General features: G+C 44.2%; 3 protein-coding genes across 8 annotated transcripts in view; 1 reads left to right on the top strand and 2 right to left on the bottom strand.

The window, feature by feature from the left end:
* The window catches only part of OIT3 (oncoprotein induced transcript 3), a gene marked incomplete at its 3' end in the record, with an annotated part of 20426 nt that extends 1445 nt beyond the window's left edge, over positions 1-18981 (top strand). The window contains exons 2-9 of the mRNA XM_084753573.1: positions 1577-1951; positions 2624-2731; positions 7182-7304; positions 11561-11695; positions 12929-13089; positions 14564-14979; positions 17224-17323; positions 18808-18981. Of these exons, the coding sequence (XP_084609699.1) occupies positions 1577-1951; positions 2624-2731; positions 7182-7304; positions 11561-11695; positions 12929-13089; positions 14564-14979; positions 17224-17323; positions 18808-18981 (1592 nt within the window). The remainder of the gene's footprint in view (positions 1-1576; positions 1952-2623; positions 2732-7181; positions 7305-11560; positions 11696-12928; positions 13090-14563; positions 14980-17223; positions 17324-18807) is intronic.
* PLA2G12B (phospholipase A2 group XIIB) lies at positions 18941-37895 on the bottom strand. Of its 5 annotated transcripts, none has more exons than XM_084753604.1 (4): positions 37535-37877; positions 30144-30232; positions 26462-26627; positions 18941-19026 (listed from the first exon to the last, which is right to left on the bottom strand). In XM_084753604.1, the coding sequence occupies exons 1-4, from the start codon at positions 37770-37772 to the stop codon at positions 18959-18961; spliced, it is 561 nt and encodes a 186-aa protein (XP_084609730.1). In that variant the 5' UTR covers positions 37773-37877; the 3' UTR covers positions 18941-18958. The 5 variants fall into 5 exon arrangements, with proteins under 5 accessions (XP_084609730.1, XP_084609727.1, XP_084609728.1 ...); XM_084753601.1 differs by lacking the exon at positions 18941-19026 and adding an exon at positions 20422-21448 and having other exon boundaries at positions 37535-37895; XM_084753602.1 differs by lacking the exon at positions 18941-19026 and adding an exon at positions 20422-21445 and having other exon boundaries at positions 37535-37895.
* Positions 37896-59246: 21351 nt separating this feature from the next.
* On the bottom strand, positions 59247-120200 carry P4HA1 (prolyl 4-hydroxylase subunit alpha 1). 2 transcript variants are annotated; one of them, XM_084753575.1, is made up of 15 exons: positions 120076-120200; positions 100124-100226; positions 97672-97768; positions 94919-95070; positions 91511-91648; positions 86952-87191; positions 82741-82937; positions 80091-80267; positions 77636-77706; positions 69039-69138; positions 65810-65863; positions 63650-63715; positions 62293-62361; positions 61652-61748; positions 59247-60126 (listed from the first exon to the last, which is right to left on the bottom strand). In XM_084753575.1, exons 2-15 carry the CDS (start codon positions 100197-100199, stop codon positions 60056-60058), a joined length of 1605 nt encoding a protein of 534 aa, XP_084609701.1. In that variant the 5' UTR covers positions 100200-100226; positions 120076-120200; the 3' UTR covers positions 59247-60055. The 2 variants fall into 2 exon arrangements, with proteins under 2 accessions (XP_084609701.1, XP_084609700.1); XM_084753574.1 differs by lacking the exon at positions 77636-77706 and adding an exon at positions 76673-76743.
* Between the last annotated feature and the right edge of the window lie 23979 nt (positions 120201-144179).

The raw sequence follows: 144179 nt of genomic DNA, 5'->3' as shown, positions 1-144179 counted from the left end.
AAGTGAGGCTTTGAGGGGGACACACAAAAGGTGGTTCTCTTTCAAGGCCTGACCCTTGAGGACTGCGTGAGCTAATTAGGATCAATTTGTATAATGCCACATTCTTGGCCGCACAGTGAGACTAAAACCAGGATTTGACACAGAATGAGCATCATAAGAGGGTGGAAGCATTTAATGTTAGAAAATAGCCAGTGACTGTGTTTGTGTGACAGTCTATGTAGGACTGACTACACGACAGATGGTAGGTCAATTTCTCCTTTTCGTGCCACCGTTCCTCTGCAGCAGGAAGGCAGCTGAACTCTTCAACAGGATAAGAAATGACATTTAACTGTAAGGAAAACTTTAGAAATCATGGAACAGTCATTATGGGAGTTGCTGTCGATGCCATTAAAGATTGAATGTCTAACCATTTCTTGTAAAATCAGAGCCAGGGAGATGAGTGAAATATGCCTATGAATTTATAATCACCTGTGAAATGCTCTGGAAGGCTTCCTTGGCCGGAGAGCCACAGCCAGCGAGGCAGAGGCAATTTCCCCCTCCAAGAGAGGAGGGGATTTGGGGACATTTCCTCCTCTTCGGGGAACATTGAATTGCCAGCTAGCACTCAGCTGGGAGCGCTCAAGGGCATTTTAAAGACTTTGGGAGGAACGCGACAGAACTTGAGGAGATGGTTGCTGTGCCATCTACAACTCTGCGAATGTCATTTCCAGAGAGCGCAGTGCCCTCATCAGTGCTTGCCTCAGACTGCCAAGTTATTGCCCCGCATCCACTTGCCGGCTTGCTGTGTATTTCAAAGCCACTGGCCCTGTGCCTTGGGCTTTTTGCCTTTCGGTGGAACGAGCTTTACACATTCTTTATTCAGTCGAGCTTTATACTGATGGAAGCTCTGACTATCATTGTTGCAAAAAGTAACTCAAGGCTTTCCTTTTTTCTTTTTTAATTTCCAAAACTGGGGAGCTGACTGCGTTGTTACGCCGTCTCTCCTGTGACTGGATAGCTGAGCTGCAGCATGCCTTTCCATAATCATCTGTTCTTATGTTTGTATCAAAATACCCAGCTCCCCTTATACCCCTAAACATGATCCACTTGGAATATCGTTTATTCACTCACTCACTCACTCACTCATTCATTCATTCATTCTGGTGCTGGCTGGAACACGGGGCACTGCTCACCAGCCTCAGGCCGAAGCACTGCCAGGCATGGCACAGGCTGTTAATTCCAACACTGAGGAGGTAGAAACAGGGGGATTTCTTCGGGCTCACTGGCCAGACAGTCTAGCTTAATCAACGAGCCCCAGGCCAGAGAGAGACTCTGTCTAATGAAAACAGAATGAGTGGCCCCTGAGAAAGGACACCTGTGATTGACATCTAGTTATACACAGGCGTGTGTGTGTGTGTGTGTGTGTGTGTGTGTGTGTGTGTGTGTGTGTGTATACATGCACAACAATCACACATACACACATACACACACACACACACATTTTGCTTGGAAAATCAAAATGCAAGACTGAGGTGGCTATAGCTGTTGACACTGAGATATGAAACATCAGTGTCTCTGAGTTCCCTTTCCTTCCCAGCCCTAGATCCTTGCTCTGCCTACATCAGTCTGAATGAGCCCTGGAGGAACACTGACCACCACTTAGATGAGTCTCAGAACCAACCCCTGTGCGACAACCACATGGACGGGGAGTGGTACCGCTTCACAGGTATGGCAGGAGATGCCATGCCCACCTTCTGCATACCAGAAAACCACTGTGGGACCCATGCCCCTGTCTGGCTCAATGGCAGCCACCCCCTAGAAAGTGATGGCATCGTGCAACGCCAGGCCTGTGCCAGCTTCAAAGGGAACTGCTGTCTGTGGAACACCACGGTGGAGGTCAAGTCTTGCCCTGGAGGCTACTACGTCTACCGGCTGACCAAGCCCAGCGTCTGCTTCCACGCCTACTGTGGCCGTAAGTACCCTCCTGTGCTCTCTTCTCTCCCCAGCAAGGCCACAGATAGAGTTAAAGAGGAAGACACCATATTGTGATGCATGTTTGTTTTCTGTTTATTCATTAAAACATTATAAGATTAGAAGTAATGGATGTTCAATTTCCTGAGTATGGGAGAGCGCTCTGTAATCTAGCTGTTGATAGACAATCAACAGATGGACAGATAGATGCCCAGATAGCCACATGGTAACTTTATGCTTGCTTTTTTTAGAAGTGAGGCAACTTGATGCCAATAACGCTTTTAAGTGAATTTCTATGTCACTAACGCCATCAGACTGTAAACACCCTTAATGGCAGAGCTCAAACCCAGGACCTCACAGAAGCTGGTGTTCCCTCCCAGCTTGGAGAGTCCACAAGAGAGTATGGTATAACCCTTAGTACCTAGCTCATATGATAGGTTTTTTTTTTCCTTCTTTTTAATTTGCTGAAGTCCTCTATAGCTGAGAATTGGCTATGTGAACAGCCCCTGAGCAGCTGGTCTTTCCCCGTCAGGTGATACATTCCCTTTGCCATGAGAAATGTGAAGATGGTGTCTGGGAACTTGTAACCCATGCCTTCATTCATGAGACAGCTCAAAAGAGAGGGTCCTCTGAGCCTCGCCGCTCGCAGAAAGTAACTGTTGTCCTTCCACAGATTTTTATGACATTTGTAACGAGGACTGCCACCCCATCTGCCTAGACACCACCGAGTGTGCATGCTCCCCGGGAACCTCACTGGGCCCAGATGGGCAGACTTGCTTTGGTAAGAACTAGTCATGAGGTGGAAATGAGCCCTCAGGGTGGAAGAGACAAATGGGGGGCAGAGGTGGGGGGAGGTGTCCGCCGCCATCCCTTGTGAATCTCTAAGCATTTGCACTTGAGCTTGCCTTTGCGGGTTGCAACTAAAAACACAGGACAAGCTCACGGTGTGAGCAGGGACGGTCTGGAACCACACTGTCTGCTCTAGTGGCAGCTGGTCCCTTGTGGTTATGAAGCCATTGAGGAGTGGCCACTTTTAATATAAAAACTGGCTTCTGATCCAGCTATTGGCAAACCAAAAATGCCTCGGACAACTTGAATGACTAAATTTTGTCTGTTCTTACTAATTGTAAATACAGAATAAACATTTCTGGTGAAAGATGGCATCCATTAAAGTGTGGTGCATTCTGTAAAACTCTAGCCCTGAGGAGGCTGAGGTAGGAAAATGGTGAGTTCGAGACCACCCTGAGCAACATAGACAAGATTCTATTTCAAAAACCCAGACAATTTGGCATCCAAATTGATATGTGCGATAAAGTCATTTCAAAGTAATCTCCAAAAACATGTTTTATTTTCTTATGTGTGTTTTCTTCAGGCCGACATTAAAGTAGAATTATATGCTTCTTTATTGACCTTTTCTATTTATTGATTTATTGGCTTTTTGAGACAGGGTTTCTCTGTGTAGCCTTGGCGGTCCTGGACTCACTTTGTAGACCAGGCTGATTTCAAACTCTCAGAGATCCACCTGCCTCTGCCACCCTGAGTTTTGGGATCAAAGATATGTGCCACCACACCCGACTGTTATTACTTAAAAAATTTTTTGCATCAAAGATAGCATGCCATCAGACCTGCCTCTTCTTGACGCTTTTGCTTAGACATCTTTGACTATCAAAAGCCCCAAGTTCCTACTTAAGTGCCATAGGCTTCAAAGAGATGATTGTAGGCAGGCTTCTGTATGTAGGAACACATGTTAGTTTTAGTTTATATCTAGTTTTCATATAAAATAAACAATCTTAAACCTTTTGTTACATTTATTTACTGTGTGTTGCCAAGTCAAGGACAAATTGCGGGAATTGGTTCTCTTTCCACCACGTGGGTCCCAGGATTAAACTTCGAGGGATCAAGCTTGGTAGCAAATGCCTTTACCCACTGAGCGAGCCTGACAGCAGTGTTATTTATTTATTTTAAATTAGCTTTTTCAGGCAGAGGAAAAGGAGTAAGAAAATAATAACGCAGGTACACATGTACCCATATGTAACTGTGGTTTAAAATTATTTCCATTTTTTGTGTTTTTTTGTTTGTTTTGTTTTGTTGTTGTTGTTGGGTTTTTTTTTTTTTTTTGAGACAGAGTTTCTCTGTGTAGCCTTAGCTGTCCTGGACTCACTTTGTAGACCAGGCTGGCCTCGAACTCACAGCGATCTGCCTGCCTCTGCCTCCCAAGTGCTAGGATTAAAGGTGTATGCCACCATGCCTGGCTTGTTTGCATTTTTTAAAAGTGAAAATAGAATCTGATATTCACACTAAGCAGTCTCCCCAACTGTACCATCCTCTGCCATGCTCCGGGGGAGGCTGCTGCTAGAACATCAGCCAGTTTCTACCCTGCCCTGTCTCTATCTTTTATTATTGCTGTGTGGATGAACAACACTGTACCATACAGAATTGTTTTACCTGTGTTTAGAGTTAACATACAACTGATACCTCACTCCGTGTGGGACATTTTTCTCTAGGGTGTACACATGCAGATGGGATTGCCAGTGCTCAAGATGCCTACACTAGCTGTAGCTAACAGCCCCAAGTCACGGTAGCCTAAATAAGTAGAAGTTAATTTCTCCCTCACATCAAAAAAGAAAAAAAGAGTCAGTCCCAAGGGTAGCAGACCAGGCTTGTAATGGAGGTCCACAGCTGCTGCAAGGAGGCTGCTGGCCTCCTGCCCTCCCTGGTGCGAAGAGCAGAGTGATAGTCAGGGCCCAGTTACTCTCCTGTGGTGGCACACAGAGCCAGGCATGGTGGCACACAGCTGGGACCACAGCACTTGGGAGGTGGAAACGGACGGTCAGGAATACATGGCCAGCCTCTTCTGCACAGAACATTCTAGGCCAGCCTGGGCTGCATGAGATTCTCATCTTATTTACTGCTGTTTTGGGTTTTTGGTGGTGGTGGTGCTTGTTAGTTGTTAGCTCTAATGTTGGCTTCTTTTCAGTTCTACTTTATTCAGTTCGTTTGTTCTTTTTCTTTTTCTTTCTTTCTTTTTTTCCTCCCTAGTTAGAAAAGCAAATGCTTGTACAGATTTCTGATTTACTCTTTTACCACCAGTTCAAAGCCTCCAGATCCTGCCTACCCTCTTCCACTGTAAGCTGTCTGCAGTGTTTTATATCACACCCTTGTCCAGCATCCGGGGTTTTCTGTGGCTCTCCAGCCCTCCCACCTCCTCCAAGGATGCGCTACTCCAGAGCGGTTCTACCTCAAGTTTGTCTGTAGACGTTCAAGCCCAATGGCGCATCAGCTTCTCAGCTCCAGATCAACATCCAGAGTGCAAATCTGTGCTTCAGCCATTGCAGCGCGCTGGCCCAGGGTTCCGCTGACTGCATGTGTCTCCCTCTGTCCCTCCGGGCCTACTGCAGGGAGCCTTCTATGTGCTACTTTTGGCAGAGTTCTACTGTCAGTTTTACTGAAATGTGTAATCAGTCCCTTATGAAGAAAAGGAAGTTTAGCTCACAATGCAAGGAGGTTCAGGGCATGTTGCCAACACTGGCTCAGCTCCAGAGAAGACCTGGTAGAAGATTGGATACCAGGAACACAAGCAAAGACAGGAAGGCAGTGAGAGCAGGGACCCCACAAGGAGCCGTGCCCTGACTATCCCAGTAAGCCCTGCCACTTATAGACCCCCCACATGATAACATCACACTGGGGACCAACCTTCCAACACATGACCCTTAGGGCTTGCTTAGACCATACCCAAGCCCTAAGAGGGAGGCACCTACTCTAGGAATCTGGATGTCAACGGAGTTCCACCCGGCTCATCCCCTTTCCTGGCTCCAAAGCCATCTTCTGATGATATCCAGGAGTGTTTTAAGCTCCAGCCATTAGTTCACCACATCCTGTATCCAGGTCCTTCCTGGGAACAAAGACACACTTTACTTTTCCTCTGTAGAGGGAGAGAGACAGACATGTATTGTCTACTGTTCTTTTTACAACAAGAATCAATACGTAACTCATCAGGTTTTCATTGTTTTTTTGTTTTGTTTTGTGTGTGTGTGTGTGTGTGTGTGTGTGTGTGTGTGTGTGTGTGTTTTAAGACAAGGTTTCTCTGTATAATAACCCTGGCTGTCCTAGACTCACTTTGTAGCCCAGGCTGGCCTCGAACTCACAGAGATTCACCTGCTTCTACCTTCACCTCTTGGGTGCTGGAATTAAAGGCGTGCGCCACCATGCCTGGCCTTCATCAGATATTTTAAAGACTAAAAACCATTTCTTAAATATAATGTGAGAATATTTCATTTTTTAAAAACAGGACCACACTATGTAGCTCTGGCTGACCTGGAACTCTCTATGTAGACAAGGCTGGCCTCCAACTGTCAGAGATATGCTTGCCTCTGCCTCCTGGGTTCTGGGATGAGACTTTTCCACTTAGTAAAGTCGATTTTTGAGGGTGCTTTGTCATGCAATAACAGAAAACTATCTCAAACAGTATTTTGATAGATATTTTCTTCTGCCCATAAGCTCCTTCTGAGCTTTAAAAGAAAATATAATTTGCCGGCAGTGGTGGCACACACCTTTAATCCCAGCACTTAGGAGGTGGAGGCAGGTGGATCACTGTGAGTTCGAGGCCAGCCTGGTCTACAAAGTTAGTCCAGGACAGCCAAGGCTACACAGAGAGACCCTGTTTCAAAAAGAAAAAGAAAGAAAGAAAAGAAAATATAATTTATAGCCTTACATTTAACAATTTTTCATGACTTATTAGAGAAAGAGGAACTCACAAAAACATATAAATGTGTCCAACACGCAAAAGGAGCCTCATTCCCCCATAGCCTTGTTACATTATGTATTTATTGTGTGTGCATGCCCACGAGCGATGCTGTGCCTGTGGAGGTCCCAGGGCGCCTGCCAGATGTTGCTTCTCACCTCCCACCAGCTGTGTCCCACTCAAGCTCAGGATGTCAAGTTCAGCAGGGAGCACCTTTACCTACTGAGCCATCTTGCCAGCTTTATAGTTCTACCCTAAACAGTAGGAACTCAAACGTACTCAGGCACCTTCTGCTTGCCAGTGGATGATCAGACAGAAGACAGATGAACAAACGGCTGGGTTAGGAGACCAGGTCCCAGACGTGAATATGCTGGCTAGTGCATGATGCGGGGGGGGGGGGGGGGGGGGGGTCCGACAGCATCTGGCCAGGGCCTGGGGGCAGCGTGGGGTTGCTCAGCGATGTGGCAGTGATGTGGTTTCCCTTCCACAGATGAGAACGAGTGTGAGCAGGACAACGGTGGTTGCAGTGAGATCTGTGTAAACCTCAAAAACTCACACCGCTGTGCGTGTGGGGTCGGCCGTGTGCTCAGCAGCGATGGGAAGACTTGCGAAGGTGAGGCTGAGTGAGGGAGGCGGGCAAAGCCAGCATCTTCTGAAGGGAGCCAGGGCCTTACTCTTTGACATTTGGGAAGTTTCCTCTGCCTTGGTGGTAGAGGAAAATAACAGTTTGTCAGGGTAATAAAATGACTACAGGGCTTCACGGGCACGGAGGGTACTTAAGCGGTGGACAGAATTCAGTATTGTTACGTCTTCAAACTAAAAGAGGAAGGGGTTTTTGCGAGTAGTAGGACGCTATGCGGGAAACCGAAATGGAGTAACAGCCACTTTCTCAAACTTAAATGTTCCCAGAAATCCCATAGGATCTTGTTAATGCTCAGACGCTGACTGGTGGGTCTGGGGTCAGGCTGAGGTAGCTATGCTGCTAAATAAAGTCTAGATGTCCCATCCTGCTGGAAAGAAACGGAGAGTAGCAGGCGGCAGCCCAGGGAGCACAGCGTGCTCTACAGCCTGGCTCTCAGCATTTCCGGCCCTCAGACTGGGCTCCCACCCAAACCCCACCAGGCCCTTTGCGGGTGGGGAAGTCGGCTTCAGCAGGCTGGGATGGGGCCTCTGGACTTAAAAGAGTTTAACAAATTCCATGGGCGATTCCTATTGGCTTAGAAATTTGAAAAAACATTGGGGTGATGGTGGTGGTGCTCTTAACCCTAGCATTCCTGAGGCAGAGGCAGGAGGATCTCTGTGAATTTGAGGCCATCGTGGCCTACAGAGCGAGTTCCAGGACAGCCAAGGGCTACCCAGACAAACCCTCTCTCAAAAAAAAAGCAAATCAAAAGAAAAAAAGAAAAACAGAAAACATGAGAAATTTCTTTTACATTAGTTGTTTTTCCTTTGTTTTGGGGGAGATTAATATATTTTTGGAGATAAAGTTATCTGCTTAAATTTTCTAGGCTTATTTTATTTTACTTATGTGTATGGGCATTTTGCCTGCATGGACCCATGTGTAGGCCGATGTCTACAGGGGTGAGGAGAGGATGTTGGATCTCCTGGAGCTGGAGTTGCAGATGGTTGTGAGCCACCATGTGGGTGCTGGGATTGAAACCCAAGTCTTCTGGAAATGTAGCCAATGCTCTTAACCACTGAGCCACTCCCTAAGCCCACAGTAGAGATACTGTGTACATGGCTTAGTAACCAAAAACTTACTGATGTATTTCAAGAAACTGAAATGAAACTCTATGACTTTTTAACTGATACAACGTTTCACACAGTCGTGGACAATGATTCAGTGACCTGCTACTGTTTTGTGGGACTCAGGTCATGTGCTTCCGGCAGCTAAAGTGACATCATAACTGCTTTCACAAATCTGAGTTGCACTGGTGGTCCTGCTGAGTGTGCCACGGGGAGGTGATGGCACAGCTGCTGTCACTTACAGAGGGCATACAATTGTCCTTCAGGACCGCTGAACTTGTGTGTTAATAGAGCTATAATCTATATATGAAAATTCACTTTATCCCTGTCACATTCAAAATAATAAAGCACCATCCCAGAGAGAAAAATTATGACTAGTAGCCTACCAAGTTTGCATTATTAATTCAGAGAACATTAACTGGAGTATTAAATTGCTGTCCTTAGAACAAGCCTAAATTATTTTGAATTTTATTGAATAAGATATGTCTGGGATCCTCCCTAAATCTTAATAATTTTGTATAGTGATTTCCACATATTTGAATATTAATAAAATATTTCATGAAGAACATTTGTAATTATTCATGAGCGCATTACTGAGACTATTATAGTTAGTACTCATATAATCTTAAAACTTAACAGCCATAACCAAAAAATATTTGGCAAACTATAAAAATTTTATGTGTCTATATGAGCAATACCTTAGGAATACTGTTTCTATTTATAACATTTAACTTTTATTGAAAGGCTAAATGTATTTGTTTCTTTAGTGTGGCTTATTAAACGGTTATAGCTTTTTTAAAATTAATTATACTTTTAAATTTTAAGTAAATTTTAATGGTTGACTATATAAATATGAAAATACAGAAGAATAAAAGAAAAATGTAAGTGACCCTCAGTCTCTGTTGCTAGGTGTTTCCGCCCTGAACGTTCCATTCCACTGTCCTGAGGGGCTTAAATCCTTTAAGGCAAATTGAATTTTCTTTTTTTTTTTCTTTTTTTGTCTATGTTTTACATTTTTAGACTTGAAAATGCCCAGTGTAATTCATTATGATTAGCCCCTTCATCTTATAAATATTGAAATTACAGCTTAGAGAAATAAAATGACTTAAGCAAAGTCATTTTGAGGGTGGAGGGCAGCAGAGTGCTTGCTGAGCATGGAGGGCCCCAGCACAAAAGAGAAGTCTTCTTTTAGAAGGAAAAAAACATGAATGTTGATTTTTAATACCTTTTTTTTTTTTTGAGACAGTGTCTCAATATGTATCCTCCGCTGGCCTGGAGCTTGATATGTAGGTAAGGCTGGCCTAGAACTCATAGAGATTTACCTGCCTCTGCCTCCAAAGTGCTGGGATTAAAGGTGTGTGCCACCTCTCCCAGTCATTTTAACACTTCATAGCATAGTAGCATATTTTATATTTTCTTCCACCTTGTTATCTATAGTCTTAACTATTTCAAAAATCCACAAATTGCATAAATCCTTTAAAATATATATGGATTGTCTAAGGATGGCGAGATGGCTCAGCAGGTAAGGGCACTTGCTGCCAAACCCAACGGCCTGAGTTTGATCCCTGGAACCCACATGCTAGAGGGAGAGAGCTGACTCCCACATGCTGTCCTTTGACCTCCACACACACTGTGGCTTTGCTATACACGCACGTACACATGCAAGTATTCACAGGCACACATTGTGGCTTTCCCATACACAGTTGCACAGATGCACACACCACACACTGATGATCCACTAGCTTGTTTTTATTAGCACCCTTAGGAATCAGCTTCCGTCTCTGCCCAAGCAGATGAAGTCATTTTGGTGATTGAGATTCTGGTCATTGACATGCTGGGGCAGGGGTGGAACCTGGGACCTTGGGAATGGTAGGCCAACCCTCTATGGCTGAGCTATGTCTCCAGCCCCCCAGCCTACCCAAGACCTTTTCTATCCAATGCTGTTATTCCTAGAGGGTCTAGGAAGGATCCAATGATCCGGTTACTCTGCAGCAACTCTAACCTACCCAGCCGGTCCAGAAAAACTTTTACTCAGTCTCTTTTCATCTATCAATTAGCCTATAACATTTTAACTTATATGTATGGATTAAATGTTACAACTGTTAAGAAATAGCTTTTGGGTCTTAACTCATAATATTTATGACCTCACTCTACTTATGAAAAAACATCAGAAAAACATGAGAAAAAAATTAAAAGACACGCTACAAAATTCCTGGAGAGCCTCAGTAAGTGTTGCTGTGGGTGGAGGATGATTCTTGGCTCTCATAACAATTAGTGAACATTTTGTGGATTTGCCTCATGTTTCAGTTACCACATCAGACCACAAGGATTGTGTGATGGATCAAGAAGAGCAGGGATAAACATAGAACAGACAGAGCAGACATTGAGGGAATGTCCAGCCAATGCCTGACCCAACCCAAGACCCACCCCATGGGAGGGAGCCAACCCCTGACACTATTAATGACATTCTGCTATGCTTGCAGACAGGAGCCTAGCATAGCTGTCCTCCGAGAGGCTCCACCCAGCAGCAGTTTGAAACAGATGCTGAGACTCACAGCCAAATATTGGGTGAAGCATAGGGAGTCTTGTGGGAAAATGGGGTGGGGGACCTAGAGGTGACAGGAGCTCCCCATGAGGATCAACAGAGCCAACTAACCAGGGCCCAGAGGGGCTTGTGGAGACTGAAGCACCAACCAAGGACCATGCATGGACTGAACCTAGGCCTCCTACACAGATGTAGCCAATGGGCAGCTCAGACTTCATGTGGGTCTTCTTGTAAGGGGGAGGGGCCCTGATATGGGCTCTGCTGCCTGCTTTTTGCTCACTTGTCCCCGCCCCCCACCAGGCCACAGGAGAAGAGGGTGAACTCAGTCCTGATGGGGTGGATGAGAAAGGGGCCTCCCCTTTTCTGAAGAATAGCGGAGGGGGGACTGGGAGGAGAAGCGGGGGGAATGGGGCTATGACCAGGATGTAAAGTGAATAAGGAAGGAAGGAAGGAAGGAAGGAAGGAAGGAAGGAAGGAAGGAAGATATTAATCAATCAATCAATCAATCGATCATCTCTGGTGATTGATACTGGGCCACCTGCAGAAGATGGTCACATAAGGACCCTCACGTTTGTCAGTTCCCTCTGCAGACACCGAAGGATGCCACAACAACAATGGCGGCTGCAGCCATTTCTGCCTTGGGTCTGAGAAGGGCTATCAGTGTGAGTGTCCCCGGGGCCTGGTGCTATCTGAAGATAACCACACTTGCCAAGGTAGGGCAAGGTTTGTGCCCCTTTCTGACTCACACACCCTCCTCCCTGCCACCTTTGCCTTCTCTCTCCCAGACTGGTAAGATTCCTATCTTTCAGAACACTGACCTTCTGAGCACCATGTGTCCCCTGAGTCATTATTCAGGAATTTTTCAACAGAAAACACCCCCCACCCCACCCTTCCTCCCACCCCTACTCCCCTGCCCGCCCCCCAGGGTGTGATGGCTCACACCTGGGAGGTGGAGGCCAGAACCATTCCTAAAAGCAAGGCCAACCCCAGCTACACAGTGAGACCTGGTGTCAGAAGCAGGCAGGAATGAAAAAAGTCTCTTTAAAAAGAAAGGGGGAAAAAAAAAGGTCAGGAAAAGCTAACTTTCTTTTGCTGTTGCTCTCTGATTCCTACAGCCAACAGAAGCAATGCTACCCAATTTAGAAGTACTGACCCAGTCCTCAGTCAGCAGTTCCATGGAGCCAGACCTAGCTTAAATGATGCTGAGTGATGGGTTCTTCCCCACCCACAGGGTCCTGAGGACTGCTCTCTAGTTGTTAGTGTCTGGGATATTAATCCCATCACCCAAGCCAGTAGACACTGACTGACTGAGCGCCAATTTCTGTCTGCCTCACTGCTGAGACTGGTGTTCACAGGTGGGACCTGGCAGTACCTGGTGTCCTTTGGGGCATTTGCAGGGTCAGAGAAAACGAGCATAGGCATGCCACAGAAAAGCAACCTTACTTTAAGGTTAAAGAGAAATCTGTAGTCTGAGTTTATTTCGTAGCTCAAGGACAACTTGGAAGGCTTCCCAAGTCGGGCAGTGCTGATTATTACCTGTTTAATGGGGCAGTAAAATGGTCCAAACAAAGCGGTTCTGTTGTGCTGCTTCAACGCGTATCAGCAGTGCCCTTCCTGGGCTGCCAGTAAATTGTGTTGGCACCAACACTCATCGTTAGGGGTGTCTCACTTCATGGAGTTAAGCCAGCCTCACTTCGGACAGGCGTTTGGTAAGCGGACGCCTAATCACTATTTCCTGTTCAAAGGAAGTGTGTGGTGGGTAGAGCATCACTGAGCATAAGGTGGAGAGTTAGGGATGCTGGCTGTACTCATCGACTTGCTTCAAGCCTTTCCTGGAGGAAAGAAGAAATAGTCCAGGTGGCGTAGAGGAGAAAGTGTCCCCCAGAAGCCGTCCTTAGCCTCTCCCCCAAGCCACGTTTCTCCTAACAGAATCCCTTTTCACACAGTCCCCGTGCAGTGCAAGTCCAGCGCCATTGAAGTGAGTGTCCCCAGGGAGGTGGTTGGAGGCCTGGAGCTCTTCCTGACCAACACCTCCTGCCGAGGAGTGTCCAACGGCACCCATGTCAACATCGTCTTTTCCCTCAAGACCTGCGGCACTGTGGTTGAGGTGGGTTTCCCTGGTGGATACTTGGTGGGGTGGCCAAAGCTACTCGGGAAGGGAGCTGACACAGGGCGTATGGTGTGGCTTGTGTCAGTGAGATCGGTTCATACCAAAGAACTGAGCTCAGAACAACTTCCACCCTGCGCCATGGTCCTGGAACCACGAGGTATGGCATGAGTAACTTTGCCACCCCTGTTCACCTGCAGCCCTGAGATACCTGTATGTGAGCTATTTTCCCTTATCAGCCCCAGTGGTACCAAGAGGCAGGATACACCCTCGGTGTCCCTTATCTGGAGACTAAGGGTGATATGATTACAAGGCTGGTGGTTCATTTGTGACAGGAGGATAAAGCCAGACATTGATGTAGGCTGAGGTAAAAAGGTTTCTGTTTTCCTTTTCCAAATATGCTCATACCCTCAGAGTGAAAGCACACAGCAGCCCTGAGATGACAACACATAAAATGTAACTAAGGTCTGGGCTGTCCCACACGTGACAGGGCCTCTAGGAGTCCGCGAAACTTGTGGCTTGGATGTGGGTAGAACTGTGTGAACTCACACAAAGGCTCGAAGAACCTTTTTGATGAGGAACGCAGAAACAGCAGTCCACGCTAAGGTGGATGGGCAGTGCAGCCTGCCCTGCAAGGAGTCCTCACCAGAAAACTAGAAAGGACATAGGGGTAGAGATTGCTTCCAAAAGCCTGGCTTGTGTGCTGGGGAGGGAAGGCAGGTTTGAGTCCACAAATACTGGATTAAGCTGGTAGCTATGATCCCACAGTGGGCAAGATGGAGGATGCGCGGAGGACCGCATACAGGTCAGTGTAGAGCCCTTTGTGGTCATATGTTTATGAGTGCTGATAAATGAATCAGAGGGCTAATTACTTTGGGTGAGATTTGAGGTAGCTGAGGAGGAACAGGGGTTCCCCATTTAGGCAAGCTGTGTGGATGGTTTCTATAGATAGCCTGATGGAATAGCCCCATAACCCGCTGGGAGCACTCTCTGGTGGTAGGGTAGAAACAGGCCGCGGGTAAACCGCGGAAACCCCTCTGCACTGACGCGGGTACAGATTCGGGATGAATGGGGGCTAGGCCAGCTGCAGCGGGATCCCAAGTCTGGACTTCCTGCCATATTGTCCTCTTCTTAATGCTGGAGTTTGCTGTTAGCTGATCATCTCCCAGATTAGTTCTCGTGACTACTGCACCACAGGGATGCCTGGGCTGGCCAAGCAGTAGCCAAGCCAGCATGCGGGTTTAGCAGTCAGCCTGTCCTACTAACCAACAAAGAGAAAGGGCTTAGGCAGTTTAAGGCCAGTTTAGGCCAGTCCCGGCAACTTAAACAGCCTCAGTCTTAAAACGCACACAAACTCAAAGTGCCTTGGGCTTCGGGAACTAAATCCGTGATGTTTGGCAAATTAGGTGTTTGGAAGATGTTAAGGCAAGGAGAGAGGTAACTAGAAACAAACCTCACCATCTCTCCGGTACAGGTGGTGAATGACAAAATCGTGGCCAGCAACCTCGTGACGGGTCTGCCCAAGCAGACCCCTGGGAGCAGCGGGGACATCATCATTAGGACGAGCAAACTGCTGATCCCCGTGACCTGCGAGTTCCCACGCCTGTACACCATCTCTGAAGGATACGTGCCCAACCTGCGCAATGCCCCACTGGAAATCAGGAGCCGAAACCACGGCATCTTCCCCTTCACGCTGGAGATCTTCAAGGACCACGAGTTCGAGGAGCCGTACCGTGAGACTCTGCCCACGCTCAAGCTTCGCGACTCACTTTACTTTGGCATCGAGCCGCAGGTGCACGTGACCGGCCTGGAGAGCCTGGTGGAGAGCTGCTTTGCCACGCCCACTGCCAAGATGGATGAAATCCTCAAGTATTACCTCATCCAAGATGGGTAAGCACAGCGCTGGCCACTGCCTCCCTGTTTTGTTTGTTTGTTTTTGGGGGGTGTGTGTGTATGTAATATTTACGTGTCTATATTTATTTTGCATGCACTGGTGTTTTGCCTGCATATATGTTGTGGAGGGGGGAGCATTGAATCCACCACAACTGTAGTTATGGTTGTGAGCTGCCATGTGGATGCTGGGGATTGAACCTGGGTCCTCTGAAAGAGCAGCCAGTGCCCTTAACTGCTGAGCCATCTCTCCAGCCTTCCCCGCTTCCAAAAGCAGAGTTGAGGTACAATTAAATTTGATCATTAAACACAGTGAATAGTTTTTCACTTGAAATGCCTGTGGAATGTCTAAGAAATTCAGTGGGCTGCTAGGAATGTGTTACAGTCTCCCGTATCAGACCACAAGGGACACGGAATTACCCACATGTCACTCAGAGTAGGATCCAGTAGCCTGCTCTGATGGGCAAGTTCTGTGTCAGGAGTCACCGCAGAGTAGGGAAGGTGTTGGAACAGCTTGTGTGGACTCCACTTTCAAGAAGTGTGATAGCCGGGCCTAGGAGCCAGGGCTCAGTGGGTAAAGTGTATACCGTGAGGCATTGAGTTCAGAATCCTAGCACCCAGGAGCCCACTGCACCTGGGTAAAGCAGTCTACCTAATCTGTGAATTCCAGGTTCAATGAGAGACCCTGCCTCAAAAAATAAGGAGGACAGCGATTGAGGTAGACACCTGGCATTGAGCTCTCTCTCTCTCTCTCTCTCTCTCTCTCTCTCTCTCTCTCTCTCTCTCTCTCTCACACACACACACACACACACACACACACACACACACATGTGCGTGCATACACCCATGTGAACATAAACGTACGTCACACATGCATACACATAGAAATAAGAATAAGAAGTGAATTTCGTAGTGTTGGGGAGAGAAGAAATTCTTGCTAGCTTCTAGAGGAAAAAAAAATGGAGCTTCCTATGGCATCACCCAAAAGTCCTGGATGGGAATTTGTTGGTGTGCGGTGGTGTCAGTGAACCTAACTGCTGCCCAGTTCATAAGAAGATCTCTTTCCTCCTCGGCCTAAATGGCATCTGGGACATAGCTCAGGTGGTCAGGCGCTCCAGCCTCCTAGCTGGGGGAAGGGTGTGCTGTCACCCAGCATTGCTTGGGTTCCTCCCTTGTTGGTCCAGTTTCCTTGGAAGCTTCTAATTTGCTTCTGCTTCTTTTCTCTCGACACAGCTCCTGTCTCATGTGACTTGAGCAGTGGTTTTGCGTCCTTGATGCCGTGAGGTCAGCTTCGAGGCTGTCTCTTCCCATTGTTGGGTGGGGATGAGTCAGCTGCTGCCTCCCTGCTGGGAACCCTGCTGACATGTCTGTTATCAGTCCCTGCTGAGGGACTGTCACCTTCTGTTCAGATAGTTCACAGAAGCTGTGCTTTTTCTCCCTTAGCACATGTAAAAGAGAAAAATGTATCTGTGTGTGTGCACGTGCGTGTAGATGCACGTGTACATGAAGATTTTTTTTTGAAATGATTTTGAGTGGGACACGTCACACGAAGATGGTCCTTAGTTTCTCAGGGGAAAATACATTAATGTCTCAATCTGTGGCCTTGGCAATTCAGTTAGTGTGTCCTTCCCCCAGTTTACTATGACAGGAAACTCATAGTAATGTGCCAAACTGAATATAGAGTAAGGCCCCAGACTCTGAAAAGTGGCGGCTTGCTGTTACACTTAGGAGAAGAGAAATGAAACCGTTCGAGGCCACTCGTCACCCAAGAAGATTAAATGTGTGTGCACAGATGGCTCACTCACCTCTGTACTCCCTCTGGGGGACTGTGTCTCTTATACGTCCAGGAAATAGGTGTTAAATCGAGGAAGCCGTCTCAGACAACAGCTATATTAACTCAAGAGTCCTACGAAATGTTACCGATGGAAAGGCAACCTTACTGACTTGGTTGCTTCAAATACTTAGAGCCTTTAACCAAGCAGGGAGCACTGTGCTCGCTCTCTGAGGCTCCATGCATGAAGGCTGGGCTGGACCAGACATCACACTGAGCCCTTGCTTAATGAGGTCTGAAAGATGCCTGTGCCAGGAGGAGATGCCACTTTACCCTTTATCCTCACAAGGCTGGCGTGCAGCCCAGCACTCTCCATCCGCTCTACCTCTGCTTGGGCCAAACGCCTTGGCCGGGAGTGTTTTCTACCTCTGTGGAAGCAATCAGGTCTGACACGCTGTCTGTCCCAATTTTAGCTGTGTTTCAGATGACTCTGTGAAGCAGTACTCCTCCCGGGACCACCTAGCAAAGCACTTCCAGGTCCCTGTCTTCAAGTTTGTGGGCAAAGATCACAAGGTAAGATGAACCCCTTTTCTCACATCCTCTTGCCTGAGCCTTCCTTCTCATTGTCCGGGGGTGTTGACATTCTAAGAGCCTGTGGTTAGGTAGCCTCCGCAATGACCCCTGGGAAGATATAGTCAAACTGGCCATCAAGAAACTCAACGTTTATACATGTTACAATTGCCCGCCCCGCCCCGCCCTGGCATGAATGACTGTACACAGAGACTATTGTAGGACTACAGTCTGAAATCTCTGGATAGCTTAGGGTGAAAAGCCAGTGTTGCCATCAGTTCAGAAAGGGACTAGGGGGGGAACCTCATAGAAAGACAGCAATGGAAGGGGGAGACAACAGAACTCAGAATGCCAATTGGAGTACACAACTACATGGAGAATGTTCTCCGTGGGATGTATGGGAAGCTACGGGAAGTGAGCAGCAACACTATACATTGAGGGTTTTTTTTTTTTAGTGTACCACAATCATTAACTCAGCATGTAATTTTGTCTAGATACATTTTTGGCAATTTCACAGAAACAGTTTGTTAGGTATGTTTTAGAACATAGTTGGTTTTTGTTTTTGTTTTGTTTTTAAAGATTCATTTTGTATACCTGCATATACACCTGCCCGCCAGAAGAGGGCACCAGATCTCATTATAGATGGTTGTGAGCCATCATGTGGTTGCTGGGAATTGAACTCAGGACCTTTGGAAGAGCAGCCAGTGCTCTTAACCTCTGAGCCATTTCTCCAGTCCTAGAGCATAGTTTTAAGAGAGGAAAAGAGGGCCCTAAATAAGTATAACTGGGGGGGGGGCAGGATACAGTGTATCAACATGGAGCATGTAACATGGAGCAGTCCTTAAAGTTCTGAACATGAGAAAAACAGGTGTGAACAAAATGTCATAACAGCACTCGTATTCATGGGTCAAGATGGCAAGATCCTGTGCCAAGAGGCTGTCCCAAGAGGCTGAAGGTGACTAGATCAAGCTTTTGCTGCTGTTGGCAACGTTGAAACACAATCCAAGCAAAGCTTAACAGGGCAGCCTTCTTTTCCACGTTACTCTAAGTGTCCTCTCCAGCCGTCTCATTGTTCCGGAACTCCAGCCGAGTGGCTGACCCTGGCCTAGAAGAGCCTTCTGGAAAGGACTTCCTTACAATAGAAATTCTTGGCCCCAGTGCTACTCCCAGCCCAGGGATTGAAATGCTAATGTCAGGGGACACTGTTTCCCTAAGGTCTCTTCAGTGTATCAAAGTTATGGGTCTAGGTTTTAAGGTCACCCACATGACTCTGTTCCAACTTGGCTACATTTCTAAACGCATGGACTGGGCGGTTTCCTTACCCTAAGCCTTGGGTTCCTGTCCATAAATACACGAATGTCATTGTTACCTCAAATTGTTGCTGCTGTGGCTGAGATGGTGAAGCGCGTGGGACTGTACGTGGCTCTCACCTGTCACCTACAGTGCCGGTTGGCACCACTGTTTTATCATCGTCACCGTTGTTTCAGGAGGTATTTCTACACTGCCGGGTCCTTGTGTGTGGCGTGCTGGATGAACGCTCCCGCTGTGCCCAGGGTTGTCACCGGCGAGTGCGTCGAGGGGTGGGTGAAGGCGAGGCCACTGCTGGGCTGCAGAGCCAGACACTGACGGGCGGCCCCATCACCATTGACTGGGAGGACTAGTTCCCGCTTCCAGCTGCCTTCTCCTCTCGAACACCTTCCCGTGTCCTGCGAGAGCACCAGAGAACTTCCTCGGACACCTGGCTCCTTTAAGTCATGTACTGTGAGTTTAGACAACTGTCCCTCCATGAAAGGACTGGCTGGCTGGTTTAGTCCCTGGGATGGTACAAACACAGCTGTGCTGACCCGTATGGCCTCCGTGGGCCTCAGTTTACGGATCCAAAGAACTATGCTGCCGTCATGGAAGGGCACCTCCCTCATTTCCTCCAGTTCTTTCTTACAATAAAATACCTCATCTATGGCGTAATAGGGCTACTAAACTGAGGAGCTGGGGATAACATCTCAAGCTAGAAAACTAAGATAATTAATTACTAAAAGTATAACCTACACCAGGCATGGTGGTGCACGCCTTTAATCCCAGCACTCGGGAGGCAGAGGTAGGCGGATCACTATGAGTTTGAGGCCAGCCTGGTCTACAAAGCGAGTCCAGGACAGTCAAGGCTACACAGAGAGACCCTGTCTCGAAACGCCTCCCCACAAAAAAATATAACCTACAATCCCCTAAGTATATAATGTCCTGAAATTCCAACCCCAATACAGAATATTTAAAGGAGAATTGAAAGTTTATCTGTAAAATAGTGTGTAAGAGAAAATATAATAGGTTGAATATTGCATAGTAATATTTTTTTTTAAGACAGGATTTCTCTGTGTAGCCTTGGCTGTCCTGGACTTGCTTCGTAGACCAGGCTGGCCTTGAACTCATAGAGATCCACCTGCCTCTGCTTCCCAAGTGCTGGGATTAAAGGTGCATGCCACCGTGCCTGGCTGCATAGTAATTTTTAATGTTTTCATGTTGCCTTGGGTGAAATGTTTTCACCTAAAAATAAATGTATAAGGTGCTTAAGAGCACTGGTTGTGGGACTGGAGAGATAGCTCAGAGTTTAAGAGCACTGGTTGCTCTTGCAGAGGATCTGGGGTTCGATTTCCAGCACACCCATGGTCTGTAACTCCAGTTCCGGGAATCCAATGGCCACTTCTGACCTCCTCTGACCAGACATGCATGTGGTATATAGACATGCATACAATCAAAACATTCATACATATAAATTAAATTAAATTTTAAAATTATCAGCATGCATGTAAGTGGTGCAATGGCTGTACTATAAGCAAAACTAAATTTTAGTCCCATATGTCCTAAATATTGGTATTCTGTGCCCTCAGTTAGTTAAGACAATAGGAAAAGGTATAAAATTGTATCAAACTCTTACTTTGCAGGTGCTCAGTAAATTTTATTGAAATAAATATCATAAACTACAATGTTATCTGTTGTTGAACTCAGCTCCTGATACCCCAGTTAACTCCTGACTTTACATATGATCATCAAAGGTTTCTTTCTCTTTCTCAAAGTGGCTGCCATGAACAATTCTTTTTTTTCTCTCTCTCTCTCTTTAATTGTCATGTGGGACGATTGACAATTCTGATTCAACCTAACGAAATTAGGATGGGGAAGAGAGGAAGCAGACTTTTGGGTCAGAAATCAGCAATGTCTCTCTGTAAATGTCTAAAGATGACTGTTTTAGACTTTGGGGGCTTTCAGTCCTTGTCATGATGTCTCTCCCTGACATTGTAGGGTAAGAGCGGCTTGAAACAAATAGAAACAAATATAAAAGCAAGCATGGCTGTGTCCAGAAAGGCTGTACAAAATGGCGGGCCAGTGTGACTCTCACACAGCTTAGAGTCTGCGCATGCCCATGGGGGCAGGCCACCGGAGGGAGAAATGGAACCTTGGGGCCCTAATTCTGGCCGACCTTCAGTGGGCAAGCCCCTGCTCTTCCCGTGCTTGTCTCTCGAGCACCGTGGGAACCCTCACGGGCAGAATTCACTTACCGGCCTGGACTCCGTGCTCGTTAAGAGAAGCAGAGCTAGAGGTGAGAATGGAATTCATTCATCTCTCCTCAAGTTTTCTAAAAAGTGCGCTTTATTAAATGTGAAGTCCTAACTGGCAAATGGAACATGGGCCAGAGAAAAGTCCTTGTCTCCCAAATGTTTGGGCCCCCCCGGATTAGGCTCATGACTATGATGATCAGCGAGTTGTCTCTCAACTAAGAGCTGAATTTCCAGGCTTGTGTTTCTTGGCTGGGGAGACCGGCGTTGAGTGAACAGACTTCAGACTCTGCGCGTCTTCTGCTTAACTTTCCTCAAAGGACAAGGCCTGCTGTCTTCCCTTCTCCAGCTCCCGGTCTCCAAAGGGTTGGAAGAAGAAAGGACGGCGGCACTGCTGTCACACCGCCGCCGTCTCCGAAGCTGAGCTCTGGGGTGACTGAAAGCCTGCAAGAATCACCCCATCTTCACAGCTCTTCTTTCTCCTCCTCAGCACAGATGCAGGCTGCCCGCTGACTGTTCATAAAGGGTCGGCAGCCCAAGGTCCACACCGTGTTGAACACAGTGTCAGCCAGGGAGTCACAGGCTGCTTGAAAAAGATGAATAGAAATGTCACGGTCAGTACGCATCCAAGGCGGCGTATTTCCAGTGTGATCCCCAGAGGATGCCAGAAATGGGATCTGGAGGACCAGCATACCCTTAAGAGAGGCACTTTTGGAAAAGTTCCCCTGCAGTCCAATAAAGCAGATCCGCTTGCTGGTGCCCCACCTTTGTGGCACCCCTGAAGAAAGGCATTACAAATTCCACACCATCGTGGTTTTAGAATACGCACTCGGACTACACAAGGTGCTTCCCACAGCTTGCCCTGCGCAAGGGTGGGGTGTATAGTCACTGATGGAAGGGCATGTGTATGAGAGAGAAGCTCATCAGTCACTCTCTTGGGTACCAGAGACACAAACAGACAAACTACATCATCCCCAACTCAAGGATCTCATAGTTTGGACCAAAAAGAGGAGAGTGCAGACAGGACAGCAGCTAGTTATTCTGTACCAGGAGGGCAGTAACCACAGGTGGCTAAGCTCATGGAAAGGTTCCCGTCCCTTGGGAGAAGGGGCTGTGAGGGAAGGCATCCCAGGAAAAGACCTCTGGTTCACTAGTGTAACAGATACCATGGACACAGCAGAAAATTTAGACAACTTAGCGGAATATGAATTCTCTGCTAAACTGACTCAGTAAGACAGGAAATGAAAATAGATTGTTTGTCCCTAAAAAAATACATCTCCGAACAGGGGAATTTTTACTAGATGTTCAAAGAACTAACAGTGATTCCTTCTAAGTGCTTCCAAAACTCAGGATTTATGTCTGTTTCATTCTATGAGGTCAGTATTATTCTGATAACAAAGTCAGACAGAGAAGCCACAGGAATAACAAACCACTGACAAATATCTCTCATGACTCAATGCAATATCTTTGACAGACACTGGTCAGCTGGACTCAGAAACCTATAAGAAGACTCACACCATGACCAAGCTGGGCTCATCCTCAGTACACACGTTGGTTAGGAACACTAAAATCAATATAGCATACCACCTACCAATAGAACAAAAGTCACAGGCCACATTTTGCAGAAAGACTCCGCCTTTCCATGATAGAAACACTCAGAAACCCAGGAGGAGGACTTCTGCCTCTGACAGGGAGCACTCAGGAAGAACCAGTAGTCATGCTCAGAGCTAACGCTGATGCCTCTTCCCTGCAGAACAGGAAGAAGGTACAGGGAAATGCATTCCTAACCCTCCCATTGAATGGGGTATTTACAGTTCTAGCCAGAAAGTCAAACAAAGAGAAGGTACGCAAATTACGGTATGATGTGCTGATGACATCTTATATAAAGAGGGAGGAATACACTGAAAACCTGCTAGAAGTAATACATGGATTCAGCCAGGTTGAAAAATAAATCAAAAGGCAGAAATCAGTCAATTGTCTTTCTGTACATCATCAATAAATCACCTGCCAAGAAAAATTAAAAGGCCAGAGGAGGAAGGGCTCCGTGGGCACTTGCCACACAAGCCCAGCACAGCCTGAGTTTGATTCCTGGAGCCCACATACAAAAGTTGGAGTCGGGAGTGGTGGCACATACCTTTGGTCCCAGCCCTGGAGCCAGAGCCAGCCTGGTCTACAGAGTGAGTTCCAGGCCAGCCAAGACTATTTAGTGAGACGCTGTCTCTAGTGAACAAAACCAAAACTAAAAGCTGGACCTGGTGGCTTCCAGCCACCATCTCAGCACCCATATAATGAGATGAAAGGCCAGGTCAGGACGATCACTGGGGAGACCGACACTAGAAAGGTGACCCTTGACCTCCACATTGGCTCCATCACAAACACACGTGTAAAAATTAAAATTTAAAAAATAAAATCAAGAAAACAGTTCCATTTACTATAACATCACAAAGAGGAAAAAATACCCCCAAAAAGTACAAGGCCTATGCTATGACAGTGATAACACTGTGGGGGAGGAAATGAGTGGAGATACAAACAAGGTGAAATGCACTCATGTTCTGGGACCAGGGAACATGGTATTTTGTAAAATTAGCAATACTAGAATTTATTCACCGATTCAAGCAGCGCCCTGAGAAGGACAGCTGTCATTCTTGCAGAAACTAACAAGCCGATTCTAAAATTCCAAAGGAATGACAGGTATCTGCAGTGTCCAGAGAACCTGACAAAGTACGAGAGTCAAGGGCGCATCTCAACTTCCTGATTCACCACAGTGCTGTGGTGACAGGGACATGGGCACCTGTGTGGGTCAGCAGGATAGAACAGCGTCAGCAGACAAGAGGCCACCGTTTGCACTTTACAGGTTAATGCGGGAAAGAAGAGTATTTCCAACATCAGTGTCAAGTCAGCAGGATATGTCTACACAACCAGGTTGAACCGGTCCTTACATTGTATGCAAAGATAATGAAAGCCTTAGAAGATAAAGATCAGTAGGGTTTTTTTGTTTGTTTTGTTTTTGTTTTGGTTTTTTGTTTTTTGTTGTTGTTTTTTTTTTTTTTTTGGCCTTGGACTGGTAAAGCCTATTACTACATGTGACGGCAAAATACCATTGATGAAAATAAATGTTTCACTTCATCAAAATTTAAACTTTCTAGGCTTCAAAAAACAACAAAGTAGATGCTTCTGTGGCCAGGTCCATCTGTAACCCCAGGCCAGAGGCTGAGGCAGGGGGATCAGGAAACTTGTCATCAGTCTGGGCTATGTGTAAAGTCTGTCTCAAAGTGTGTGTGTGTGTGTGTGTGTGTGTGTGTGTGTGTGTGTGTGTGTGTCTGTGTGTGTGTGTGTGTGTGTGTGTGTCTCTGTGTGTGTGTCTGTGTCTCTGTGTGTGTCTCTCTGTGTGTGTGTCTGTGTCTGTGTGTGTGTGTGTCTGTGTCTGTGTCTGTGTGTGCTTGGAACCGTAAATCTGACAAGGGACTAGACAAAGGGCTCTCCCAACTCAGTGACAAGAAGCAAATGAAAAGGGGACAATGAGCCTGGGTAGATGCCTCTTAAGCCCTTTATACGTCTGACATTATCAATTGTCAGGGGATGCTCACGGGCTGTAACCTAAGCAATAACGAATGTTTACAGGAATGTGAAGAGACTGGGGCTTTGGGGATGCTTGGGAAGACATTTTGTTAGGTTATCAAACAGTTTGACATATATTACTTGAATAATCCAGCAATTTCTCATCTATCTTTGTGTATGAATGTATGAACACACACACACACACACAAGAATGAAAACATGGTTTGTGCAGATACTCATATGCCAGTGTTCATGGTGGCAATTTTTTTGTTTTTGTTTTTGTTTTTTGAGATAAGGTTTCTCTGTGTAGCTTTGGCTGTCCTGGACTCTCTTTGTAGACCAGGCTGGCCTCGAATTCACAGAGATCCACCTGCTTCTACCTCCCGAGTGCGGGGATTACAGACATGTGCCACCATGCCCGGCTCATGGTAGCACTATTAAAGCCAACCCAAATGCCAACAGATAAAGATGACATGGGAAGGCGTAGAGTGGGCTGTGATTCAGCAAAAAAGAAAAAGGACCTTCTGATATGTTCTGCAGCACAGATAAATTAAAGAAGATGGTCATGGAAATCCATGTATTTTGATTCCATTATATATAAACTCCAGAACAGGCAAATCAATAGAGGTAGAAATTAGATTCACACTTGCCCTGGCCTGAGCAGCGAGGAGTTTCAGGAAATGGCCCTGACTATGGGGTTGTGTAACTCTGTAGGCATATTCAACTAATATTTAAAAGAGCTAAAGATACGTGAATTACATTTCAAATACACTGGGGTTTTTTTGTTTTCGTTTTTGGTTTTTGGTTTTTTTCCTTTTGTTTTTTTCAAGACAGGGTTTCTTGCTGTGTAGCCCTGGCTGTCCTGGAACTCGCTCTGTAGACCAGGCTGGAACTCAGAGATCCACCTGCCTCTGCCTCCTGAGTGCTGGGGATTAAGGCCTGCGCCAGCACCGTTCAGCCTCAAGTGCACTGTCTTCATACCGCCAACAAATGCTCCAACGCTCTACCCAGCAGGAGCCTTAGGGTGGAAAGCCTGGGTCTTCAACACAGACAGAGATCAGTACGGGAGTCCCAACAGAGATCAGGACGTCTGCAAACAACACTGGCTTTGGCTGCAGGCAGAGGCTACCAGATTTAGATTGCTATTAAAACATAGCCGGTCTCAGCGGATGGCCCTCACTTGATGAAACATTAAGAACAGAATTTGCAACAGCCTAGCCTAGGGGAGAGCGATGAGACAAAAAACCAATAGGCTGTTGGCCTAGAGCAGTCACGTGACCTGAGCGTACATCAACAATGGTTCTTTCCTACCCTTTGTGGACACGGATAGAGAGCGCTCCTTTTCACAAGGCCCAGTTAAATATCCACGTTCCCAGCCCCTCACACATTTGCATTACTACTATATTCTGGAAAACTATAAACCACATCCAAGATTGCTCCCACAGTTGGTATCTCTGGGGCTCATAGGAGCCTGGTTTCCAACCTTTCCCAGCTGGAAATTGAACGTTAACACTGGGCTATCATGTTCTGGCTTCCGAAGTGGAGGTTAAAACCTTTTGGACAGTAAATTAGGAAAAAGAAATTACAGAGTCCGAGCTGGGAGCTGGGCGTGTTTAAAAATAATTACCCAGAAGCACTCAGAAAGCTGAACACACACAAAAGAGGATTTTTTTTTTTTAAGTTCCTGGCCAGACTAAGAGCAAACTCTGAAATGGGGGCTTTAGCCAAACCACATGTTCCCATATACAGGGACTACTGAGTGGAAAGTTATTTAACAGGGCGGGGAAGACTTTTCCCCAGTCTTTAAAGGCAGCTTTTTATTCTCTGTAAAAAGCATTGCTGAGGCCTTTTCCAGCAGGGAGGGCGCATGGGCAGCATGATCTCTCATAAAAGAGCAGCCAGTCTCTCCCTCTGCCTTTCCAGCCAGCTCTGTCCATCGATCCCGTAGTGTCCCTCCTCCCTTACCCTCCTCCCTCTGGCTCCATACGTGAAGACAGGAGCAAAACTCACTGCCACCAGGATGTGTCCTTAAGAGACCTACCTTCCACGTTGGAGACAAAGCCCAGGCTCCGCTTGAGGTCGGAGCAGATGGAGTGGAGACACCATCGGAATTTTGCATCACAGCGGTATTTGTTGGCACCACAGGTGTCATAGCAGACATCCAGCTGGTTGCAACACTTGGTCATGGCTGGGATGCCCAAGTCCATCTGTGAAAGTGATGCAGGAGAGTGCCACGTTTAGAGCAGAGACCTGAGGCAACCCTGCCCACCTCACTATGAACCAGCCTCTTCTCACGTGTGTGCCACATATTAGATCAGGGCAGGGACACCCAGGACTCAGAAGAAGCAGCTCCAAGTCCCAGGATGCTAAGTTTTAATGTTATTAGCTTCATAAGCGACTCTAGCCTATTTTTTTTATCTTTCGTTTTGTGATATTAGTTATTTTCAAATCCACAGCCATGTATGGTGAGGAAAACAAGACCAGAGAGACAGGCAGGACAGAGCACAGGGAGAGTCACGTTCAGTTAAAACTTAAAATTTTGCTCTGAGAGTCCGTTGAAGAAAAAGATTCATTCAGTGACTACTATTTTTAAAAAATTTTTAAAAAACCTAAACTAACTGGTGCATGGCTGGCCTTTCTCAGTGACATGTCCTCTCCAGCACTGTTTTAAGGGTGTTGGGGAGAATAAATGGGGTGCAGGACACTAAGTGCCCAACCACAAGAGGAATGAGGTCAGCCCACAGCATCACACAAGCTAAGCACCCAGTCAACAGCTGCACCGACTGTGCATAAATAAGACATGAGGGCATCACACAGAGTTGGGAAACAGGGATTTTGGGGACCGTGGAAAGAAGACTGAGAGCATTGTGAGAAATAAGGGTGCATGGGCTTAGTGTGGCTCACCTGGGAGAGCGCTTGCCTAGTGTGCATGGAGTTTTATCCTCAGGACTGCACAAACCGGGCTCAGCAGCACACACCTGTACCCCAGCATTCAGGAGGCAGAGGCAGGAAGATCAGAAGCTTAAGGCTATCCTTTGCTACATTTCAAGCTTGGGGCCAGCCTGGACTACGTGAGACCTTGTCTTTAAAGAAGAAAGTGGAGGAGATTAAATAAAATGAAAGTAGACTCAGAGCAAGAAGAGAGAACAAACAGGTTAACAAGTCAAAGTGTGTCAAAGGTTTTAGCAGGAAATGTATGTACATGCACATGCATATAAACATGCTTGTACATGGAAGAAGCTTTGCGGGCCTTAGGGTCTGGTTCCCTGGTGGGATCTGATGCACCAAGTTTGAGCCTCGGTACCACAAAATGAAACTTGTTTGACAAATTGATAAATAGCTTTGTCTTTCAGGTTAAAGTTAACACATAACCCTGAGCAAGAAAGAGATGGTTTAAAAAAAACAAAAACACAGATAGGTGCATACACAGTGGTGCATGAGCACACTCAGTGGTGCACGAGTGCACTCGGTGGTGCATGAGTGCATTCAGTGGTGCATGAGATCACAGAGCAGGTGAGGTTAGTACTAGGGAGGTCATCTTAGAAGCCTTTGCAGTTTCCTGATAATATAGGCTTAGTTTCCTGTTTGTTTTTTTCCAGACAGGTTCTTATGTAGCCTAGGCTAGCCTCAAACTCATTATGGCCTTGAATGGATCCTCCTGCCTCTACACCTGGCTTTGGAGGCTGAGTTGTGGATGGGAGATGGTGCCAATCTGTTTTCAGCGTGTGTGTGTGAGGAGAGCACCATCAGTGATGGTACGGCCTCTCCACGCTAGCCCCTTTCGGGGTCTCTCTTATTAACCCAGGGCCACCTGATGCAACATAAAAGACTTTCACAGTTTAAAATGTCCTCTTAAGCAAAGCAAAACAACAACAAAATCACATTAAAGGCTGCTCAGCCCGCTAGGTGAGGCACAGGCCGTGCATTCGAAGTCTTCATAAGCTGCCACTGTCTGATGCCCAAGACAAAGGAGTTTGCCAGGCCCTGGCCCCCAAACTAAAACTACGCCACAACAAAGCAACTGCCCACTTGACTGAATGGGGGGTTCCTGAACTACTTCTAAATAGTGTGCATCCATTTGGGTTTTTGTTTTGGTTTGTTTTGGGTGTTTGTTTGTTTGTTTGTTTGTGTTTGTTTTTGTTTTTTGGAGCCAGCCTCACTCTGCAGCTCTGGCTGGTCTTGATCTCACAGAGATCTCCGCTCTTTCTCCTGAGTGCTGAGATTAAAGGCGTGCACCACCACTGCACTGCATTAACGATCAACCAACTCATCCTTCCCTTGATTGATTGGTTGATCAATTTCCACAGCACTGGGGACTGAACTCAAGGTGGTGCACATGCTAAGCAAGTGGTCTACCACTGAATTATACAGCTAAAAATGTGTCATTTTTCTAAGTATACTCAGTTGAGAGGATATTCTTGCTATGTTCACACATTTGCTGCTGATTGTGAACCAGCTGGCCCCAGGCCGTGCAAGGGACAAGAATACTACATCTAAAGAGACACCTTCCTCCAAAACATTTAGTTTCATACACTTAAGAAAACATACTCAGCCAATAGCAGTCAAGCTTCCCCCTGGCAGATCAGTGTGTGAATCATCCTTCTGACAGATGCATGGAAGCTGCCCAGAGCATGGAGGCCCTGTAGTTTGTGCAGAAATTTCAACAGGTGAGCAGCAGGTCAGCTAAAAGATGGGTCCTGGAGCTGCTTACAAGATTACTGCCCAGGGACATTCTTGAATCAGCTAAAAACTGGGGCTTAACTGTGTGCATTAAAATACAATTCAGGGGGCAGGTGCGGGGTGGCGCCTCAGAGATTAGGAGCACTGGCTGCCTTTCCAGAGGACCCGGGTTTGATTCCCAGCATCCACATGATGGCTCACAATAATATGTGATGCCAGTCCCGGGGATCTGATGCCCTCTTCTGGCCTCCATAGGCATTGCAGGTAAAAACACTTCATAGGCACAGACAAAGCTGCAGGCAAAAACATCCATAGACACAAAAAGATACCCATGCACACAAAATAAAATTTAAAAGAAAAAAAAATATATATATACTTAAAGAAACCTTCAAAGAAGACTATTCGGGGCCTGAGATGGCTGCCAAGAGTTCAATTCAAAGAGTCCATGCAAAAGTCAGCTTCCTCTAACCCATCAGGGCAGGATAGAAAAAGAGGATCCTCGATGCTGTGACCACGAAGTCTAGCTAAATTGGCAAGCTCTAGGCTCAGTGACAGATTTTGTGCGCGCGCTCTCTCTCTCTCCCTCTCCGTGTGTGTGTGTGTGTGTGTGTGTGTGTGTGTGTGTAAGTGTGCACATGCGCGCAGCACATGCATTCAGGTGCAGTTTGTGTGTGTGTGAGAATTCACTTGTTTTTGTTTTTGTTTGTTTTGTTTGTTTTTGAGTCACGGTCCATTGTTGGCCTGGAACCTATAAATCGCTTATTTTGCTGCCTAGGGAGCCATAAATCGTGATGGATGCTTACCATGGTGATTTTGGTGTTCACAAACACCAGAAACTCAGCTGAGGGACAGCAGTCTTTGAGAAAAAGAACTTAAATATCTTCCTTAAAAATTCTCTCCCTTGCCCTAGTCTAGTTTAGAGTACCAAGCTACACTGTTCCAGTAGATTCCTTAAGTGATTGCTTCTACCAGTGATAGCTCTTGTATCACTCTTACTTACTTAAAAACACATCAATCAAGAAGGTAATATTAGTGGTACGTACACTTCCTGGTACCTTGATACCCAGGAAATAGGAACCGCAACCATTGGGTTCCTGAGGTTTGTAGCCGGGTCTGGGCATCGGTGCCTTTCCTAGCAGGAAGGAGGGAGAAAAAATAGTGGGAGAAATATTTAGGAGTCAAACATTTGACATTTATCCATCAAATAAAAATGTCCTAAAAGCACATTCCATTTTTCTTTTAAATGTCACTGTCCCTCATAAGATATTCACATTAAATAGGAGGTGAGGAGGAGGTCACAAAGGAATTCAGTTTCCTATTTTACAAACTGAACTATTCCCTCCAGACAGAGTGGGGCCACCCCGCCCCCAAATAAAGAGCAGCACACTGCCAGTCACACACACATCGACAGAGTCAGAATCTGTGCCATTAAAAGAGATTAACTTTGCGTCGAAGAAAGCAGAGGGAGCCTCCGCAGGTGCAGACGGAGCCTCGCTGGCCACCGTGCAAAGCAGACACCTGATGTTCAGGAACTCCGTGGGAACAGTCTGGATGCTTTGACTTGTTCATGGGGCTTGAGAATCACTCTACAATCTTGCAAATGTGTCAAAGACGCTGGTTTCGTTGTATAAAGGGTATCCGTGATATAACCTTGATGTGACTGCTTCCGGCCCTAGCCTGTGCTTCCGACTGTGACAGAACGAGCAACCTCTGCCGCATGCTCCTGTCTCCATGAGCTCTACTGTGTCCTCCTTGCCACAACACACACACACACACACACACACACACACACACACACACACCCCTGCTAATCCCTCTGAGACCATGAGCCAAGATAAATCTTCTTAAAATTGCTTCTTTGGGGTGTTTCTGGCAGAGATAAAAAGCATAGTACACGGCCAGGTGTGGTGGCGCATGCCTTTAATCCCAGCACTCAGGAGGTAGAGGCAGGTGGATCGCTGTGAGTTCGAGGCCAACCTGGTCTACAAAGTGAGCTCAGGACAGCCAAGGCTACACAGTGAAACTCTGTCTCAAAAAAAAAAAAGAAAGAAAGAAAGAAAGAAAGAAAAGAAAAGAAAAGCACAGTATAGGAGGAGTAGAATTTCTAGATCACCTGTTGATGTGTGTTTAACTTTTTGAGGGTACCACACACAGCTGTTTCTCCTAACAGCTGGACCATCTTCCATTGTCAGCAGCAATGCACATCCGTTGCTTCCAACCCCTCAGCATCCTTGTCCTTAACTACAGGGATCCAGAAGGGGAGATCTCCTTCTCCTGCCCTCTGGACCAGAAGGCCTGGGTTCCACCCGTTCCTGCAGTCGCTATGTGCGTGCTTGCCTTGCCTTGTCCTTTAGCTTTTTTTCCCCCTCTTGGACTCGATCTTTCTGCCCTTCATATATCTTTACACATATTAATCTCCCATTTTATATTTTACATTTCTTCCTCTCTCACTCGAATGCTGACATGCCTCATCCAATCTATTTTCTTGGTCTAGTTTAAAATATTGTATTAGACTGTTTCATTTATTAATTTTCTTTAGATCAACTAATCTGTCCAATTGATCCACTGAAGTTTTTCTTTCAAATACTGTATTTTTCATTTGAATTCTATTGATTCTTTAATTCAGATTTGTGTGTTCACTTTTCATTAAGTTTTTCTTGTAACACTATGTTTTCTGTTTATTCGGTAATTTGAAATATTATATTATGATTTCGAGTCTTTGGGGTGCTGATTCCCGGTTTGTTTTGGTTTTGTTTGGGCTTTGGTTTGGGGTTTTATTTTTTGAGCCAGGTCTTACTCCATATAGCCCAGGCTGGCCTTGAACCCAGAGCCTCCTGAATGCTGGGGCCACAGCACGTGCTGCCATAGTTGGCTAATTCTCGCATGTTGAGTGCTGATCAACTTTTCCCCATGATAGATAATTGATATGGAATGTAATTTTTAGTAAGAGTTCTTTAAAAAAAAAAAGAAAGAAAGAAAAAAGATTTATTTTAGGGCAGGAGAGGTGGCCCAGTGGTAAAAAGCTCACACTGCTCTTACAGAGGACCCAGGTCTGGTTCCCAGCGCTCAAGTCAAGTGGCTTACAGCCATCTGTAGCTCTAGCTCCAGGGGACCCAACACCCGCTTCCTGGCTTCCATTAGCACTGAACTCAAATGCACATACCTCACAAACGCACACACATACGTATCATTTAAAAATTAAATTTAAATTTAAACCATTTATTTTGTTTTTAATTAGGTGTGGGGGGTATGAGTACGCAGGGGCTGATGTCCGCGGAGCCTGAGGTTTTGAACAAGTATGGGCGCCTCACGAGTTCCTCTTCTTAACCGCTCACCCGCCTCCCTGCCCCCTCAATTCTCCTCTCCTGGCTACGGAGAAGCCATTGCTTTGGCAGCGGCGTGCTAGAACTGCAAGCTGTCAGGGTGCACTCTGCCACTGGCCTATGTTGCGCCCCTCCAGCGCTTTTGCTGTAACTGAGTCTCAAGCTGGGTACCCACAGTTACCGCTCAGCTGGCTTTCCTGGGGGGGGCGGGGCAATTAAACACTGGGCGGCCCCTGCCCGTTTCCTGTGTGTGGAGTGTGCTGGGGCTGCGCGTGTTTCCAGGGGTCCTTCTTCACCTTCGTCACTGACAGGAGGAAACGTCTTGCTTCTTCCTTGTGGTATTGGGTTGAGATTTTTGCACTCTCTTTGCACGTGTGGGTGAGTTCATGAGTGTGCGTGCATGCACGTATAGTGTATTGTGTGTGCATGTGTGCATGTGTATGGCATGTGTGTGAGTGTGTGTGTGAGTGTGTGTGTATGTGTGTATGGGGTTCATGTGCATGTGTGTGGAGTGTGTGTGTGTGTGTGTGTGTGTGTGTGGTATATGTGCAGTATGTGTGATATACGTGTGCGGAATGTGTGTTTGTGTGGAGTGTGGTGGGGTGTGGTAATATGTGTGTGTGTGTGATGTGTGTGTAGTATGCGATGTGTATGTGCGATATGTGTACATGCATGTGTTCTGCATGTTGGAGGAGGTACTTGGCGTCTGCCTGTCTCTGCCCTGCAGTGCTGCCTGGCCCAGCTTCTGCACAGGAGCTGGGATCTGGATGCAGGACTCCGTAACCAGGTGTCCCTGCTGGTGCTGGCCGCAGGAAGCTGCTTCCGGGCTTGAAATCTTAGTCCTAGCGGCAGAGGCAGGCGAACCCAGGCCTCGATAGCACGCTCCAGCCTGCAGCTGCTGGTACGGTTTTGATGCTCTGAGCCTAGGCACCAGCAGCGTGCTGCACTGGCATGTAGATTTATTTCCAGTGTGGTTGACAACTTGGCAACTCTGGTCCCTTGGTTGGCAAATGGCGGCTTCCGTCACCGCCAGCGTTTTTGTAACCTTGCCAGCTAGAAGTGGGCCTCGTCTGGTTTAATGATCAGGGGCGGGAATCAAAACAAGAATAATATTTTATGACATGTGAAGATTATATGAAATTCAAATTTTAGTGCCCATAAAGAAGTTTTACTGGGGCCCAGCCACAGTCATTTATTATGTATCAGCTGTGGCTATTTTCACGGGAAAAGAAATCACAGAATAGTGCTACAATCTTGAGCCGAGGACGCTTTTCTAATCAAGATGTACAAGTCAGAGATCGTAAAGAAAGAGACTGACAAACTTGTTCTCATAAAATCCAAAACCATCTAAGGAAAGTTAACCCTACAAAACATTTGTGAGACCTCAGGACAGAGGTTCTAGGAAGAGTCAGCCACGACACCCAACAATGCCCCCTCCAGGCATGTGTCCTGCGCTCTTGACCAACCTTTCTCCTCTTTTTTTGTCACTAGAAAGATCCAGAAAAGGTTATATCATAGATCTGGGGTGCGAATGTGTCCTGTGGAGGATGGACTTTCCTCGCCCAGCTGCTTCCCCTGAGGTGCGGGCGAGGGCACAGTGCGCATCCGCCCGCCGAGCCCCCAGGAATGCCCATACAAGCAGCATGTTGATTTGGAGGCAGAGATCGGGCATCCGTCCCATCAATACAATAGACTTTGCATGTCGAGCACTAACATGAATTAAGTTGCTTCCTGGTTCACTTGTCTTGATCTCCCTGAATCTGGTTCTGCTTAAATATCAAAAGTCTCAACCCCTGGGAGCCCTTTCTTCTCCAGCAAATGGAGAGATTCGTCACCCCGGCACTGAGCCAATCTACTGAATCCTAAAACTTTGGGTGTTTCTCATTTCCCGGGCTTCTGAGAATCCAATGAAGGCTGTAAGAACACCCTTTGCTGGGTAAGTAGGCACACTCACGAGGAGTGGAGTTTTTCTACCAACTTTCAGACAGATAAAAGCGTGTCTAAACATTTTTTAACGATGGAACTGGAGCTCCGCCGGTGGAGTGCTGGATGACACGACTCCTTGCAGTTGATACCCAGACTTAAGTACACCTGGCATGTTGGTGTGTGTTTATGATCTCAGTGGGGGAGGGGCAAGGGGATCACAATTCAGGGTCATCCTTGGCTACATAGAAAGTTTGGAACTAGCCTGGGCTATAGGAGGCGCTGTCTCGAGTGACTTAGAAAGGTAGAGATTTGCTAGAGCGAAAGCCTTCAGAGTGTGAAAAGGAGCAATGGCAGAGCAGAAGCGATGGAGAGGCAGGAAGACGGTATTTGCAAATTCTGCAGCCAATGAAGGGCCAGTGTCCAGCCTACAGGAAGGAGCAATGCATAAAGCCAGCCGACTTTAGAAGAATATTTCCCGCAGGCAGTGGTGGCGCACACCTTTAATCCCAGGGTTCAGGTGGCAGAGTCAGGCAGATCTCTGACTTTAAGGCCAGCCTGGTCTACAGGGTGAGTTTCAGGACAGCCGGGGCCACAGTGAGAAGCCCTGTCTTGAAAAACTAAAAACAACGACAGCAAACCCAGATGTTTCTCAAAAGACAAGCAGGGGACTCAGCACTCACTCGGCAGCTCACAACCGCTTGTAATCCAAGTCCCGGGGATGTTAGCGCCCTCTTCTGGCCTCCAGAGGCATGAGACACACACATGTCATACACATACATACTGCAAGCAAAACGCCCCTCACACGTCAAATAAACAAGAACAAAAACCGTGTTTGAGGAAGCTGAACAAGTGATGGGTGGACATGAAAAGATGCACCCCCTTTACCAGGAAATACAGATGGAGATGGCAAGGAGACATCACCTTCCGCGGGCTAGAACGGCAAAAAGAAACTCCTACCCCAAAGGTGGGAATATGAGTGAATATAGCCATTTTAGAAAGCGCTATGGAGGCTCCCCAGCAAATCAAAAACTAAAATCAGAACTGCCGTACAGCCCAGCCACGCCATGTCTGGGATACATCCAGCGGAACTGAGCACTGTCAAAAGACAGCTACGCTCTCCTGCTCACTGCAGCACTATTTGTGACAAATAGCAACACTGGAGTGGATAAAAAGAAAGATGTGTGTGGCACAATGAAATGCTATCCCACCTTAAGGAGGAAATCCTGCCATCCTGGGACTGGAAACCATTGCACTGAGTGGAATAAATCAGAGAAACGCATACTATGTGATCTCAAATACGGAACCTAAGAAAGAAAAGTCAATTTCATAGAAATAATAGAAAGGCTGAGGGGAGAAGGAACTGGGGAACAAGGAGATTTTGGTCAAAAAGGCCCATTTCCGCTGGAAGAAATAAGTTTTAGTAATCTACTGGACTCGTGATCATAGCCAGTGATAATGTGTTGTAGAGGTCTATTATGATTTGAACCTAAAATGCTCCATGGGGACTGGGAAGATGCCTCACTGGCTAAGAACATACACCTGGTGCTTGGTGTGCATCATCAGGACCCAAGGTCCAATCTGTAGCATCTGTGTAAAAAGCTGGGCGTGGCTCATACAGCTGTATTCCCCAAGGACAGGATGGCTGGCACTTTCTGCCTGCCCGCCTCGCTCCAGGTTCCCTGCCTCAGGGAACGAGGTGGTGAAATGCGATGATTCCAGACACAGATGTCCTCCTCTGGCCTCCATGTACATACATGGGTACACACACACACACACACACACACACACACACACACACACACACACACATAGCTCCCCAGGGGTTTCTCTTTTGTGTGTTACTGATGGCACTGCGTCAGGAAGCTGAGGAACACTAAGAGAGAGGGTGTGTGTCAAAAGTAGCTGTCCAGGGCCAGGCCTTTGAAGGCTACACACAGCCTGGCTGTCTCTGCTTCCCAATGCTGCCTGCCGAACCAGCCTCCCCTTGAGCTCTCCTAGGCCTACAGCTCCTCCCTGAGCCTTGCCTTCCTTCCGTAATAAACAGAGACGCTCTGAAGTTCCTGACCCAACCAACGTAAGCCCTTCCTCCCTTAAACTGTTTCTAGCAAGTGCCAGAGCTTTGAGGAAAGTAGCCCAATCTCAAGACTGCTAAAAGAACAGACTTGACACTCTCACCACAGATAAAAGGTAAGTTGGCGAGAGGCTCAGCGTATGACAACCAGCTGTCGAGCCTTTCCTTGATGGATAAAAGCATCAGGTTTTCTTCATAAGTATCCACTGTTATTTTTGTTGATTTAAACTTTTTTTTTTTTTAAGATTGATGGTTAAGCATCCTTTTCAGGGAGGTAGGTTGAGAGGGGAATCTCGGGTCCCACTGTGTAGCCAGGTTGGCCTGGACCTTGAGTGTCTCCTGTCTCAGCCTCCTCAGTAGCTAGGATCACTCCTTCCACAAACAGACGGGGGAGCTGGCTGGTCCCTCCCAGACAGGATGCCCAACCAAAATCTGCTGAAGTCTTTTGATGCCATTTTGCTAGAGATGGAAGAGCAGGCTTGGGTTCGCCGTTTTACAAGACGTTCTACTGTTAGCTGTTTGCTAAACCTTGGGTATTATTGACAATATCTGTGTTGATTCAAATGGCAGCAGACATTAACCCTCTTTTGCCTCCTCAGCGGAAACAAGGCAGTGGCCTGGCCCCCTGTTTATCCATCTAACTTTGGGTAAATGTGAGGCTGAGGGGCCCAGGACTTGGCGCCATGACATCATCACAGGGAGCTGCAAGTGGCCTTTTGCATGTGACCGGGAGATATTAAGCATGGTGGTGCTTTAACCACTATCTCCTGATTGGACACTTAGTTCTTAAGAAAGCCTTTTTCCTCGCCCCAGAGATTGAGGGCCAGAGGTGTAAGACATTATTAGCATATGTGTCCCAGCCCTTCTGAATGTCTCCGGAAAGCTAGGTTTTGTCGGCTAAGAAAGGATTTCCCAAGCCTAGCAGGCAAAGTAGACTCAGCATTTTCACTTGTGAGCCTCACTCCAGTCTCCTCACAGGAATTAGTTGACCGCTTGGATTTCTGATGTCACCACACCTGAATGCTCTGTGGCAACTTGGCCACCGAACAGATGTGACCTGCTGGGTTGCCCGTGACACCCCCCTCCACCCCAGAGAAGGCGCCCGACCACTTACCATATCGGCAACGATACTGACAGATTCCATTCTTCCCTCCTAGCAGCTCCATGAAGGAATCCACGTAGCTGTTGACCGACTCGAAGCTGCCCCGCAGGTGCCTCAGGCCCCAGTCCGAGTAGGACTCCTCTCCCTCGGAGCTGGGGTCGCTCTGAGCCAAGCTGCCTACCAGGCTAAGCCACAGGAGGATGAAGCCACAGGGCAGCTTCATCCTGCACACAAGTAGGACGCCACTCATGTCCCCAACCCCCAGCCAGGGTCCCAGGAAGTCCCGGACACACACACACACACACAGCCAGCCCTGTGTCCCGGGCTTATCGGAACAGCCAGTCTCTGTTCCCCAGAGGTGGACTTTAAACACCACCATGGAGGCCGAGAGCAGATCTGAGCGATTAGAGAGGGCAAAGGTGAGACCGTGGGAGGGCCTGGATGAGGATGGCCCAAGAAGGGACTTCCCAGTGGACACCCCCCCCCCCCCCCGCACCCCACCGCCCCGCAGCGCTGGAGGGATGGTTGCACTCTCTGGGAGCTGGGGAAGGGAGCCCCGGGATTCTTCTGCACGCTTGGCCTCCCCAGGCTTTTGGACTGCAGAACTTGTCCCAGTATTCCAGCCACACCCCTGCGACGCTGCCTCCTCTACACCTGTCCTAGGAAGGCTCCTGAGGGTGTGCGGCAGGCTCAGGCGGCCTGACTGGGGTCACCTTCGCCAACAAGCAGGTTATCAAAGCCTAAACTCCAAGTGTTCCTCGGTGAGAGTTCAGGTTTTGAGGGCAGTTTCTGCCTAGATCTCTGTCTCTAATTCAGGTTCTTCCTTCTGGTAAAGGTCCTGATGTCCTCCAGGGATGAGCTCATTTCTGCAGGGTATCTGTTTACACTCAGCTGTCTCCTAAGATCCCGAGGCCCGCTGGGTGGCCCCTGGGTCTCTTCTGAAATGCCCCCTCCCCCGCTTTGAGACAGATAAAAGTCCAGGCTATTATCAGAAAGCGTGTTTGGGATTCCAGGCTTTGAGATTGTTCCCTGGAGTCCACTGTTTGGGCATTACTGTAGTTTGCTCTTGGTCACGTGAAGAAATACCTATAAGATCACTAGTCTGGAAAAACCGACACTGCTGAGGACCAAGTAATCCACGAAAACCATGAAGAATATATTAAATGCAATAACATCCTTATTTTATTTTATTTTATTTTATTTTATTTTATTTTATTTTATTTTTGGTTTTTCGAGACAGGGTCTCTTTGTGTTAGGCTTGGCTGCCCTGGACTCACTTTTGTAGACCAGGCTGGCCTCGAACTCACAGTAATCCGCCTGCCTCTGCCTCCCCGAGTGCTGGGATTAAAGGCACGAGCCACCACACCCCACCCAACATCCTCATTTTAGATAAGAAATGTGTTCCTCTAAAGATTTAAAAGTCCAGGAAAGGTAGTGATTAAAATGCATTTCCAGTGTGCACCATTATTGTGTGAATTCAAAAAGAGACGGGTACCCCTGCTGTCCAGTATTTACAACTGTGACAAATTCTGAACTTGTCTCTTGTCTGTCCCTATCTCTCTCGCTGTGTCTCCTTTCCTGTCACTCTCTGACTTTCTTCCTGTTTCTCTGTGTCTCTCTGTCTCCCTCCCTCTCTCCTTCCCATTTTTCCTCCCACCTTCCCTCCCTCCCTCCTTCCCTCCCTTTCTCCACACCTATTCTATTAAGCAAGATGGATATCATTTCTAGCTGAGGAACAAAAAATCGTATCAAAACAAAACTATGGAAATATTTTTTTCTTTTCTTTCTTTCTTTTGTCTGTTTGTTTGTTTTTTCTGAGATAGGGAAGGGTCTCTCTGTGTAACAGCTCAGGCTGTCCTGGACTCCCTCTGTAGACCAGGCTGGCCTTGAACTCACAGAGATCCGCCTGCCTCTGCCTCCCTAGTGCTGGGATTAAAGGCGTGCGCCACCACAGCTCAGCTCAAGCCTGCTTATTTTTAAATGTAATAACAATAATAGCAAAACATGAGCAACATGTATGTCAGAATCGTATGTACAATACATACTATTTTAATAATATATGCTATGCTGTCATGAGACTATGTTCCTTTTCTAAAAGTCATTTAAGTCACAAAAGCTTAGACTTTCCACTGCTTCAGCCCCAATATAGCTGGAAGGAATTATAGTTTCTCTGGACAGACACAAGGAATTCTGCATAAGTTAGTTTTAGTTTCAAGTAGAATTTTTGTTTTTAGCTCATGCAATTGTTAGTGGCACTGTTAATAGTACTTTTTCCCTCAATTTTTTTTTAATCTAAATTTTGAGGAAACGTACCAGTTATGAAACCCTATCTCAAAGAGAAAAAAAAAAAGGGAGGGTAGAGAGATGGTTCAGTGGTTAAGAGCACTAGATACTCTTCCAGAGGTCCTGAGTTCAACTCCCAGCATCCACCTGGTGGCTCACAACCATCTATAATGTGATCTGATGCAAATAGAGTACATATACATGTGTATGTGTATATACATACATATATATATATATATATATATATATATATATATATATATTAAAAAATAAAACTGAAAATCTGGGGAGTCTAGAGAGACGGCTCAGAGGTTAAGAGCGCTTAACCACTGAGCTGGCTCTCCAGCCCCTCCCCCTTTTTCTTTCTTTTCGAGACAGGGTTTCTCTGTGTAGCCCTGGAGTAGGAGTGGCCTTGTTGGAGGAAGTGTGTTACTATGGGAGCGGGCTTTGCGGTCTCTTATGCTCAAGCTACATTCAGTGTGGCACACAGTCCCCTGCTGCTGCCTGCAGATCAAGATGTAGAACTCTCAGCTCCTCCTCCAGCACCGTGTCTGCCTGCAGGCTGATTTCCACAGTGACTACACTAGTTTACACTCCTACCAGTGGTGTGTAAGAGTTTGTTTGGGCTGGAGAGATGGCTCAGCACTAGCTGCTCTTCCAGAGGACCAAGGTTTGAGTCTCAGCCCCCACAGAGTGGTTCACAATTGTCTGTAACTCCAGATCCAGGAGGTATAATACCCACTTCTGTCCTTCACAGGCCCTAGCCACACACGGGGTACACAGACACGCATGCAGGCAAACACACGTACTACACATAGAATTAAAAGTTAAGTAAAGAGTTCCTCTTCACTCATACCTACTGTGTTTGTTGTTTTAGTTTTCTTGATGATGCCTGGGGAACATGAAACCTCTAAGAAGTTTTCATATGCAGCCAAGGTTACACAGAGAAACCCTGTCTCGAGAAACCAAGCACACACACACACACACACACACACACACACACACACACACACAAAAGAAGTTTTCATATACATTCCTTGATGGCTGAGGGTATTGAACACTAAAATGTATCCCATTGGTTTTCTTCTGAGAACTCTGTTCAATTCCATAGCCCATTTTTAATTGGGTACTCTCATTAGATTCCATTGCTGTAGGGATAGTGATTTTTAAAGGAGTTATCCTGGTCCCTGGTGCTTTCCATGTTACTGCACTGAGGTTGACACAGCGGGTGTTATTTTGCTGGTTGGTGGTTGTTAATCAGATGTATTCTGTCCCTGTTAAACATTTGCAGGTTGTTGTTGTTGTTATTGTTGTTTTCTTTGTAAAAGATTTATTTATTATGTATACAGTGTTCTGCTGCATGCCAGAAGAGGGCACCAGATCTCATTATAGATAGTTGTGAGCCTCTATGGTTGCTGGGAATTGAACTCAGGACCTTTGGAAGAGCAGACAGTACTCTTAAACTCTGAGCCATCTCTCCAGCCCCAAACATTTACAAAGTTTGTGGAAGACTTGCATGTGAGCTGGGTGTGGTGGCACACTTCTTTAATCCCAGCACTCGGGAAGTAGAGGCAGGATGATCTCTGTGAGTTCAAGGCCAGCCCGGTCTACAAAGCAAGTCCAGGCAGGACAGCCAAGACTACACAGAGAAACCCTGCCTTGAAAAAGAAAGAAAGAAAGAAAGAAAGAAAGAAAGAAAGAAAGAAAGAAATGAAGGAAGGAAGAAAAAGAAAAAGGCTTGCATGTGGCAGAGTTGAGTGTATAGTTCAGCAAATTCTTCAATCCAGGGGACTTGGTGCCTGGTATAAAGTTTATATTACTTTCTGAGGAGGATGTTAACCGGGAGGGCATCCACAGATGCATAGCATTACCACTACGCAGAACAGTGAAGAGCAGTGGCCTCTTTAAGGTCAGTAACTGTTGGAGGATAAACATCTGAGGATCACGTGGCATCCACTCAGGGTTTCGGTTCCTACGACTCGGACTGGAAGTAGAGGATACTGGACAAGGAGGACGGGATGTTTTCAATTGACCCTGAAAAGAAGAAAAATGATGTGGGCAAAGTAGCAGGGAAGGGACGGTTGGACTACTGTAGGATCCACAGATGACAGGGGCGACTAAAGTCATGAAACATTATCATTAAACAAAAGAGGAGAGGGTAAGGGTGACAAGAGTAGGACACAGAGGGCAAGTGCACAAGACATGTGTGACGAGGAGAACACAACGTAATGGATAGAAAACAACTGCCTTAAAATGCAAACAAGTGCCAAACCATCATGAGACATACATGTAAGAGCAGACATTACATAATAGATAAACCGTCATGAGACACACATGCAAGAGCAGACATTACATGATAGACAAATTAAGGGGAAAAAAACAATACCTACAAAGTTAACGGTGGCACGGCTGTTGGATTTGAAAGGCGGTGGTCTCAGATCCCTCTGCCTCCAGCAAGCTCCAGGTGGTTCTGGAGGGAAGGGGAGAGCTACATTTTTATATGCACGCACGGCTCATCTCCGTAATGGTCTTTCATCTGTTTGTTTTGCCTTTTATTGAAAGATGAGAATTGAATTTCAAAGCTATTATTGTAGGACGATTTGTCTCTTCAATTCTGTCAATATTTACTCCCCCGCCCCCATGCTTTGATGTTAAGGAAGTGTGTTTGTATTTATTTCATCCTAGTGAAATGGCTGACTTATCAGATATAATGGCCTTTATTACTTGTAATAGCTTTTTTTTTTAACCTTTTCACCATCCTTATATGAGACAAAGTAGAAACCTATTGTAACAGTTAAACATTGTATTTTATTTGTCTCTGCACTGAACATTTTTCTGTCTTTTCATTTGCAAAGCACTTTTGTCTTTATATATAATGTCTCCTTTCCCTTTTGAGACGAGGGTGGCCTTGAACTCACAGAGATACCTCTGCCTCCCGAGGGCTGGCATCACAGGTATGTGACAGCAAGCCCAGGACTTTTTTTTAGTTTTAATTCTATGTATGTGTGTGGATATGTCCTGGTGCCCATGGAGACCAGACGAAAACATTGGATCTCCTGGAGCTGGAGTTGCAGGCAGCTGTGAGCCATCCGATGTGGATCCTGGGAATTGAACTTGGTTCCTCTGCAAGGGCAGCGTGAACTCTTACCCACCAGGCCTGCTCTCCAGCCCAGAAACAGGCATCTCCTAAAGAGTATTTGGGTCAAGTTGGCTTAAGTCTATTTTGCCACTCTTAGCTTACGTCAACTGATAGGGATTATCTCAGGCTATTTTGCTGTTAGTTGCGTATGTTGCTGATTTTTGTCCTTTGTGTGTGTTTTTCCCCATTGCTGCCTTCTTTGTGTTTAGATGGTATTTTTGTAGCGATACAATTTCATTCCCTTGTTATTGTGTACACCAGAGGCTTTTAATCTGTGGGACATGACCCTTTGGGGGGGTCACACATCAGGTTTCCTGCATATCAGATACTTAAATTATGATTCATAACAGGAGTAAAATTACAGTTATGAAGTGTCAACGAAAATAACTGTATGGTTGGGGGAGTCGGCACAACATGAGGAACTGTGTTAAAGGGCCGCAGTGTTATAGGAAGGTTGAAAACCATCGCTGTGTACCCTGTAAGTACTTTACTTGTGGGTACTAGGAGGGTCCATAAAATATACGGAAGGTGTCCTGGAGAGATGGCTCAGCCTCCAAGAGTGCTGAGCAGCTGCTCTTGCAAAGGTCCCAACTGTAGTCCCCAGAATCCACAGCAGCCTCACAGCGCTCTGTCACTCCAGTTACAGGGAACTGATACCTTCTTCTGAACCCTGCAGGCATATACACTCAGGTGCACATGTACACACACACACACACACACACACACACACACACACACACATGCACACATGCACACAGGAACACAGGCATGCACACACAGACACACACACACACACACACACATGCACACATGTACACAGGAACACAGGCATGCACACACAGACACACACACACACACACACACGAACACAGGCATGCACACACACACACACACACGCACACACGAACATAGGCGTGCACACACACGTACACACGCACACACTTAAAAGACACTAAAGCTATAGCACATAGCTCATCCACACACAGCCGCCCCTGCCTTCCCAGCTCTGCCACAGCTTAGCATTGTCACAAACTGCATCTTGATGTGGTTTATGCGCAGAAACAGATCTATAATGATTTTCAGGCATTTGTCTCTCAAATCTTTTAGAAAAGAAAATTGGTGTTACATGTCAAAATAAGAGGGCTGGAGAGATGGCTCAGCGATTAAGAGCGCTGCCTGCTCATCCAAAGGTCCTGAGTTCAATTCCCCAGCAACCACATGGTGGCTCACAACCATCTAAGTGGAATTTGATGGCCTCTTCTCTTCTGTCATGCAGTCATACATGCAATACAGTGCTTATATACATAAGTAAATAAATCTTCTAGAAAAACAAATCAGAGTTAGAATATTTTATATTTGCCTTCCCATCATGTCCCTCTGAGTGACGGTCTAGAATTCAGCCTTTGGAGCTGCTGTGAGGTTTCCTGTGGGACTGGTCAAGTGACAATGTGCTCCTTCACCTTGCGTTCCTCTAGGGGTGTTTTAAGTTTCCCTCATTTCTGAAGGATGCTTTTTGCCAGCTAGAGCCTTCTCAGCTGATGATAAGCTCTCTCTCCCTCCACGCCTGCTCCTGTGTCTATCGCTGTCCTCTTCTGAGTCACTGAATAATCATACACAAGATAAGCCTGCTGGCCTGAGTGCCACCAAACCTGCCCGTCTCTGATGCCAACGTCATGGCACTGGAGACTCCTTCTGTGTCCTCAGATCTGGTCCCACTGCAGTCAGAATTCGCTTATAAAACATCTGTTCAAAGCTAACAACTTGAACAGCATGAAGATAATGATAGTAAATAGTAAACTCGGTTTGATTTACAAGTACCTCTATCTCTAAATCTCAAATAGCAGAGTGGCCATCTGAATCTTGTCCTTTGGTCTAACTTCTGTTTGTAAATTTACAAGCAGGATCATGGAGGTAAATAACTATGTAAAGCACTTGCAACTTACAGATTTTACAAATGAAATTTGATATTAAAACTGGAAACCTTGGGCCTGGACAGATGGCTCAGTGGTTAAGAACACTAGCTGCCCTGAGTTCAATTCCCAGCAACCACATGGTGGCGCATAACCATCTATAATGCTGAACTCCCAGCATCCACATGGTGGCTCACAACCATCTATAATGGGATCTGATGCAAATAGAGTACTGTGTGTGTGTGTGCTCCTGCGTGCGTGTGCTCATGTGTGTGTGTGCTCCTGCGTGCGTGTGCTCATGTGTGTGTGTGTGTGTGTGTGTGTGCATACATATATACAGTAATGTTTTCCCCCTCTGCTTTCTCAGTAGACCCCTGGAAGAGACATTAAGAATTTGTATGTAGTTTGGGGCTCAGCATTGCTGGCTCCCTGTAAGAGGGATGTAATCAGGGAGTAAGCAAGCCCAAAGGTTTCCTTGGTCATGGTGTCTCTTCACAGCAAGAGAAGAGTGACTAAAACAGTATGTGTGTGTCTTTGGGTGCATGAGCACATGTGTGTGGAAGGCAGAGGATAACCTCAGCCGGCTTTCCTCAGGTGCCATCTACCGTTTTAATTTTATTTATTTACAGGGTCTCACTGTATAGGTATAATGCTAGCCAAGACGGAACTATGTAACCCATACTGGCTTCAGACTCACAGAGATCCCCTTGCCTCTGCCTTCTGAGTGCTGGCATTAAAGTATAAAACTGTGTACCATCACATGCAACTACATTTATTTCTTTTCAAAGTTGCAAATTAAGAACACGCAATTTAAAAAAAAAATAATAGTGCTGGTGTGCTGCCTTGGGCCTGCCAGTTAAGCTTGGCTGGCTGTCCAGCAAGCTCAAGGAACCACTTGCTCTGCCTCTAGGCTCTGGGATTACAAGCCTGCATCACCATGCTTGGTTTTTTTGTTGTTGTTGGTGGTGGTGGTGGTGTTTTATGTGAATTCTGGGAATCAAGCTCAGGTCCAGCAGGCACTTTAACAAAGGCTTTATCTGTCCAACCTTTCAACTCTTTTTTTTTTTTTAAGTTAATAATAGAAATGTGATTGCCTAAAACTTTTAAAAGATTGGACGTCCCCCCAACACACACACACACACACACACACACACACACACACACACACACACCTTGTTATCTCCACATAGCATGTTCAAAGCCATGTTGCTTTGTTTCTCAGTCTCATGCAGACTGGACTTCTGGGGGGTAAGATGAGTCTTTAGCCCCAGGCTCGACGTCCCAACCTCACAACAGAGCCAAGTGCGCCACACACACATGATCTCCCTGTATCCAGGGCACTAGACGACATTCATTATTATAGCTTTGCTGGGAGACCGTGGAAATAGCAGAGAAGACAAAGAGGCCATAGGGATCCAGGGGTCCCACTGTAGATCAACATGGACAGAAAGATGGAGATACACTGCTCCTAGCAGGAAGCTATGAATGGTAGAAGAAACAGTGGACTCCACAGGGGTCTGTGTCCCTCCTTCCTGCTGTCCTTCCATGTCACCCCATCCATTGAGCCTAAGGCCTGCTGCATGCTGGACAAGTTTTCTACCCATGACTGACAAGCCCAGCCATCCACATGGTGCCTGTGCCTGGTCAACTCTGACTCTTCCTGCATGGCTCTGTTGGACTTCCTCACATGTGCACCGTCTGGCTGTCACCCACTGATCACTGAGTCTCTACATGGCCTGGTACTAAAACATGCTCTGCTTGTACTTCCGGGGGTACTTCTCAGAGCTGGGTAAGGTCGGTATTGTCACCAGTGTTTGTGGGAAAACACAGTGACACATCCAGACAGGCTGAGTAATTTAAGGTCAGATTCTGAGTGGTAAAACAGATGCCAGTACAGCACTGCCTTCATCCCCCAGGGCTGCTCCGTATACCACGGGGCACTGGCGCCTGGTCCCTTGGTGCTGTATCAGCCACACTGAGCAGGAGTGATCACTCCTATGACGGGTGTTGTCTGCCTAGGGTTGTAGCTGCCCTCGCTCTTTCCTGTGCCACGTTCCGCTCCTGGAACCAGTCTGCCTTTCTCTGGAGGCTGACTTCAGTGACCCGAACCTCCTTCCTTACATCTGGCAGCCTCCTGTTGAGAGGAACCTGGGAGTCAATTACCCCTAGAGCAGGCCCTAACAAAGGTGCAAGGGAGGAAGTGTGCAAATCTCCTGGTCTTTTGTTCTGGGCAAGAGAGAGAGAACTCTGAGGGGTATTTTTAGAGTGTAGCCAAGAGTTTCCTGCCAGGTCCTGTAGTCTAGCTCACCGCCCCGCTCCCCCCCTCCCCTCAGAACCTACTGGCGCGCGCGCGCACGCGCGCGCGCGCACACACACACACACACACACACACCCCTGCCTTAGGAACTGCTGCTGAGAAATTGAAACTGAGACACCCCCCACCCCCACCCTTTTTAGTGTTGTTCCTTATTCGCTGTATTCAATGCCTTTTCTCTAATAAGGCTTGCCTGCCCTTCTCCCTGCATAACGACATTGACCGTGGTATAGTGGATGTAAACATGTTTCTGTTTTGATCCCAACTGTGGGATGGGAAAGAGACTTGTGAGAGAACAGGTGATCTTTATCCACTGGAAGAGGAACCGCCCCTTTTGGGGGCTTGGTCGTTGCCAGCTGAAAAGCATCCTAGTACGGACTCTGAGAGGAGATACATATATATGCCTACAACAAGAGGCTGGGCGTTTTGGTCTTGTCGTCTTTTCTTATTGTTTGGCTGTTCATCGCTCCACTTCCAGATGCTCCTAGAGAGAAACGCTCCAGAGAACTCTTGGAGGTTCTGGGTTCCGGCTGCTGCTCCAGGTTCCTGTTGCTGAAGTTGCCGTCGCCTTTGCTGAATTGCTGCTGGTTTGCTGTTTAGCGGCTCTGCTGGACTCCTGCTGGCTCCCCAAGTGGACTTGTTCCCGGAAGCTGAGTCTAAGAAGGTCTGGTTCTCCTGTTCCCATTAACCTCTTTTCTCTCCTACCTATGATAAGGGGGGGTTGGGAGGGATAAGCATTAATGAACCCCCAAATAAAGTAGGTTTGGAAAAGTTCGAAGCCTACAAGGTGGCACCCAATGTGGCTTGGGCCCTAATGGTTAACTTAACTCCTAATGTTGTAGAGGAAACTGCAAGTTCTGAGTGTATAAAGATACTGTTTCAGGGTGTCAGCAAAGTGGCAGCTTCTGGTGCCAGTTTCTTTTCTACCTTGAACCCAGAGGGGATTTTCTGTTTTTGTTTTGTCTTCTTCCTGCATTCCATTTTTAAAAAGACTGATAAGATACAAAACCAGAAGTGTCAGTAAATTCTATTGTTCTGGGAAGGATTTCAGAGTTGGCTATACAACTAGAGAATTTTCAGGTAGAGGTTGAAGCATTCAGAAAGCGGAAAAGCAGCATTGGTAAAGGGAAAACACCTGGTAACTGACAGCCAGAGTTTCCCACAATTGCCCTGACCTGTCTGTGCGCCAGGTATTCAGAGCACCTGTGTGCAGAAGCGGGCAGGCAAGAACGGAAAGCTGGAGAGGACAAAAGGGTTCCAGAAGAACGGAAAGCTGGACAGGCTAAAAGGGCTTTGGAGGCAGGTGTGGCACTTGAGGAATTATCTAGGGCTACACAGACACCATCAGCTTTTCCAGTCTTTGTGCAACATATGTCTGCTAATGATGGTGGTGAGGCTCATCATGAGACGGTACGGCATCTAGTAAATATGCTAGATCTAAAGCATTTAAGGAGTCTATTGTATGGTATGGAATCCATTCATCTTTTGTTAAAGAAATGCTATATAACTGGGCTATGCAGCATAGCATACTTATTCCTGAAGACCGGAAGGGACTGGTGTCAGCTGTGTTAGAAGCTGCGCAACAGTTACAGTGGTTATTGTAGTGGAGAAATGAAGCCAGGAGAATAGAACAAGAAGCCATGTGTGGTGGCGCACGCCTTTAATCCCAGCACTCGGGAGGCAGAGGAAGGTGGATCGCTGTGAGTTCAAGGCCAGCCTGGTCTACAGAGTGAGTCCAGGACACCCAAGGCTAGAATGGAGAGACCCTGTCTCGAAAAACAAAAAACAACAAAACAACAACAACAAAATGAAAATAGATCAACAAGATATTGTCTTCTATCTCTCCCATCCCCACTCCGGCTTTTCTGACAGAGTCAGCCAACCAGAACAGGACCAATTAGAGAAGGCTGTCTGGCTGGCAGGCTCTAGGGATTATCTTGTCCCTGCCTCAGCGCAGGGGCGACAGCTGATGTGTGTGAAGGGTTCTGAGCTCAGGTCCTTGTGTTTGTGCAGTAAGCAGACCCCTATGCAGTGCTTTCTCCAGCCCCCACAATCACTTTTATATGGCATGTAGCTCAACTTTTGAAAAATATTTATTATTTGTACAGTAAGTATTCTGTCCGCATGTGTGCCCTTATGCCAGAAGAGAGGACACCAGATCTCATAGATGGTTGTGAGCCACCATGTGGTTGCTGGGAATTGAACTCAGGACCTTTGGAAAAGCAGACAGTGCTCTTAACCTCTGAGCCATCTCTCTAGCCCTAGCAAGTGCTTTTAACTGCTATTCCATTTTTCCAGCTTCCTAATAACTTCCAATGAAATTATTGTTAGTACTGTTATCATCATCGTTGTTGTTATTATTATTTTGCCTAAAATGTTACAAGAAATTATTATTATTATTATTATTATTATTATTATTATTATTATCATTATTATTATCATTATCATTATCATTCCTAAAAATATTACAAGAAATTAGCAGTCTTGGCCAAACTAAAAGGAAATTACTTTATCTTTATTTGCATATCATGTGACTGGATATATCCAGAAAAAAATTTGAGGGCTGGAGAGATGGCTGAGGTTAAGAGCACTTTGTATTCTTCCAAAGTTCCTAAGTTCAATTCCCAGCAATAACATGATGGTTCACAACCATATATAATGAGATCTGGTGCCCTCTTCTGGCCTGCAGGCATACATGCAGGCAGAACATTTTATACATAATAAACAGTGAGCTGCTTGGGCAGCTCACAATCAGCTGTTAACTCCATTTGCAAGGGATCTGATGCCCTCTTCTGGCCACCTTAGGCACTGCACTAACAAGCACAAACCCCAGCCCTACCCCTTAAAACACACACACACACACACACACACACACACACACACACACACACACACACACACACACGGCAGACATCATTTAAAAAAATTTTTTTAAATTAAATTAGGGCTTGCACACCTTTAATCCCAGCACTAGGGAGGCAGAGGCAAGCCAGATCACTTTGCGTTCGAGGTTAGCCTGGCCTATAAGGGAGTCCAGGACAGCCAAAGCTACACAGAGAAATCCTGTCTCAAATAACAAAACAAAACAAAACAAAAAAACTTTTTAGAAAGATGATTAGGTTCTTAGCCCGGGGAATGTAGCTTAATGGGTAGAGTGTTTGCCTGGCATGCGCTGGACACCAGCACCACAAAACCAGGCAAAGTAGCAAACCTCTGTAACTGCAGCAGTGGGAGGTAGTAGCCAAAGGATCACGAATTATCCTCCACCATACAAGTTCAAAGACAGTCTAGAATTCATAAGAACCTGCTTCAGAAGATCAAACAAAAATCCCTGATTAGGTCACAAAACCCACAGACATGCTGAGCTTGGGCACTGCAAGTAAAATGTCCAACCTGCCACTTGGTATTTGTGATCCTAAACTGGCCAGAGGAGCCCTGGAAGAGGGAGATGCTGTCACCATGAGGCATCCCCAAAAGATCAAAGGCCTTGTACAAATCATTGCGTTTAGGGGCATCCATCTGGTGAATTTAAAGGCATGTGCCACCACTGCCTGTGTTGGTTTGACATGTTTGAGGCCCTGGAGTTAATCCCTAGTGCTGGAGGGTGGGGCGGACAGCACAACACCAAACGGTACCTCAGAACCATTCCAAGTGGGAGTGCTCACATGAGTCCTGACCTTATTTCTGGTATTAAGTAGAGTATTTCAAGATTAGCTTCCCAATCAGGAACTTGGTCTGGTCCCCACTGGACAGTGGTGCACAACTGTAATCCCAGCACTTGGGAGATACAGACAGGATCAGGAGTTCAAAGGCCTCCTCTGCTACAAAGCAAGTTCAAGGCCAGCCTTGGGCAATGCAAGATTCTAGTGCATAGGACTTCTGTTTTCTTTGTTCGACACAAATGTTAGCTACCTTTCCCTAACAATAACATCTATCTAACATGGATTTTATTAGCAAATGTTTAAAATATTTAATATTTTAACCATCATTAAAGTCATGGGACAAACAATACTTGTTTCTGATATTTTTGCTTGTTTGAAAGATAAGGTCTCACTACTTTCCTGGAAGTAGCTCTGTAGCTCAGGCTGGCCTCAAACTCAGAGATCTGCCTTCTCCTGGCTCCAATGCTGAGATTAATTTAAGTTTTGAACTGCCTAGCTGTTCATGTTCTCTCTCTCTCTCTCTCTCTCTCTCTCTCTCTCTCTCTCTCTCTCTCTCACACACACACACACACACACACACACACACACACACACACACTAAACCTTACTGGCAATTTACACAGAAAAGCACACATCCTTTTTTTTCTTTTTCTTTTCTTTTATTAATTTATTCATATTACATCTCAATGGTTATCCCATCCCTTGTATCCTCCCATTCCTCCCTCCCTCCCATGTTCCCCCTACTCCCCTCCCCTATAACTGTGACTGAGGGGGATTTCCTCCCCCTGTATATGCTCATAGGGTATCAAGTCTCTTCTTGGTAGCCTGCTATCCTTCCTCTGAGTGCCACCAGGTCTCCCCCTCCAGGGGACATGGTCAAATATGAGGCACCAGAGTACATGTGAAAGTCAGACCCTACTCTCCACTCAACTGTGGAGAATGTCCTGTCCATTGGCTAGATCTGGGTAGAGGTTTGAAGTTTACGGCCTGTATTGTCCTTGGTTGGTGCCATAGTTTGAGCGAGACCCCTTGGCCCAAATCTGCCTATTATAATGTTCTTCTTGTAGGTTTCTAGGACCTTCTGGATCCTTCTACTTTGCTATTCTCCCATGCTTCTCTCATCTAGAGTCCCAATAGGATGTCCTCCCCTCTGTCTCAGTTTCCTGGTAAGTGAAGGCTTTCATGGGACATGCCCCTTGGGCTAATATGCAGATATAAGTGAGTATATACCATTTGACTCTTTCTGCTTCTGGGTTAACTCACTCATTATGATCATTTCTAGCTCAATTCATTTATCCACAAATTTCAGGAATTCCTTGTTTTTAATAGCTGAGTAGTATTCCATCGTGTAAATGTACCACAGTTTCTTTATCTATTCTTCTACTGAGGGACACTTGGACTGTTTCCATGATCTGGCTATTATGAATAAGGCTGCTATGAACATGGTTGAGCAAATTTTCCTGTTGTGTGCTGGAGCATCTTCTGGGTATATTCCAAGGAGTGCAATAGCTGGGTCTTGAGGAAGCCCTATTCCCAGTTATCTGAGATAGATTTCCAAAGTGGCTGTACTAGTTTGCATTCCCACCAGCAATGAAGGAGTGTTCCTCTCTCCCCACATCCTCACCAGCATGTGGTGTCACTTGAATTTTTGATCTTAGCCATTCTGATGGGTGTAAGATGGAATCTCAGAGTTGTTTTGATTTGCATTTCCCTGATGACTAAGGAGGTTGAGCATTTCTTTAAGTGTTTCTCAGCCATTTGATATTCCTCTGTTGAGAATTCTCTGTCTAGTTCCAAGCCCCATTTCTCAATTGGGTTATTTGGTTTGGTGGTGTTTAATTTCTTGAGTTCTTTATATATTTTGGATATTAGACCTTTGTCAGATGTAGGGTTGGTGAAGATCTTTTCCCAGTCTGTAGGCTGTCGCTTTGTTCTCTTGACAATGTCTCCTGCCTTACAGAAGCTTCTCAGCCTCATGAGGTCCCATTTATTAATTGTTGACATTAAGGCCTGGGCTGTTGGTGTTCTGTTCAGGAAGTTGTCTCCTGTGCCAATGTATTCCAGGCTCTTCCCCACTTTTTCTCCTAACTGACTTAGTGTTTCTGGCTTTAAGTTGAGGTCTTTGATCCACTTGGATTTGAGTTTTGGAAAAGCACACATTCTGAATGAACAACAAAATGCTTTTGACAGATGTAGATGCCTTAGTACTGCCACCAGGACATAGGGTGTTTTCTTAACCTCAAAATGGCTTTAAAAAAATCTATGCACACTTCTCTAACATTTCTCAGGAGTCTTACTTTTAAGCATACAGCTCTCATTTGTATTTGCAAATTTTAACTTACATTTTTGAGGCCATCATACATTATGTTTACAAATTCTGTCTGCTTTTCATTTCTGTACGTAGAATGTGCCACATGCTTGCTAACCTCTGCCATGAGTTCTCAGGATTACTCTGGGATGTTTTACAAACATGCTCTGCCACCTATGAAGGAAGTTCCTTCCTTTCTAGTGTGTGCCTCTGTTTTACTGACTGGGACTTCCAGCACAATGCTGAAATACTCCCAAGGAGAGCTGCTGGGTGCAAGTAGCATCCGGTCTTTTACTGGTAAGCTAAGCAGAGCAAGAATTCCGAAAAGCCACTAATCAAGTTCTGGAAGTTTGTTTTGTTTATAGGAGGCGAGGTCCGGCTGGCCTGAAACTTGCTGTGAAGCACAGGCTGGCCTTGAATTTGGAGCAAGTCTCCTCCCTGAGCCAAGGGTCAGAGACATGTTATCACACTTGGCTCACTTAAAACAAAAGCACTAGGGCTGGGCGTGGTGCTGCACACCTTTAATCCCAGCACTCGGGAGGCAGAGGCAGGTGAATAGCTGTGAGTTCAAGGCCAGCCTGGTCTACAAAGCCAGTCCAGAACAGCCAAGGCGAACACAGAGAGACTCTGTCTCGAAAAACAAACAAACAAAAATCACTAGCAATACTGATATTTGCCATATGTGTTCTCGGTAGCTAATCGTGTATCTTTTTCTTCTCCAGTAACTTGTTAATATGATAAACTACTCAAGGGGAATTTGGATCCTTAAGCAATCTTAGGTTTTTGAGACGAACGTGACTTTGTGATTTTTTTTTATTACATCTATTTCGATTTTTTTTTTTTTTATTACATCTATTTCGGTGTGAGAAGCCACATGTGCATACGCCACAACACGTGGGTGAAGTCAATACAATTTGTAGGAGTCAGTCCTTTGCTACCCTGTGAACCCCCAGGGCTGTACTCTGGTAGTCAGGCCCAGCTGCCACTCACTGCCTTTAACCCCAGAGCTATCACCCTGGTCCCAACTTTGACATAATTGTTGGGCTGGGCTTGTTAGTGTATTGTTAAGGATATTTCAGTAAGTTTTCTTTTTCAGTTAAGCATGAATTTTCCACTTATACTTGGTTAGATTTTAAGAGTATTTTGTATCTATGTTCATGAGATACTGATGCTTTCTTCCTTAGATTTCCTTAGTCTGGTTACCGATCACGGACTTGGAAATGATGCACCTTCTGAAGCCCTTTGAATAGAGCTGGTGGTGTTCCTTAGGTGTGGTAGAGCTTAATGAAGCCATCTAGAACTCTATTGCTTTTTGGTAACATTTTAAAGTCTTTTCTTTACTCAGTAATGGGGATATTCAGAATTTTTGAGGCGAGTATTTTGTCTTTTAAGAAATTTATTAATTTCATAATATGCCCAATTTATCATAAAGATGCTAGTACCCTTTTAAGCTCTGTAGGATCTGTAGTTTTGTCTCATTCGTGCCTCATATTGGCAATTTGCTTAGCTAGATGGTTTATCATTTGTAAAAATACAGGTTTTGGCTTCTTTAAACCTCTATGGTTGGTCCAGTTTATGATCTATTTCTGATATTTTTCTAGCTTTTAAAAAACAGCTTTGAGATACATATTTCATATCATCCAACCTACTAATTTGGTTTGCTAGTATTTAATTTCTTGCGTTCTTTATGTATTTTGGATATTAGCCCTTTGTCAGATGTAGGGTTGGTGAAGATCTTTTCCCAGTCCGTAGGCTGTCATTTTGTTCTGTTGACAGTGTCCTTTACCTTACAGAAGCTTTTCAGTTTCAGGAGGTCCCATTTATTGTTTTTCTTAAAGACTGAGCTGTTAGCCAGGTGTGGTAGTGCATATCTTTAATCCCAGCACTCGGGAACTGTTGGTGTTCTGTTCAGGAAGTTGTCTCCTGTGCCAATGAGTTTGAGGCTCTTCCCCACTTCTAGCAGATTTAGTGTGTCTGGCTTTATTTTGAGGTTTTCCACTTGGACTTTAGTTTTTCTGCAAGGTGATAAATATGATCTATTTGCATTTTTCTACATGTAAACATCCAGTTAGACCAGCACCATTTGTTGAAGGTGTTCTTTTTTCCACTGTGTGGTTTTGGCTTCTTTGTCAGAAAACAAGTGTCCATAGGTGTGTGGGTTTACTTCTGGGTCTTCAATTTGATTCTACTGGTCAACCAGCCTATTGCTGTGCCAGTACTCTGCCAATTTTTATTACTGTTGCTCTGCAGTACAACTCAAGATCAGGGATGAAGATTCCTCCAGAAGATCTTTTATCATACAGGATTGTTTTATCTATTCTGTTTTTTTGTTTGTTTGTTTTTCCATATGAGGTTGTCCTAATTATCAGGGAAATGCAAATCAAAACTACTCTGAGATTCCATCTTACACCTATCAGAATGGCTAAGATCAAAAACTCAAGTGACAGTACATGCTGGTGAGGTTGTGGAGAAAAGGAAACACTCCTCTATTACTGTTGGGAGTGCAGACTTGTATAACCACTTTGGAAATCAATATGGTGCTTTCTCAGAAAATTAGGAATAGTGTTACCTCAAGACCTAACTATACCACTCCTGGGCATATACTAGAAAGATGTTCCACCATACAAGGACATTTATTCAACTATGTTCATAGCAGCTTTATTCTTAATAGCCAGAATCTGGAAACAACTGAGATGTCCCTCAACCAAACACTGGATAATGAAACTGTGGTACGTTTACACAATGGAATACTACTCAGCTATTAAAAACAAGGAAATCTTGAAATTTGCAGGCAAATGGATGGAACTAGGAAAGATCATCCTGAGTGAGGTAACCCAGACTCAGAAAGACACATATGGTATACACTCACTTGGTTTTTTCACTTTAAAAAAATTTTTAAATTTTATTAATTTATTCAAATTACAACTCAATTGTTATCCTATCACTTGTATCCTCCAGTTCCTCCCTCCCTCCCACTTTCACCCTATTCCCCTCCTCTAGGTCTAAGACTGAGGGGGACCTCCTCCCCCACTATATGGTCATAGGCTATCAAGTCTCATCTTGGTAGCCTGCTTATTCTTTCTTTGAGTGCCATTAGGCCTCCCCACCAAGGGGAGGTGGTCACATATGGAGCACCAGAGTTCATGTTAGAGTCAGTCCCTGCTCTCCATGTAACTGTGGAGAATGTCCTGTCCATTGGGTAGATCAGAGTAGGGGTTTGTTGTTTACTACTTGTATTGTCCTTGGTTAGTATACTCACTTATAAGTGGATATTAGCTCAACATAGATGTCCTCTTAGAGACTCCACCCAGTGGGGGATCAGGATAGATGCTGGGACTCACTGCTGGACTTGGGGTGGAGCACTGAGAGTGGCAAAGAAGAATGGGGGGGGGGGATAGACGGCTTAGAAGCCTCACAAGGAGACTATCAAGGCTATTGGATCTGGACCTAGGGGGGCCTGTACAGACTGTTGCACCAACCAAGGACAATGCATGCAGTAAACCTAGACCCCCCCTGTCCAGATATAGCCAATGGACAGCTTGTTCTCCATGGTTGTGTGTGTGTGTGTTTGGGGGGAGATCAAGGGCTGCCTATGACATGACTCTGGTGCCCCCAATTTGATTACTTCCCCTTGGTGGGGAGGCCCTTTGGGCACACACAGGGTATCTGGATGAGACCTGTGTAGCCCTGGCTGTCCTGGAAGTCTCTGTAGACCAGGCTGGCACAGCATTCGCCTTCTCTCGTCTATATTCAACCGCCAATAAACACTCAAAGGGGTTGTTTCCACCTTTGGCCAATATGAAATGCTGCCACAAACATGAGCAAGATACCCTTGCTTTCAATTTGTAGGGCTTATAAAAAGGAACTAGAATGTAACACAACTGTTTTAAACTTTAAAAATTGTGATACGTGAGTACTTTTGGAGAGGACTGAGGGTTAAACTCAGGACCTTGGGCATGCTCAGCCACTGAGCTACACCTGGGTCATGTTTGTGTGTTTGTTTATTCCGAACAGGGTTTCTCTGTGTAGCCTTGTGTATCCTTGGCTGTCCTAGACTCACTTTGTTGACCAGGCTGGCCTCGAACTCAAGAGATCTACCTGCCTCTGCCTCCAGAGTGCTGGGATTAAAGGCGTGTGCCACCAGGCCCGGCATGTTCATTTATTCTTAAATAGTGTATTTGGGGGGGCTGGAGAGATGGCTCAGGTTAAGAGCACTAGCTGGTTGATTCCCAGCTCCCACATGGCCGTTCACAACTGTCTAACTCAAGTTCCAGGGGGAACTGATTGACTCACACTGACACACGCAGGCACACCACCAATGCACATAAATAAAAGTGTATTTAGGGGCTGGCGAGATGGCTTGGCTCACAGGGAATTGGAGTTCAGTTCCCAGCACGTACATGATGGTTACCAACCAACCGTATCTGGTTCCGGACTCGATAGCTGCTTCCGCTCTTCAAGGGCACCAAGCTTGAACGTGGTACCCATTTATACACGCAGGTAAAACACACATGGAAATAATCTAAACATCAGAGAGTCTATTTAGATCGCCTTAAGTGTATACTGTTGTGCAACATACTCAAGTGTGTCTTCTCCACCCCAGGCAGGCATCTTTCTAGTTCCTTTGCCTTTGATTACTCTGGGTGTCTCCCGTAAGCAGCGTGACAAGAGTATTTGTGTGGCTTATTTCACTTGTCTCTTCAAGGTTCATCCATGTTGAAGGGTGTTGGCGTGTCCTCTTTTGGCTTGGATATTATTCTTTTGCACATGGCACCTTTCCCCACCCATTTATTTCTATACTAGGTTGCTTCCCCTTTATGGCGATTACAAATAATCTTATTATGAACATAAGTATAAACATTTCAACTCTGTCTTCACATCCAAAAACAGAATTTCTGGATATTAACTTTTGATAGGAAATCAAGTTTTTGTTGTTTTGTTTTGTTTTGTTTTTGTTGTTGTTTTTGAGACAGGGTTTCTCTGTGTAGCCTTGGCTGTCCTGGACTCGCTTTGTAGACCAGCCTGGCCTCGAACTCACAGTTCGATCTGCTTATACCTCTGCCTACCAAGTGCTGGGATTAAAGGCATGTGCCACCACGCTCAGCAGGAAATCAAGTTTTAAAGAACCTTTATGTAGTAAGTTTTCACACATCCCAGTCAATGGACTTTTATTAGCCTGATAGGAGCCCTGTGTTGACAATGCTGACCTCCGTAAATGGTCAGTGAGGTCCAGTGTCTCTCACATGCTTATAGGCCAGTGCTGGTTTCAACAACTTTCCCTTTTTCTCATCAGCACTCAGGAGGCAGAGGCTCAGACCTGTTAACAAATAGCTTATTTACTATTTGTGACATTGTGACAGAACTATTTTCTAGTCTTTGAAATGCCCATTTTACTTGTAACTGGAGTGTGAAGTTTTGGTAGTGGGAACGGAACCCAAGGGCTCACACTGTTGCTCTGGCTGAGCTACACCACCAGCCTAAAGCGGCTGTTTCACTTAGTTTTGAGACAGGATCTCTCTATGTGGCCTTGGCGGACCTAGGACTTATTATGTAGGTCAGGCTGTCTTTGGACTCACAGATACTGTTCTGTCTCTGCCTCCTTAGTGCTGGGACCAAAGATATGCGTTAACATATCCAGCTGTTTGTTTTTAAAATATCTTTGGCTGTAAAAATCAATTTAAAGTACTGAACTTAATTTTTAGTATTTATTTTTTTACTAAAATCTTTGTGATGCACACTATTCATTTTAATACGTACTTTCCCAGAGAATTAAAAACAGGCAGAGCCCTGTGTGAATGAAGAATTCTCTCATATACCTCAAATGCACAGCCTCGCCTCAAGACCACAACGTGTGTCATTATTGTAATGACTCATAACCAAAGTGTGACTGTCTTTGAAGAAAGTACAGTTTCTGTTAGTACCTCAGAGGAGCCTGGAGCAGGCTAGGCAAGCTATACCCCAAGGACACATGTTTTGATTGACTAAATGTGAAACCATGAATACTAAACCTAAGCCTGTTTAGTAAAGGAGTAATATAAATTAGAATTAACTTGTGAGCAGCATGTATTTTTACATTTGGGTTTAAAAATGAAAAATACCACGCAGAGACGGTTTTTAAAAAAAAAAGATTTACGATCATAAATAGGTCATTGGCATAACACGTTTCAGAATGGAAAAAACCAAACATTTTGGCTTTTTATAAAACATTTCTTTTTAAAAATCAACTCCGTCATTACAAGGACCTGTATGTTTCCTAACTCCCAGTCTCCTAAGGCACAATATTTAATCAGAATCCCAGCACCAGCGCCTGCTGTGGTTGGAATGTGAGGCAGGGCCCTGGTACGTGGAACAGCAGTCACTGGAGAATATGTCTAAGTCTGAACATTTTAACTGTGAAGACCAGTTCTGCAGGACTTGAACAAAGTAATTTTCTCAAACCAAATAATGTGGAATAATAAAGGGGCAAACCTCTAGGACCCAGACCAGGGTCGAGTTTCCTACTAGAGCTCAGGAACCCGGAAAATACAGGCAAGGAAGAACAGGTGTGAGGCATCAGCACGCCAATGCACAGCCTCGCCTGGCCCACCCCTACTGTGATGTAAAATCTACAGCCAGATGCTTACTTTAAAAAAACAAAAACCAAAAAACCAAAAAGCTCTTTTAAACAACAGAATTAGGTTCCTTACTTTGAATGTCCTGTATCATGTGATAACAACTGCGCTGTAAAGTTTGACATAATGTGATGAGTGTTAATTAAAAAAAAAAAATCCACAAAGTGAGTGATTGTCCACAGACGAAACATGGGATGAGGTTCATGACTGAGTTAATCATGGAGTGTTAGTGAGCTGTAAACCTCTCAGTTATAATCAGCAATCGTGCCTGGTGCATTGGAGGACGACAGGAGCGGGGCCTGTCTGTCATTCCAATTCTGACAGTGCGCATGGCCTTCGGAATTCTTGTCCACGTTCATGGAGCCATTTATTGGACACTGTGAGAGAGAAAGAAAAAATATTTTCTTCTAATCTAAAAGCTGGTCTATGACAGTTTCAGCGTGGATTAAACACTTAAAATTAAAAATCAAAGGCAGAGGCTGCATAAACTTGACAATGTTGGAAACATCAGATTTCATGTATGTGCACCACATGAGGCTTGAAATGAGCAACGGCGGACTAAGACAGCAGGGATGGAGCAGACTGCATTCACCTGCTTCCACGTACCACCTCCAAAGACGGTATCGAAACACGGCTCCTCCTCGCAGAGAGCTCTCGGACCCATACTTGCTATCACATATTCATACGGCTGTCTCACTTTTCTAAGACACGATTTCTCTGGGTAGCCATGGCTGTCCTAGAATTCACTCTGGAGTCCAGGTTGGCCTCGAACTGAGAGATCCAAGTCATATGCCACTCTGTCCAGCTTCCCTTCCATAATATTTTAGTTATTATTTTTAGGTTTTTCAAGTCAGGCTTTCTTTGTGTGGCCTTGGCTGTCTTAGACTCACTCTGTAGATCAGGCTGGCCTCAAACTCAGAGATCCACCTGCCTCCTGGGTGCCGGGATTACAGGTATATGGCACCATGCCTGGCTCCATAATATATTTTTTAAAAGGATCTCCTTAATTTTCTAGATTATTTCTGGTATTATAAACAAGTCAATACACAAAATATCTGAACTAGATTCCTACACTCGTAACCTCTCTGGTGTCCAGGCTATTTATCAATTGGCCTATTTTTCTTCTTTGAACCTTTTGCTGCTGCTTGAGGCTTGTCACACCGTGGAGAAGAGCCTTTAACCCTGTTCTCTTTCCCTGTCCTCACTGTGCCCAGTGCTCCACAAGCATCACAGGAGGGGACTGTAAGACCTTGGTGAACAGGCCTCTTTACATTAGTCCTGTGATAGGCACTAGACACGTGTAGACTAGAAGCTTCTGAAATGTGCCACGACACACTGAGCTGCATAGACTGGGTTAACAGATACCAAAGCTGTTTCTTTCTCAATTTTAGTTGCAGTTGGGGTACAATCCTATGCTGGTCTGAGAGGAGAGCCTCTTAAATTCTGCACTAGAGCCAGAGGTGCCTTAGACCAAATCTATTCTGGTACTTAACATGCCTAAAAAAAAGTTAACTGTTGTGCCCTGAGAAAACAAAAATTAAGCTAAGGCTTAGGCTGGCGCCGTCACCTTAGGGAGAATACCCTCTCCTCTTCCATCCTGGTCACTAGTCTGCATACTCTGACTTACCCATTAGTACATGCTAAGTACTCAGGCTGTGACCTTTCAAGAGAGAAACAATAACTTTTCAACTAATACTTCTTGGAAAAGAAGTGAAGAGGGTGCCTACCTCAGAAACAAGCTCATCAAAATGCTCATCTATGGGATGCAAATTTATATTCAGGCCAGAAACGGGCTTGGTTGAATTCCATACAGTATGAATCCATATTGTCAAGGGCATGGGAGAAAGCACTTTGTTTAAGGTGCAGGATATAATGGCTTCAGAGAGCACAGGAACTACTTACCCCATTTGTTTCCAACTAGCACGGGACAGGCTGCATGCCGTGTACTGTAGTCTCCTTCTCCGCTGGCAAACAGATTATACCAAAAGACAGCAGTGCCCTGTGGAGAACAGTCCAGATCATCACCAAATAAACTGCCAGGACTCACATTCGCCTGTTCCTTCTAGAAAGGTATATACTGTTCTCTAATTCTGAGAGTCGGTCGCTTTAAAGTGCTTTCTCCATCATACGGGAGTTAACACCATAGAGATGAAACAATGTTTTAGAAAGTAGTCCAGCAACACAAAGGAGGGAATCACACAAAAATCACATCTTGGAATTAGAACTCAGTATCACCCTTGTTCCTTACCCAACCTTTACTTAAAGACGTATGCAGTTTGAAAATATAACTCATAAGCTGGGCATGGTGTCGCACACCTGTTAGTCCAGCACTCAGGGAGGCAGAGACAGGTGGATCTCTGAGTTCAAGGTCCACAACAGCCAGAGTTACACAGAGAAACCCTGTCTTGAAAAACCAGAAAGAAAAAGAAAACACACACCACATACACCCACACACCATAGCCTGGGCCACAAACTGTAGGTACAGCTCTAGTTCAGAAGAAGAAAAAGCAATATACCCAAGTCCCACAACAAACCATGCTTACTTTTTTGGGCCAAACACTGGCTCCTACTTCGGGGAAAACAGTAGCACCCCCAGCAGACACATCACTCATCTAAAAGAAAAAGAAGCAAGGAATAAAATGAGACCTAGCCCTCTGAGGAGGGGATACATGGACACTGGAGACATGCTTACATATGGCTGGATTTTATGTCTGTTTTGGGGGTTTTGTTTTTAGCATGCTATGTAGTTTAGATACATGCACCCAAATTAATAGTGCCAGGCGAGAGATGGGAGCTAGAGTTGGACACTGTCACTTTTATAACTACAGTGTAAAAGAAATGTCTTATACTAAGAAGTGTACATAAGCATTTTACTATGATAAGCAGCCGCCCTAGAAGGCAGGGACTCGGTTCTGCTTTCTGACCATACTCAATGCACAAAATAACGCCTTACTAGTGAGTACAAAGTAAGTACTTATTTCACTATTATTTAAAGCCATTCAGAACAGGCATGAGACCTCAGATTTGACAAGCTGCTTCTCCAACCCCCAAGGGGGAAAATCAGTTTTGGGGTGATTTGTTATGTAACGAAAAGTAGAAATATTGTTAATTTTGGAGTTGGGTATATAGGCAGAGTGTTTGCTTAGCATATTTTAGGCCCTGAGTTTAATCTACATCATACACAAAAATTATAACAAATGCAATTTTTGCTGTTTTGAAACTTTAACCATGATAATAGCTACTATTCTGTGCTGTCTTGGTCTGGGTGCTAATTACCAGACATGCTCAGTTTTCCACAAACTGTAAAGCTACACATTTATAATGTGTGTATATAAAAATAATATACATATGTAAAACATTGAATCTAAGATGTACTCTCTAAAATATTAAATCTCTAGAAGTTCTGGAACCATCAATAATTTTTTGTTTTCCTTTGTTTTTTGAGACAGGGTTTCTTTGTGTACTTGAACTCAAGAGATCCGCCTGCCTCAGCTGGATTAAAGGCATGTGCCACCATTGCCCAGCAGTAATTATGAAACACACCCCACGCATACTTTGAGACAAGCTCTCCATGCTACAGTTATACAATGCTGACCTCAAACCCACTACACACCCAATGGTGATCCTCATCCTTTGCCTCCCAAGTACTGGGAAGCAGACACACACACACCACCACAACTTCCTGCATGCCAAACAAATCATGAAGCCCTAGCCCAGGCTAGCTTTGACCTCACTATGCAGTCAGATGACCCCAGACCCTATCATCTCCATGGCAGGTCCTTGGATAGTAAACACTTTAGAATGCTGAATAGGAGTAAAACAAAACCAGCTTCATAAAACACACCAAAATAAGTGAGTGATGCAATCAAATCTCAAAGCAAAAATTTAGCTCTTACTTACATAGAACAGCCACGTAGCAATTCTATTTCCTGTCCCAAGCTCTCTAAAAGCATCTGGCTCATCTTTCTGTGGATAAAGCAGTGAATATAATGGTATAAAACTCAGTAATGTGAATATACTCCAGGGGCCTTGTGTCCACCCATGTGCAGCGTTCACACCAGCCTCTCAAGTGCTTGATTCAGCCCATACACAGCATATTTTTGTCAAAAATCCCTGGGGAAAAAAACCCTCCAGACCTGTTTTCTAAATGAATCAATAGTGTGTTCTTCTGTGTAATGATGTTAGCAGAAATTAAGATGAGAGAAGTAAAGGTGTGTTTGGTAACAGAACTACAAGGGAGCCTTGTGACAAACAGTGATGTGCCTTGACCATGACAGTTACTACATAAAGTCAAGTGTCAGAAGTGCAGAGCCATATACAGAAATAAGCAGAACTGGTGAAAAAAATGAGTGTGTGAGCTCACCAATGGTGCATCCCTGACTCTGGTGCTGTGGTATAGTTATAGCAGACATCAGTCCTGGGGGCTGGGGCGTGTGGGAGGCACAAGGAAGTGCTCGCTATACTATTTGCTACTTCCTAGGAAACAACAATTATCTCAAAAGCTAAAAATGCGTTTTAACTTTTTTAATGGAGCTTTACCCTGACATCATCAAAAACCCTGACGTGTTCCAGTATCAGAGAGAGAACTGTAGTCTTCGCAGGATTCCACAGAGAAAGAACAGTGGGAGCTGAGGTAAAAGCAGTAAAGAGCTGCTCTGGGACAGACTTTCTCCCCTCAAGAGTGGGGAGAAGTTGAGCTTGCAGAATCACACAGCATAGTATTAGCTGCCGCAGTGACCGTGGTAAGACAGACAAAGGTTTGGTAACGACACTTCAATGGCGTTTCGTGTTCTCGCAGCTCCTTGACTCCAGTTTGTCTCTCATTCTCAAATGTGTTCTTGTAACTGTTTCACATTTATTGCCCAATTCAGTTTACTTGTCTCTTGTCTTTAAAAACAAACAAAAAACCCAAAACTATATCCTTTAAATTTCAAATGCTAATGTTTTCCCCTATTTAGAACTTCCCTTTGCTTATTTTTCAAATATGCCAAAATAGGGTGACAAAATGATTTAAGGACAATACACACAGTATACAAAGTAATTCAGGATGTGCGTTGGTCCACTGTTTGCTGCAGACTTTTTTCAGCTGTAACTTATCCACTATTTTTTTTTTTTAAATCTGCAGGGAGAATAAGGTTTGCTTCTGCCATCCTAAGGAACAACTTTCATCTTTCTTGTGAGGCCAGGTCTATGTGTCCATCTCAAAGCGGGTGCTTCAGACCACTCTTTTTTCGTGAAGTGTGTGATCTGACTAGAGGGTATGGCCGTCTTCTCTCAGAGCTGGTAACCCACAGCTCGAGGCACCGACAGTAGTGCTGCCTTCAATGTGTCTGTGAGGAATAGCCTTTTCTTTCTTCCAGGGTCACCAATGCACTCAACCAAAGGTCTTATTGTGGGCCATGCCCCTTCCCCCCAAGACAGGGTTTCTCTGTGTAGCCCTGGCTGTCCTGGACTCTGTAAACCAGGTTGGCCTCGAGCGCACAGAGATCTGCCCGCCTCTGCCTCCTCGAGTGCTGGGATCAAAGGTGTGAGCCACCATGCCCAGTTTTAAATGTCTTTAGTAAGGGGTTTTGTTGAGGAGAAGGCTTCTCAGGATCTCCTGTCACAACTTTCAGTCAGGAGAATGGGTTTTTATACTAAGATAGAACCAACAAAGACACTTCCCCAACCACACCTATGGAGCTCCTCTGTGCTCTCTTCTCTGCTGGGCCCTGACTTCTGGGTTTTCAGGCTCATCTCTCCCCTCAGTATTGGCTCTCTCATAGGGCTCCTCGTCTCTCAGCATCCCCTAAGTGTAGTGCACACTGCTCTGGTCCCTGCTGCAGTCAAATAGCCCACGGCTGCTCAGCTGTCTTCTAGCTCCGCCCACTGCCCCGCAGCATCTCGTGTTTCCTTCTGTACCTGAAGTTAAGTCTAGTCTCTCCCTGAAAGATCTCATTACAGTTGTACCCTCTCCTCTCCCTGAGAATGTCTGCCTGTCTTAAACAAGTATCACAGAGATTTTTTTCTTTAAACATGGAGTACGTAAACTTAAGTGAATTTAGTTACGCTTTCACTTACCCTTGCAAAATCAAAATGGGGTTCATACTGTCCTCCAACTCCGTAATTTGCTACCTGAAGGAAAGGGGAAACAAAAGCATGAATAAGAGCTGTGAACATTAGCACTCAAGGCTCAGTTTCCACAGCATGGATGGGGCTCTGAGTTCAAACCCTAATAGCAAAAAGAAGAAATAAAACAAAAATACAAGATTAATATTAAAAAATTTCTTAAGAGCTCCCATTTTTGACCACTTATATAACTAGGTAAAACTTTAAACTATATTTTATTTTCTGTGTCTGTGAGCCTTCATGATGCATGGCATCACATGTGCTGGGACCTGTGGAGGCAAGAAGGGCAGGGCAGGTCCTCTGAAAATGGAGTACACGGGAGTGTGAGGTGCCATGTGGATGCAGGAAACTGAACCTGGGTCCTCTGAAGAGCAGCCATTCTAAGTTAACCACTCTCTCTCCAGCCCAAAGCACTTAACAAAAATAAATTTCCTTTTACATAATTTTTATCATTTAAGGACAAAGAGAAAAAGTAATCCTTCCTACTGTAGGGCACTAATAACCACAGACAGTAACTAGGATGCCGCAGCAAAGGGGCAGAAGAGGGAACGGAAGCATCTGGTCTAAGTCCATGTCACGTTGTACCTTAGAACTCAATATAAAATGAGAAAAATGTTTTCTTTAACCCCTACCATCCAGCACAAAATAAAATACTGACAAAATAGAAGACAATTAAGAGCACCATCATGGCAAAGTATAAGCCACCTGTAAATTATTACACTATGTCCTCTGGTGTCCCACAATTTTAATCCCAGCACTTGGATCTTTGTGAGTTGAGGCCAGACTGGTCTATAGATCCAGTTCTGGGCCAGCCAGAGTTACACAGAGAAACCCTGTCTTGAAAAACCAAACAAATAAAATATAATCATAGAGATGTCAAGGAAGATTACCACTGAATAAACAACTGAAGCGACAGTCACACAAGCCATGCTGGGTTGTAGTGTACACAACCTCAGTCAGCCCTGCTGCTCTAGTGTATTAACTGCAACAGCACAAATAGCTTGCTGCTAGGTCTTCATTTACTAACTTACTTGTAAAAGCTACACACCAGGATCACACAGACAGCAAGGCCTTATGTGACAATCTACAAGAGATGACAGTACAGCACAGGTCTGAGTGGTGGAAGTGAAACTCCAGCATATGTGCATGAAGATACAGAAGGAGCTAACACGGAAAACGTGTTCACTCTTGTCAGAAAGACTTTAGGCAAGCAGCTTGGGGAACTTCATGGGGACAGATTAATGAAAAAGGGGGGAGAGCTCTAGAGGGGAGAAAATTACAACATGAATCCTCAGAGATATTTTATAGTACTGAAAGCACAAAGGAGAAAATCCAAGCTTAAGACATGTCACTAAAAGCATGCTCACGCTAAAACTGTGACAAGGAAAAAAGGTACCATTCAAACTATTAATTTTTTTAAACAAAAAGTACAACACGCAGTTTTCCATATTTCTAATGTTTTTAATTGTCAAGACAAATAATAGAGAAAAAAGAAAAAAGGAGTAATTTCAACAAACAGTCCTGGGACATTTGACATCTACTTCCAATGTCACATGTAAACTATCATCCAAAACATACCTAAGACTCAAATGTGATAATAGAATTCTTTGGAGCCAAGGGTAGAGTGTATGGTCACATGTTTGAGACCCGAGGCTTAGCTCCTAGCACACTGAGAAAGAGAACTGAAGCTATTACTACTACAACTACAGGAAACTCACGTGTTGACTGTGGATTAGGTAATAGTTTCATAAGACACCAACGGCAAAAGCAACAGAAAGTGACAAGCAAACTGCATCTGTGAGTAAAAACTTCTAGAGTAGAGAGAGAGGGCTCCAGGGGTGAGAGTGCTTACTGCACAGATATGAGCACCTATGTTTAGGTTCCTGGCACCAATGTTTTTAAGGGCAGGGTACAGCTGTGCACACTTATAATCCCAGCACTGGGAAGGGAGGACAGGTTTGCGGCAGGGATAGGATCACTGAGACCCTGTCTCAAGGGAATACAGCAGAGAGTGACAGAGCAGGACCCACACCACCACCTTCTGACTTCCTCAAGGGTGTGCAAATACATAAACCACACATATAAACTAAAAATGTGTTAATGGACACCACTGAGAAAGTGAAGACAGGTCACAGAACAGGATTTAATATCTACAAGCCATTTATAAGGGTCTAGTACCCAGAATATATAAAGAACACAGATTAACAACAACAGAAATGACCAATAAGCCCGTGGAAAGTGTTCAGTATCATTAGTCATCAGGAACGTGCAAGGGAGCACACGAAGCAGCACTTCAAGCTCGCTGTGCACCTGCACTAACTTTCATGTGTCACTGCAATACCGGAAAACGAAAGTCCTTCAATGCTAAGTGCAGGGCCACAACGTGAGTCCTCATTTGTACACACGCTCAAAAACACACATGAGAAGTTTCCATGTGTGGTCCTACAAAACCTGTATGTGGAATTATTCAAAGCAGCAAAAAAGTAAAAGTAACCCAGATAGTCACCAACTAATGAGCACTCAGATAAAGGGACTGGGCCAAGGAATGAGGTGGGGATATGTTTCAACCTAATGCTTATGGAAAGAGCTGACACTACAGCCACATTTTGAGTAACTCCTACACAGATGCACAAAATAGATGGTGCTTGCCAGAGGCCTGGGAAGGGGAGTAGGCAGTTACTGCTCAGGGTATGGACGGTTTCTTACCAGGGTGATGAAATCGTCTGAGATTAGGTCATGTGATGAGGTCACAACCAAGTCAATACTAAGCCAGGTAAGAAGTATGACATACAAGCTATACGCTGACTTAAAGAATACCTGTGAAAAGCCAAAATCCACAGCAGCCACTCAACAAATAGACTTGAGTCTAGAAATTAAAAAGAGAAACTAGGGACTAGTGAGGTGGCTCGGTGGGTAAGCACCTGCCACCAAGCCTGATGACTGGAGTTCAGTCCTGAAGACCCACAGCACATGCACGTACACATAGTAAAATGAAGAAATAGATAATTTGAAAATGTAAAAGCTAACACTATACTTCATATTACGTTTAGCAGTTACCAGGTTCTTTGGTGCTGTGGCTTTCAGGGTCACTTAGAGCCCTCAGGTATGTTCAGGCCAGGAACCCTAAAAGGAAGAGCCTCTTGGAGAAGTGGGAGTAACTTAAGGCACTGCCGTTGCTTACCTGCAATTCCTCTGCTGTGGAAACATCCAGTCCTGTGAGATCTTGTATTCTCATATTAATTCGAGACACCACAGGGTCTTCATAGCCAGCCAGCCAAGCACTAGGACAAGAAAATATTAGTTTTATGGCTACTGCTTCATTAGATACCTGACATTTCCCAAGCGACACAGAGGACATTAAACTCACTGTGCATACTAACCCACTGTCCTCCCACTAAGCGTCCTTCTCGGCCCTCATCTCCGCTGCTCTAGCTTCAGCCTCTCAAGAGCTACGATAACTAGTGTGCACCAGCGCCCAGCCAGGGCCATAAACTCCCACCTGCTCTGCTTGTCTGATGAGACTTTTGCTGACAGGAAGATAACATGATGCAGCCACTGTAGGGAACAGCTGAGCAGTCCCTCTAAATGTTAAACATAGCTGCAATACCACCAGCATTTCTATTTCTATTTAGAAATTCAAGAAAAATTAAATCATAAAATACACAAATGTTCATAGCATTATTAAGGGCTAAAAAGTAACAACCTCAATGTCCATCAATTTATGAACAGACGCCTTACAAATGTGGTGCATCTAAAATCATGAGTTATTGTGCCGTAAAAGGAATAAAGCACAGATACATGCTGTAACACAGAATCTTAAGATCATGTTAAGTGAAAAGGCTTCATGTTATGACTTCACTACTGTAAAATATGCAGACTAGGCAAATAATATCGACTCACTGGTTTGCAGGGGAAGCTATGGAGTGGGGATGGGGGGAGTAATGAGTAGCTCCATTCATGGGATACATGAACGGGGTGTGTGCAGGAAAATGTTTCAGGAGTCTGGGGAAATGGCTCAATGGATGAACTGTCCCCGCCTTCAACAGACAGAAACTGTATCCTAGGGCAAGTGGGCTAGGTAGACTAGCCGAATGAGCACAGTCCTACTTCAGCAAGAGACCGTCAGTTTAAAAAAAACAAAAAAACAAAAAAATACAAACAGAAAATGAGAAGACATTAACCTCTGATCCTGACATAAATGCATGCATGTGTACCCACACACACACACACACATGCACACCACATATGAAAAAGAAAATCATAGTGTTTAGTAAATGTTACTATGTAAAAATGGAGTCAAATGTTAACTACACAACTAAAAGGACTTAAAACACCTGAAATACACACTTTGAAAAAGTGAATTTGACAGTTGTGTCTGAAGTAGATGCTTTCAACCCTAGGATTTGGAAAGTTGAGATAGTATTGGGAGTCTGAAGTTACCCTGAACTACAGAAGAAAACCCTGTCTGAAAAAACAAAACCTGAAAAGCCAGGCATGGTGGCGCAAGCCTTTAATCCCAGCATTCGAGAGGCAGAGGTAGGCAGATCTCTGTAAATTCAAGGTCAGCTGGGTCTACAAAGTGAGTCCAAGAACAGCCAAGGCTACACAGAGAAACCTTGTCTCAACAAAACAAACCAAAAACCAAAAACCAAACAACAACAACAACAACCAAACAAAAAAAAGAAGAAAAAAAAAAAAAGAAAGAAAAAGAAAAAAAAAAAAGAACAAAACTTGGTAAAAATTAAAAATGCAAAGACAGGGCTAGAATTGGGTGGATGTGGAGGGTTGTGAGGGGAAGTGAGAGGGAAAGGAAGTGACAACCGGGCTTTAAATTAAATACATAACTGAACTAAAACAATTCCCCCCCAAAACCCCCAAAACAACCAGGTGTGAGAGATGGTTCACCAGTTAAGCGCACTAGCTGCTCCTTCAGAGGACCTGGGTTTGGTTCCCAGCGCCTACACGATGGCTCACAACTTTCAGTAACTCCAGTACCAGGGTATCTGATGCCTCCTTCTGGCCTCTGCTGGTACAGACATACATATACGCAAAACACCCATATGCATAAGTAAAATAAAATTCAAAATGCTTTAAACATAAAAATAAAGGAGTTAATTTTATGACATAGACACTGTATCTTCATGTTTAAAAAAGTTCCTTCAATGTAAGGCCTAGGATAAACCTCAGACCGTAAAGGAAATGGGACCCCAAATTCAACTATACCCTTCATTTTGCTTCTGTCTGGTCCATCAACATTTTCTTCCCTCGCTTCTCTTAATGATTTTACAGTATTTTTTTTAACAGTATTCTTGCTAAAAAAAAAAAAAAAAAAAAAAAAAAACCCCAAAAAACCTAAACTTAACTGTCCATAAAAAAATCATAATTCTGCATTACTTTTCTTTTTTATTGTATTTAATTCTGTAGTGCTGAGGATGAGACCTAGGGCTCATAGGCTAAGAAAACGCTGTATCCCTGAGGGGATACATCCCACCTCTAACATAGTCACAAAATAAGGCAGGCATGTTCCAGGAAACTCCATGACTCCATGACAGCACTCCGATTGTAAGCTTGTGCTTATTCTAACATATAATTTGTTACCCAAAGACAGAAACCGACTTGCACTCCCCTGACGGCCACAAACTTTAAAAATGCCTATTCATTGTTGTTTGGTTGGTTTGGTTTTTCCAGATAGGGTTTCTCTGTGTAGCCTTGACTGTTCTGGACTGGCTTTGTAGACCAGGCTGGCCTCGAACTCACAGTGATGGCCTGCCTCTGCCTCCCAAGTGCAGCACCATGCCCAGCTTTCATTGTTTTTTGTTTGAGACAGGATCCTATGTGGCCCAGGCTGGTTTTGAACTCATTTTATGAACTGAACTCACAATCCTTCTGCCTCCACCTATCCACTCTAGTAAGGCTATATGTACCGTATCTTCCACTAAAATATAAATAGCCAAGTATCTTCCTTCTGTATTCATGATACGACTTATACTTTCAATTATTGTTTTTCTACATTGTTTAAAGCAAGATTCCTCTATTTTAAATAATCTTGACTTTTAACATAGGAATCGTAAAGCACCACGGAGAAGTTGGCTGAAGAAGCAACACCTTCACACAGCTTGCAGAAGGAAGGCAGGCTAAGTTGAAGCCATTTGGGGACAGTTACAGATCTCCAGAGGAAGATGTCAGTAATACAATCTGAACAGTCACAACTCCCACCACAACGACAGCTGTGAAAACTAAGACGTCACACAATTAGCTAATACAAACCAATGCACTGTCCCCTTGTAAGGGCAAATGATAATGCTGGGCTTAAAGCCTTAGTTCCTAAGAGCAGCGGCCCCAGTTTCTAGTAATTCTTCTTTAAGTGCTTGCTGGTTAGCTAGACTGAGAACTATAGTCCTGGTAGGATAATTAGGCAATAATACATCTGTCTACTTTGAGCCACCCAGTAGAGGGCAGCGTTGTTATGCGTTAGGGCAGTTTTTAAACAATTTGAAATCATTCAAAACTATGCCATTCTGGCCAGGGGGTGCCAGACACCTTTAATCCCAGCACCTTGGAGGCAGAACCAGGAGGAGCCCTGTGAGTCTGGGAGCGTGACTGGTTTACACAGCAAGTTCCAGGACAGCCAGGACTATACAGAGAGACTAAGGTACCCACCACCATGGCCAGTCTAAACTTTTGTTTTAAACAGTAGCAAACTTCCACGTATGCTTTGCCAAAGAAAAGCCATTTGCTGGAATAATTTTTCCTTCTATATAAAATTATATAATCACTTAGAAATGTCTTCAAATACAAACTAAATTCCCTTTTGGAATGTTATAGAATGCAAATGTTGCTAGGGTAAAATGTTATTAGCTGACATATAACATACACACATTTTTTCCTATGAAACATTTTTCTTATAATTTATAAGGGAAACAAAATGCTTATTTAACTTATTACTTCAAATTTTAATATAAACTTCCAAATTCAGGTTTTTATAACTACATCCAGAGTCTCAGACTTGTACTAAGGTAGTCCCAAGTATTAAGGAGGCTGATGCAGGAAAATAAGTTCAAACTGTGCATCAGTAACTTGGTAAGACCCTGTCTCTATATACAAAGTAAAAGAAGAGAGCTGGGGACACAACATAGGGTGGAGCACTTGCCTAGCACACAAGGTCATTGGCTCATTAGCTGGCACCACAAAAGAAAACTTGATTTCCACCAGAGATAATAAACATCCAAATCTATCCATCTATCCTTCGATGAAATTCTTTCTAATACTTTGTTAAAATATTTTAACAAATATTTTATATTTTAGCAAATAAATTCTATACTTGCTAAAAGAATATTTTTTAGGCAAACTCAGTATTTAGTAGTTAAGGCCTGTCTCTCAAAGCATATTCCTATTCTTTCAAAATAACTATTAAAGTCACCAAAATATAATACTAATTTTGTATTAGTTTGTTTACACACCACACTTTACCAAGACTGGTGAGAATTATTCTCAGGCATCGAAGCTACTAGCTACAAGCCTCCTGTTGCCACCTAGGATGTATAGTGTCAAGTATGACAATGCCTTCCTCAGTAACCCACTAGAGCTACTTCTCTGGGTAATAAAACTAGAATATAAAAAGTAAGTCTGAGATGCTTGAAGAAAACAAACATTTGCAATCTGCTTAAGAGTCTAGTGATGGGGCTGGAGAGATGGCTCAGTGGTTAAGAGCACTCCCTGTTCTTCCAAAGGACCTGTGTTCAATTCTCAGAACCTACATGGCAGCTCACAACTGTCTGTGACTCCAAGATCTGACACCCTCACACCAATACACATATTAAAGTTAAGTAAAATATTTTGAAGAAAAAAAAAAAAAGAGTCCAGTGATGTACTTGTCTGAGTAGTCCTTCTTTACATCTATTTTATATTTTTAAAAAAGCTTTTTAAAATGTAATTCAAAACACTTCATTCATGAAATTTTTTAAACATTATAATACAACTGCATCATTTCCCCATTTTAAATGCTTCCTAGAAGCATCCAAAACAAGAAAATTTAAAATGCTGGCTGGTTCTACAACAGTAAGAATGTCAGATCCATGCATGAGTCTCTGAAATATGGAAACGGCCCCACTATGTACACCAGGCTGACTTCAAACTCACAGACTGAGACTTCTTGATCTCAGACTTCTGAGTGCTGGGATTACAAGCATGCATCGCCATACCTGCTGAAGGTCACTTTTATAGATTAAGACTCAGTAACAGAATGGAAAGTCACCTTAGGTTTAACCTGAAATTTAGATTGATTACAGGCCAGGTATGGTGGCATAAGCCTGTATTTCCAGCACTCAGGGAGGTAGAGGCAGACAGAGCTCTGTGAGTTCAAAGTCAGCCTTGTCTACAGAGCAAGTCCAGGACAGAAAGTCAAGGCTACGCAAAGAAACCCTGTCTTGAAAACACAAGCAACAAATAAATACTGATTACAGTTTGCAGAAGCGCTGTGAATCACGTCTTAGAATAAATGCACCCAAATTAATTTCTGCAAATCCTTACTGTTAAAATCTACATATCCCTTTGCACTGTTTATTAGTGGTAAGTCGACTTTCAATATAACTTTGCTTCATTCTCTTATTTTGAAAATGTTGGTGACTTCTAGAAAATGATTGCTTTTTAATGTATTTCAGACACGCAACAGTGCAATGACCTGATGCTTGTTATTATTTGGCTTAAACAAACGAACAAACAAACAATAACAACAACAAGAAACCCCAAACAAACCATGAACAGGACCAATGTTTAAGTGCTGCCAAGCCAGATAATGTCCTGAGTTTGAGCTTCGTGACCCACATGGTGGAAGAAGAGAAGCAATACAATAAGCTACCTGGTCTTTTACTGTTTTTTGTTTTTTTGTTTTTTTAAACTGGGTCTCACTGTGTAGCTCCGATTCCTCTGGAACTCTATATTCAGACCAGGCTGTCCTCAAATTCATATGAATCTGCCTGTCTCTGCTTCCTGAGTGCATGCACCACTACACCAGCTTATCTGATTGCTCTCTGATCATATGTGCACTGCATACAGCATGTGTGTAAACATATATATACATGCATACAAACATGTGCATATGTACATGTACACATAAATATAATGTAATCTAAAAAAATTTTTAATGAACACAATACTTGGAAATCTTACACCATTTCTCCTCCCTGTACCCTGAACTTGCATTTTCATTCCATTCCTCTAGTCAGTGGCTCTCAATGGAGGTAGAGGGTAGAGAGACGGTGGCAGTAGGGACCTGTCCTACCAAGGCACAACCAACAACTTAACGTTCCCTACACCTTCTCTGACTGTGACATGAGGTGGGTGCCAGATGCTGCTAGCCTTGCTCAGATAGCACTACCAACAAAGAATGACCTGATTGAAAACATCAACTGTCAAGCGTGGTGGCACTTGCCAACAGGCAAACGCTAAAGAAGATAAAGCAAGATGACCAAGTTCAATGCTAGCCTGGGCCACAGTGTGGCTGAGGACGTATTTCCCTGCTAGAGCGCTTGCCTAGCTACGGAGGCCCTAGGTTCAACTCCCGGTGCCACATAGTAACAAAACAAAACAAAAAAAGAGCCCTTAATACCAAAAATGTTGATATTAAGAAAACTTCTGGAGTTCTGATTTAACACTGAAAAGTACATTCATCACACTGTAGTTCTCCAGGACAAAAATGTTTATATAACTGACAAAAATACAAACTTCCTGTTGCATACATAAAGGCCCTCATCAAAAGTAGTATCTTTAGTGCTGGCTCAAGCACAAGATCATGCCACAAAAGCCTGAGTTCCTCTGTAAAAACAAACAAACATGCATGTCTGCCTGAGCAGTGGTAGTGTGTGGCTTTTATCTCAGCACTTTGGAAGCAGAGGCAGACGGATCTCTGTGAGTTCCAGGACAGCCAGAGCTATACAGAGAAACTCTGTCTTGAAAAAGCAAGTCTGTAATTCCAGCCCTCTTATGCAAAGATGGGAGGCAGAGACAGGAGACGCAGCTCAGGGTCCAGCGAGTCCTGAGTAGCCAGCATGGCAGACAGAACAACAAAGACCATGCGGCAGCCAGGAGGAAGAGGGGATGGACTCACAGACCCTACATGGCCACGGTGGCATGCACACACCCACACTCACATACACAGCAGTCAAAAAGGACTTTAGAACAATTTTTAAAAATAGTAGCTTCAGATTGAGTTATTCCAACTAATATTAGCACACATTAATCTAAGCAATTGATTAAGCAATTACTATCTAATATATTTAAATGTTTTTAACATGATGGACAGAGTTTAGTGTTGTATCTGTGGGAAAATATTATTTAGTGTTAGAATAAAACAGAATTCAGTGCGATGGAATTTGTTTTCATTTTGAACTGAGAAATGCCGTGCTAACCTCACTCAGCCCTAGCTCTGAGTTATGCAGCTAAGCTGACCATGGTTACTTCTAAATGTTGATCAAAGCAAGGAATCTGAAACTGACTTGTGGAAGCTTCTTTGTCCTTTTAGGCATTTCCTCTACAGTGACTGGTGACCCACAGAGAAGCCCCAGCTTCATGGCAGAGTTTGCCTTAGGCCTCGCTGCACATTACCAGCTGGTACAGCCAGGGCCTCCCCGGGCACGCCATACTTATCCAAGACTGGAAGATGCCTACAGCTGCCTTCATCTGCTGATCATGAAAATCAAGCAGACACCAAAACTTCATCTGACATCTACGTCTTCAAAACTACACCATGTATTTTGTCAAAATTCTCAAGAAAGAGCACTCCAAATACGCCTCAAGTTCTGCCCATTGGTCCCTTACCTCTTAGATACTCTGTACTGTGCTGTGGTCAATTTCCCCGTCTCAGGGTCATGTACTGTAGCTCGGCTCAGCTACGAAAAAAAAAAGAGAAAGGACACGGGCTTACACTCCAGCAGGCCGTTTGGGCTTTGTTCACTTTGTTTTGCCACAGGTGATTGGAAGGATTCAGATTGGTCTGCATGGCGGGTAATGGTTCGAATCAGCAAACATTCAGAAAGGTGGCAAGAAGAAGAGCCACGTGTAAGTCAGGAGAAAAACGGTTGACAGAATTTGATTGTAAATGTATTTGTTGTCCTTTCACTTTTTTAAAACTCAAATCCTTTGAGGCTGTATGTAAATGACCCGCAGCAGTGAGTTTCACAGGCGCTCTCCCAGGACTAGAAGTTTAATGTTCTTCAAATATAGTTTATTAGTTCATCATTTTAAAACTTTCATCAAGACAAAACTGTTTTTCAGTCTCTCTGCATCATCCAGGTTAAGAGAGATAAGTCCTTTGGAAGCCTGAGCTCAGCCTCTCCACAGCCAAGTTTTGGGCCAGTGATTTTTTTTTTTTTAATGAAAAAGTCCAGTAAGAACAGATCACTCCATAATGACAGCGACAGATTAGCATCCATGCCCAGGATGGTGGTGTGAGGCTCACCTTAGCCCACTGCTTCTTTTTCTTTATTTCCCACTCTCACAACAAAGGGAAAAAGAAAGGACCAGGCAATTTCCTTAGTGTTTAATACCTGATCCTAAAATACAAAGCACTTAATTTCTGAAACACGAGACCAATCAGAGATTAAAAACAGAACTTCTAGTTAAAGGGAATGCCTGTGAGACACAAAGCATGCGTCCATGCGCTATTCTTAAGTGTAAGGCGGCCACCTGAGCTGGAGCCTGGAAACGATCCTCTTCTGTAACTAAGAACTCTTTAGTTTAAAATACTCATTAGGAGGAAAAATACGCAGTATCCAATCTTACCTTTTGCTAATTCTGTAATGTACCGTCTCCAAGGCTCCTGTTACTGGGTTTGAAATGGTGGCTCGCCTCAGCTGTGAAGCCAACCGTCAGAACAGTTGCATTACAAGACAAAAAAATTAATCACGTTTACTTAACCAGCCAGAAAGCTGGGGTTTCTTTTCTTCTTTAAACAAAAGAGGGTGAATAGAAAATAACTCAATACCCTTCCAATCACCTTGTGTTGAGCCTTGAAAGCCAGTTAGTTTTTTGGGTTTTTTTGTGTGCTTCTTAAAAATTATTTTATTTGCTTTTGCACTGCACGAATAGAGGCCACACAAACAGAAAAGGTTGGGCGATTAAATTTTTTTCACTAGTTAAAAAATGTTGATACAAAAAGAAACATTTCTAAAACACAAAGTACATGTACTCTAAAACCTCAGATTTTAACCCCAGTAACAAACATGATTATAAAGGCCTAAACTTTGTTTTAAAGTCACTCTTTTCTCTCTTCAAGATATTATGTACTCAGTAATATATACAGTAAAATAGCCTTTCTGCAGCTAGGTAGGTAAAAGGAATGCCAAGATAATCATAGATAATCAGTTTTGTTGTTGTTTTTGTTTGTTCAAGACAGGGTTCTCTGTATAGCCTTGGCTGTGCTAGACTCGCTTTGTAGACCAGGCTGGCCTCGAACTCACAGAGATCCACCTGCCTCTTACTCCTCAGTGCTGAGGTTAAGGCGTGGGCAACCAGGCCTGGCTCAGAATTCTTTTTAAAATTAGAGGGTAATTCTGAAATAACAACAACAACAACAACAACAACAACAACAACAAAACTTTATTGCCACTAAATTTACTGGTCAAAAATAATCTCAAGAGGGGGCTGGAGAGATGGCTCAGCAGTTAAGAGCACTGACTGCTCTTCCAGGTCATGAGTTCAATTCCCAGCAATCACATGGTGGCTCACAGCCATCTATGATGTGATCTGATGCCCTCTTATGGCCTGCAAGTGTACATGCAGGCAGAGCATTGTATACATAATAAATAAATAAATCTTTAAAAATAAAAAATAATCTCAACCAAAAAAAATTCCTTTGAAAACTGAGGCCTTCTACCTCAAAAGTAAATTTTTAACAAATATTTTACCAAAAAATACTGGTAAACTGGGTCTAACTACAAATAAAGGGCTGAATTAGGAATTCAAAAGAGAATGAAAAAATATGGACTAATTTAAGAGGCAGAATGCATGGCAGCAGATTTTCGAGAATGTCCCTGAACAGCTCCACATTAAACTAATGTGACTTTTTAAAAAACTGTCAATTTGGAAAAATAATAAAACTTGAAAAATTTAAGTTTATGTAAGCATGTACACACCAGTCAGCTAACCCACCAGGCAAATAAACTGCCACCAGCTTTTAGAAATAAAATCATGATTGTACTATCCCTTCATTTATTTATGTGCTTTCTTTAGCTGCTTTCACACCTGTGGCAGAGCTGAGGTAGTTGTAGCAGAGACCATACAGCTGACAAGGCCCTCAAAAACATTTACTACCTTGACCTTTATAGAAATGTATCAACATCTACATATTACAAAAGAAAAGTAGCGATCACAATGTCATTTAATAATTGCTATCAAAGTTTGCATTTTATCATTAATAAGACATACTGTTTTAAAGAACAAGATGATAGGAAAAGGCAAGGACAGAGAGCAGTCTCCACACTCTCACACAAAAGACAAGTTTTTACACCAAACACTACAAGTGCAGAATTAGACATAATCCACATTCAACTATTTTCTTATTAATATAGATTAAGGGGGCTGGAGCGATGGCTCAGCAGTTCAGTGCACTGGCTCTTGCAGAGGACTAAGGTTCCATTCCCTGCACCCACATGGTAAACACAAGCATCTGTAATTCCAGTTCCAGAGGATCTGACCCCCTCTTACCCTCATGGGCACTGCATGTATAGGGTGTGCAGACACACAATGCAAACAAACACCATATACATAAAAGAAAATTTAAATATAGTAATATGAAAACTAGTAAACTATAATACTATTTTAAAATTAACCAGATATCTATACCTAATTACCTAATATTTTTCTACTGTTAATGTGTCTAAAGGGAAATTACAATACTAGGATTATTCGTTCAGATAAAAATACACTAGGTATGAAAACATTGAGCTTTGAGTGGTACTGACAGCTACAAAATATGTAGAAAGGTCTTCCAGTAAGACAGCAAACCACAATTTTTTGTGTAAGAACACAATCTATGGTTTCTGTTGCTCACTGTTTAAAGCCCAGCCACAGGATGTGCTACTTGTACTGATAAAAAACTGAGACAACTAGTGTAAACTGTAAGTTAACATCACTGTGTTGAGGCAGTAACACTTGTAACCACCTCAAGTTATGGCCACCTTAGTTATCCTTGCATAGATTAACACATACTCAGTAAACTGGGAAGAAAAGAAATTACCCTTGGTTTTGCTAAATCTTTGACAGTCTCAATTTCTGCATCAGAAATAATATCATGGAAACGAATAATACGAGGCTTGTCCCATTCATCCTCCTGTTTGGCTGGAGCCAGAATAAATTTAGGATTCCTGTTTCCATCATGGTAGCGGCAAAACAGCTTTTTTTGTCTCCGAGGAGTCTAAATACAAAGAAAGTAATAAACACATTAGACCCTTAGTGTCTATTCCTATATGTGTTAGGAACAACAGTTACGTTTGCACACACAGACACGGATGAGCTCTGGAACAGCACACAAAGCAGCAGTGTCCTGCAAACACTCTCCATCAAACCAAGCACTTAGGATCTTCAAAGTCTTATTCATAATTCTTAGGGTTTCGGGGTGAACTCTGTGGCAGAGTGGCTAGCTGGCATATAACAGGCACTGGGCTCAATGCCCAGCACCCAAAAAGGTAAAAGAACACTTCCTGGGGAGGAGGGATGTCTGAAATAAGGAGCAGAAGAACCAGAAGGGCAAAGGTTCATCATGACTAAGATGCTGAGTTTCAAGCTCATATTCTGTGATATAGGAGATCCTGTTCCCAAAACAAGCAAGACACAGCTCACTCCTAGAAATCTGAAAACTAACTAGACAGTTTATATTAGTATGTAACTTCTATCAATTTGTAAAGACATGATAATGCCCTCTAGTCGGTTTGAGTTTATATTTTTATAAGACAGATGTTTATTAGAGCCTGAATCTGGACTGCTCCTACACTCTCAGCTTGGTCTCCAGCTGGTGGTGTGGTTGGCAGGTTGTAGGTCTTTTAGGAAACAGGGCTGAATGGAAAGTCACTGGGGTGTGCCCGGAAGGTGATGTTGGAAATCCCACCCTGTTGCTCTGTGCTTCTGAGCGGCTATGGAGTAAGTAATTCTGCTCCATCACATACTCTCCCCATGCCCTGCCTTGTCATGGGCCCAAAGGATACAGTGAATGGAATGGACTATGGACTTGAAATCTCTCATAAGCCAAAATAAAGCTTTTCTCACTTCCTTCCGTTCCTCTTGCCAGTGCCGAGTGCAGCACCAGAAGAAGGAAGTTTCTCCAGTGGAGGCTGAAGTGCCACTGGCTTCCAGTAGAAACAGAGAAACTCGGAGTCCTAGGCCATGCGCAAGACTTCCAATCTCACAGGGGATATGGAAAAGAGGTTTTCCCACCATGTTACAGTTAACTCTTTTTAATGAGATTGCCAGTACTGGACGGAAGTGGACACTTGAAGTTCTGAAGCCAGCGGTGATACCTCAGTATTACAGTCATTTGGTCAAACCTCCATATTAATGGGAGAGGGTGTGGGTGAGGTGAGGGCTATTCCAAACTGATCTGGAAAGACTGGCAGCTGCCTCACAGCAACCAGGCAAAATTCAGAGGTGGCCAAGACGGTTCCTCTGTGGCTACCTGACTGGCTGTCAAGCCCAAGGGTCTGGCAGTGAATTCTTAGGGGGAGGAGGGGGCCTTCGTTCCCCAGAATAAACTGCAATCTCAGACAATCTTTGCTGAAGTAGATGGTGCTGGCCCCTTTAGTTCCTGTGAAGCAGGGACTTAAAAACTTGGGCAGTGGGGAGGTTTGAGGCCGAATGGGTGTCATTAGCTGGGACCAGGATGCTGGCAAAGCTGTACTTGCATGGGGAACTGTAACAGCAGACAGGCTCATGGGACTGACCACCTGCACCCTTGGGGCTGTATCATGTGCTCCTGAGGTAGGCAGAGACACCAGTAAGAGCGTTGTCCTAAACCTACCATTCTTAGAATGAGACTTTAGGTCTCAAATATGAGATTTCCAGGGTGTGAACATGCTCCATCTCAGCAGTTCAGGCCACTTCCCCTGGACGTATGGTCTACAGACCCCACATTAAATCTGTCTATCTCAGGCATTTTATGGGTGAAAGAAAGGAACCTAACACACATACTACAGTTTTTTTTAATGACATGTACAAAAAAAAAAATTGAAGGAATCTAATAAAGTCTTATTCTTGCATTGCTTATTAGCTCCCCAAGTAAAAGCAAGCACTTGATGCTAGGAGTCAGTGAACCTGCCCACAAAACAATGATGCAACATAGGTATTTGCAGTTAGTGGTGAGAAGAGTGTCAACACTCTTCAATGGCAAAATAGAAGTACAACATCAGTTTCTTAGTAACAAAAGAAATTTAAACATTTTTTCCAAGAGTTTACATTTAGAAATACTTACTCTAAAAACTCACTAACAATGTACTTCTGCTCCACAAGACAGTTTTTTTTTCTTTTTCCTTTTTGTTTTTCCAGATAGGGTCTTTCTGTGTAGCCTTGGCTGTCCTGGACTCACTTTGTAGACCAGGCTGGCCTTGAACTCACAGCAGATCTACCTGCCTCTGCCTCCTGAATGCTGGGATTAAAGGTGTGTGTCACCACTACCTGCCTTCACAGGGCAGTCTTAGAGAACATCCCATAATCAGTTCATATGGGGCAATAATGTGTAATGCACACAGTGACACATTTCATCCATAGTAGGGCAACACAGCACACTACTTTGTGCTATCATCCTGATTTTTATCACAGACTTCAAAAAAACTCCATTTCTCTAGTACAAACACATACGCATTCAAACACACACACACAATTGACTTTTTCCACTTTACCATTTTGATACCCTCCCCACGGCACAGCATTTCGTACTTCTGTCTTTCTGGCAGGTAATCCACAGCAATCCCTTTTTTCTTTGATGTAGTTTTCTGATCAGATTGGTCACCTGAAGTAGACTTATTGGCATCTTTTTCTTTACTCATTATATACTCAAAATATACTAAGTTACCATTAGCTCTCTGGTGTCCAGGATCTATTAGAGAGAAATAAAGTGTGCACACAGGCAAGATTAGTTATTCCATCATCAGAAAACAGCAATATAACACAGTTTGTTTTGTTTTTTGCTTTTTCAAGACAAGGTTTCTCTGTGTAGCCCTGGCTGTCCTGAACTCACTTTGTAGACCAGGCTGGCCTCAAACTCACAGAGATCTGCCTGTCTCTGCTTCCCAAGTGCTAGGATTAAAAGCGTGCACCATCATGCCCAGCTTCGTAATACAGTTTCTATAACATAAAGTTTACCTTCCTAATTAAGATGCTTTTGAGAAAGGAGGCACTAATGTAACTGATTAGTGCCCAAACACGATGTAACTAGCACTGTCCAGTCAGTCAGGGAATACAGTCCCTCCGTATAGAAACAGCTGGGGACAGCAGCAGGTCTGTATCTTTAGGCAGCAATCACTGTTCCTGCTTTCAGAATGTTACTAATCAGTCCAGAACAATGTTCGGTCTGATGTCAATTGATACTCCAGAGTCTTACTCAGCTGGGCATGGAGACAGAGGCAGGAGGATCTAGGATCTACATAGTGAGTTCCAAGATAGCCAGGGTTAAAGAGAAACTTGGGGGGGGGCACCACGGGAGAGAGTCCTACTCATTTATGTATGTTAAGAAATGGTGGGAAAGATAATTTTGTGGCTACAAAGTAATCACTATGTTAAAGACAAAACAGACCCACTTTATAACTAATATTCCCAACAGATAAATGCAGACCAGTTTATATCTGAGGGCTCAGTAGATTTCAGCTCTAATTTTGTAAGCAGAAAAAAGGAAACTGAAGATTTAATTTTCAAACATGCCAAAATCTACTAACTGCCTCATAAATTGCTACTGTTAATTTTTAGCTACCCTTTAGAATGGAAAAGCTAGTCCAAACAACTACACACTGACAAACAAAGAGCAGAAAGAGCATTACTTGTGGTGTGAATCAAAGTACTTTGTTTGTAAAGAATTTCTAGTTTTCTGAAACTGCTCACAATGTATGTTATGATATACAATAAAGACCTAATTATGAGAGAAAAGTAAATGTGTATGGAGAAAGGGAGTGTATGCTACAACGAAACAAAAATAGTTGACTCCTCTGTTTTTCTGTATTAATAAATTTTCTACATTGAATACAAAGTATAATTTAAATCAAGAGAAAAACATATCAAACAAGGTACGGTGGCACAGGCCTTTACTCCCGGTACTCACGGAAGCAGAAGCAGGCAGATAAGCTGAGATTTTGAGGCTAGCCTCATCTACAAAGCCAAGGACAGCCAAGGCTACACAGAAAAACCCGATCTTGAAAAACAAACAAATAAAAAAGGAAAACAAATGTTATGTGAACTAATATCTTGATTTATTCATCTAAGAAAAGCCAATTATCATAAAGTTTATTTTAAGATGATCAATCTTTTTGAGCCGTCTCATTTTTCTGACATCTATTATCTTAATCATAAAATAATTTATTAGGGGCTAGAGAGATGGCTCAGAGGTTAAGCACACTGCCTGTTCTTCCAAAGGTCCTGAGTTCAATTCCCAGCAAACACATGGTGGCTCACAGCCATCTATGATGTGAACTGATGCCCTCTTCTGGCCTGCAGGTGTACACGCAGACAGAGCAGTGTACACATAAATAAATCTTTAAAATTAAATAACTTATTAAATGTTCTTTCTTCTTAAGGTATCAAAGGCTGCCTGAATTTATTATTTTATATGTTCTGAGGCCCATTTCCATAGAGTGCAGCATAGCAGATCTTGGGTAGAAATCAAGGAATTTGGGCAGTTAGAGAAGCAGTTCAGTGGTTAAGAGTACTTGTTGCTCTTGAAAAGAGCCAGGGGTCAGTTCCCAGCACCCAGATGCTTTCACGGAGTGGGATATAAACCTTTTCTGTCTGGCCTTGGTGATCACTGCACACATGGGATACACCTACATACACACAGGTAAATACTCTAATGTTGTTTTTTAATTCTCCTATCAGTTTCCTAACATTTGAATATGAAATGCAACAAAGCAATTAATATTCTTCAAATAAAAGTAGTTAGCAATTACTATGGTAAGTAAATTTTTTCAACTGAGTTCTTCATCTAGGTTTGATCCTATTTCTTATTTACACTTCGTTTTTTTGTTTGGTTTTTTTTTTTTTGTTTTGTTTTGTTTTTGAGACAGGGTCTCACTGTGTAGTCCTGGCTCACTATGTAGACCAGGCTACCCACCTCCCACTGCCTCCCAAATGCTAGAGATTTAAGGAGTGTACCACCATTACCTAGCCAGTTTTACCACTGCTTAGCTAGTTGCAGTTTTACCACTGCCTAGCTAGTTCCAGTTTTACCACTGCCTAGCTAGTTCCAGTTTTACCACTGCCTAGCTAGTTGCAGTTTTACCACTGCCTAGCTAGTTGCAGTTTTACCACTGCCTAGCTAGTTCCAGTTTTACCACTGCCTAGCTAGTTGCAGTTTTACCACTGCCTAGCTAGTTGCAGTTTTACCACTGCCTAGCTAGTTGCAGTTTTACCACTGCCTAGCTAGTTCCAGTTTTACCACTGCCTAGCTAGTTGCAGTTTTACCACTGCCTAGCTAGTTGCAGTTTTACCACTGCCTAGCTAGTTGCAGTTTTACCACTGCCTAGCTAGTTCCAGTTTTACCACTGCCTAGCTAGTTGCAGTTTTACCACTGCCTAGCTAGTTCCAGTTTTACCACTGCCTGGCTAGTTGCAGTTTTACCACTGCCTAGCTAGTTGCAGTTTTACCACTGCTTGGCTAGTTCCAGTTTTACCACTGCTTAGCTAGTTCCAGTTTTACCACTGCTTAGCTAGTTCCAGTTTTACCACTGCCTAGCTAGTTCCAGTTTTACCACTGCCTAGCTAGTTGCAGTTTTACCACTGCCTAGCTAGTTGCAGTTTTACCACTGCCTAGCTAGTTGCAGTTTTACCACTGCCTAGCTAGTTCCAGTTTTACCACTGCCTGGCTAGTTGCAGTTTTACCACTGCCTAGCTAGTTGCAGTTTTACCACTGCTTGGCTAGTTCCAGTTTTACCACTGCTTAGCTAGTTCCAGTTTTACCACTGCTTAGCTAGTTCCAGTTTTACCACTGCTTAGCTAGTTCCAGTTTTACCACTGCCTAGCTAGTTGCAGTTTTACCACTGCCTAGCTAGTTGCAGTTTTACCACTGCCTAGCTAGTTGCAGTTTTACCACTGCCTAGCTAGTTGCAGTTTTACCACTGCCTAGCTAGTTCCAGTTTTACCACTGCCTAGCTAGTTGCAGTTTTACCACTGCCTAGCTAGTTCCAGTTTTACCACTGCCTAGCTAGTTGCAGTTTTACCACTGCCTAGCTAGTTGCAGTTTTACCACTGCCTAGCTAGTTGCAGTTTTACCACTGCCTAGCTAGTTGCAGTTTTACCACTGCCTAGCTAGTTGCAGTTTTACCACTGCCTAGCTAGTTCCAGTTTTACCACTGCCTAGCTAGTTCCAGTTTTACCACTGCTTAGCTAGTTCCAGTTTTACCACTGCTTAGCTAGTTCCCGTTTTACCACTGCTTAGCTAGTTCCAGTTTTACCACTGCTTAGCTAGTTCCAGTTTTACCACTGCTTAGCTAGTTCCAGTTTTACCACTGCCTAGCTAGTTCCAGTTTTACCACTGCCTAGCTAGTTGCAGTTTTACCACTGCCTAGCTAGTTGCAGTTTTACCACTGCCTAGCTAGTTCCAGTTTTACCACTGCCTAGCTAGTTCCAGTTTTACCACTGCTTAGCTAGTTGCAGTTTTTAAATTCCTCAAAGGAAAGAAAACAGCAGAGAACAGAGCAACTTCTGTGGCACTAGTAGGTGAAAAGGTCAATTGCCATTTACTTTGAGAAAAAGCAGTGAGAAGGCAAAGTGTGCCTGGTGGAGCAAGCCTCAGACTGCTGATGAGAAGCACACGGCTGACTGTGTGGCTGGAGAGACAAGTAATAGATATGCAGATAAGGCATATCCCCATCGTAACTAATGTATATTAGGCCAGATGACATACCTACCTAGTTCAAGAAGCTTCTTTGTAAGCAACAGTGCCTTATCCAGGTCTCCCTGCTGGTATACTGCATAGCTCAAATAATCTAGAACAGAGACTTTGTCTACGGGGGAAACCTCTCCTTCCTCCAGCTGCATTAGTGCCTGTTCCATCCACAGTTCTGTGTGGTAATAATCTGCTTCTGTATAGGCCACTTTGCCCAACTCAAAGCAGTCCTCGGCTGTTAGGAAAGACTTGTGCTGCACTCCTGCAAAAAGAAAACACAGAGCATTGGCAATCTTCATATTGTACTGTATTTACTTAGGGTTACGTAAGTTTCCAAGTGCTACTAACTTTGTAATAATCCAGTGATAAGAAAAGCAAAATCAGCTGGGAGTGTTAACACATACCTTTAATCCCAGCACTCAGGAATAAAGGCAGGCAGTGAATTATTTGAATTCAAGGCCAGCCTGGTTTATCTAGCAAGTTCCAGGACTGTCAGAGCTACACAGAGTGACCCTGTCTCAAATAAGTAATTAATCAAACACAGAGTAACAATTAGCCTAATTTTATAAACAAAATAATGTAACATAATAAAGATTACATAACTGGTACAGGGAATGTGCCTAAAGAGCCTAGGGCCAGTGATATGCTCAGCAGGTAAAGGCACTAGCATCCATGTCTGATGACCTGAGTTCATCCCTAAAACTCATAGTGGAAGGAGAGAACCGACTCCCCAAATTGCCCTCTGACTTCACATACATGACATGGCACCTATATGGCACATACATACATTTTTAAAGAACCCAAGACTTAGATGAAATCATGTAGCATATATGTTACATATTAACATCTGTGTAACGTTACTGGGTATGTGTTTTCATTTATCAAATATATATGAAAGATAAAGTTACCAAAATAGAGTTAATTAAGTTAAAGCATACTATAACACAGCAGGAAACATATCGTGTATCTGTCTGAAAAGCAACAATGAAAAGAATGAGGTATCTATCTTGCTTAAGGAACAATCTAGGCAGGAGATGAACAGGAAGACGAAGAGAAGAAAAAAGCAAACCACTGACTGCTTTATTTTCTAAAGAGTCCTCAGTGTCTGTCATTACCACCTCCTTTTATCTCTTAATTTTTGTAATTTGGATCTTCTCTCTTTATTTAAATTTTGTTAAAGGTTTACGAATCTCATTTATGTTCTCAAAGAACCAACTCTTTGTCTCATTGGTTCTTTGTACCGCTTTTCTGTTGCTGTTGTTTCTATTTTATTCACTTCAGCACTCAGTTTGACTACCTTGACCCCTACTCCCTCTGGGTGCTATTTCTTACTCTTGGGCATATATACCTGAAGGACTCCACATCCTATCACAGAGACACCTGCACAACCGTGCTTATTGCTGCTCTATTCATAACAACCAAAAATTGGAAACAGATGTCCATCAACAGCTGAATGAATAAGGAAAATGTAGTGTACTACTTAGCTATTAAACAAAAAAACAAAAACAACCAAACAAAAAAACCCTAAAAACCAACCAACCAACAAACAAAAAATACCCAAAGGTAAGTAGATAGGACTAGGAAAACAAAACAAAAAAACCATCCTGAGTGAGATAATGCAGACTGAAAAAGACAAGGTGATACATATCTATTATATGTGGACATAGCTGTTCAGTCAGCATGGCCACAGCAGTTAGGCACAGAGTCCAGGACCAGAGGGGAGGAAGAGGGTAGTTACTGATAAACAGGAGGTGGGCGGGGTGGGGCAAAGACAGCTGGGGTGGAAGAATCAAACAGGGAAAGGGAGGGAACGGGGGTTAAGGGAGGAAAATACAGGAGTTCCTCCAATGGAGTCTCACTGGGTATACAAACAACACTTGCTGGCAGGCCCCATACCCAGCAGTAGATGGCTAACACAAATTAACTCAATGGTATTTTTGGAGGTTTTTTCTGTCTCTCATAACTTTGTTGGCACCTTTTTTTTTTTAAACCTTACACATCGTTTGCTTATATGTTATGGTTTCCAATATTATTTGAATGGGTTTTACGTGTGTGTGAATGTGTGGCTCGGGGCCTGTATGTATTTCTTGTGATTTGGGGGAGTAGGCTCCCCACATTTTGTTTTGTCCTATTTTGTTTTTATTTATTTATTTTTTTAAAGATGCCTGTTTGTATTCCAATGGACAAGAGAAAGAAAGGATGCAGATCTGGGGAGGTGGGGAAGTAGGAAGATGCTGGTGGAGCTGGAGGAGGACAGTAATCAGAATATAGTACACGAAAAAAAAAAAACCTACTTTCAATAGGAAAATAACAAAATGGCAAAAACCAAAACAACGTTCCTGTTAAATTTATATAATTTACATAATTATCCTAGTGAGGGAATGAACCCACCTACAGTGGGCACGTCTTCCTACCTCAATGTATAATAAAAATAATCCCCACAGGCGAGCTGGAGGCCCATCTACTCCCAGGCTAAGCAACAAACTAATAAAGAAACAATCTTACTATAATCCCTGTATGGTATGGTATGGTGCTTGTTTATATATATAGATGACAGTTATGACTGTGCTGCTGGTACATGTCTAAAACAAGATCACAATTCAGCAACTCTGGGTGTTTGGGAGCCATGTAAAGCACATTACAGGAGAGTACACATCAGTACATGCAGACAGCACAGTAACATTCTGCAAATGGCCCAATATTCTGGCAGTGTTATATGAATATGCATGATGCTAAAGGGCAGACTTTCAGCTATTCTGCTTTGGTAAAGTGATTCTGGTTGTCCTACTATCTATTCAAACTTAGTACAGAAGACTGTCTGGGGACCGGGTTTTTGGAAAATAAAAGTTGAAAAAAAAAACACAGCATCTAAAAATTAGAGTATTCCATAGGGAGCATGAAGGGAACCAGAGAAAATAGGCAAGAAAATGGGAGAAAGAAATAATACAAGATAGTGTTTGCTTACCTCTCTAGTTTCAGGTCTCACTACTCTCAGAAACCAAATCTCATTCCTAACTCATGCATGTTTCACTGGAACCGTGTCTGTGTGTTAAGCCATCCAAAGTACCTGTTACTTATCCAAATACAATAGGCTCATTCCCTTCTGGCCTTCAGACAATGTTCCATCTGTCTGGAATACTTCTTCCCTGTCCACTCCTGTCCACTTCCTCTCCATTCTCCTGGATAAAGCCTTCTTCACAAGCTCTCAGTTATTTTAGTAAGCCTTCCAAAAGCCTTCATTTTCACTTCTATGAAGCCCAGAAACAGTATCTCTTCTGTGTGCTCCTATTACATCCCAACGTTCCCCCTTCCAGGCAGTCACTGTACCATTATCTTGAGAACCTAAGTGCCTCAGCCGACACTTAGTTGGTCACTTTGTACTGACGTTAATAACTACACATATAGCACATTTGATGTCTGCTGAGTGGGACTGTGAACCAGAAACAAAATTTTAAATGTTAAAATCTTATCAAGTGTCATAATGTAGTGCCCATAGAAATAGAAAATAAAATATATAAATCTGAACACTTACACAACTTTTCCAGCTTATTAAAAAAAAATCTTACTTAATGTAATATATTAGTTACTATCTCAGGACTTATCCCAAGCAAAGAGAGATGCACAAGAAAGCATCTTTATCAATAACCATCTCTCTGTCATAAAACCATTTTCCGTCTGACCATAGGCAACACATTTTACTTCTCCAGGAGTGAAAGAAGACAGTGAGCCACGATCTCACAGAAAAAGTGACAGAAGCAAATTAACATAAAATCAGATGTAACTTAAATTTTTCTTTGCCCAAAATAGGCTGTGTACTATAATAGGTTGCATCATGCCACAAAACTTTTTTTAAAATTAAAAACAATTATGTGAATGTGTATTCTGCCTGCATGTACGTTTACATACCATATATGTACATAGTGCCCATGAAGACAGAAGAGGGTATCTGATCCCCTGGAACTGGAGTTACAGATGGCTATAAGCTGTCTTGTATGTGCTGGGAATTTAACCCAAATCCTGTGGAAGATCAGCCAATGCGCCTAACCACTGAACCATCTCTTTAGCCTTATATTACAGAACCTCTTAGTATCTGTCCATATTCAGAACATCTTAGCTTTTAGTTAACAAAAATACATTTTGGTGATTTATATACCAAAACACTTAAGAAACAGCAGATGTTCTAAAAGAAACACTGGAAACATTTCTTTTTCTTATATACTAAAATTACTTCTTTAGGTTGTTCTTGGGAAGCAGAAGCAGGCATATCTCTTGAGTTCCAGGCCATTTAGAACTAAATAGAGAGACCCTGTCTCAAAAAAAAAAAAAAAAAAAAAAAAAAGCCAAACATAAATAAATAAAAATTTTAAAATAAATAAAAGGGATAAAAAAATAAGCTACAGTTTTAAACCTTTACAAACGAAAGCCAGGCATAGGATATATGAGGACGGCCACGAACTGGAGTTTGAAACCAGCCTGAATTGCAGGGGACCCCGTCCAACAGACGTTAAAATGTAAAATTAGATTTTCCTAGTGGACTGAACAGCTGGGCACCAACATGGGTGGATGGAAGAGTCCTCTTACCTGGAAGATTGCCCTTTGAGATGGTGTCTGTGTCCAGATTGTAGGTGTCTTGGAGACGAAACAAAGCTTTAGCTGCCCCAACCTGGTCTTCATCATTAGGGAAGTATTGCCTCTGAATGGTTAGGTTAGAGATGAAGCCTTGAAATAGAAAAAAGATGGAGTATAAAAAAAAGTCATCATATTTCTACCATACCATGAAATTTCTATATTTTCTAAGAAACACAGAGAGAGAGGGGGGGGGGGGAGGGATATAGAGAGAGAGAGAGAGGAGAGAGAGACAGAGACACAGAGAGAGAACAGACCATTAACTTCAATTCCTTAGTTCCGTTAAAATGTGAGCAATCTGAGATCACTGCAAAATTACAACCATATTAGTACAGACCAACTAATAATAATCGTTTTTACACAAAATAACAAGGAAAAACAAAAAACCCAGAGGCCAGGAATGGTAGGTAGTACATGCCTCTAAACCAGAAACTCCTACAAAGACAAGTGTTTCAGGACAGCCTTGAATAAATAATAAGACTCTATCTCAAAATGCTCAAATAAGCCAGGCATGCTGGCAAATGCCTTCGTGCCAGCATGGGGAAGCAGAAGCAGGGAGAGTCTGTGAGTTCCAGGCCTGCTAGCAGTACACAGTAAGACCCTGTCTACAAAAATACAGACACACAGAAACAGAAATACAAGGCTGGAGATATGGATCAATGGTAAAGTACCTGTCTAAAATGCACAAAGCCGTGCGTTCCACCCTCAGGACCCTTTCTCTGACACAAACACTAAAGGATTTATATAAAATATAGTTAAATCAAACTAACAAACAAATTACTTGGTAATTTTCCCTTAAGGAAAATGGATTATAAACACTCCTTTAAAGAAAATGTGATTTAAAATGTTAGTAATAGGGCTGGAGAGATGGCTCAGAGGTTAAGAACCCCAAGTCCTGTCAACCACATGGTGGCTTACAACCATCTATAATAGGATTTGATGCCCTCTTCTGGCCTGCAGATGTACATGCAGGCAAAGCACTGTATACATAGTAAATACATCTTTAAAAACAAAACAACACAACAACAACAACAACAAAGCTGCCAGGTGTGGTGACGCAGGCCTTTAATCCCAGCACTAGGGAGGCAGAGGCAGGTAGATCTCTGGGTGTTTCAGTCCAGCCAGGACTGTTACACAGAGAAACCTTGTCTGGGGGGGAAGAGGGATATTAGTAATACAAATGTCATCATTATAAATAATTTCATTAACTTATTGTCAACTCTGTATTTTTGATCAGTAACCATCAGGTAGTTTTAAATTAGGAGAAGCACACACATGAACAGCTAGCTGGAAGAAGACTCCCATTCTATCAATATTGTCTATTTCAGAGCAGTGCTAACAATTTCCAAGAGAGAGGTGACAATCAAGTTGTCAGAAGATTGTAAGGTCGAGAGTTTTTGTTGTTGTTCTTTCCTCTCAGTTTTTATCAAGACAGGGTCTGGTTAGAGCAGGCTGGCCTTGAGGCTCTGCCTGCCTCTGCCTCTTGAGTGCTGGGTTAAAGGCACGTGTCACTATGTCCTGTTTCTATAATGTTTCTTATGCATCAAAATAAACCAAATATGCTGCTAAAGCCCTCCCAAAGAAAAAGAGAAAAATGTATATGTGATTACATATACCCACACACAAATTATGAGATAACTACCACACACAAAAATGCCAAAGTCTCAAGGTTCATATTATAAAAGAACTAAAGGTGGGGGGGGGGGGAGAGGGGAGAGAGAGAGGGCACGCGCACATAGGAGACAAAAGGCATTCATCTTTGTAAGTGTTCACAGTGTGTTAATCCAAGGGCAAAATCCTGTTCATGGCAAACTAGTGTCCATTTGCCATTATTTTTCATGGCCCTATAGGTAGTAGTGTTCCTTCCTTATCCACAGGAGGCACACACAAAACTGTTAGTGGTTGGAAAAAACCACGGATAGTACCAAAACTTTACAACTGTTTTCTTTCCTACATACATACACATGCTCAGTATCTTTTCTAAGTAACAAGGTGAGCATCATGCAGTGTGGGTGCAGCTTGTGCAATGTGAGGTGCAAAAGCAAAACTATAAAGAATTTCTTTTTCCTTAACAATTTTTTGAACACAAGACTTACCTCTTACCAAGAATCTTAGAAACAAAGGAAAGCAACATATAGCAGTTGCTGAGTCAAGAACTTTTGCTTACAGGAACACTGTTTTGCTTCTCTCTGATACATCTGAGTTGCACTTGTAGACCATGTGTGCTGATAGCATGGGGCTAAGGACTCAGGGCAGAGCTACCCTGCAGGAAAGGGGTCCTCACACCTCACAGGGCTAAGGACTCAGGGCAGGGCTACCCTGCAGGAAGGGGGTCCTCACACCTCACAGGGCTAAGGACTCAGGGCAGAGCTACCCTGCAGGAAAGGGGTCCTCACACCTCACAGGGCTAAGGACTCAGGGCAGGGCTACTCTGCAGGAAAGGGGTCCTCACACCTCACAGGGCTAAGGACTCAGGGCAGAGCTACCCTGCAGGAAAGGGGTCCTCACACCTCACAGGGCTAAGGACTCAGGGCAGGGCTACCCTGCAGGAAGGGGGTCCTCACACCTCACAGGGCAAGAGAAGAGTTCACCTCACCAGTCAGAAAGCCACAAAACTTAACTTACAGTTTACTTTGAAGTTTTCCACTTGACATGTTGGAGCTGTGGCTAAGTACCATGGACCAAAAGTCTGCAAGGCTATTTTACTGCTCAATAACACAGGTAAGCATTCTACAGAGTATTTTATCTACATAGATAGTTGAGCTTAGACTGCACCTTACATAATCCCTTATAAATCCCTGGCTTGGTTTTCTGTGTTTGTTGTTACCTAGAACGCCAACTCTCCATCTGTAATTTTATTATCTATGCACAAAGACTTCTGAAAATTAATGTAGTTTCAATTTTTAAATTTATTTCCTACATTAAGAAAAATAACCTTAAACAAACACAGCTGACATTCTTCTTTATAACATAATCTGCCCTTAGAAATGAAGTTATATGCCAACTAATCTAATCATTTCTGTAGATCAAAAGGTTAAAATCAAGCCAGGCATGGTGGAACACTTGAGAGGCAGAGGCAGGTGGATCTGAGTTTGATGCCAGCCGATCTACAGAGCAGAGTTCTAGGACAGCCAAGGTTACAAAGAGAAACCCTGCCTCAAACACCTCCACCCCCAAAACGGTAAAATCACCTATGTTGCCACAAGTATTAAATGTTACTTTTTTTTTTTTTTAGATCAAATCCTCCAGATTTCAACCATCTCTAGTCAAACCAAACATACTTGCAATAATTCAATTACATCACAAACACTTGATGCACTAGGAAATGATGTCGTGTTTAGTTCGAGGTCTCTTTACACTTACCATCCGACATATCCTTTAGGACCAGATTCTCCAACTCACTCCACTCGGTGTTCAGACGCTTCATTAACTTGAATGCATTTACAGGATGCCCAACAAACCCTTCTGGATCTTCTGTGGCTGTGTTGGTAAGCCGGTCTAGCTTCTCTGCCCATCTACAAATACCAGACAGAAAACTGGTGCACTAAGCCAGGCATGGTGCACACGCTTGTTTTGTTTCTGAAAATAGATCTTTTTTCAAACAATATATTCTGATTATGGTTTCCCCTCTCCCAACTCCTTCCCCTTTGCCACCACCCAAATGTGACACATGCTTAATAGAAGCAAGCAGATCTCTGTGAATTCAAGGCTAGCCTGGTCTACATAGTAAGTCCCTCTCTACCCCCTCCCCCCCCCCAAAAAAAAAGAGTATACAAGGAATATAAAGCAATTAGGGACTACTTATAAGCTTTTCACTAAAACCATTGTCTATAATTTCTTTTTAAAGTAAGATTATAAAGACTATCTAAAATACAAGATCTTACAGGGAAAAGAAAAAAACCTAACTTAATAGAATTTAAATACAACTTTTGTGTTTTAAACTATTTCTCCTAAATGGAATCTCATCTTAGTCAAAACTAAAATTTAATGACCCAAAATTTTCATTTCCCCATAAGTCTTAAAAGGCTAAAATCACTACTATAATGCCCAGTGCCCAAGGAGGCCAGAAGAGGATATCAGATCTCCTGGACCCCTAGAACTTGAATTATAGACAGTTGTAAGCCCCCATGTGGGTGCTGGGAATTGAACCTGGATCCTCTGAATAAGCAGCCAATGCTCATAATTGCTGAGCCACCTTTCTAGCACCTTATACATTTCTTTTTTTGTTTTTTCTTAAAAAAAAAAAGAAAGAAAGAAAGAGTGGATCTGATGTTGGCCCTCAGGCTAGCCTTGAATTTCTGGGCTCAGGAAATCATTCGGCTTCAACCCCTTGAGTAGCAATAAGTAATGATGAGCCCCGCCTAATTCATACTAATTATTTTTTGTTGTTGTTGCTTTGCTTTTTGAGATTATTGTATTATGCAGTCTAGATTGGCCTTCAATTTATGATCCTCCTGCCTCCATCTCCCAAGTGCTGGAATCACACACATTTGTGTGCAACCATGTTTAGCTAATTTATAGCAAATCTTTACACTCTATGTAGAAAATGTATTTTAAAGTGAAACATCAGCCAGGTGGGAGAGTGCACAGCTTTAATCCCAGCATGCCACAGGTAGAACAGGTCAGCCAGGGCTACACAGTGAGAGTCTCAAAAACAAAAAACATCAACACTAAGGCACTCAGTAAACAAAGCACAAACTCTCAGGTCAGGATTAAGCATAAACCTGAGACAATGACATTAACATTCAAGGAAAACCACATGGCTTTTGTATTAGGTATCAATAGTCATATTCATCACTGTAAGCTCTACAACTGGAAAGCTGCTCCAGCAGGTGCTTAGGTGGGAGACTGTGGAAGACACTAGCACATCCACACTCCACATCCTCACCCACCCACACTCTTCCACACAGTGATGGGCATCCTGACCTTCAACATCATGAGATGAGCAGTTCTTCTGAAAGGAGCGCTTTGGGCGTGTCTGTGGTGTTTTCAGAGAAGACTCACCCTCAATGTGGCAGCACCTACAGGCCAGCCAAAGAGGAAGCCTGACATCTCCATCTCTACGTCTGCTCACTGATTACCATTATTTCAGCTGCTCTGCTTTAATGGAATGAAATTAGAGCAGCTGAACTGTGAGACAAAGTAAATACTTTTTCCAACAAGTTTTTTTCAAGTTACCATCACAGTAATGAAAAAGCTACCTAGGAACCAGGGAGATGGCTCAGGTGGCAAAGTGTTTACCAGACAAGGGTGGACACTTCAGTTCAGATCCCCAACACCCACACCAATAGCAGTGTTTGTCTGTAATGCTACAACCGGCGAGGAGGACACGGGTAGACTCTCAAACTTGCTGGCCAATTAGCCTTGCCAGGTGCCCTTAAGAGACCCTGTCTCTGCCCAACGTTAGAGTCTTGGGCGGCTGCTCAGGTAGCAAACTGTCTCTGTCATCTTCTCATTTGGGAAGCTGCTAACCTGCACTCCCGGTATATTCAGGTAATCAATTTTATTCCTTCTCAAGTCTCTGATGGGACTGAAGAAGATAGTTTAGTTTTAAAATTAAGCGTTGTTTAGGGGTTAAGATGCTTTTAGGTCTAGATGGATGTTTTAAGTTGATAATGATGAGGTATGATACTGATTTACATTCAGAATTTTAGATGTACCAAGATAGGAAAGATGTTTTCTTCAAGGCTGCCAAATACAAATAGCCAAAACACTAAGAATGTAGCATTTATATAATTCCTGATTGTGTTATGGTTCTTCATGCCATAGGCAGTTTATTGTATATATGTGTAATAATATAAATGTATGTGTAACAAATTAACAATACTTAATAAAAAAAAGTATAAAAGTACAGAGAGAGAGACACCGGCTCAAAAATAAGAGAGTAATAGAGATTAGGCATCTAATGCCCACCTTTGCATGCTACACTTGCCCATGTGCACCTGCAAACATAAGCATGTACACACACCTAACCCCCAAGCGGACACACATGAAGCCTAACCCAGGATTAGCCCTTGTTTTCCTGAGCATACTCTTTAGACGTTTTCCTGGCTTTCAGTTCCACTCCATGCTTCAGTGCAAAAGAGAAAGCATTCAGGTGGAGCAGGAGCACTTACTTTTTTATTTGTTCTAACTTGTCCTCTTCTGCTTTAATATAATCTTTTAGTGACGTCACTAAGTCTTTCTCATTATGGATCAAATCAGTCATCTGACCTATATGGGAAGAGGAAGGTTATGAAATAGTCACCAATATAAACCTTTTAGAGCTCATCAGGAATCCTTTATCCTACAGGAGAATTTAATTGGAATGGAACAGATATATTATAAAGGATCATTTCCCCTCCTTTTTTTTTAACCCAAATAAATCCAAATAAAATTCTAATGAGTTCTGGTTTTAGTTTTTGCAACTAATAAATTTTGGAAACTTGGGCTATGTTAGGACTGTTTTCATTTCCAAACTTAGATTAACAACAGTACTTTCCAAGAATTAATGTTTCTCCTTCACTGCCTCTGCTCTTCTATCTCATCATTAGTTTTTAAGACTAGCTGGAATCAAATGTTTAATCAATTAAAAAAAAACATACTTGAGAAGGTTGCAAAAGAGTTTTAAAATTTGATTTTTGAAGAATAAGAGGGCTCCTGCACCTTGCTTGGGCAGCAAGCTCCTGCTGGTGTGGGTGCACGCGTGGGAGAGCTGGCTCTGCCCCTGGCCAGCTGTGGCACTGGGTGAGCTGGATGGAGTAGTGCTGGGTGCTGTGGCTCGGGAGAGCCGGCAGGCTGGCCAGCCCCTCTACCGGCCAGGCCCAGACGCAGGGCTCTGAGTTGGCCCACTTTAATTACCTCTCTACCCCATCTCGGAACTACCGGAGCTTGGGGAGGGTCCAGTCCCCACAAATCCCAAGCTGCAGGATCTCCATGGCATGGGGCAACAACAGGATAGCTGAGGAGTCCCAGTGACGACCCAGTACTGACAGTGTAACAGAAACCTGGAACCCGACCAATGACTCATTGCAATGGACATTTGCAATTAAAAGAGTGTGACAACAGGGTATACTGTGGACACACCATAACAGGCTATAGCTTCCACAATGACATTATTTTTTCTTTTGTGGAGGATGTTGCAAGGGCGGAGAGTGGACATGAAGGGACAAGAAGATGAGCAGGATTGGGGTGCATAATGTGAAATTCACAACGAATCAATAAAAAGTTAAATAATAAAAGCAGAGTGCTTAATAAGCCAGGTGTGGTGGTGTACACCTGTAATCCAACACTCAGGAGGCAGAGGCAGGCAGATCTGAGTTCAAGGACAGCCTGGTCTACAAAGTGAGTCCAGGACAGCCAGGGCTCTGTTACACAGAGTGAGTGCTGGGGTTAAGAGTGCACCACCACTGCCCAGCTTCAACACACTACTTTTAGAATTTTTTTTTTTTAATGTGGGAAAAAATGTTTACAGTGAAGTAAATGCAGATTAGATGGCTGGAGAGATGGCTCAGTGGTTAAAAGCACTGGCTGCTCTTCCAGAGGTCATGAGTTCAATTCCCAGCAACCACATGGTGGCTCACAACCATCTATAATGTGATCTGATGCCCTCTTCTGGCCTGCAGGTGTACATGCAGAACATTTATAAATAAATAAAATAAATCCTTAAAAAAGAAGTTAGAAAGTAATATGCAAAATTATATATACATGCATTAATTATGTGTAGAGATTAATCACTTTCTTTTTTTGTTGCTTTATTTTTGTTTTTGGTTTGGTTTTTTGAGACAGGGTTTCTGTGTGTGTAGCCTTGCCTGTTCTGGGCTTGCTTTGTAGATCAGGCTGGCCTCAAACTCACAGAGATCTACCTCCCTCTGCCTCCTAAGTGCTGGAATCAAAGGTGTGCACCACCACCCCTTGGCTTGTTTTTTGACTAGCCTTGGCTGGCCTGGGTCTCAGTATGCAGACCATGTTTAGCCTCAAGTCCCTGGAGATCCACCTGCCTCTGCCTCCAGTACAGAGAGTAAAATCACATGCTACCACACCCAACTATCACTAAATCTTTCTTATGCTTTTCTAAATTTTCCTAAGTTTCTAAGCATAATACGTATTATTTTTGTAATCAGAAAAAATAATTTAAAGAAAACGAAGGCAGGTAGTACTATAGTTACTGCCCAGGCACTACACTCTTATAGTATACTCAATAAACTTAAAAAAAAAAAGATTTATTGATTTATTATGTATACAGTTTTCTGCCTGCATGTACACCTGCACACCAGAAGAGAGCACCAGATCTCAGTATAAATGTGAGCCACCATGTGGTTGCTGGGAATGAACTCAGGACCTTTGGAAAAACAGACAGTGCTCTTAACCTTTGAGCCATCTCTCCAGCACCGCCCCCCTCCCATTTCTTTGTTTTAAAGACGGAAGAAAAGCACTGACATAACTGATTTTTTTAACAGTACTTTTAGATAGGCAAGGGGTAAAGCAAGGTTAGTCTTTAGGAATCCATGTTTTTACCAATTTAAAAATACAAAAGCATGCACATTTTAGAATGTAAAAACCAGTAAATAACAAATGGCTCAGACTTACCAATTGAAGTAAAAAAGCCCGGGTGGGCTGAAGAGTGAGGCAGTAGAATCCCCAGAATTAAAATAGCCCAGATCATCTTGGAGCACTTCACAGGTTCACACACCTACAAGAACAGCAGCAGTTAGCCTCCAGGCTGCCCCTGGAATTGATGTTAATGTCTATAAATCAACTTAGTAACAGCTAACTTATGATTTAATAGATTCAGATTTTCCATACAACCCATTTGTTTTCCTTTAACTATTACAAGTAACACAACTAAACATTTATGGCTTCTTAAAAAGGATTTATTTTCAGCATTCAGGAGGCAGAGGCAGGAGGATCAATATGAGTTCGAAGCCAGTTTGGTCTACAAAGCAAGTCCAGGACAGCCAAGGCTACACAGAGAAACCCTGTCTTGAAAAAGCGAAACGATTTACTTTTATTATTCTTGTGTGTGTGTGTGTGTGTGTGTGTGTGTGTGTGTGTGTGTGCGCGCGCGCGCGCATAGTTATGAACATCTGAGTATGGGTGTCCTTGGAAGCCAGAGGCATTAACTGCCCTAGAGCTGGAGTTACAAGCAGCTGTGAGCCACTAGATAAGGGTGCTGAGAATAGAGTACAGGTCCTCTGGAAGTGTTAGCAGCTGAGCCATCTCTCCAGTCTCAGTGGCTTTTTATATAGTATGAAAACAGTTTCCCTTTTATCTAGATCTAAAATGTGAATTTTCCACAAAAATACAGTGTAAACATCACCAATATGCTTTTAAAGAAAAAATTTAAAAGAAAAATTCAGGGCTCTGTAATCCTTTAAAAAATGTTTAAATAGATTTACTTATTATAAGTAATTTATGTATACAGAGCTCTGCCTGAAGGTACACCTGCAGGCCAGAAGAGGGCATCAGATCACATTATAGATGGTTGTGAGCCACCGTGTGGTTGCTGGGAATTGAACTCAGAAGCTCTGGAAAAGTAGTCAGTGCTCTTAACCTCTGAGCCATCTCTCCAACCCTAATTTAACCCATCTTTCCCAAGTATGGCTTTAAACTTTAAAATTCAAAGTTCTAGATATGGAGGTGATAAAAATGTTCTAAAACTGAGGTGATCAGTTAATTTATAATTCTGTGAAAGCACTAAATTATGAATAATGAAAGAAATGGGATTGTATGGTATTTTAATTAAGCATCAATAAAGCTGTGGGGTTTTTGTTTGGTTGGCTGGTTTCTTGTTTGTTTGTTTGTTTGTTTGTTTGAGACAGGATCTCAAGTATGCAGGCTGGCCTTGAACTTACTATATAGCCAAGGATAACCTTGAACTTGTGATCCTCCTGATAACTCGGACTACAGATGCTACCTACCACTATGCTCTGTTAATGTGGTGCTGGAGACGGAACACCCCCAGCCACGGTGCTACTATTTTAGGTTGTGGAGAACACCAAAAGAACTAACGGCCCTATACATTTAAACTAGTCATTTCTCAGTTTTGCAGATTAGCTTGGAGGAGGAACGGCTGGCTACTGTTTTGTTTTGTTTTGCTTGTGTTGTTAGGAAAGGATAATGGGGTACCTCTTCTCTTACTACCGTGTTCTATGTTTAAGAAAACACCCAAGCCTAGCACACAGCTGTGACTTCCCCCACATTCAACCTGGTAGCAAAGCCCTTCTTTTTCATTCTTGCATGTGATGCATATGTGTGAGCATGCAGAAACTGAGGGTGACGCCTGGGCCTCCCTGGTCATGCTTCTAACATGATTCAGTGAGGCAGGTTCCTTCAAACAGAGCCAGAGCTCACTGGTATGGCTAGTCCCTATACAGCCTGCTCTGGGGATCAGGTCTTTGCCATCTGAGGCTGGATTTACAGGCAGACTGCCATGCCCACTTGGCATAATACCTGCATTCTGGGGGTCTGAACTCTGCTCGTCACAGTCAGTTAACCATAGTGCTCTTGCCACCCCTGACTTCTGTCTTTTTCCACTGTCTCTGAACAGTCTTTTCCAGTGAGGACTATTCATGGCAAGTGAGGGTCTTGGGTAAGAATGAAAGGCCCCGCCTTGCTTTACCAGCTGCCGTGCACTCCTCCACCTCCCCTATCACAACCATAGGCTTTCTCCCTGCTTTACATCTGTTAGGTTGACTTGCCACCCTGTATATTCTCTGATCTTCCCCATGTTAATTTGGCTAAGCCAACAGGCTTCCACAGAGGCCAAACTAAAAGCCTCCTATTCTACACAAGCTAAAAAGTACCATCACCATCTCCCTTAAGTTGAATCTCAATAAAAATAGACCACCACAATAAAATGGCATTCTGGAAGAACTTGAGTTTGCTACAGATTTCCAGATACTTCCAGAACCACACAGTAGTGAAATAGTTTTCTTGGCTGCCTTACAGTGATCTGGGGAAAGCTTCTAGAATGTAGCAGATGCAGGCACTTCCTCTCTTGGGCTCCTGCCAAAGCACAAAGCTTTTCAAAACACCAGGCTGTCTGAAGAGTCTAGAATTTTCTCAGTGTTTAATCAGATTTCTGGCATTATATTCTTAGTGAATAAATGCTATTTCCAGAAAAAAATATACATGCTTTCAATATATTAATTGAAGGCTAATCACAAGCATTATGTATTTTTAACTTTTATGATAAAAGTTTAGATCTGTCAGGTAAGATCATTTTTATTACTAAAATATATTATTATTAAAGATTCTTTGTTACCTGCCATTGTATATAAATCTCAGAATAAACCAAGAACTATTAGCTTACAGAAATAACTAAAAGGCAGATTTAAAGTGGTATTCCCCCCCCCCCCCAGCAATAACTGTCTCTTTTCCCAACAGCCTGGCATGGTGGCACATGCTTCTAATCCCAGCACTCTGGGAGGCAGAAGTGGACAGATCTCTGAGTTCAAGGACAGCCTGGTCTACAAAGTGAGTCCTGGACAGCCAAGGTTACACAGAGAAACCCTGTCTCGAAAAACAAAACAAAGTTTTCCTTTTGTTTTACATTTATGTAAATATATGAGTGTTTTTCCTGCATGTTTGGGTGTACCACTCGCACACCTGGTGCCCTCAGAATCCAGAAGAGGGGTTGGAGAGGAGGTTCTGAGCTACCATGTGGATGCTGGGAATCAAACCCAAGTCTCCTGCAAGAGCAGTAAGTGTGCTAAACTACTGAATCATCTCTCCAGCCTCTTACCCCTCCCCCATTTTTGGTTTATGCATATGAGAATTTTGTCTGTGTACCACCTGTGTGCAGTGCCTGCAGAGACCAGAAGAGGGCATAAGATCACCTGAAACCAGAATTTACAACTGGGACTCAAACCCCAATCAATGCCTCTGGAAGAATAGCTAATGCTCCTAACTCCTGAGCCACCTCTCCAGCCCTGAAAACTATACTTTATCACGTAAAGAGTCTATATAAAACCCGAAAGCCCTATTAATATGAAAAATAGATGTCTGCTTCTTCAAAATAAATTTAACAAAGATCAAACAGCCATAACCAAAACAGTGTAACAGAACAAATTATAAGGTCTATGAAAGCTGGGAATTTATAAGCTTAAAAATAAGAAAACAAGTGCAGGAGACAGGCTCAGCAGGTAAAGGCACTTGCCAACAAACCAAATGACCTGAGTTCAACCCTCAGATTCCACATGGCTGAAGGAGAGAACCGACTCCACACGCACAAATCATAGCACAATTCACCCCTCCCCTCCGCCCCCCAGCAGTAAAAAAAGCTAGGTGTGCTAGTCCACACCTTTAAATCCTAGAACTCAGGAGGCAAAGGCAAGCAGATCTCTCTGATCTCAAGGCCATCCTGGTCTATATCATGAGACTCAGTCTCAAAAACAAGAGGAGGCTAGAGAGACGGCTCAGAGGATCTGAACGAGGTTCTCAGCAGCCACACTGGGTAGCTCATAACCACCTGCACCTCCAGCTCCAGAGAATCTGATTCTTCTAGCCTCTGCAGACATCTGAGTGTGTGCACACACATGTACACACAAGCACAGATGTGTGCACACACCACACACACTTTTTTTTTTTTTTTTGGTTTTTCGAGACAGGGTCTCTCTGTGTTAGCCTTGGCTGTCCTGGACTCACTATGTAGACCAGGCTGGCCTCGAACTCACAGCGATCCGCCTGCCTCTGCCTCCTGAGTGCTGGGATTAAAGGCGTGCACCACCACGCCCAGCTTTACATTTTTTTTTTTTTTAATATCAGAAAACAAGGCGGGAGAAACAACTCAGTGTACAACATGTCTTGGCCCACGTGAGGACCTAAGTTTGTCAGTGTTCCTATGGTGAGATAGAATACAAAGACAGTAGGATCACAGGAAGCTTGCAGGCTAGCCAGCCCCTGTACACAACAGCAAAACACAGAGGCCAGGTTACATGCAAGGTGAAAGGTGAGAACTGACACCCGGGCTTAACCTCTGACTTTCATACACTTTTGCCTGCACGGACACACAGACACACACAGACACACACACTAGGGTTGAGGTGGGGGTGGGGGGTAGAGAACACAACTTATCAAAATCCAGATGGTATTTAAATGGACGGTTTGTATGAGGCTATTGAAATAGCTCAATAGGCACAGGTGCTGGCCACCAGCCTGAGGACCTCAGTTCACTGCCCAGGACCCACATGGCAGAAGGAGAAAAGTGACTCCACGTTGTCTTCTGACCTTCACATGAGCACCATAGCACACATGCACATACTGGCACACAAAGTAAATAAAATGCAATAAATGAAAATTTTAAATGAAACCATTTTTTTAAAGTATAGCTCTTCTATGGAGTCCAGACCAATAAACAAAACTCAAGAGATGCTAATAGACAAATGAATAAGAAAATTAGAAACTCAAAAGGAGAAGATATGTTTGACAAAAATATGTTTAAACTTGCACATTTGTACTCCCAGCAGCACTTAGGAGGCTGAGGCAGAAGAATCAGCAGTTCAAATCCAGCCTAGGTTTTAAATAGTGAGAAAAGAGTCTCTAGCAAAACAAAAGGTAAAAATTAACATAATATAATTGTAACTATGTGAGAAAATATGCAGAAAGAAATCATAAAAATGTAGGCAAAAAAGCTGGACATGGTGATGCACGCCTTTAATCCCAGGAGATAGAGGCAGGTAGATCTCTGTGAATACAAGGCCAGCCTGGTCTACAAAGTGAGTGCAGGACAGCCAGGGGTGGTTACACAGAGAAACCCTGTCTCAACAGACAAAAAAAAAAAAAGGAAGGAAGAAAGAAAATATAGAACATAAACTTTTCATACACCTCTGCAGGTTTTTTTTATTGCATGTATGTATGTATGATGTGTGTGAAGTGCACGCATGTTTTGTTTTTTTTAACTAACATTCTACTTACTAACTCTAAGCTAGATATTTTTTTCCTTCAAAGGTACGTAAGCCTATCTGAAGGCAAAGCAACTATCAGGGAGTGAGCTTCACTAACATAGTGGCATGCCTGCCCATTGTCCTCCCTAGAAATAAGCATATAACACAGAACAAACCAGTTACTGGCCCTTGTCCTCAGGAGCAAAGTGTCAAGGAATGAGCCTGTGAATGGGAAAAGCAGAACATCATGGAGCTGCTCAACTCAGATGTTGACGGGATCTGACCGACCACCTTTCCTAGTTCTGAAGGATGTCTGGGATCTAGAGGCAGAGTAACACAGAAACAAGGATTTCTAGTCACAAGGACTCTTACTCTTTACAACTAGTGCACTGAATCCATGAGACACACCAATAATTTCCCAACACATCCAAGGAAGCCTTTTACACAACTCTTTTATTTTTCAAGCGACTTTAAAGTTCAAGCCAATACAGCATCACTCGAAAATGACCAGCAAGGCAAGCTAATTGCTGCTATACAGCTGTGGCTCTCAATCACAGCCATGAGAACCAGCTAAAGGTCTGGGATAAACAGCTTAAAAAATGTACATATTTCCGGTGCTACTGGTCAGACGATAATACTCAGAGAGCCACTAGATACAGAAAAACACTGAAATCACAAAAACAGAACACTCCCTTTGAAAAGAACTTTACTCTTCAATTTATCTTTTGGAAAAATAGACTCATTCTATGGAGTTCTTCTTATCTGTTTTAATACTATGTCTCATTTACCCACATTTACTGAGCAAGCTAAGTATCATGTTACTATGCAAGGCTTTATTAGTCGCATCTTTAAAAAACAATGTTTTTATTATGATGTCCTATTTCCATTTATTTCACCCTCTTCAAGGCTGCAAAGAAATCACTATAGAGTAGTTATGAGTCAAGCTTCCAAAGGGATAGTAGAGCATTAAAAAAAAGTAAGAGCTGGCATGATAAAAAAAAAAAAAAAGAAGAATGTCTTCTGTTCCATAGTCATTAAGCATGGAATAGAATTAAAAATAAAAGTAATCATTTTTATTTTACATTATTTATTATTTAGGCCTTGAGTTCCTGATGATCCCCCTACTCCTGTCTCTGGAGTACTGAAGTCTCAGGATTCCTGAAAAGACTTACAGAGAGAAGGGAGAAGAGATGAGGAAAGGAGGAGAAACAGGAAAGAAAGACAAAGAAGATTCACAGGTGCTAAGATAAACTTGGTGTTGTAGCAAAATGAATCATATCTTGAAGATAATTTGTGTGCCTGATGTGGCAGCGCAGCCCTATAATCCCAGCACTTATGAGGCAAAAGCAAGAAGCCTGTAAATGTGAGACCAGCCTGTGGTGCTAAAACTAAGACACATAGCACAACTGCATCAAAGGGAAAAGGACTTGGTTGTTAGAGAGGAGATTCATTAATTTTGGGGTTTTTGTTTTGTTTTGTTTTTTGTTTATCTGTTGTTTTTTGAGACAGGGTTTCTCTGTGTAGCCTTGGCTGTTCTGCACTTTGTAGACCAGGCTGGCCTCAAAGTCACAACAATCCGCCTGCCTCTGCCTCCCGGGTGCTGGGATTAAAGGTGTGCACCACTATTCCTGGCTTCATTAATTTTTATTATACAATCCTGTAACAGACATATATATTATCTTTAGTGTGAATGTTATATTTTTTTAAACTGTGGGAAAAAAGACAGAATATAAGCAACCTTACTGTAAGACAAATTCTCAGGTATGCCAACATAAAAGTGCACTGCTATGTATTCAACACAAAATTCTTCTGTCCTCCTTTTTTCAGGAAAGTCTAGTCCCGCATACTCAACAGGGCAAGCAGACATGGGGAAAGATTTTGAAACAGTTCTGCTACACTATAAACATTTACTGTGTTATCAGCGCTCACTGAATTTCAAGTACAGTTCATTTAATGGATTACTAGAACGGGCCATCTGGCAGATATTTTATTAGCCTTTCAGCCTCATATTTTCCTTCTAAAAAGTTGCAACATTTTAAGAAAATTCCTCTTTCCCAGAACCATCATCTACATCTTAACAACGAAGACAACTCTACTCTACTCTAGTGCAAACTCCGCCTGACATTAGAGGTTCTCCACCAGACTCCTCGTAAGTCTCTCCATGCCGCCTACACTTGCTTCACACCTTTAGAAAAGCCGAGCAGATCTCATACTACGTGTTCCCCTTTCATCCTGTGATAGTTTTCACAATCAACACAAACTCTGGTTCCTAACGAAGGCTGCTACAATGTGCTGCGTAACTGGACTTGGCATGCTTTTCCATCGGAACAGGACATGTTTTACGAAACAACCTGGCAATTACTAAAACAACTAGTTGAACTTCTAATCCTCCCTGCAATCCTTCAAACTGTCGTTTGTCCTAACCTTTATTCCATAAATTGCTATTATACTTCTGATGGAGAATTGTTTTAATACTATAATAGTTTTTAATAAAAAAATTAGGAATACTATAGTATTATTCTTTATTTTTGGACGGTCTATCTTAGCTTAGCTTAGCTTAGTTTAGAGACAAGGTTTTTTTATGTAGCCTTGGCTGTCCTAGAACTCACGATGTAGATCAGGTAGCCTCAAACCTGTGTCTGCCACTGAGTGCTGGGATTAAAGACATGCACTACCATATCTGGTTGAGACTGCCTACTTTCTACTATATATATAATAGACTTAATTGTTTCAAGCATCTTAGGAACACAGACATCTCCTACCAAGTGTGGTGCCACACATCTACAATTCAAGTATTCAAGAGACTAAAAGTAAGATTATAGTTCTAAGACAGGCCAAGTTTGTGTGTGTGGGGTGGGGGGGTGGGGGGGTGGGTGTATCTTCTCTCAATATATAATTTCTTAATGTAGGAAAAGTCTAGATTCCTATTTCCTAGGACAGAGAGCCTAAAAATGTCATTGTAATATTAGATGCATTCTAAACTTATAAGATTCATCAATCATGCCTACTTTATTTAGTAGCCTCTTAAATAGAAAGGGAAATGAGCAAATCATGCTCATCATGCTAAATCATGAGGTTAAAAACGACCATCACCAAGTAATTTAAAAAGCAGTATATGGGGGCAGGACAGCCAACCCCAAAGTCATCAGAGCAGTAGAGGGGTCCCTGCATGTGGGGGTTGCAGGTGAACTGGTAAGCCCTGACTCTTGCCTGCTGTGCAAGGGAGAAATCCCCTCTCCCCTTTTGCCCTCACCACCAGGAGAGCTGGCACTGAGGAGATCATGAGGATGAGGGCAGAAGACCCTGGATGTGGGGAAAAGCCAGCCCTGAGGGCAAGAGCAGAGGAGAGGTGGTCCTGCCTCTGCTCTGCTAGGTGATGGTACTGTTGAGGAAGAAAGACACTCCTCTCCTCCCGTCCCCTCCTCTCCCCTCCCCTCCCTTCCTCCTTCCCTCCATGGCAGGCAGGAGAGCTAGCCTTGGGATCATAAGAGTGAAAGAACTGGCCATGCCCCGCACTGGCCACAACACTCAGAGACACACAGAGTGGGCCCTGCACCTCCCCTGGGCAGCAGGGTAGAGCTGGCCCTGGTTTTGGGGGTTGCTGCTGAGCCAGCATGGAGGGCTTTAGAGTGAAAATATTTCTAGGCCCAGATCCAGGGCTTTTCTTGGCCCACCCTAACATCTACCTCATCAATGAAGTACTCCAGTGCATGAAGGGGCTGCCGGTCCTGCAGATCCAAAGCTGCAGGATCTCCATGTCTATGGCCAACAACAGGATGTCTGAGGAGTCCCAGTGAGGTCTCAGTACTGATAGAGTAGCAGAAGGCAGAGGCCTGTCTAGACCAACAAGTCACTGCAATAAACATTTGCAAGCAAAGAAGTGTGGACAAAAGGGTATATACTACAGCTTCCACAATGGGATTTTTTTTTTTTCTCTGCTGGAGGTGAGGTTGCAAGGGTAAGAGGGGAGGAGGAGATGAGTGGGATTGGAGTACAAAAATGGGTGGAAAAATTCATGTCATAGATATTGAAGGAGAATTAACAACCACTTCATTACTAAAACAGCATGATCTCTAACAATCTTAAAACATTTATTCTTATATCCACTGGTAAGTATAGTTTTCACCCCTCATCAAGGAAACTTCTCTTTGCAATATCCCACTACAGAAAACCACAACCAATCAAATGCAGAGTTGTAGAGATCAGTGCCAGTGGGATACACTCTCAAAACCCTCCCATATCTAAGTCTCCGGAAACACTGAGGAAGAGGGGATGGAAAGATTGTAAGAGGCAGGGATCAGGAAGTTTGCTGTTGAGATTGTGTCTCCCAGTGATGTCAGAAGCTACACCCATAAAGTCTCCCCACGCAATTGCCTAAACTGAGCTGAACAAGGACAACCAATCGACGGACATGCCAAAACAGACAGGAGAGGAGTGTGGTTTGGGGGTGGGAGAGGGTACACAAAGGGCTACAGGCAACTAAAAAGTGCTGGGAGCAGGAGAAATAGTCTTCCCCAGGAAAGACCACATCAATTGGTTCTCTAATACCAAACCATCAGTCCTGAAAACACACATACAAGCAACATTATACAGACTCAGAAGGTGTTATGTGTGTGTGTGTATGTATGTATGTATATATGTATGTATGCATACAATGTCAATTTATGAAAAAAAAAGCCATGAATTTGAAAAACAAGGAAGAGTATAGGGGAGAGCTTGGAGGAAGAAAAGAGAAATATTTTAATTATAGTATCAAACATTTTTTAAAAGTTAAAAAAAATGTGTTTGAAGCTGGGCACGGTTGTGCACACCTTTGATCCCAGCACTTAGGAGGCAGAAGCAGGTAGATCTCTGTGAGTTCGAGGTCAGCTTGGTCTACAAAGAGAGTTCCAGGACAGCCAAGCTATATAGAGAAACCCTGTCTCAAAAAACAAAAACAAAGAGACAAAAAAATGTGTTTGAACAAAGGTCAACATGGCAAGCCATGTTTGGAGCACTAAATTTACCAACTAGGGTACACAAACACCATAGGGTTTTTGTTTTTAGAAAAATAGATATGAAAATCCAATTAATATAAAATTAGAGTGAAAGAGAAGCCTTGAGCCTATTTAATATTTACTAGATATTTCTCAGACATATAAATACATGTAACTACTTTCCATTCTTTTTCAAACTAGAGATTATGATTCAGCACATGATCAATATATAACAGATTACATAACAAATAATTACCTATCAAAATAGAGATTCAAGGACATCTTCAAGAGAGTGTCTCTATCTGGAGGCAGAGGCAGGTGGATCGCTATGAGTTAAGAGGCCAGCCTGGTCTACAAAGCGAGTCAAGGACAGCCAAGGCTACCCAGAGAAACCCTGTCTCAGAAAAGCCAAAAGAAAGAGACAATGGCCCAAAGATCCTGAGCCTGGGCTACAGATCAAAAGATTCTGTGTCAAGCAAAGAGCAATGAAAACATTAACAACAAAACCAACCAGTGGTTCTTTCCCACGACATTTCAATTCAAGTCTACACAATGTGGGCCGCACCAAGAGAGAGGTAAATTCTCTTTGTAAAATAGAAAATCTGAGGATTAAAGGGAGATTAATGTAAAGCCCTGGGCAGCTGGTGTCACAGCTGCAGACTATTACTTTACTTGAGGGCAACTTTGTTTTTTGATGGGATGCAAAATAATTCAGAGAACAATTCATGATCAGAAAGTTTGAAAGCTTCTTCAGACAATAAAATCACGTACTCAGGTAAAGAATCTTATTGTATAACCAGAAAAACAAAAAGTAGATTAACATCAACAAATTACTGATTGAAATTTTACAGGTTGCATTTACTAAAAGTTATTCCCTTTCCAGAGATTTTATAAAAGCACCTTCTTCCATCAAGTTGCTTAGAGTCTATTTCTGTAATTACAGTGGACATAACATAAAAAAAATTCAGTACTACCAGGCAGTGGTGGTGCACACCTTTAATCCCAGTACTCGGGAGGCAGAGGCAAGCAGCTCTCTTGAGTTCGAAGTCAGCCAGCACTACACAGAGACCCACACACACACCCTCACCTTGGGCTCATTCTATGTTTTCAGTTATCCACGGACCACGGAGAATCAAAAAGATGGTTGTAGGGCTGGGAAGCTGGCTCAGTGAGAAAAGAAAACTGCCATCAGGGTCCCACATAGTGCAAGAAAAATAACAACTCTCGAAAGTTGTCCTCTAAGGTCTGGGAAGATATTGGCAAAACATACGCAAAGTAAAATTAAATTAAATTTTAAAAACTTCAAAGGTTATCCTCTTTAGGTGACCTTCCATATGCATGCCATGGCACGTGCACACATAGCACAGATGCACAACCCACCCACAGTAAACATAGTAAATTTTTTCTAAAGTTTTTAACATTACTGTAGCGTCACAAGAAACTAAGATATTGTATGCACAGTGTAGTGAAAATTCAGACATGCAAAGAGAAGCCAGAAAGTACTTCCCTGTAGGTTAAAAGCCGTAATGTTCAATAAGGTATTTTGGGAGATAGTAAACACAGCTTTTATTATTGCCTTAATTAGGATTTTATTGCTGTGAAGAGACAACATGACCAAGGCAACTCTTATAAAAGAAAGCATTTCTTTGGGGCCGGCTTACAGTTTCAGAGGCTTAGTCCATTGTCATCATGGTAGGAAGCATGGCAGCATGCAGGCAGACATGGTGCTGGAAAAGGAGCTGAGAGTTCTACGCCTTTATCAGAAGGCAGACTATCACCCGCACTGGATGCCTGAGCATAAGGGAGACCTCAAAGCCCACCCCCAGGGTATAGACTTCCTCCCATAAGGCCACACCTCCTGATATGCCACTCTCCATGGGCCAAGCATTCAAGCCATCCTATTTTCTATTTAGTTATTGGTGTTAATCTCTTATTGTGCCTAAATTACAAACTAAGCTTTACTACAGTATCTATTTATCAAAAAACAGCTCATCATAAGCCAGGCGCACGCCTTTAATCCCAGCACTTGGGAGGCAGAGGCAGGCAGATCACTGTGAGTTCGAGGCCAGCCTGGTCTACAAAATGAGTCCAGGACAGCCAGGGCTATAACACAGAGAAACCCTGTCTCGGAAAACCAAAACCAACAGCTCATCACGTGAGGCTTCTGAGATGCACTGGGAATCTTTGAAGGCACCTTGTGGACAAAAGGAGAACAACCTACATCTTGTTCTTTTAGTTGATGCAGCATACAATACCTCATAATGCTATTTCCCCTCTTTTAAAATATTCGCATATTTTTAGTCTACGTGTATGAGTGTTTTGTTGTGCACAATGTACATGAAGTACTCTCAGAGGCCAGAAGAGGACCCTGGATCCTCTGGGGCCACAGATGGCTTTGAGAGTTTATGTGACGCTGTGAACCAAACCTGGGTCCTCTGACTGAGTAGCCAGTGCACCCGAGAGCTAAGCCATCTCTTCAGTCCCCTAGTCATGCTTTATGACTCATAGTTATCAACTGTTTATTCTTCATTCTTTGTGATATTCTAAAATAAAAATTGACTACATGATGGAAATATCTAGAAGTTTATTTTTAACATACTCTGCATAGCTGTAGAACAAATTCCTGTATGTACCTCATATTACTCCAATACCATTCCCAATACAAAAAGTTATATATTCTCTTATCTCTGGTCATAACTGATTCCATTGGAAGATGGGCAAGTTAGCAGAGAACAGAAATACTCTCTACTCTCTCAGTAGCCGGGTTACAGCTTCAAAGCCCAGTACACTTAACCAAACTTCCTCTCTCCCACGGCTATTCTACCAACAGTGCCTTTGGGTGTTTTGTTTCCCCGTGAAGCAGGGCCTCACTATGTAGCCCAGGCCGGCCTTAAACTTGAGATCCTCCTGCCTGTCTCTGGAGTGCTGGGATTACCTTAAATTCCTCCTTTCCTCACACTGGCCTACCTCTTCTCTTTCTAGCTTCCAATCTCCTCTCTTCCAACGCCAGTTCTCAAGATGAGGAAATGACACACATGTACTAGGGCTGGAGAGACAGTTTAGCAGCTCAGCATATTTGCTGCTCTTACAGAAGGCCAGAGTTGAGTGCCAGCAGTCACATGGTGGCTAACAACCCTTTGTAACTGCATTATCAAGGGTTCTGATACCCCTTTCTGGCCTCTGCAAGGACACACAATGGTATAGGCAAATCACTCATACATAAAAAATAAAAACAATAAAGCTTGGGGCTGGAGAGATGGCTCAGCAGTTAAGAGCACTGATTTCCAGAGAACCTGGGTTCAATAACCAGCATCCAAATGGTAGCTTACAACTGTCTGTAACTCCCAAGATCTGACACTTTTACACAGACATACATGCAAGCAAAACATCAGTGCACATAAAAGTAAACAAATTAAAATGACTTTTAAAAGATGACATATACTAGAATAAAATAAAATGAACTCAGTTGCAGAAGATGTGAATGCTTCGCCCTCCCACCCCAACCCCCCAGACAAGGTTTCTGTGTAGCTCTTTGGCTGTTCTGGTCTTGCTTTGTAGACCAGGCTGGCCTCGAACTCACTGCGATCCACGTGCCTCTGCTCCCAAGTGCTGGGATGAACGCTTTCAAATATGCAGTTTCATTCAGAACTTACTCATATTTAATATGAGCTACGATAACAGCACCATGTTGGCAGATTCATACCCTATGAAATGCTTTCTATCACTACTTACCCCTCCCCCACACCTCCTGACAATTTAAATATGTTCATTACTGGGGATGCAGCTCAGTGGGAAACTGCTTGCCTGTAGTGTACAAGGCATTAAACCTGATAATCTAGCAACACCAAATGTTTAACTAAATAACAATGGAGTCTATCACAACTAAGAATTCTATTTCAATACTGAAATTATTTCTAAATATCATGTTTTCATTACTCCAGCCAGTCAGGGCAATTATCAAGGACAGAGTAATATGAAACATGAATCGAGGGCAGTCCATCTGCATCCAAGTCCTGGTTTTGTCTATTACTGTATTCTTAACCAAATGATGAAACCTTTCTCAGTCTATTTGTAAAATGGAGCTGACCATAAAAACACCTCACAGAATTGCCTTAAAAACAAATTTCTAAGAGACCGGGGGTGCAGCTCAGTGGAAGAAGTACTTGCCTAGCATGCACAAGACTCTGATTCAATCCCCAGCACAGAGGAAGGCGAGTCTAGGAGTATAGCCAAGTTATGTATGCGTATATAAAACATTTCCTATGCTACTTGTAGTCGCACCGAGCAGAGGAAGGCAGGCTTCTCTGAGTTAAAGGCTAGCCTGGGCTACACAATAGTTCCAGGGCAGCCAAGGCTACACAATGATAAGACTGCCTCAACAATAAATAACATTTTCTGGGGGCACTTTCTACATCATTTTAAAACCCAGTACAAATATTGATTTCCATAGCTTGGATATGGTTTGTTAGGCCATGGGCTGGAAGCTTAATACTCCAATGTGGTAGTAGGGGAGTGGGGTAAACGACTAAAGACAGTAAAACTTGTGTTTATTTTATTTTGAGCAAGTGTGTGCACATGCCACAGCATGCAAACAGGAAGTGTAGGCATCAACCATCAGGAGTCAAGTCTCTCTCCTTCTAATATGTGGGTCCTAAGGATTGAACTCAAGTTCCCAGGCTTGGTGACAACTGTCTTTACCCATGGGGCTATCTTAGCACCCTAATGGCAGAACTTCTACCGGTTTTTTGGTTTGTTTGGGTTTTTTTAATTTTTAAAATTGTATGCATGTAAGTATTTTGCCTGTGTATGTATGTGACATGCACGCCTGGTGTCCTTTCTTTCTTTTTTTTTTTTTTTGGTTTTTCAAGACAGGGTCTCTCTGTGTAGCCTTGGCTGTCCTGGACTCGCTTTGTAGACCAGGCTGGCCTCGAACTCACAGCGATCCACCTGCCTCTGCCTCCTGAGTGCTGGGATTAAAGGCGTGCGCCACCACGCCCGGCTATGCCTGGTGTCCTTAAAGGGCAGAAGCAGGCATCAGGTCTTCCCGATTGTGAGCCCCTATGTGAGTGCTGGGAATCAAACTCATGTCCTCTGCAAGGGTAACAAGCCCCAGTGGTATAACCTGTAGGAGGTGGGACTAATAGGAGGAGGTTAAGTCACTGGGGATGCGGCTAAGGGCTAACGCTGCTTTCAGGCTGAGTTAGCTCCCTCAAGAGTAGACTGTTCAGAGAGACTGGATCACACCCCTTGGTGTATCTGGCTTTCCTTTTTGTTTTGTTTTTGTTTTTCGAGACAGGGTTTCTCTATGTATCCTAGGCTGTCCTGGACTCACTTTTGTAGACCAGGCTGGCCTCGAACTCACAGCCATCCGCCTGCCTCTGCTGGGATTAAAGGCGTGCGCCACCATGCCCGGCTGGCTTTCCTTTTTAACCAGTGAGACCATCCCTAGAGCTGACCAGAAGCCAGAGCCATACTCACAAGACTTTCAGATTCATGAACTAAACGAAACTCTTTTCTTTTTTTAAAAAAAATAATTTACTCCCCTTGTGGAATGGAGTAAACCAGTGAAAGGGCACTCCAAAGCACCACTGAGTGAAACTGGGGAGGTTGTCAAGGAAAAGGCCAAAACCCATTCTTGACATTGAACAACGACTACAAGGTGTAAGCAAGACCCAAAATAGAGGAACAGGGTTGCCATTATCTGTTGAAGGACATGTGCCTTACCTCATACAAGAAGCTACTGATGAAAACTTATTATGTCAAATGTAGCTTGGTTGGACCCCATATATGTAAAATTGCCTCAAAAAATTTACTAATAATCTAAAATTCATGTGTTATTAAAAAATAATAATTTACTTTTTTATTTTATGTGCATTGGTGTTTTGTCTGCATGTATATCTGTGTGTCAAATCCCCTAGAAGTGGAGTTACAGGCAATTGTGAGCTGCCATGTGGGTGCTGGGTATCAAACCCTGGTCCTCTGGAATAGCAGACAGACAGATCTTTCTAATTTTGAGGTTAGTTTCCAGGGCTACAATAGTGAGAACCTGGCCCCTCAAAATTAATTAGCTATAGATATGAAAAGAAAGTCAGTTAAAGTTAACTGCAATTATCGAAGTAAATGAAACAGCCACTAAATTGTAGTCTTCCTTTTATATTAATTATAATAAACAGCTCAAATGTATAAAAACAAGAGGTATGATATTGATTTAGTATTACTGAGAAAGCTGTAAACCACCAAAACATGGACACACTTATAAAAACAAGAAGCAGAAGAAATCTAAGGCAGAATTCATTCTGTGATGACAGTTATGTAAGAGCATGAATCTTTGTACTGTATTTTTAGCTAGCATCCAGCCAAATATACTCACAGCCATTCTGAGCATCCAAAGGAAGACAGGAAGAGAAATTTCTTTAGTGCCCTAAGTGAGAATCTTTTTTAATTTCCTAGGTTTTTATTCAGGCATATCTATTTGGCTATGGGAAAACTAATGATAGACTAGCACACAAAGGCCCTTCTTCCATGAGGCCGACATATGCTCATCTCAACTTCCTGAGATAGTCAAGAAGCCTTGATATTCTTTATTTTGTTGTTGTTTGTTGGTTGGCTGGTTTGGTTTGGTTTTTCAAGACAGGGTTTCTCTGTGTAGCTTTGGCTGTCCTAGACTCACATTGCAGACCAGGCTGGCCTCGAACTCACAGAGATCCACCTGCCTCTGCCTCCCAAGTGCTGGGATTAAAGGCATGCCCCACCACAGCCCAGCGGCTTTGTAATTTTTCTTTTGTTTTTTTGTTTTTCGAGACAGGGTTTCTCTATGTTATCTTGGCCACCCCGGACTCTCTTTGGAGAACAGGCTGGCCTCAAAATCACAGGGATCCACCAGCCTCTGTCTCTCGAGTGGGATTTGTAATTTTTTGTTTGTTTGTTTGTTTGTTTGTTTTTTGAGGCAGGGTTTCTCTGTGTAATAGCCCGGGCTGTCCTGGACTCTCTTTGTAGACCAGGCTGGCCTTGAATTTACAGAGATCCACCTGCCTCTGCTGCCTCTGCTGAGATTAAAAGCGTGCATCACCACACCCAGCTGATATTCTTAATTTTTTAGGGAATCTTATAATAGAGTTCATTGAAGGGGGCATGAAATGGTATATAAAATTATATGGAAATGTTTGTATTTGTATTTTCTGATTTAGGCCCCCACTTCCCACTAGATTTCATAACCTCAAAATAGACTGAAAACCATTCTGGATCTCACAAATTAACCTAAAAACAATAATTACACCCCAGGTTAGTAATTTATTAAAAACAAAGAATTCCTTCCATAGAAATTAAGGTTCACAAACTTTATGGTTGCCCCAATTCTTACTACATCCCTGCATCAAAGCAAATGTTTGAAATTAATTGCTCCATTAAAAAAAAACAAAAAACACTGCTTGTCAGTATATGACTAACTCTGCAGTAACAGAAAATCGTTATCTCCCTACAAAAGCTAGGACTCACCTGCAACAATGGTAACACACAGGTGATGTAAAGCTTTTCTTCCTTCCTTCCTACCACACCCCCACCCCCAGATGTGGTTTCTGTGTAGCTCTGGCCTGTCCTGGAACTCACTCTATAGACTAGGCTGGCCTTGAACTCAGAGATTGGCCTGCCTCTGCCTCCCAAGCGCTGGGATTAAAGGTATACACCACCATCACCCAGCTGTAAAGCTTTCTCTTTTTTTTTTTTTCCAGTATTTACTTTCTACAATAGTTACAAGTTGTGCCTATTTTTTGCTTATTTTACTAGCTGAGTTAGCAAGCGACAAAATGGCCAATCCTTTTATCAAAGCCCCAGCTTTATTTAAAAATAAAACCCATTTCAGTATAACAATGAAAAAAGCTTTATCCACCCAAAAGAGTAGTCCTTTACTTAGTTTGTAAATCCAAAAGGCATCTGCACTTAGAAAAACATTAGGCAAAAAAAGAAAAAAAGAAAAAAAAACATTAGGCACAATATTTACTTTTAAAGTAAGTAATAAAAATCTATGTTCCCTACAAAAGAAAAAGGTAAAACTTCAAATGCATATTTAAGGTTCTGTAATGACATTCAGGTTAAAGTCTAAAAATTAAAAAAAAAATCATGGCTAGTCAGATTTCAAATCAAGACAAAAATATTCAAGCTTGATCACTTTCAGCTTCCTCATACTTCCTGCTTTAAAATCTATTTTCTACATAGAAATAATCAAAATAATCCTATAATCCTTTTGTGTATTTTTAAATTTAATTTTCAATGTTCCTGCTATGCAGGCGTAATTTTTCAGTGTGATTATTTTAGGAAAAGACTAGTTCCATTCATAAGCTACATCTAAACTGAGAAGGGAAATACGTTTTTTTCCCAACTCAACCTTAAAAAAAAAAAGGCAAAAAGTTGATGAAAGAACACTGTTGCCACGTCTCCCCCCTCCCCCACTCACGTAGTGGCTATTCCATCCCTCCAGAGTGCATTCCAAGGAAAAGCCCAAGAGCCACAGCTCTCAGTGAAACAGTTACGTCGAAACTGGCAGGTTCCTTTTACTGTTTTTCAAATCATTTCCTAAAAGAGGATCCAGAAACTTCTCCATTCTTTTCTACGGAGGCTCTTCCCTATAAACAAAGGCGCAAAATTCCAAGAGTCCTCATTTTGTGAGGCCAGCTTAAGAGGTTAGCGTCCAAAAGCTGCATTTGTACCAAATCCCCCACTCTTCAGGAGAAACAGTCTCGTATTTAATCATACCATCCTTCCCCACACTAAACATCCATCTGGGGCCAATCACAAAAAGTCACACAGCTATGGAAGGAAGATTTGGCTGAAAAGGACTGACTTTTCGACCCTACAAGGGGGTGGGGGGAGACGTGAGGGACGAAAAGGGAAAGGGGTTGGGGGGGGGGGTGAGTGAGCGGAGCGAGAGAAGGTGGGGGAAGAGAGGAAACCCGGAGGAGAAAAGGACCAAGAGGAGACAGGGCTACAGAAACTCATGTGTCCTTAAATGATGGACGGGGGATGAAGAGGGAAGGAAGCCAGCTTCCCCAACTGCGTGAATGACAGCAACTTCTCGCTCCAGCAGCTAAAACTCCGCGCCCCGGGCTACGTCTAACTGCTGAACCAGCACCTGGAAGCGAAGCGCAACAGACAAGTTCAACAGCCCTAACTTTTGAGTAATTCCGACTTCCCAGCTTCTCTTCCCAAAGCGAAAAGAAAGACGGAGAAAAAGACAGAGCGCCTCAGCCCCGGCGGCAAGCCTTCCCTATTGCCACATGCTAACCATCTGCGGCTGGGGCGGCCCAGACCCCCGCCCGTCCGCCCTCGCCTTCCCTAAGCTTTGTAGGGAAGACCAGGTACCGCCACACTAGTCAACGGCGAGGCAGGCTGCCCGGGATGGAACATTCAAGAAGGTCCTAGTCCTGGGGCGGGGCAGAAGCCCGCTGCAGCCCCAGCCAGAGGCAGGACAGGGGGGCTGCAGCGAGGGGACCCCGGGCACGCAGCGGGGCGGCCTGGCCTCCCGGGTGTGCGCGGGGCCGAGTCCCCTCGGAGACACCCGGGGGGCGGCTTGTGAGAAGGACTGAGCCGCCGCCGTGCGCCAAGCCGCCCTCCAGAGCGAGGGGACCCCGGCTGCCCGGGGGGGGGGGGCCCGGCACTGGTCCCCAGGATCGGAGGAGAGCTTCACCTGGAAAGCGGGCCGTAAGGACGGCGACGGCTCAGCTCCCGGCTGGTCCTGTCCGGTCCTGTCGCCTGCACACGGGTGCAGACTCCCAGACTCCCAGCCGAACCCCCTTCGGCCTGCTGACGGTGAGACTGGGCGGCAGAGGGAGCCAGTCGGCCCTTTTATACCCCAAGGACGCGCCGGCGCACAGGGGTGGAGGGCGGCCGCTGCCCTCGCTACGTGCGCTCAGTCACACCCGCGCCCGAGCCACTGCGCAGGCGCGCGCCGCCAGCCTCCCTCCCACCCACCCGGGAGTTGTCCGGGCCCAGGGAGTTCCAGGCCTAGCTGGGCCCACGCGAGGATGCAGTGCGCCTGCGCGAGCTCCCGCCACGCCGCAGTTACCGTGGTTACCACGGGGTTTTTTTTTTTTTTTTTCCCCACCAGTTCCAGTTCAATTTAGAGCCTTACTTTCAGGGTCAGCGGTAGGTCTCAGAGCGTCGAAGCCATCGGGAAGGAAGGTTCTGGAAAGTTTGGAGAGGCTTATTAGAGTATAGAAAATAAAGAGTGGGAAATGAGACGTGGGTTGGCTGTCGGGGCTGCCTTGGCTCTTATGGGGGTTTTGCTTTAATAAGCACCTTTTTACACCTTTAAGCACGAGGATTTCACTCACTCTCCCACCCATATACTTTATCGGTGAATAATAGACAGAATTTGAGTGTCATCTGCGTTTCAATCTTGACCTAATCTTGTATAAGGTTAGGTTTTAACGTCCCTGTTTCTTAGGCTTTACATCTGAAAAAAAGGAATACTATGTTATCTGTTCCCTAGGCTTGCTGAGAGAACGAAACAAGATAATGAATGAAAAAGCACTTACTTAGCTTATGGCTAGGATTCAGGGAGAACTTGGAAACTAACGGGGGCGGGGCAGGGGTGTGCCAAGCAGTAAGGATTTGAGCGGTTGCCTAGCCTGGATGAAGGCGTTAGATTTTATTACCTAGACTCAAACCAACACAAAGCAACAACCGTTAAGTTTGGAAATATGGCGCGACAGCTACCCAGCGCCCACGTTGCATGGCTCACTATGGCCAGTAACCCCAGCTCCAGGAAATCAGCATCTCCAAGAGCACCTGTATTTACCCACACAAGACACATACATACAGTTTAAATTAATAAAAGTCAGTCTTTAAAGTTACTATCGAGCATGCTATATAAGGCAAGAAATGCTGTGTGGGCTTAGTCGTGGTTTTAAAGAAAGCCTTAGTAACTATTTGAAATAAGGACAATGGGAGAGATAATTTACCCCTTGTCTGGGAAAGAATTAACATTTGTTATTCATTTAAAACTGTAAAGTTGTCTTTGTTTGCTAAAGTATGGAACTGATAGACACTTATCTGAGAGGTGGGGGTTCGTTATATAGACAGGAGCTTCAGGCACCCAAAAGTAATCATGATTTTGATTCTTTCACTATAATGACAACACGGTTGAATTTTCCAGAGACTACAGCTCCTTTATAACAGTTTAAGTGTGGAGCAGCTCCCAACCAGGCCAGAAGTAAGAGAATTTACAGAAATCTTCTGTGTGTGTGTGTATGTGTGTGTGTGCGCGCATGCCACACACATCTCTAATACCTTTAAAATGTTTTTATTAAAAGTGTTTTTCTGGGTACTCCTCTCTCTTTTTCCTCTGTCTCTGTCTTCTTTCTGAGGTACCCCTCCCCTCTCCCCATGCTCATTTAATAAACTCCTCTACAACATTTTTCAAGTGTTTTTCTGTTAAATTGTAATATTTTTGGTTTTGGTTGGGGCTTTTTGTTTGTTTGTTTGTTTGTTTGTTTTGGGGGCGCAGGTGGTTTTTCCAGACAGGGTTTCTCTGTGTCGTTCTGCTTGTCCTAATACTTGCTCTGTAGACCAGGCTGTCCTGGAACTCACAGAGATCCTCCTGCCTCAGCCTTTTGAGTGCTGGGATGAAAGGCAACTACCACCACACCTGGCCTGTAATACAATTGTTTTAAAATACACTAATAAAAGTATGTTTTTAAATTCCCACTACAAAAAAAATGCTGACAGATATGATCCATTATAAAAGTTCCTTTGATCCTTAATGTGTTTTATGAGTCGACCAAAGAATGTCCAGACCCTGAGGTCAGTCAGCAAAGCTTCTGTTTCAGGAATTCAAATTGGCAGCGCCGCTTCCAAGACCCTAGAAAGGTCTTAGCAATATGTCTGCATGAGAATGTACTTTTATAAACTTTGTAAAAGTTCTTGTTCATCCTCAGGGACTTTCCCTCTGCCGCACTTCCTCTTAACTAAAGGTGTTGGAGTAACTGGCAGGCACTTAAAATCTTTTGCTAAAATTGAACTAGGGTTACATTTGGTTTGAATTTAGTAAGATTTATTTTTGTAGCCTAGAGTCTCTTCTATATATATGTGGTCAGGATATTGGCAGCTGTCCCAAGCGTCAAACACCCTTTCCAAACCCTTTGTGCCGGCCCTCCCAAGGTTATGAAAGGAAGGTGGGGAGCTAGACAGGCCTCTTTTTTGTTTGTTTATTTGTTTTGTTTTTCGAGACAGGGTTACTCTGTGTAGCCTTGGTTGTCCTGGATTCGTTTTGTAGACCAGGCTGGTCTCGAACTCATGGTAATCCACCTGCCTCTGCCTCCCAAGTGCTGGGATTAAAGACATACGCCATCACACCAGATAGGCCTCTTATATGCTTCGTTCTAGAGTTACAAAAGAAAAAAAAAAGTGACTTGGAATGTGTAGCTCGGTAGTAGAGCGCTTGCTAGCATGTGTGGTACTATTGGTTCAGACCCCAGCACTACAAAAATAAAAAATAAAAATGGAAAGAAAGATCGTGCAGGGAACATGAGACTAATAAGCTAAGGCAGTTTCTCCTGATTATTGTCTATGTGTGGTGTTATTCATCTGTTTATTTTTGTTGGAGTGTTTTGTGTTTGTTTTTCCAAGACAGGATTTCTTTGTGTAGCCATGGCTGTCCTGGTCTTGCTTTGTAGACCAGGCTGGCCTTGAACTCACAGCGATCCACCTGCCTCTGCCTCCTGAATGCTGGGATTAAATTGTTGGAGTGTTTTAATTGTTTGTTTTTCCAGACAAGGTTTCTTCGTGTAGCCTTGGCTATCCTTGGTTTGATCAGTAGACCAGGCTGGCCTCGAATTCACAGAGATCCACCTGCTTCTACCTTCTGTGCTGGGATAAAAAGTGTTCACCACCGCCACCTGGCTATTTGGTTTTTGGTTATTTTTTTGAAGCAAGTTTTCACACTAGAAGATAGGATGGTGGGAAGTTGCTATGTAGCTGGCCTCAAATTTGTGGTAATCCTCCTGCCTCAGCCCTTATGTTGAAATTGGCAAATTCCTTTTAATTTTTTGTTCAGATCAGTTCCCAAAAGGGAATCCAGCGGCTTCTCAGTTCCTTTCTGAGGGAGGCTCTTCTTTGTAAACAATGGTGCAAAACTCCTCATTCTGTGCCGTCTGCTTTACATATTAGAGCTGAACCCCGGGCAAAGTGGCAGGCTCCTTTGATTGGGAGGCAGAGGCAGGCGGATTTCTCTTTGTTCGAGGCCAGCCTGGTCTACAGATGGAGTTCCAGGACTGCCAAGGCTACACAGAGAAACCCTGTCTCAAAACAACAGCAACAAAAAGATGTTAGAGCTGGGATTATAGGAATTGTCACTAATCCAGGCTCGATGTATACTATTTTAAATTAAAGATTTAATGTCTATCAGTGCTTGGTTTAAAAGGAGTTCTCTTCTGTTTGAATGTAAAGGACTCTCCAGCAAACTACAGTGCCATTCATTTGAAGAAATCTGATATGCCCCTCAAATGTTTGTCATTACAGCAAACAACTATTGGAGATCCAGATTTAATGGCAATGTTAAAAATGTATATGATGTCATCAAGAAGTTATAAACAGGGGCTAGAGGTGTGACTCAGCAGCTAAGAGCTCTGGCTGTTCTTTCAGAGGACTCAGGTTTGACTCCTAGCTCCCACATCGTGACTCCCAACCATCTGTAGCTCCAGTCCCAAGGCAACACCAGACACGAACATCATGCACAGACGTTCATACTTTCTAAGCTATCTGTATAGAAACTTCTCAAAGGTCAGGCATAGTGGCTCATGCCTTTGATCCCAGCACTTGGGAGGCAGAGGCAGGTGGATTACTGTGAGTTCGAGGCCAGCCTGGTCTACAAAGTCTAGGACAGCCTACACAGAGAAACCATGTCTCAAAAAACCAAAAAAAGAAAAAAAAAAAAGAAAGAAAGAAAGAAAGAAAGAAAGAAAGTTTGTCAAAGTATTATCAAATTAGCAGACAAAGAGAGCCAATGGTAGAGAGAAAGAAAATCAATACAAGTTTGTGCCAGGCAATTAACTTAAAAATCATCTTTGCCAGGTGTAGTAGCACTTTTTTATAATCCTACCTTACAAGAGGTTAAGGCCAGAGCAGTGAGATTTCAAGACCAGCCTAGACTACATAGTGGAATATGTCTCAAAACTTGTTTTCCTCTTTTTCAGTTTGATGATGATGATGGTGGTAATGGTGGTGGAGGTGGTGGAGGTGATGGTGATGGTGGTGGTGATGGTAATGAAGGAGGTGGTAGTGGTGGTGATGATGATGTGGTGGTGATGGTGGTGGTTGTTGTTGTGGTGGCGGTGGTGCTTGCTGATTGTCTTAGTGCACTGATTGTTGCCATAACAAAATATCTGAGGTTGGGTCGTTCATAAGTAAAGGAGGTTGAATTGGGCTCACAATTTTAAAATGCTTAAGTTCAAGATCAACTGACTACAGCTGGCCAGACCTCATGCTGTATCATAACATGTCAAATGGCATCACATGTGGGATGTGGGGAGCGAGGGAGGGGAGGGGGAGGGAGGGGAAGGAGAATGAAAGGGGAGAATTCTCTTACCACTGTTATACTACGTTCTAAACTAGTATACTAGAACATGACTTTGGAGGGACAAGAATATATACAAAATACAGCAATGATGTTTGTCAATTTTTAGAAACATCTGTCTTTCGTTTACCATGAAAAGTGCTTCCTATTAAGTCTATGACTATGCAGCCTGATTAGAACAGCTCTGCTGGAATGAAAATAAAAGTTTGAGGGAGGATAGTAAAATGACATGACCTGAATGCTCGGACACTACGCAATGCCTGCGCCAGCCTTACTGTAAACCTGCAGGAACTCCATTCACCTTGCATTTAAAGAAGTTCATCAATCGACTATTTCATGAATAGAATGTTTAAAAGTTACAAGTATTTCTAGAAAAGACTCTTCTGTAACGATGATTGCAATAAGCAGAAGAGATTTTAAACTGAATAGACCAATAGCAACTCAATCCACCAGTGACAAGTTTCCTAGTTTTTAAAGTCAGTCAAATAAAAAGTCTTATCCTCCCAGCCCATCGTCAGCCATCTCTCCACCCCAGGAATCACGCTTCTAAGATTATTTACCCACTCCTACTTTTGAAAGTTGGTCAATTCCTGAACTCTGCTCTCCTCAAAATACTTTAAAAAGAATGGTGAATGTGGTGGCCGTGCCACTAATCCCATTCACCTGTGGCACTGGGCAGGCATTTGGTCATTAAGTATTTGTCTTCTGATACAAGCTTGACCATGATAAACGCAGGCTGTGTGACTCATCTGTGATAGATCTTAAAAGGAGACCAACAGCATACAAGATGAAGAAAAGTAGACACATTTTTTAAAAACCTATCATTTTTTTGGTATGGGTTTTTTTTTTTTCCTTTTTTGGTTTTTGGAGACAGGGTTTCTCTGTGTAACCTTGGCTGTTCTGGACTCACTTTGTAGACCAGGCTGCCCTTGAACTCACAGCGATCCCCCTGCCTCTGTCTCCCGAGTGCTGGGATTAAAGGCGTGCACCACCATGCCTGGCTGTGGTGTGTTATAGCACACCCATAGTACTTGGGAAGTAGAGGCACAGGGGTTGGGGATCTCTGTGAGTTTGAGGATGACATGGACTGTACATAGCAAGTTCCAGGTGACCCCCGACTATGTAGTGAGATCCTCTCCAAAAATAAAAACTTATTTTTACTTTAAATTGTATGTGCATGCATGTATGTGTACAGGGGGAGAGGGGAGTGCACAGGGGCCAGAGGCTTTGGATTTCCTTGAAGCTGGAGGTGCAAACAGTTGTAGCTGCTGGATGTGGGCACTGGGTCTCCAGCTAGAGCCGGTATGCTCATAAGCACTGAGCTGCTGCCACTCCAGGCGCCTCATGCATAGTCTGATAAGTGAGAACATTAAGGAAATATCAGGAGAGCTATGAGAAAAGATAAGGGCCATAAGGAAACTGGCCCCAGAAGTGACTTTTAACTCAGGCCAATCGTGTCACAAGAAAACCTGGGAACCCTTGAGGAGTTGCGAGAACTTCCACACACTATAGTATAGTAAAGAAGGAAGGAAGTCCTAGGAAAGATTAGAGAGGCATAAAGGGCTTATAAACATTGCTTTTTGGTCCTGTAACAAGTATAATGAGAGAGCACTGAAGTATTTTAAGCAGCACGTAGCATGTTATTTACTTTTGACACAGGAAAATGTAAGAGGACAGGCTTTCTTGGCATGACATGTCACTAAGCCCGTAGGGATGGATCCTGGGAGCAGGAGGGATGGAGCCTTTCTCCCTTCTCATAAAGGTCAAGAGATGTTAGAGTTTAGCTGCAACGAGGGAGGATAGTAACATCCTGGTACTGATGCTGAGAAAAATGGCTCTGCTGGGACAGTGAGCTCACCACATCAATGGTGAGACCTCAGCAGGAGTGGATGCCACTGTGGTGGTAATAATGGCTCTAAAAAAACCAGTCACTTCCTCATTTCTAGAACCTGCATGTCCACGGCAAAAGAACTTTACAGCCGTGGTTAAGTTAAGGAATTCTGAGCTGGGAGTGTCAGGCAAGGCTGCCCTGTGGAGCGAATCTGAATGCAGGGCTTCTCAAACAGCGAGGCCCCTTCTAGCCACAGTCAGAGACTGAACAGTGAGGAAGGAAGAAGTCTCAGATGGACGCTCTAGTCCTGATTCTGCCTGGGGGGGTGGGGTGGGCGGCGAGGGTGTTTGATTTTTGAGCCAGGGTCTAACTCTAGCCCCTGCCGGCATGGGACTTCATGGCAGGCAGTCCTCCTGCCTCAGTTTCCCAAATGCTGGGATTATAGGCAAGGCAGGCAAGATACCTGACTTTGAATGTAGGAAGGAGCCAAAAACTCAGTAGCACGGTAGCTTCTAGAAGCTGGAAAGGCAAGGAACCGTATTTTCCCCTAGTCATGTTAGGTTTATCTGAGACCGGGCTAGAGACACAGCACGCAGAACTAAGACAGTGAGCTGGTATTAAGATGCCAAATTTGTGGTAATCTGTAATCCCAGTAAGAAGCTAACATTGTCACATTTGTGACCGTGACTGAAAGAAGGGCTGCAGATGCTTCTGAAAGCTGTAAGCAGATTCCCTGCTACTCTCTCCTATATGTGAATATCATAACTAGGATTATTGAGATCTTTGACCTTAATACGCAAATGTATACGATTTAATGTATCCTAAAGCTGACCCACCAGGACGTACAGGTTGCATAAAACTTGGAAAGTGAGCCAGGTGTGGTGGTGCATGCCTTTAATCCCAGCACGCGGGAGGCAGAGGCAGGCAGATCGCTGTGAGTTCGAGGCCAGCCTGGTCTACAAAGCGAGTCCAGGACAGCCAAGGCTAACACAGAGAGACTCTGTCTTGAAAAACAAAAAACAAACAAACAAAGAAACACTTGGAAAGTGGTATCAACAACCAACTTGAGGAAGTTAGCCAGTGATCCAGATTAAAGAGCCCACCTCTAATCAGTCTTACTCAGTTGGAAATGACAAAGGCTTTCCCAGCGATGAGACATACTCTGACAGTTTGTCAACATGAAGCGGATTTCCACTCTGCAATAGAAACTGACCTAAATGCTAAAATTCTGGCTAATCGGCTCACAATCTTCCTTAAAAGTAATTCAACCAGGCATGGTGGGTTGGTACCGCCCTGTAATCTCAGCTGCTTGGGAGCGCATTGGAGATGTGCCTCTAAGGGGGCTGGAGGGTAGCTTAATAGGAAAGTGCTTGCTTAGCACATGTGGGGCCCTGGAAAAAAAAAGTGAATTGGTTATTTGCTTTGTATGTGTCTCAGTCAGTGTCCTACTGCCGTGAAGAGACACCAATACCACAGCAGCTCTTATAAGAGAAAAGCATTTCACTGGGGCCGCCGTACAGCTCAGAGGCTTAGTTCATTATCATCATGGCGGGAAGCATGGCAGCGTGCAGGCAGACATGGTGCTGGAGAAGGAGCTGAGAGTTCTACAAGCTACAAGTAGATCTGCAGGCAGCAGTAGCAGCAACAAGAGAGCGAGAACGAGAGAGAGCGAGAGAGCGAGAGAGCGAGAGGAGAGATTGCTCCTGGCTTGAGCTTTTGAAAACCTCAAAGCTTACTCCAAGTGACACACTTCCCCAACAGGGCCACACCTGCTCCAACAAGGACATGCCTCCTCCATCCAATAAGGCCATACCTCCTAATCTGTTGTGAACCAATATTAGGTATTAGGTGCTGGAAACTGAACCCTGTCCTCTGGAAGAGCAGCCGGCGCTCCTGACTGTAGAGCCATCTCTCCAGCGCCACCTTGTTTGTCTTGACCTACAGACTGCACAAAGACAGATCGCTTTACTTTACAGAACCTATTACGGGGATTGTGGTCATCAGTCTTACTTTGCACCCGGAATCGCAGGCCTAGAGTTTATTCCTCTTCCAACTATTGAGGCGTTCCAAACTGCCCAGTCTTTCAATTTAGGTGTTAATTACATCTCTGATTTAAAATATCAAAGAAGCAGAGGGTGTTGGCAAATGCCTGTTGTTCCAACACTTAGGAAGAAGAGGCAAGATGCTATTATGTTTGATGTCAGCTTTATACACACAGTGAGCTCTAGGCCAGGCAAGGCTGCAGAGTGAAGCCTTGTCTTAGAAAACCGAAATAAAGAAATAAGGCTAGTCGAGAGAATGAAAAGAAATGCTTCTATCCTTAAAATGGGGATGGATACAATAGTAAAACATTAGTTTTTGAGCATATAAGACAACTGGGGCCACAAGATAGCCACATCCCTTGAATTCCAAGGGGAATTGGAACACATGGCTTAGACTTTAGAAGAGGAACCGGGAGTCAGCAGAAGTTGTAGTGTACTGTTGATAGTCAAAATGAAGGTATCCATTTTTGTTTGTTTTTGTTTTGCTTTGTTTTGTTTTTGAGACAGGGTTTCTCTGTGTAGCCTTGGCTATCCTGGACTCACTTTGTAGACCAGGCTGGCCTCGAACTCACAGGGATCCACCTGCCTCTGCCTCCCAAGTGCTGGGATTAAAGGCGTGCGCCACCACCATCCGGCAAACATGTCAATTTTTAAGATCCCTGAATATATGGAATACACCACCATACCCAGACCCTAAGAGTACAAAAGAGCCATTAGATGGAGTCTTAGTCAGGATTACTATTGCTGTGATGAAGCACCATGACCAAAAGCAACTCAGGGAGGAAAGGGTTTATTTGGCTTACACTTCCACAGCACTGTTTGTCACTAAAGGAAGTCAGAGCAGGAACTCAAACAGGGCAGGAACCTGGAGACAGGAGCTGATGCAGAGGCCACAGAAGGGTGCTGCTTCCTGGCTTGCTCATCATGGCTTACTCACCCTGCTCTCTTTATTATTATTATTATTATTATTATTATTATTATTATTATTATTATTATTATTATTATTATTATTATCATCATCATCATCATCATCATCATCATCATTATTATTATTATTATTAAATTTTTTTTTTTTTTTGGTTTTGCAAGACAGGGTTTCCCTTTGTAGCCTTGGCTGTCCTGGACTCGCTCTGTAATCCAGGTTGGCCTCGAACTCATGGAGATCCACCTGCTTTTGCCTCCCAAATGCTGGGATTAAAGCACTACAGCTAGATCTCATGGAGGCATTTTCTCAATTGAGGTTCCCTCCCTTGCAGATAACTCTAGCTTTTGTCAAGTTGACTTAAAACTATCCAGCATAGATGGTATAATATTGATTAATTAATTTTGGAGATAGGGTTTTGCTATATAGAACAGGCTGGTTTGCACTTGCTCCTGCTTCTGGCTCCAAAGTGCTAGGAAACAGGCGTGCACCACAACACCCAGCTGCAAATGCAACATACTCTAAAAGGAGGAAATCTATTTTAGTTATCCATTCGCTCAGCAACTATTTGAGCACACACAATGTGCTAGGACTTGTATCCGTATTATAAACCTATGGTTGGCTACATAGCAGGAATTTACGGAGTTTGGCGTGTGACTAGTATGGTAACCCTAGCAGATTCGGTCCTCCTCTTCCGTCAGGTTCAGTGGCAATACAGCATCCTTAGATTATAAGGAGTCACGGATATTCAATATCCAAGTCCTATAATTACCGGGGGTGGGGGGATCTCTAACAGCTATTCTATCAAGCATAGAAAATGCTCACCGTTAAACATTTTGGTGAAAACAAGTTACATTCAAGAGAAGAACGACTCTGTTTAGAAACAGAATATCTGACTCAGCTGTCCGAAAGATTTGTAGAGCTTGGCAGCTCCATGCATTCTTCCACCCAAATAAACTTATCAAGAGCTCAAACTCACCCGGCAAGAATGCCAGAAATCTCAGTTTTATTCAGTGAACTGAAACTCAGAGTGACCCTCAGTTTGGAGGACTGGGAAAATCCTTGGGCTCCAAGCCTGGTGCGCCACTGAGCACGCATGGGAGCATCCCTTCTGAACCGTTCTCTTTTGATGCTGAAAAGTCTTCTTTCCTCTGAGGGTTGCATTAGAGTGGATTGTGCTAAATAAGACAGAGCATTCACATTTTGACCTTGGAATATGCTAATTGCTCTTTGTTGGTCTGGCTTCCTGCTGAGTATCACTTTAATCTCGGTATCTGTTAAGCATTACTTCCTGTTTGGAGAGGTAGTGTAGGGGACAGAAACCCATGCATTCTGCTTTTAAGTAGGAGTATGGGGGTGGGGTGGGAGAAACAAGGCCTTGATTCATAGCCCAGGCTGCCTTCAAGAGCTGCAATCCCCTCTCCGTGCCTCAAGAGAGGTGAGATCACAGGTGTGTTTCCCAACAAATTTGGTCCAGCAGTTTGCTTTTGAAGGGACGCATAGGAGCATAGGTGTTTACACTGTCATCGGCATTGCAAATGGACACGGTTTTTTGCCAGTGAGCTATAGTTGTCTGCCTCTTGAGTAAGCCATCTCCTACTCTTATTTGCTAAGTGCTATTGATTGTCAGACGTAACAAACCAATCTCCAGCAGTCTGCTTAAGGCTCACGGAATAAGTTGCCAATTTTCCAGATAAGATAACATTTTTTGTTTTTGTTTGAGACAGGGTCTTGTGGAGCTTAGATTGACTTGGAATTTGCTACAGATGACCTTGAACTTCTGACCTTTGTGCCTCTTCCTTTACAGTGCTGGGATTACCGATGTGAGCCACCATGCCTTAGTTTATGCACTGCTAGGGCTAGAACCCAAAGCCTCCCGTATGCTAAGTAAACATTCTGCCAAGTAAGTAAGCGACAGCCCCAGCCTTCTATGCCTTTCTTCTTGTTGTCCCTTTTCTGGAATTGAGCAAAGGCTGAATAAATAGGCTGAGGTCTCTCATACTTGGATGCTCATCCGGCTTTATCTGCCTGCACACATACTACACACATATGCAAACACTATAGCTTTTTATGGCAGAGACAGTTATGTTGTGTGTGTGTGTATGTATATATGTATGTATGTATGTATGTATGTATGTGCATCATGTGAATGTAGAGCCCATTGAGGCCTGAAGAGTGTGTCAGACCTTCTGGAACTGTAGTTGCAGACTGTTAGCCCCCATGTGAGTGCTAATCTAGGTCCTCTGGAAGAGCAACAAATGTCCCTAATCACTGGGCTATTCCCAAAAGCTCCCCCATAAATTCTTTATTAAATATATGACCTACAGCCAGGTAGTTCACTCCTTTAATCCAAGCACTTGGGAGGCAGAAGCAAGTGGATCTCTGAGTTCAAGGCCAGTCTGGTCTTCGGAGAGAGTTCTGGGACAGCTAGGGCTACACAGAGAAACCTTGTCTTGAAAAACCAACACACACACACTGTCTGTTCTGCCACTTGGCAGATTTTGACATAACCTGCTTGTAAACATGTATCCCCCTGCCAACATGTGCAAACAAGAGCACCTGTATCACCAGGTGATGATACTGGGAGACAAAAGGTGTGCCACAGGTGGCAGGACTGAGACCCAGCAGGAATACAAACACGAGTGTCCACACCACTACATAAAGATGCTGGACATGGAAGTATACAATCAGGCCTGCCTGGACCACCACGTGGCGGTGCTGGGACACATCATGCACCTGAACAGATGTGCCTGTGCCACAGCCTGGTGACACTGGGACATAGCAGGCACTAACAGCCATATCTGTTCTATCACATGGTGGCACTGGACACAGAGGGCATGCAAATAGGCCTGTGTGTGTGTGTGTGTGTGTGTGTGTGTGAGAGAGAGAGAGAGAGAGAGAGAGAGAGAGAGAGAGACAGAGAGAGAGACAGAGAGAGAGACAGAGAGAGAGACAGAGAGAGAGACAGAGAGAGAGAGCGCTGCAATAATTCAATAATTTTCTACCACATTTTTTAGATTGTCATTTCAGGTTTCTTCTTATTCTTATGTTTTGTTTTCTTGTTTGTTTGTTTTTTGAGACACCATTTCCCTGTGTAACCTTGGCTGCCCTGGACTCACTTTGTAGACCAGCTGGCCTGTCTCTCCTCCAGAGTTCTGGGATTATAGGTATGTGCCACTTCTCCTGTTTCTTCTTCATCTTCATCTTCATCATCATCATCTTCTTCTTCTTCTTCTTCTTCTTCTTCTTCTTCTTCTTCTTCTTCTTCATGTATTTATTTATTTATTTTTTATAGTGTTCTGCCTGCATGTACACCTTCACACCAGAAGAGGGCACCAGATCTCACTATAGATGGTTGTGAGCCACCCTGTGGTTGCTGGGAATTGAACTCAGGACCTTTGGAAGAACAACCAATGCTCTTAACCTCTGAGCCATCATCTCTCCAGCCCCCAGCTGCTTCTTCTTTCTTTCTTTCTTTCTTTCTTTCTTTCTTTCTTTCTTTCTTTCTTTCTTTCTTTCTTTTCTTCTTCTTCTTCTTCTTCTTCTTCTTCTTCTTCTTATTATTATTATTATTATTATTATCCTTCCCTCTTCTTTTTCCTTTTCCTTATCCTCCTCCCACTCCTCCTCTTTCTCTTCCTCCTCTTCTAAACAGAGTCTAACTGTAGCTCAAACTACTTTGGAATTCAACATATAGTCCAAGTTGGTCTCAAACTTGCAGTAATTTTTTCCTGTCTTTTAATCTTTAATCTCAGCCTCTCAAGGGTCAGAATTATAGACAGGAGCTACCATGTACAGTCTTTTCATTCTTCTCATTTTTCCTCTAACATTTTAACTTTTATAGTATATACGTAAGCATGTGTGTACATGCATGTGCATATGTGTGCGTGTGTGCATGCATACATGTATGTGCATGTGTGTGTGAATGTGTGTATGTGTGTGTGTGTGTGTGTGTGTGTGTGTGTGTGTGTAGAAGCTCCATGATCTGGGGTATGTATGAGAGACTGTTAGACATTTCATTTGTGAACAAAGTCCTATGTGATGGGTATAGGATCCTGCTTACTCGCATGCCAGTTCAAGCCCAGTCACATTGGAGGAGTGTCCAGGAATGTTGGCCAAATTCCATGCCCCGTCCAGTCATATAAGGGTGGTGAATGAACATGTTGGCACATATGCCAACTCTGAGCCTGGTCGCATGGCAGGGCATATGGAAATGTTGGCTCACATGTCACTCCCAAGCCTGGTTTCCAAGGGGATTGTGGGCATTTTGGCCCATGTTCCATTTCTGATTCCTGTCCCTTGTGAGCTGGGTCACATATAGGAGTATTTAGTAGTGTTCACACACATGCCAATTCCAAACACAGATGTGTTAGGGGGAGTGTACTGCCATGTTCACACATGTCAGTTCCAAGCCTGGCCACACGGGGCAGTATAAGAACATGTTTGTTCTCACGCTGATTCTGAGCCCAGTTATATGGATGGGTTTATGGGCACTTGTCATAAATGCCAACTCTGTGTCTGGTCATCTCTGAAGCTGATTAGGCATGTGACATAACAATTCAGATCCCAAGTGGAGGCAGAGGCAGAGGCAGAGGCAGAGGCAGGTGGATTTCTGAGTTTGAGGCTAGCCTCGTCTACAGAGCAAGTTCCAAGATGGCTAGGGTGACACAGAGAATCCCTATCTCAAAACCAAACAACCCCATGCCCCCAAAAATTCAGAACCCAGAATCCTGTGGGGGTTCATGGCAATGTAGCCCTGTCACAGTGCTGTGTTGAGGCAGTGTGGGAACAAATTTTTTTTTCACAGGTAAACAATGCTACAGCACTGTACCATGGCAAGACTGTCGCGTTTGATTGCAAGCTAGCCCTCTTGTGGTGCCATCCCATGGTGGCATGGACAAATGTCTTCACTCACATCTCCGTCCAACAGTTCATCATTGAAAGCAGTTATGGCAGGAACTCAAACTGGGCAGGAACTTAGAGGCAGGAGCGGACGTAGAGGCTGCAGACGACTACTGCCTACTGTCTTCTTCCTCAAGGCTTTCTCAGCCTGCCTTTTTTTTAAAAATAGCACTCAGGACTACCAGCCCAATGGTGGCACAAAACACAGTGGGCTGGGCCATCCCACACCACTAGTTAGGAAAATTTCCCTATGGGCTTGCCTATAGCCTAATCTTATGGGGGCAATTTCTCTTTTGAGGACCCCTCTCCTCAGATGACTATAACGTGTGTCAAGTTGACATAAAACTACCTCACATAGGCACACAAGTTCACATAGGAGCCATGCCACAATCCCATGTGTACTTGCTGGTTTTGTGTGTCAACGTGACTTAATCTAGAGTCATCAGAGAGGAAGGAGCCTTAGTTTAGAAAATACCTCCATGAGCCGGGCGTGGTGGCACAACGCCTTTAATTCCAGCACTCGGGAGGCAGAGGCAGGAGGATCACTGTGAGTTCGAGGCCAGCCTGGTCTACAAAGGGAGTTTAGGGCAGCCAAGGCTACACAGAGAAACCTTGTCTTGAAAAACAAACACACACACACACACACACACACACAAAAAAAAAGAAAAGAAAGAAAGAAAGAAAAGAAAAAGGAAAGAAAAGAAAAGAAAAGAAAATACCTCCATAAGATCCAGCTGTAAGGGTGATCAATTAGTGATCAATGGGAGAGGGCCCAGCCAATGTGTAGGTTACCTACCCTAGGCTGGGTAACCAAGGAAAACAGGCACAGGTATAGAGTGAGGTCAGAGATGTGTCCCAATCCTCAAAATCTCAAACCTGAGACCGGTAGAAACTGGATGGCTCCCTCCCTGATTCCGTGCCTGCAAGCCCTGGCACACATAGCCTGGAGACCTCCAACCCTGCGATTCTCAAGGTGGTCACAGGCAGTCACGCAGCCAGGCACCTGGGTGCAAATAGAGCTGGGATGCTGGGGATGAAATGCGTTCACCCTAAAAAACCCTCCCACTGCCCAAGGTTTGTATAGTTCCCCTCCACCACGAATAAACCGGCACAAGCTGTTTCACCAAAGACTGAGAGCGTCTGTTTTGCTGAGCTCTAATACTTGGAGGACTAAACCGGGCAGTAGTGGCGCACGCCTTTAATCCTAGCACTTTTGGGAGGCAGAGGCAGGAAGATCTCTGAGTTTGAGGCCAGCCTGGTCTACAGAGAGAGTTCCAGGACAGCTAGAGCTGTTACACAGAGAAACCCTGTCTCGAAAAACCAAACCAAACCAAACTAAAATAAAAAAGCAAAAAACAATGAAACGGGCAGGTTCTGGAGCTCAGAGCTTTGAGACTGAACCAGGTGGCAACAGAGCAGCAGAGCACCCAGCCTGACAGAGCAACAGAGCACCCAGCCTGACTTTGTGAACTCCCCCGCTCCCTCTTCCCCGCAACCTCTGCCCCCTCACCCCGCCCTCGCCTCCCCGTCCCCCTGTCCCCCCCGCTGGCCCCGCCCCCTCCGTCCCCCCTCGCCCCGCCCGCAATATGAATGGTGGGGAAGCAGCCAGCAACACGCTCTGGCAGACAGGCAGTGGAGAGCTTCAGTGGAGGCTGAGGAAGTTCAGCTGTGGCTGCCTGACTGGCTGTCAAGCCTGGGTCCAGCAGTGAATTCTTCAGGGAGGAGGGAGCCTTTCCTTCCCCAGAGTAAATGAGGAGTCTCAGCCGGTCTTTGATGAAGTAGATGGCGCTGGCCTCTTTACTGCATGTAAGCAGGGATTTATAAACCTTGGGCAGTGGGAGTGGTTTCGGGGGTGAATGTGTTGGATTTGCTGGTGCTAAGAGTGTCCGGGTTACTTCATTTACACACCTCAGCACAGTCCTGTCATAAGAAGCGGGGGTGGGGTGTGTGTGTGGGGGTGGCGCACGCCTATAATCCCAGCACTTGGGAGGCAGAGGCAGGTGGATCTTTGTGAGTTCGAGGCCAGCCTGGTCTACAATGGGAGTCCAGGACAGCCAAAGCTACACAGAAAAACCCTGTCTCCAAAACAAAAAACAAAAAACAAAAAACAAAAAAAACAAAAAAAACGGGGCGCAGTACTTAACTATCCTATGGGCAGCGCAGGGGAGGTGAGGGAGACCACCAGGCACAGTTTAGAGGCATGCAGAAAGATCATTGGCTAAAAGCTAAAGTACCAAGACATCTCGTTAGCATGGGGAGGGTATTTCCAGGAATCCCCAGGTGCACACTGAACAGGTTTCTTTCTTTCTTTCTTTTGTAAATATTTTTAAAATTTATTTTTATATGCATTTGTGTTTTGCCCACATGTGTGTCTGTTTGAGGGTGTTCAATCCACTGGAACTGGAGTTACAGGCAGTTGTGAGTTGCCATGTTGGGTGCTGGGAATTGAACTCAGGTCCTCTTGAAAAGCAGCCAGTGCTCTTAACTGCTGAGCCATGTCTCCATCCATTTATGTATGTATGCATATACGTATGTATGTGTGTATTTTTGATTTTTTTTTTGAGACAGGTTTTCTCTGTGTAGCCTTGGCTGTCCTGGACTCACTTTGTAGACCAGGCTGGCCTTGAACTCACAGCGATCCACCTGCCTCTGCTTCCCGAGTGCTGGGATTAAAGGCATGTGCCACCATGCCCAGCTTGAATGGGTTTTTTAGGGGAGAGTTGGGCCTATAATCTCCCTGAGAGCTATAGGGCTCTCCTTAGAGGATCTTGGGTTCCCAAGATCAGGCAGAGAGGAGGGACCCCAGCTGAGGAAGGGAGTCTGTCATTTAGCACAGAGCTCAGGGCCTTTCCTGCGATGCCAGACTTTGACCTTAACAGAAGGGTCCAAGAGCAGTGCAATATAGCATGTTGGCACAGACCCTGTGTAAAGACACCTGCTCATGCATTCACAGCATGGTAGGGTTCATGTATGAATTCATGTGACCATGCTTTGATGGCACAGTGCCATGCCATGGCTCTCATGAAAACACGTGTGCTCACATAGACATGGCATGGCACTGCCACATGACTTATGTGTGAATATGCATGCCTACATTGCCTTGGCATGCCACCAAGTATAGCATCACAGCATGGGTCACATGTGAACATGTGTTCCCACATTGCCACGGCATAGAACTATGTCAGGAATCATGTGAGAACATGCTTGTCATTGTTGTTGTGGTCCAGTCCCATGTTATGGCTCACATGTGAATATGTATGCCCACCACCATGGTATAGTGCCATGTAATGGATTGGGTGCAATCAAACATGCTAATGATGCTGCACCATAGTGCTATGGCCATTACAGGAATACTTACATATAGCACCCTGTCAAGGCAGTGTGGGAGCGTGTTTTCATATGTATAGGCACACATGTTCACATGCAAGCCTGTACTGCGGTGCCATACCATGGTGGTGTGGCAACTTGTTCACAGATGAGCATCCTATGACCATGCTACAGCAGAGTGGGCATGAGTGTTCACATGGGAGCTGGGTCATGTTGTCATGCTTCAGTGGTGCGGACACACATGTTCACACATGAGTCATGTTATAGTACCATGCCATGTCACTTATAGGCACATGTGTTCACAAGGAAGACATGTTACAGTATCAAGCCACAGTGGCATCTATTATTACACTCACACATGAGCTGTGCCGCGGTTCTGTGCCTTGGTGGATTGTATATGCCTGTGCACACATGAACATGCCATAACTCCATGCTGTGCAGCCTTGGCATGCGATGATCACATATGAGCTGTGCTGAAGCACCATGCTGGGTGATGTGTGCATACATGACCATACTTAAGATGTGCCACATACCCTCACTGGCATGGTTAACCACATGTGATCTCTGCCTTTGCTGCAGCATCATGCCATTGGTAACGTTGCCACATGGGTTCACATGTAAGACACTGCGGCATCGTGCTATGACAGCAGAGACAACACTGCCACCTAGTGGCCTGGGTACACCTATCTTCATGCATACTGTGTCCTAGTTCTGGCATGTTGTAGTGCACGCTTACCCGTTTGCATGCCTGCTGTATCCCAAAGTTGCAATGTGGTGACTCAGGCACACCAGTTTGCATGTTTACTGTGCCCCAGCATTGCTACATGATGGAGCATGTAGGCCTATTTGCATGCCCTCTGTGTCCAGTGCCACCATGTGATAGAACAGATATGGCTGTTAGTGCCTGCTATGTCCCAGTGTCACCAGGCTGTGGCACAGGCACATCTGTTCAGGTGCATGATGTGCACAGCACCGCCACGTGGTGGTCCAGGCAGGCCTGATTGTATACTTCCATGTCCAGCATCTTTATGTAGTGGTGTGGACACTCGTGTTTGTATTCCTGCTGGGTCTCAGTCCTGCCACCTGTGGCACGCCTTTTGTCTCCCAGTATCATCACCTGGTGATACAGGTGCTCTTGTTTGCACATGTCGGCAAGGGAATACCTGTTTACAAGCAGGTTATGTCAAAATCTGCCATGTGGCAGTACAGACAGTGTTCTACAGTGTCCCTGCAATGCTACTGTGTCACAACATGGGCACGCCTATTTGCACACCTGCTGTGTCCAAGGGATGTCACATGGCTATGCAGGCAGGCTTGTTTGCATGTCGGCCCTGTCCATGCACCACCAGATGGCAGTGTGGACACACCTTGTTCATGTGCCTTCTGTGTCCCCATGATGCCACTTGGTGGCATAGGCGTGCCTGATTGCATGGCTTCTGTGTGGCAGAGTGAGCACACCTGTATGTCCTACTGCCTCCACAGGGTGGCACTGTGGACACACATGTTTTCCTGTTGTCTGTGTCCCAGTTCTGTCAGGTGGCCGCCTGGCATGCCTGTTCACTCCCTTGCCGTGTCCCAGTGCCACTATGTGGAGTTCAGCACACCTGTATGCACTCTTGACACTCCTCAGCACTGCCACATGATGACGTAAGTATACCTTTTTCATGTTTTCTGTATCCTGTACTACCACCTTGTCCCACCACCTGACAGCACAAGCATGCCTATTTGTGTGCCTGCTGTGTCCCCGCACTGCCACGTGGTGATGCTGGTGTGCTTGTTTGTGTACCTGCCATGTCCTACCACCGACATGTGGTGGTGCAGGCACACCTGTTTCAATGTCTGCTGTGTCCACCACCACCACTATCTGGTGCTTGCTTTGCCTGCCTGCTGGGCCCAATGCCACCACTTGATAGTGTAGGCGTGTCAATTTACATACCTGTTGTGCCCCACCAATGCAATGTGGTGGCATGGCACGGTGGCTCATATATTTCGTGTCCCAGCATGGCTACACGGTGGAATGTGCAGGCCTGTTTGCACACCTCCCATGTCCAGCACAATTACATGGTGGCATAGGAATGGCGGTTCATGCCTGCCGTGTCCCAGTTCCACCACTTCACAGGCCTGGCACGAATGTACACATGGCATTCCTAGTACTGGCATATGGTGGCACAGCCATACCTGTTCACACATGTACCATCTCAGAGGAGCCATGTGGCAGTGTAGGTACACCTTTTGGCTCTCCTGCCACATCCCAGTGCCATGTGCTGGAGCACGGGTCTATTTGCACACCTGCTATGTCCCAGTGCTGCCACCAGGTGGCATGGTCATGCCTGTTTGTGCTCATCCTGGGCCCCAGGACCACTACATGGTGGTACAGAACACCTGCTCTGTCTCAGTGCCGGCATGTTTGTTCACGCTCTTGCTGTGGCCTAGCAACTCCATGTGCTTTTGTGGGAAGGCCCGTGCGTGTCCCAGTACCAGCACATGGCTGCACAAGCACACACCTCTTTGTGTACCTCCTGTGTAAGTGATGCTAGATAGAGGCACAGACTTCTTGGACTCATGTTCACATGCCTAACGCTGTGGCAACACAAGCACACTTGTTCCTGCCCCCTGTGTTCTGGCACTACCACATGGCACACCTTTTGTGTTACAGCAATGCAAGGTAGTGGCACAGCACCTGTTTGCACACATTTCATGTACCAGCATGCCTGGTACACCTGCCATGTCACATGCAACCGTCTTTATGCCTTCCATCTTCCAGTGCTGCCAGGGGCATGTACACACTGCATCCCAGCTCCACCACCTGGTGGCAAGGGCCAATCTGATCATATGCCTGCTGTGGGACGTGTCCCAGTGCTGGCATGTTGTGGCATAGACTTACTATGTTTTAGCATTACCAACTTGGTGGCACAAGCACATCAGTTTGCCCTCCCACAAGGCCCTGCAAATGCATTCTACCATGTGGCAGAGCGGGCACTCCTGTTTGCACTACTGTGTCCCAGCAACCTGGAAGCACAGGTGTGCCCATTTATACAAGAGATGTGTTGTGTGGCAGTGTGTTACACCTACCCTCACACTGGCTATGCCCCAGTGCCACTATGTTGTTGTGTGTGCCCTCTTGTTTGAGTCACCACTACTGCCTTGTGGTGACATGGGCATGCTGTTTCCTGGGTCTGCTGTGTCCTGGCACTGACCCTTGCTGGTGTGGGCATGCCAGTGTGTGTGCCTGCTGTGTCTCAGTGATAATGCACGGCAGCGTGGGAATGCCTGTTGGTGCATTAGCCACGGGCCAACACTGCTGCATTGTTGTTGAGTGTCCAACGGGCCCAGGTTCAGCTTCTGGTGGGCTGGTCCTTGCACTTGCTTGCCTCTAGACAACAACAGATTGACCTCAAGATCAAAGGTCCCATTTCTCCTCTCAGGGATGGCTAAAAGCTCTCAGGCTGAGGCCTGTGCACTACGCTGGGCTGTGGAGAGCGTTTCCCACTGAGTGCTTTAGGTTAGCACTTTTAGAAGGAAATTGCTGGTATCAGATGGCAGTGGAAACTCAGGCATTTCAAAGACCTGGGGTGACACCAAAGTGCCCCTTGGTTAAGCTGCTGTACTAAGCACGGTAGAGGATGTCAGCAGACGCCTGAAGCCAGCGTGCCTGAAACTAGCTGGAAGGCAGAGCCAGAGAGACGCAGGCCTGGCAGTGGCTGCCAAGGCAGTTCTTCCATCGCTACCCCAGGCATCCACGAGCCATTCTCCAGGGAGGAGGGGAGCCCTCCCTTCCTGAGAATAAACAGAGTCTCAGCTGGTCCTGGTGGAAGAGTATTGTGAGCACGAGAGAGCAAGTCAGCCTTTATTTTCGTGAATCAAGGATTTATAAACCTTGGCCAGTGGGGAGGGGTGTGAGGGTGACTGTGTCTGATTCACTGGGGCCAGGGTGCTAGGGATACTTGATTTACCTGCAGTGGCACAGTAGCACGGGGTCCTATCACAAGGAGAACTCGGAACTTAATTATCCTATGGGTAGTGAAGGGTCCCTCCGCCCCAGCATGGCTCTGTGGCTCTGCCAAGATGGCACAGGCATGTCTGTTTGTACTTCTGCCATGTCCCAATGCTACCACAAGATGGCACAGACATGTCTGGAACATCTGTGCCCTGTGCCCTAGATTCCTGCCATCCCTCTTGTTTTTAGATTCTCCCTGATTGCAGGAAAGGCCAAATGGCCTTCAACAGGCAACAGGAAGAGATAGCTCTGCTGCTTCACCTTGAGCCTATGTAAACCTCCCCCCATCACAAAACTCCCCTTACCTGGAACAGGCCCTTTACTCAGGAAGAGGCCTGTCATTTCAAAGAAAGAACAACGAGTGGGTGCTTACTTAATCCTCTCAATCCACCCCTGAACACCTGGTTGTGGCTTCGGATTTAAAAGAAACTCTCTCCCTTCGGAGCTGCAGTACCTCCTGAGCCTGCTGCTGTCCTAGCTAGCTAGAAATCGGTTCCCTCTCGGTGAATAAAGTCGCTTTTTGGTATACCTGGACTTTGATAGTCCTCTACTTTTTATTTGTGCATCACTTAGATTCAACAGGTGGGGGAAGATCTTCCCAGTACGATTAAAAGTCATTTATTGAGGGCTGGAGAGATGGCTCAAGAGGTTAAGAGCACCTTCTGTTCCTCTGAAGGTCCTGAGTTCAATTCCCAACAACTACATGGTGGCTCACAGACCATCTGTAATGAGATTTGGTGCCTTCTTGTGGTGGGTAGGTCCGCATTTGGGCAGACTACTGTATATATAATAAATAAATCTTTTTTTTTTAAAGTCATTTGCTGAAGGCTAGATCCCCTGTGGTATTTCCAGGAATCTTTAGGTGCTTGATGAACAGGTTCTATCAGGAAAGGGCTGGACCTGTAACCTTCCCCTGAGGGCTTTGTGGTGCTCCTTAGGGTGTCTAACATTCAGGTAGAGAGAAGACAAAACCCCACTTAGAAAGGGAGTGCCGTCGCTGTATACCTGAGCTCAGAAGCTATCTGCAAGTGCCAGCCTTCAACCTCTCCATCAGTGCAAGCACACCTATTCACACACTTGAATATCCCAACACCACCGTGTGGTGATGATGACACACTTGTTTAGGTACCTGCCATGTCCCAATGCCACTACAAGATGGCACAGGCATGCCTGTTTGCACTTTAGCCATGTCCAATGTCACAAGTGGTGTTGCAGACATATTGTCACTATATGGTAGTATGGTCACACCTGTTTGCAGCCATGCCATGTCCCAGCTTTGAGATGTGGAAGCCTGGGTATGTCTGGTTGTACCCCTACCGTGTCCCAGCATTGTTATGTGCTGTTTGGATTCACCTCTTTACACACCTGCTGTGTTCCAGCACCAACACGCGGCAGCTGTTTTATGTCCCAGCGCCACTATCTGGCCATGCACACCAACCTATTCACACCCTGCAATGTCCCAGGGCTTTTGGCACAGGCACACCTGCTCACACTTATGCCATCTTGCAGCACTACATAGCAACATGTTTGCCATGCCTGCTTGCACACCTGCTGTGTCCCAGTGCTGTCACGTGGTAGGACAAGCATGCTTTTTTGCACTGGTGTCACAGTGGTGGCACTGGCACGCCTGTTCTCATCCTTGCTGTGCCCCAGGTCTGCCACGTGATGGTACATATGTTTGTATACCTTCCAGGCCCTAGCACTGATTTGGGTGGCCTGACCAGGCGTGTGTGCACACCTGATGTGTCCCAGTGACAACCTGTGGTTGTCTAGGCAATTCTGTTTGCATGTGTACCATGTTCCAAGGACACAGAATGGAAGCACAAGTACATCTCTTTGCATGCCTGCAATGTCCCGGTACCACCATGTGGCAGTGAGGGCACACCTGTTGGCATACCTGTCATGTCTCAGCACTGCCTGATGGTGACATGGGCACACTTTCATGCCTGCCTTGACCTGTGCCAGAGCCTTTCAGTCACACCTAGCTGCATGCTTGCTGACTCCCAGCACTACCACACATCGGTATGGAGTCCCTACTCATGCATCTGTCATGTCCCAGTGTCATCACACTGTGGCATAGCACACCTGCTTGTTCCTCTGCTGTGTCCAAGTGCTGCCATATGGTGCAGTCAGGCCTGTCCACGCATGCAGTGTCCCCACACATGCTTGTCGTTTCCCAGGGTCCTCAATATGGTG

Source organism: Acomys minous (genome assembly GCF_964271855.1).
Source record: "Acomys minous genome assembly, chromosome: 13".
Classification (NCBI taxonomy): Eukaryota; Metazoa; Chordata; class Mammalia; order Rodentia; family Muridae; genus Acomys; species Acomys minous.
This window is presented reverse-complemented; position numbering and strand designations above follow the sequence as displayed.

Coding starts and splice junctions, on each gene's coding strand:
- PLA2G12B (XM_084753601.1), bottom strand. CDS start 37,772: ATGAGTGGCGTCCTACTTGTGTGCAGGATGAAGCTGCCCTGTGGCTTC. Junction 30,233..37,534: donor TCAGTATCGTTGCCGATATG/GTAAGTGGTCGG, acceptor CCTTCCTGCTAG/GAAAGGCACCGATGCCCAGA. Junction 26,628..30,143: donor GTATCAAGGTACCAGGAAGT/GTACGTACCACT, acceptor TCACTTTCACAG/ATGGACTTGGGCATCCCAGC.
- P4HA1 (XM_084753575.1), bottom strand. CDS start 100,199: ATGATCTGGGCTATTTTAATTCTGGGGATTCTACTGCCTCACTCTTCA. Junction 97,769..100,123: donor GGGCTTTTTTACTTCAATTG/GTAAGTCTGAGC, acceptor CTTCCCATATAG/GTCAGATGACTGATTTGATC. Junction 87,192..91,510: donor CTCAAAGGGCAATCTTCCAG/GTAAGAGGACTC, acceptor TTCTTTTTGCAG/GAGTGCAGCACAAGTCTTTC.